General features: G+C 41.6%; 4 protein-coding genes across 14 annotated transcripts; 1 reads left to right on the top strand and 3 right to left on the bottom strand.

Annotated features, from left to right (window-relative positions):
* Nucleotides 1–225: 225 nt before the first annotated feature.
* On the bottom strand, nucleotides 226–13,889 carry ANHX (anomalous homeobox). Of its 4 annotated transcripts, none has more exons than XM_050907015.1 (10): nucleotides 13,854–13,889; nucleotides 11,854–12,127; nucleotides 11,086–11,210; nucleotides 10,745–10,868; nucleotides 9,280–9,466; nucleotides 8,665–8,797; nucleotides 8,089–8,390; nucleotides 7,214–7,364; nucleotides 3,681–3,768; nucleotides 226–1,768 (listed from the first exon to the last, which is right to left on the bottom strand). In XM_050907015.1, the coding sequence occupies exons 1-10, from the start codon at nucleotides 13,865–13,867 to the stop codon at nucleotides 1,676–1,678; spliced, it is 1,491 nt and encodes a 496-aa protein (XP_050762972.1). In that variant the 5' UTR covers nucleotides 13,868–13,889; the 3' UTR covers nucleotides 226–1,675. The 4 variants fall into 4 exon arrangements, with proteins under 4 accessions (XP_050762972.1, XP_050762973.1, XP_050762974.1 ...); XM_050907016.1 differs by lacking the exon at nucleotides 13,854–13,889 and adding an exon at nucleotides 13,202–13,266; XM_050907017.1 differs by lacking the exon at nucleotides 13,854–13,889 and adding an exon at nucleotides 13,019–13,057.
* Nucleotides 13,890–14,164: 275 nt separating this feature from the next.
* DEPDC5 (DEP domain containing 5, GATOR1 subcomplex subunit) lies at nucleotides 14,165–63,388 on the bottom strand. 7 transcript variants are annotated; one of them, XM_050907007.1, is made up of 43 exons: nucleotides 63,353–63,388; nucleotides 61,687–61,804; nucleotides 60,860–60,947; nucleotides 60,112–60,158; nucleotides 59,531–59,616; nucleotides 58,644–58,727; nucleotides 57,918–57,967; nucleotides 57,312–57,381; nucleotides 56,887–56,965; nucleotides 55,896–55,957; nucleotides 54,402–54,471; nucleotides 53,944–54,016; nucleotides 53,104–53,207; nucleotides 52,037–52,111; nucleotides 51,036–51,170; nucleotides 50,488–50,549; nucleotides 50,308–50,381; nucleotides 49,040–49,109; nucleotides 48,460–48,496; nucleotides 47,595–47,715; nucleotides 46,285–46,505; nucleotides 44,506–44,709; nucleotides 43,855–43,990; nucleotides 42,034–42,131; nucleotides 38,565–38,630; nucleotides 37,073–37,229; nucleotides 35,727–35,887; nucleotides 34,529–34,646; nucleotides 34,187–34,354; nucleotides 33,073–33,292; nucleotides 32,031–32,164; nucleotides 31,070–31,178; nucleotides 28,153–28,215; nucleotides 26,404–26,555; nucleotides 25,549–25,626; nucleotides 24,983–25,115; nucleotides 24,009–24,117; nucleotides 23,490–23,714; nucleotides 19,391–19,560; nucleotides 18,264–18,435; nucleotides 17,092–17,152; nucleotides 15,919–16,001; nucleotides 14,165–15,020 (listed from the first exon to the last, which is right to left on the bottom strand). In XM_050907007.1, the coding sequence occupies exons 2-43, from the start codon at nucleotides 61,742–61,744 to the stop codon at nucleotides 14,725–14,727; spliced, it is 4,779 nt and encodes a 1,592-aa protein (XP_050762964.1). In that variant the 5' UTR covers nucleotides 61,745–61,804; nucleotides 63,353–63,388; the 3' UTR covers nucleotides 14,165–14,724. The 7 variants fall into 7 exon arrangements, with proteins under 7 accessions (XP_050762964.1, XP_050762965.1, XP_050762968.1 ...); XM_050907008.1 differs by lacking the exon at nucleotides 28,153–28,215 and having other exon boundaries at nucleotides 14,166–15,020; nucleotides 37,073–37,256; nucleotides 46,285–46,508; XM_050907011.1 differs by lacking the exon at nucleotides 28,153–28,215 and having other exon boundaries at nucleotides 14,166–15,020; nucleotides 23,550–23,714; nucleotides 37,073–37,256; nucleotides 46,285–46,508.
* A 1,879-nt stretch (nucleotides 63,389–65,267) lies between these two features.
* PRR14L (proline rich 14 like) lies at nucleotides 65,268–83,415 on the top strand. The gene is made up of 9 exons (XM_050906508.1): nucleotides 65,268–65,732; nucleotides 67,294–67,375; nucleotides 68,580–68,645; nucleotides 70,905–74,376; nucleotides 77,809–77,877; nucleotides 78,655–78,823; nucleotides 79,115–79,221; nucleotides 80,235–80,306; nucleotides 80,989–83,415. The coding sequence occupies exons 1-9, from the start codon at nucleotides 65,268–65,270 to the stop codon at nucleotides 81,263–81,265; spliced, it is 4,779 nt and encodes a 1,592-aa protein (XP_050762465.1). The 3' UTR covers nucleotides 81,266–83,415.
* A 2,674-nt stretch (nucleotides 83,416–86,089) lies between these two features.
* Nucleotides 86,090–100,773, bottom strand: LOC127022878 (melanotransferrin-like). Of its 2 annotated transcripts, none has more exons than XM_050906699.1 (17): nucleotides 100,722–100,773; nucleotides 98,053–98,216; nucleotides 96,818–96,917; nucleotides 95,569–95,745; nucleotides 94,921–95,083; nucleotides 94,750–94,814; nucleotides 93,914–94,071; nucleotides 92,633–92,819; nucleotides 92,315–92,463; nucleotides 92,005–92,095; nucleotides 91,626–91,694; nucleotides 91,145–91,327; nucleotides 90,702–90,858; nucleotides 89,891–89,973; nucleotides 88,449–88,633; nucleotides 87,853–88,039; nucleotides 86,090–86,824 (listed from the first exon to the last, which is right to left on the bottom strand). In XM_050906699.1, the coding sequence occupies exons 1-17, from the start codon at nucleotides 100,771–100,773 to the stop codon at nucleotides 86,661–86,663; spliced, it is 2,334 nt and encodes a 777-aa protein (XP_050762656.1). In that variant the 3' UTR covers nucleotides 86,090–86,660. The 2 variants fall into 2 exon arrangements, with proteins under 2 accessions (XP_050762656.1, XP_050762657.1); XM_050906700.1 differs by lacking the exon at nucleotides 100,722–100,773 and adding an exon at nucleotides 98,679–98,744 and having other exon boundaries at nucleotides 86,744–87,086.
* Between the last annotated feature and the right edge of the window lie 5,101 nt (nucleotides 100,774–105,874).

The raw sequence follows: 105,874 nt of genomic DNA, 5'->3' as shown, positions 1-105,874 counted from the left end.
TCCCCCACGGGTTTCTGGGAGGGCAGCGGTCGCCTGGCCCCTTTCCTCGGATTCACCCAAGGCCCCATTGCTGAAGGAAACGAAAGTGTGAACATACGCATAACCCTTCCAAACACCGCTGTTTTGAACACAAAACCTCTGACAACAAGAAAATGGCCTTCCAAGTGAGATCCATCAAAACAAAGGAAGTATCAGGGTCTCAACACACACAAGTGTACCCATGGCAGCTGGTGGTAGAGTTTTAATACATAATTAAATACCATGTGTGAATAATCGCATCCTTACCTTGAAAAATGAACCCTGGAGAAAGAGTCATTCATAACCTTTATTTGCTAACTTTATTACAAAAGGTACTGGAGGCATCTACTTGATGTATCTCAGGGCTGGAGTTTTGGCAAGGATTACCCCTTTTGCAATACAGATCTAAAAAACAGCAGTAATACTTAGGGAAAATACCCAAAAGACTGCCCAATAACTTGCAGTATTAGTTTTAAACCTGCATCAAGGGTCTGCTTTGCTACTCGTGCCCTAATGCTCTCATACACAATTCTGGTTTTTAGTCTCCAAGAGAAAGGAAGCAGGGCTCCTGATCCGTGAGCAGCGTGAGAAGGAGGAGTATAACAGGCGGCCTTGAGGCTGGGTTAAGTAAGGAAAAGTACTGGGCAAAAGGAACAGTTGTGCACGCTCCCCAGGAGAGCTGCAGTGAAACAGCTTACCCCCGCAGAGTAAGCAGCCTTCAGCCAAATACAATATTAGCCCCACACTTACTACGGTGTGTAGGAAACAGAGTCTGCACAACTCACACTGCTTTGCAGGGCACTCGTCTGAATAGGATGTGCTCGCCTGCTGCTGTCTGGTGTCAGACTGCCGCAGACCACCTGAAGGGTGACACAATTGCCGTGGCAGTTTCAGTCCATCCAGATCTGGGGACTCAAAATGGATCAAGAGGGTTCAGTGGCTCCCACCTCCTCCACTCATCCTTCTTTCCTGGGCAGTCTGAGTTGCAGGTAGTATTAAATACCGACAACGCTGGTATGCCCTCCCCCAATCCTGCAAGAACATTGACTTTAGCACTGAAAATTCTGCCATGCTCCAACTTGGGTCATCTGTGGCACTATGGAGTATGGAAAACTCCAGAAGTTACACCTAGCAGTACAACAGAAATGCAGGAATGAGAAATAGCAGTATTTTACCAGCACTTAGCCGAGATCTTATTTTCCAGGCTGGAGAAAAAGTTAACCAATATCCAACTGCTAGGCAATGTAACTAAATTTTACTCTTTTTGAGTACAGGAGCTTCATTTACCTTCATGATGTAATGAAGGACTCGGATCTGACCAGTGCTATGGGTAGAAATATCTAACTGCCACAGAACTAGTGACTTGATATTTTTAGCATTTACAGTGCAGCTTCAGACTGCTCCAGTAAAAACCTACAATCCACAACGCACCTTTGGTTTCTTCTATCCTTTGCAAAATTCTTAATAAAACTCTAACTAAAACAAACTTTGTAACTACTAGAAAAAGCTGTCATCCTTCTACCTCACTCTCTCTATTCATCTCCATGTCAAACCCCTCAGTCATTAAAAAAAAAAAACAAACACCAAAAAAACCACAGGAAAGGATGGGGTGTTTCCTGGGGAAGTGCAGACCACATTGAGCATCTCTGCGGGCAGGTCACATTCGTCCGCCGGCTGAGAATTCAAAAAGCAGCCATGCTGCCCAGAACGTGTCGTTGGTTAATGGGTCACCAACTGGATCCTCGAGGACCTGAAAGACACGGGAAAGGATCAAAGCTTCAGCACATACGATCTTTAATGATGCCATTGCTCACGGTGGAAGAGCTCCTTTGGGCAGACATACAGTAGCACAAGACTGTGCAATGGGAGGGAATGTCAGTGGTGAGGGCTGTGTGCATGAAGTGACAAAGTCCTTGTTCCCCTCTAAGTTCAGGACGTGGGTGTAAAAATGACAAGCACAATCAGTGCACAATTCAACTCTTAGTAATTCAGAGACGAGCAATTTCCTTCCCTTTGCCCAAGGCATTGGCTCCTATAAAAGCAAGTAAAACAGAGGGTAAGACCAGGATGAAATAATTAAGAAGGGAGTGATCACCTGAACAAGGGAGCTCTATTCAGGGAGGGAAAGAAATGTCTCCAAAATGAATTAACTTTTTTTGTTTGCTTGCTTGTTTTGCTCTCATTTTGGCTGTGATGGCATGCATGACCTACGAAGAGCAAACAAAGTCATGTGTGGACAAAAGGAAGTGTACATCTGCACCCCTGTGGTTCAGACATAGGAACCAAACATCTGCATATTCCTGCAACAAGCCCAGGGCAAGTTGATTCAGCAAGAAACAGAGTGCCCAGGAAGTCTGTAGAATGCTGTAAAATCATTTACCCATTCCAGCTCTTCCTCTTCCTACAGCACACATTAAAATATGCAAAAATTGCTTTTCTGAATTCCTGAACTGAGTAATTATTACAAAGATTTGAAGATGTCCCCTTTTGACATCTGCAGGCATCACACGGTATCTTGCTCCCCAGTCCACATTGCACTGAGTGTCATGTTTCTATAGCATTGCAAAATCAGTGCAAGAATGCAAAATAGCAAGATGAAAACTCTAGCTACAGAGACTGCATGCTCTGGAAATCTTAGAAAAGGCTCATTCATTATTAATGCCCAAAGCTTTCCTACTCGTCTGGCTCACATTATGGCTGGTAAAAAGGCCACTTTCCAAGATACAGATCTTTATATTGACGCTTTCAAAGGCTCAAAAGAGGTTCTGTTACTGCCCTCAGAGCTGCAGCCGCTTCCTATAATGAGGCCAGCAGATATGGTCTCCCGCTTTTCAAAATCTCTTTTAAAAAGGTTTTCTCCAGCAGCTTACACTGCAAGAGAAACAGAAACGGATGCTAACTGATTGGTAGACAAACACATGTGAAGCCAAAAAATAGCTCAAGGTACAGTTTAGATAGGCCTTTCTTGGGTTCTATTTTTAAGTAACATTTAATTCACAGATGTGCTCCCATCCCCTTGAAAGCACCAGATTTCTAACTTCTATTCTCTATTGCCTTAAAATCACCGTAAGAAGGCATGCAGACTGCATCCAGATCATACAAGTAACTTCTTTTGTGGTTTCCTGTAGTAATGCTGCTCTGTACACTGCTATCAGCCATCTTGGAACAGTGCAAAATCCCTTTTCCTGAGCAGTAACACAGACTTGGAAATGAAAATTACATGGAAGATTTTAAGAGGTCTGAGAGAGCAGAGTCAAATGCTGCGGAACCCCTCAGAGGAGAGGACCCTCCAGCAGGCATCTTCCTGTCATCTTCTTTCCACAATGCTAGGTGAGCCCTCCATTGCTCAAAATTTAAATGACACTTTGGATCTGCACAGGTTGCTTTGGCCATCATTTCAATGACACATTTAGTAAAATCAGGGTCTGATAAACCATACAAGTGGAAAAAACAACAAAAACACCTCTCCTTCTAGCATCTGCTGGATGCTACCCAGGGAATGCCCAGCTTGCTCTGAACTGAATTCCAAAAGGTATGCATAAATCAGACACGGTTCATACTAAATACGATGTGAGATTTCACATCTCCTGTGTGAGAGCTACACCTGGATAGTCTGTATAGGGCTAAGCTCCTTTCTCTGAACATTAGTTGTGTTCTCTCACCTGGCTTTGTCCCAAGGCTTGGCTTTCTTCCATGCAGGGTGCAGAAACAGGTGGGCACTGAGGCTTGCCAAACACAGTCTGACAGGAACTGGAAGAAAATATGATATACAAATGCATTTGTATTTATGCTCTACTCACTACTTACTGTAATGTTTTGCAGTAGGACAAGACGGGCTGCTGGCAAGACTATTCATTCAACAGAGTTCTGTTAAGTTGTCTACAAACCTGTCCCATTTCTCCAAAGTGTTATGGCCTGAAAATACAGATTCTGCACTGGGAGGACTAGCCTGACCAGGAGCAGTATACAGGAATGACATCTCGATTTGCAACTTTCCTGATGCCCCCAAGAACACTCTCCATAAACAAGGAGATGTCTACCAAAATGTCTCTCTCCTGGAACATATTTTAAAAACACAGATCTTAAGAGTCAAAACAGATAAACGTGGCTATAGACATAACCACAACATTGGCTACGATTCCACTACAGCTTTTCAAGGCCACCAGTCAGGAGTCTGAGGACATGGCTTCCCCATCCACACCTCCCTTGGGGGCTCTGCCAACCTCTTGAAAGAGGTCACAGTCTGCAGGCACTGGGTCAAGTAGAAGACACTGGGTACTTCACAGTGGGATGTCCTCTCCCTTCATCACCAACTCAAAAGTATCTATACTCCAACAACACTGCCCATATCACTCCCAGGAATAGCCCAGGATCTGAATGGCCATACAGGTGCAGACGAAAAGTGCCAACTAATAGAGTGTAGGAAAAACGTAGAATAAACAGGGCAAGTGTCAAGTTGCCCTTCCTTGGAATGCCCCCCAGGTTCCAGCAATCAGTCTTGGGACTCCTTTGCTGAAGGCTGCATTCAGGCAATTACATGTACTAACGACAAATGGACTCAACCCCCTGCCCCCCCCCAAGAATTTGTCTCATCCTTTTTCATAGCCCACTTACGCTGACATGCACAATGCCCTTAGTAACAAATCCTGTGATTTAATTATGCAACATGCCAAAGAGTAGCCTCCTTTTGTGCGTTTTGAACTTGCTGCCTGCCAGTGTCGGGGTGCTGAGTTATCCAGAGGGGAGAACCTAACAGCAGGAAGATTCCTAGCACTCTGAGCTGGAATCCCAAAAATGCAGGCAGAAGCGGTAAGCTGCAACAAACATCTCAGCACTGATGTCTTCTAAATCAATATGCTGGCTCATAAATGCAGTCTGTCTTGCTCCATAGAGTTCAGTGTGCTTTTCTGTTTGAAATGGGAGGCACGAGAGAGTTATATTCTGCATGAACCATTAGCTGGGCAACATTCCACCTGTCCCAGCTCGAGGAGTGAAGAAGATACACCACCACTATCTGTAAAGGCGAGCATCTGTTTGGTGTCCCACAGGGACTTCCAGTTCGCTAGCTGGATCAAACTCTCCTGTCAGGCAGCAGGAGCAGATGGAGACAGTCAGCTTCCCCTTCACACTCCCACCTCACAGCCCTGTAGATCATAAGAGGTTTGGATACAGCCCAAGTGCGTAGGACCAACTGTAAAAAGCCCATGAAAGAAATCAACAGGAATTGTTCTAATAAGCTTTCAGGCCAAGTCCTTTCCAGGTGAGCACCTTTAACAATGAGAGAAGCAGATTAAGGGTCCTTTGGCTGACTTGTAGCTCTACCCCTGCACTTACAAAGCAGGGAGCCACAGGTGCTGGCAAGGCAGTGAGAACATAACACTAAGTCCACTCCAGGTGGGTGACCTTGGCTAAATAATTTCCTTCTCTGTGCTTTACTCTTATCTGTAAAGCAGGGATAACTTCAATGCCCTGCCTTTCCAGGATAGCAACACTCATTTTTCTTACAGTTCAAGCTGTTGACTCCTTCATGAGTCCCCAGATGAGTGATGCTCATTGCAACATTATTGCTGAAGATGACTCTGGTGACACAATACCTCTCTCTAATCCAGTAACTGTTAGAGGGCTCTGCCTGATAACAAAGGTGATCCTCATTCATTGCCATTCACTGAGCAGTGATCTTACCCAAGACTACCCACATGAGGTCTCCTGGCTCTCTAGAGAGAAACTGCAAAAGGGCCTAGATGAAATTGCAGCCTAAGCATCACTCATTTCTAAAGAGATTGATGTTCCATAGCATTCATAGTATTTTGGGGAGCTCAAGGTTTTGAGGGGAGCTGGACCAGGCCACTAAACAGGGTTTATGAATAGAGTTCAAATAACTATATCCTCACCAGAAGGTATCAACGAAGCAGCAAGTCCTGCCCCTGCCAGGAATACGATAAAGGGTATGTGGATTCCTGGCACAACTGACATACCCAACAAGGAGACATTCACCATAGATTTCTTCTACTGGCGGAACATATTTTAAAAATAAACATGAGCTCACTCTAGAGTTAGAACATGCGATTTTAAATCCGGCCAGAATATTGCCAGCAAGCCTCACTGATCTTTCATGATCTTTAGCCACTCTTTAAAACTGTGAATCCTAAAACACAGAGGTGGGTTTACAATGCCCAGACCTGGGTTCTCCCCAGCAATTGAGGGCAAGGAGTGCTGACGTGAATGTGAACAACTGTAGGCATCAAGCCAACTGGGAAACAGGGGTAAAAGGCAGAAATGTTTTTAGCAGGGAACTGGGAGGCGAAAAGCCACTGATCTTTATCTCCGGTGAATCACCGCCTTCCCTTGTTGCTTGACAAGCCACAAAGCCTCTCCGTGCCCCTGCTTCCTCATCTATAAAGTGGGAATAAAACTGCTTCTACCTACCTCTTTGACATGTTATTGTGTCATGCTAGCACAAATGCTGGACAGTATCAAGCAGAAGGGTTATGAAATGAGGCTACTGCTCCTGCTCCATCTTGCAGATTAGTAAATTAAAGGAACCTCATAAGTCTGTTTGGCAGTGTTTACGTAACATTATGGAAGTTGTATAACATATGGAAGACAGCATGGATTTTTGTTGTTTTGCATTCTGTGAATTTATCTCAAGTCCCAGAGAAAACCTGCAGTCTGAAACATTTGTTACAGGTGGAAAACAGAAAGACAGAACCGTGCCTTTCTGTCATCCAATTTGGAAAGCTTGCACTATGGAATAATCTTGTCATGAGGTTATGAAGCTACAAAAACTATTTTAGGATTAAGTACGGGCCCTACGAACCCAGCCCACAGAATCAGCTCTCACTGGATCGGTATAGGTTATGATTTTCTGCCAAGAAGAAAAACAGGCAAATAGCTTAGAAGCTAAACCTGCTTCAAAGAGAGGGGTTCATATCTTTTCTGATGAGGCGGGTCCCGAATCTCCTTTGTGCCACCACCATAAAACACATATACACTTATACAGCATCTCCCATTTCCAGTGCACAGATATAAGTATCTGCAAAATATAATGGACACAAGGAGAGTCAGGCCCCTGGAATGAGATGCATCACTACACTTTCGGCAACCCTCTTCAACATGGGGATCAGGACAAGGCTAGACCCACAGCATCATTGTTACTCCTGCCTTTAAGAAGCCCTGTGCTTTCCGCTCCCTTTACCTGTGGGGAAGAATAGATTCCAGGGTCCCTAGCTGTCCTTCTCTAAGGATGAAGCTTTCAACCTCTAAATCTGACTGCTGCATGATTCTTCCTGAACTGGCCTCAATACAGGCACCTTGAGGGACTCTGCTCAAGGGAGCTCTGATACCTGCTGAAATAAATGCTTGTATTAAAGACAATTACAGATAACATGACCCCAACCTCTGACCCAGCTATTCCTCCCCTCTTTGCTCCACATTCAGCAGGGGCTGGGTGAATGGCAGTCACAGCACTTTCTGTTCTGTAGACCTACAGCAAAAGCAGGTGGACATCACTTATATATCCTAACAAGGCTATTCTGAGGAACAGGGAGAAGAAGAGAGATGGTGGGAATACTGAACAAGACTGGACAGGAAGGAAACAGAGGGAGAGAGAAAGAATAGCAGGAAGGAGAAAGGAAAGTGAGAATATGTTACTGAAGATGAGCACCATGTCACAGTTAAGAAGTTCCTAGCCTCTGCTCAGGCAGTCTCTTAAGAATGACAGGCATTTAAAAACCCAGAAGCTTGCAAACTGACAAGGTGAGCAGACAACACCTGAAGGGACTCTTCCAATGGAAATGCTAAAAGGAATCCACCTTGCTGGAAAAGTACTATCTTATGGAAGCAGTTACAATTTAAGCAAAAGAGTAGGTAAGAATGTCTGTTTCAACACCTTAAATCAACAGGTTTTCTCATTGAGCTACTACGGCAGCAGAACTCCAGAGCTCAAGATAAGCCCTGCTCCCATTTGTCATGGCATTGGAAAACCACCTAACTGAGCAAGAGTGTTTACAACAAAGGGAAGAGAAGCTTGAAAACTCTTAAGGTCAACGATTTGGGTGCAGTTTTACTAACCTTCTATACTTGGGGTCCACATGGAGCCAGAGACTCCTCTGGTGCTGCAAGGGGCCTGCCACATGGCCAGCCGTTCATCTGGGAAGGTAAGGGACCCGCAAGAGCACAGAACAAAGTTATCCAGCTGGGGGCTGGCATCAGTACTGCTTGCTACTTCTCTCGGCTGCAGGACAGCAGAGTTAAAGCAGGTTCCTGGTTCCAGCATAGCCTCAGTGCGGAAAGCTACAGGTTGTTCAGTGTTGTGAGTGGTCAACAAAGCCTTGCTTGTCCTTGCTTCATACAGCTGACTGCCCTGCATAAAGCTGTAATGATGGAGAAAATAAATCAGCCAGACATATTGCTTTGGAAAGAGGGGGGATCCCCCCACCTAAACCTTTGAATCATGCCCTTGACAGCTGGGAGATTAACCGCTAGATGCTCTGACTGCCTGATGCTGGGCATGGACCATTCCCATCTATGGAGTCACGACTCCTAAGTGATGTCCCCTGGGAACCGACATGAAAGTCAGTTCCATGAACAAGTTTAAAGGTTGCTTCATCTCTGAACTGTCACTGTAAAGACTTTTTCATACATCACCTGGATTCCAGCATCTTTAAATATGTTCCTTCAGGAGGCTTATCCAGATCTGCAGCTGACTGCTCCCACCCTGGGTCACAGGGCACGAGGGTTATCTCCGTTTGCTCAGAGCCGATGCCTACACAAGATCCATCTGAAAGGTGCAGGCCAGGCAGGTGAAGGAACACTAACAGTTACTCCAAAAAGCAATGAAACAAGTCTAATTTGCCAAATGCAGCAAGACTCTCTTATTCCCCATGACTGAAGTCTGGTCAAGATTCTGTGAAGGGGCGTGGAAATACTTGGTTTTACTGGAGTACTGCCCTGATCCCAGAATCTGAGAGATAAAACCTGCTGCCTCCCATGTATTTGCTTTCATTTAGTGCCCCTTCTGAGATGGGCATCTCTTTTCACCTGTCCTTGCACAGGCCTTATCAATGTTTGCTCCTTCTACGAATGACAGCCTCTAACCAAACAATGAGGCACTCCACTGAAGCAGAGTCCTCCAATGTCCACTTGATCCATGAGCATACAGATGCTGTTCTGGAGAAGGAATATCCTTCCCTTCCTGAGGGAATTTAAAATTGTTTTTCAGCTTTCTGGACCATATCCTAAGCCCATTAGGAAGAGACGAACCTGCAGTTTGTGGGGTGTAGGATCCTTTATCCTGCTGCTCCTTTGTGTAGTAAGTCAAAGCCCTCTCAGGACATGAGTTGTTGAGCTTTTCTGTACGAGGGAGGCAGGATTTTTGACGTCGTCGATAATTTGCAAACCAATTATAGACCTGAGTTGGCTGCAGGTTCATGTCCCGAGCCAATCCCTCCTGCAAACCCAGGTGTAGGGAGAGATCAAGGGGAAAAAAGAATAAACCACATCCAAATAATCAGGCTTTTCCCTTCAGTTCCAAAAGCAGCCCAACAAAAGAGCTTTCAAACCCAGAGACATTTGTTCACTAGGTCTCCAATAAGTCTATGTGGATCCCATTGAGAAGACCGATTTATAAACTCAAAAGAGTTGCTGGAAAACACACATTCCGCCCTGCTCCCCTAGTCAATTTGTTTGCTAAAGGAAACCATATACTGCTATTTTATATTGCTATATTTAAATGTAAAACCTCACCAAAGCATGCTCTTCCCATAGAATGACAGCTTCACATCACTAACATGACACTAACAGGATAAACACTAATGCATTTACCACCTTAGTTTTCACAAACTGTGAGCTGTATCACGTTCACAGAAAAATTTCTGCTGTATTAAACTGTTAAATAATGAGATCACATAAGTGAAGAACGTATTAGGAAATTAATGCATAAGTGATGGTCATATCCTGACCTTTTAGGACGTAATTATGCACCTTCATTATGCTCCCAATTCAGATTGGTTTTTTTAAATGAAAATTTGGAAGTTGTTGCTGCTTTGTGAAAAGGGTAAGAAATAAACCTTGCAGAACTATTGCAGAACTATTCATTGCAGAACTATTCATCAGGCCATCCTGCCTCACACGAGAAGGGCGTTGGAAAAATTGAGCACCACAGAGGCAGACTTTAAAGTCTGAAGCCTTCACCTTGCAAGATAGTAATCAACAAGGATTACTGAATTAATTCACATGTCACTTTCATTACAAATTTGTCCCTGTCCAAATAAGGAAGATATATGCATACATCAGCACAGCCTATCATGTTTTCAGATTCTGTGAATTTAATGTGATAAGTCAGTACAAAATATATTCTGGTAAGCAAAATGCAATTTTATACAGGCTATAACTCAGTCAAGTCAGAACTATTTATCACTGTAATGTAGCTCTTCTGAGCGATGGTTGTTTCGCTGCCTATGCTCAATCACTACAAAATTAGAACTGTTAAAAGCCCAGTGAGGAACTTGCTTCGCCTGATCTTTTTGTCCAAAGCAAGTGAAATTACTTAGCATGAACTTGATAATTTTTTAAGGAAACCTTTAGGGAAAGATCAAATATGGGGAATCTCAGCCCCACTGGGGCTTCTGAAAACAAGGATTTAGAATGAAACCAGTTACAGACCCCTGATCAGAGAGTTCTGCTTTTCTGTGACAAGGAGACTTGATTGGAAGTAGCATATCCCTACCCGCTGTTTCTTGTTTGGATTTGTTGTCACCTCTGCTGCAAACCTGTGTAGTTGCTGGCGTACTTCATCTGAATAGTTTCGATTCTTCAAACCTTCAGGACAAAGGGAAATAGGTGGAGGATTCCTGTACATAGGAGAAAACAGGATTAAAAAGGAGCCAAAAAGAGGCATTCACATTCATGGGGATTTTCTCACATTGCCACAAGTGGTCAAAATGCCAAGAAAAACCTAGCTCCAAGAAGCAGCCATCTTGAGATGCAAAACCAGCCTCTGCATCTCTACCCCCTGCATCTGCTAACTACAGCAAAGAAAAAAATTTCGGTTCCCCCAGGCTGCGGTACCTCTTCCTGCAACGGAATTTCTGTAGTGGTGTCAGAAAATCCGTGTGGTGTTTCTCCATAACCCTCCGGTAGTGAATCTCATGCCAAAGTTGCACCAGCTCCTCCTTCTCTTCTGCCTTGCAATACTAAAACAAAACAGTATGTAAGCAAACCCTTTCCAGGTAGTCAGTCAGGCTTCCTATAAAGGAGAAAACCCCCAACAACTAGAAACTTACTCAGAGATTCCTACTGGTTTGACAAAGCTGGTAGCATTATGCAAGTATATGGCTCGCTGTACCTTCTCTAATGTACACAGGGAGTTGCCTGCCTAATTCCTTCTTTTCCCCTGGTGAAAAGGCCTACATTACCAGATCTAGAAGCCAAAATCCCTCACCCTGAGTGGTGCCATCCAGCCTTCCTCGTATCTTCCCATCCTGGCAAGCCCTCTAAACTTGGCCTCCCCAAGGCTTTTATGTACTGAGCCCTCAGTTTGTGACAAACGCCAAGAACCACCACACTAGAGAACAAAAATCCTGCTTTCACAAACTACAACCAACCCCATAATCACCCAATTACTTCCCCTTGGCTGTTTAATAGTAACTGCCTGTAGCAAAGGCTTTATCCTGTGTTTCAGGTCAACCAACGCACACGTATCACCTTCCACTGCCGTACGCCAGCTGGAAACGCTCCACACGCTGCAGCTGGGGTACCTCTGCACTAACAGCTCTAACTACTATTTTTCTAATATAGCTTTTTGTCTCCATGAAGAAACAAAGAACACATCCCTACCTCCAGGAGCCTGCAGGCTGTGTCATGCTGCCCGTTATGGATATGAACAAACACGCAAGCTCGGACAACGTGGATGTTAGTGAGAAAATACATCTTGTGTTTGCATCCCATCATGGCCCCAACCAGCTTCTCTAGACTAGGAGACGAGCTCTGGAGGTCCTGGCAAAGCTGTCCTGCTAGATCCAGCAGCTTGGCAGGTGGGGGATCCTTGTTTTTATTCCTGTTTAACATGGCCATGAACCGCTTCATCCTTATGTCCTGTTGGAAGCCTTTTCTATGCAATGCACAAAGTTGTGGTTAGATAAAAACTATTACCGCCTATTTTTAGCTTCTATGGTATGCCTTTTTTTTTTTTTTTAAAGCAAAGAAATTCACTGTGCTGTTAAAAGCAGCCTGAGGACCTCAAAACACTTAAAATGAAACTAGTCCTAAAGCAGCCCTGAAAGGCTAAAGCCACACCAGGTTTGTAGTTGAGAAAACTGAGCTCAGAAAGACACATTAAACTTGCCCCAAAACTCGGAGGCTGAAGGAGGAGGCCAAAGCAGGAGGGCTGCTGTGGGGAATCTCACACTGGGCTGGTCCCAGTCTTCCCCACTTCGGTCTGTGTGCACAGCTGGGGACACTGGGGTACTGCAGAGCTGCCAGCACTGCCCACCCCCCTACATGTGCCTCCAGACCCTCCACTCCCGTTCAGATCAGGTACCCTCATCTCCAAATCACGATATGAAGCTTTACATCCACTGCTTACAGGTTAAAACTACCAGAACATTAAGCCCAGAGACATTCAGGTGAAATTAATGAGTTTTTTTCTCCAAAATGGCATGGGACAGGCCAGGGGCAGACGGCAGTTACAGCAAAGTGTAACTCAAACGATCGTCGGGGCTGTTTTTCCCCCATTTTCCTGGGGAAAGGAGGCCGGCGCGATGCCCCGTGCCCGGTGGGTCCCCTCGGGGACACCCCACCCCTGGGCCAGCTCCAGCCCCGGCGGACAAAAGGGGGAAAAGCTGCTAAATACCTGCGAGGTTGAGGACCAGGGACAGCCCGGCAGCCCCGTCCCCTCCCGAGGCGGCGGGAGCGCAGCCCGGGGCGCCAGAGCCCGCCCCCGCCCCGGCTCCCCGGCCCCTTCCTCCCGCGGCGAAGCGCCGGCCCCGCCGGGCGCCGGTACCTGTCCGCCGGGCCCCAGAGGAGGGCAGGAGGGCGGCAGGGCGCGGCCGGGCCTCCCTCCCGCCGCAGCGCAGCGCAGGGAAAGGCCGCGCCGGGCTGCGCGCTCCGCGGGACCCTGCGCGCACGGAGCCGGCTCTGCCCCGCACGGCCGCAAGCCCAGTCCTGCGGTCAGCCGAAACCTCACCCTTGTCCACAGCCTCATGCGGGGGGGAAAGAGCTTTGCAGCGTTAAAAGCGGTCCCGGTTTGCAGGTGCGGAGCCGCTGTTAGCCTCCAGGTCCTTGCACACGCGGGGTGTTGCAGGGCTGCCCCTGCACTCCACCCCCGCCCCCCTTAAATTGCTTTGACAAAGCAACTGCTGCAGGCACAGCTACTTTCATAGTACAACTGTGTAGAATAGATGGCAGCAAGTCGCTTTCATAGTAAAGAGTATTTTTTAAGATGTTAATGGGGATCAGACATGCACTGATAATTTTGACACACTTAGAGGAACTGAATGAAGAGGCATGCAGCTCAAACCCACCTTTTCTAGGTGGGTACTGTCTAATAACAGATGAGTCATCCAGACTCAGTTTAGGGGATAAAACTGAAGCAGCTATGATTTTCCTTGAATCAGGTGTGAACATGACTGTGAATGTGTCAGCATTCTGCTGACTTCTATTTGGCAAGGACAGATAACAATAGCAACGATCTCACAGCAGGAGTCAACAGCCCCCCCATGCACAGCGCTACCAGGTGCGGGTCCTGAACCCACCCTGAATCCACACTTAAATAGCTAGCTCATGCCAAGTCCATGCACCATATGCAAGCTTTCTCTGCAAAGACAAAGGCTACATACTTGAGTGTAGGCATCTTCGTTTTGCTGCATGCAGGCATATCCTAAAAATCTGCTCATAATCCTTCTTGTTCCTCCAATCAGCAGCATCTTGTGTTCAGCTGCCCTTGATTTCTCTTTAGGCCTGGATGCTGGCCTTGCAGGGCAGTAACTGGCTTCTTGCTCCTGCTGCATGACACTGTTCTAGATCCAGAGCTGCAGACAGAAAGTCCTGAACGCTTAAAGGACAAAGCCCCACCACTGAACTTTGAGCATTTCATTATCATGCTGGACATAAGCAGCAGTATTTCCTTTTGGCAATTACTCTCCTTTACTCCCTGATTCTGTATTGCTGTCTGGAGTTACAACAAAACATCAGGTCACTTCATTTTCTGCATTTTTACTTATTTACATGTATGAAATTTAACAAGTGTGTGTCACATTTTATCTTACATATTCACACAATCAGGTACACCTCAAAAGGGAAAGAGGCAGGCTGCTGTCAGGCACATCACATGCAAACAGCACCAATCATTTCCAACGACGGTAAGCTGCTACCATCACACTCTCACTCTGCTGAATCTAACTGCCCTTGGAAACCATTTGCACTCTCCCTCCTTTACCTCTGCTCTAACTGAAGTTTTGGCAATCAAGAACTGCAGCTACTTGAAACCAAGCTGAGGTCAGGTGATAGATATTGGCAAGCCAAGAGCTCAGATTCTTTTTCCAAGGGCTTAATCAAACTCTGTTGAATATCAACAGCAATATTGATCAGGTCCTCTTGGAGCCTCAAGATGAATCCAACAGAGAGGCTCTTTTCCAGTCATCCTTCACCTCTACTTCCTTGCCACAAGGTAAAGCTTCTAGCTGTCTCCCTAAGAGATACAACCCTATTTCATGGAGCACTAGCATGCATCTTATCTAGACAATCAGTCCAGAACAAAACAAGCCGACTATCTTTGTTCCAGCAAAAGTCTGTAAAGTCTCTCAGCAACCGATCAGCAAACTTCTCATCCCCAGTGGCACTGGACCGCCACGTTTTCGTCAGCATGGTGTTGTAGGCCCAATTGTAGCCAATGCGCTCTTCACAAAACATATTCTGGTTGGTGGAGCTAGTGGAGTTGCGCCGGCGTCGCTGCTGCCCACATGAAAATTTCCGCTTGGAATATGGTAGCTGCAAAAACACTGTCCCTGGAGGAAACAGACAGGACTTTAGTCTTAGGCAGACCTAAGTCCCTACAACTGGTAGCTGACTCATTAAATTCTGAAAAGAAAACTGGACTGAGTTTCATTTAATTGCCTTTTAGCAAGATAAAATGGGATATGCTTTTCCTCCTTCGCTTTTACATGCTACTTCTTCCTGCAAATTGCAACACTGGGAGAGAGCACACTTAGTCTTGCCTTTCTCTCAGTAGAAGGGAATGAAGCAAAGCTGTAGGCTCTGATCCATCTCTCTAACTTTACATCAATTTCCATTCTCTTCTGCAATTTTCCAAAAGCTCTCTTCTTGTCATTGTCTTCATGTCTCAGCAACCCCTCTGAACATACTAAGTCATTTTACTATAATATGCCATGCATGTAGCTTCGTCAGAAGTGCTGATAGATCACCAACACTTATGAAGAATAATAACGAGAGCAAGTGGAACCCAAATGCTTTATCTATCTCCCACACAGTGCGTATGGGTAGAGATGCATCTATAACTGAGCTCAAGCATGAGAACAGAGCACTGACTTGTCCCAACACCTTTCCCTCCTTCTAGCTTCTAGATACATATTTATTTACACTGCACTTGGAATAAGCTCTGCCTTTTTTTTTTTATTTATTTATTTCTCCTTCATCTGGAAAGAAGAGTTTCAGAGACACTATAAAGCAAGATTTCAAACCAATGCCATTGATTAACAGCAACACTTTGTGCTTTTCATACTGCCTCTCCAGTTTTCTGGTTTGTGTTGGCTGATACACCTGTCATCTGACTAGGGATAGAATGAGGACCAACATCACTGACACAAAACACAAACTGCATGTAAAATGGTTCTTTTGTTTATAATAGCCTCCTCCTTGCCCCAGTGCCTGCCAAATATTGCTCACCTGTGACATGGATATACTGGGGCTTGTTCTCAGCTGGGAAGTTGAACGCAGAGGCTGAGTATTTATCTTGCACAAATCCAAATCTGGAGAAACAAACACCAGGGGAATTTAAAAAAAAAAAAAAAAAAAAGGATAAAGAGAGCCACTCCAGCTAGGATTCCTTCAGCCCAAGGCAGGGGCACCAGGGAAAGTCTTCCACTATCACAAAGGCTTCCTTTTCTTATGGCCTGAAGGCAAGGGGAAAAGGGATGAAGAGAGCTGAGCTTCTCCAAATATTCTCTGCCCCTGCTAGGCACAGTGTGAAAGTTTGTAACTCCACACTGATCTCTGACCTAACTTGTGCCGGAAACAAGAGCACCAGTAGCTCAGTTTGCAAGGGCACTGAGCAGTCTCTGACAAAATGGGGCAGCTGCACACAAATAAGGGAAGAGTGATAGTCAAGACAGACATTCCTTGGGTATGTTTCAAGCTGTAACATCATTTTGTTCATGCTGGGCAATATTCCATGCAGAACTTCAAGCAGCTCACCTGACAGTTCTTTGCTATTTGTAGAATACTTGTTCCTCTCCTGCTTTCTAAGCTAATGAAAGCTTATTTCCAAGCTAAAGTCCATTACAAAAGGCAGTCTCTCTGTCATGAAAAAGACCTTGGCAGCAACACCATGAAACAAACCAGCAGCTCAAGCACACAAAGGGGTAAGGCTAGATAGTATTCAAAGTTTCCAACAATTCCTTCTTAAACTGGGCCTAACCTCCTATGTACAGCTCATATCCCAACCTCCTGCCTATTGTCAATCATTGGTTGTCATCCAGTTCAAGACTGTTAAGTACACATGAAGGAAATAACTGTCCCTTCTCAGAAAGGAATCTATTTACAGCCTATCTGCTTCTAACTTAGAATAACAGGGCACCTTCCAAAGGCAATGCCCTCCCTAGGAGGAGAGTATGGTTTGCTAATGAGTGACAGGCTGAAACACTATCTACCTGCCCCTTCCACCCACAGAACCACCTCCAGGCATTCTAGTTATATTTCAGTCTAATAATCTGCAAGCAGACTTCAGAGAGGCAGATGGCACAGAACCCACACGACTCGGGAGTGACTGTTCAGCATAGGTCTTCATCCTACATTATCCAGGGACATATGAACCTTTCAGTCATTCTGCTCTGTGCATACCTGTGTGCTATTGCTTCCTGGAGGAGATGCATACGGTCCCAGTATGTTTCTGGTTCGAAGCCTGAAACAAACAAAAAGGTAACAATTACCTAGTAAAGCCACTTTATTTCCTTCTTTTTCAAGACTTCAGTTTTCCTCAGAAGACCTCTGTGCACTTTGTTTTTTCTAGCCATTTCTTTCAGTCATATTTTTTTCTGTCAGCTGTCCCTTGAATGCCATCTTATTAGAGACATGTCTTGTATGCTCCAGTAGCAGATTCATCCCTGAATTTAGCTTTTGTGTCTCTTGAGATGAAGGAGAGGAACATAGTAGGGTGTGTGGGAGGGGGCAAGGAAGGAATGTGGGCTGCTGTGCATCACCAGAGTGCTCTGAAAATACTTAGTTCAAAGTCAGTGGAGCTATGGTGACGTCACAGCATATGGATTTGTCACTGATCATTTTACATTTACACCTGGACACTGGGTCAAGGGTTAATGAAAATAAAGAAAACTATCATCTTCACTATTTTAAAACAGAGCCTTTTGCTAATTGTCCCTTCTCACAATGCAATTTTGCCTCTCTCTGCATGGGGACAGAGTTCTCTGATCTTTGAGCTTCCACCTGAGACTTCCACAACAGCATCACTCAAAAGGGTGAGGTCACATTGCAGAAAAGGAGATTGCAGTTTCTAGCTGTTAATCTCATGTGCAAACACTCTTACCGTGAACGTAACCATGGCAACAACAAAAAAGAGGATGGCAGTTGTGAAAGCCTAATCTCACTGAGGGGGAGAATAAACAAATGCAGGATACAAATGCAGAGCAGCTGTGGGCAGGGTCTACCAGCAAAACAGACTCTTACAGTATAACATCATGTCAAACAGAATAACTACTTGATATAGGCTCTATAAGGGTATGCAACATTATGGCAACAAAGATCACTGGAGAGACAACCTTTCCTGTGCCTTGGTACTTCTTGCTGCCAACTTCATACACTGTTGCATGCTGATTAGCCTGCCAGCACAGCTTCCTCCGAGCACCACCTTCCTGAGGGTGGCTGCTGAAATGTAAAAACAGGCCCTTCATCCAGCTAATGCATGTCTGGTAAATGAGGTTCTTCATGTCAGCTACATGCCAGAAGGGACCTGCTTGCAGAAAAGTATACCAAGGGGTAAAACAAAGAACACTTCTTACCATCAAACAAATGCTCACTACCCTCCTTCAACAAGCAGCTAACATTGAGTGGGATAAACAACTGAGCTCGAAGTGGGTCTCCGTATAAGTAACTGGGCAAAGCAAATGGGCCTTCCAAGACTGGAACTAGCAAGAAACCACAGGATGTGGCTTTCCGATGCCAACCCTGAACCTGAAAAAAGATTCAAACAATGAGTCATACGATGTATGTCAACCTGAAGAAGGGCACTTATGTGCATAGGAGTAACTCATTCCTCAAGAATAGATCAGACATGCTCAATTCTCCACAGGCTCAGCTTGCTTTGCATGGCAAGCACACAAGCGTCCTTGTAAGCAAAGCAGTACAAACACAAGACATCAGGCTTTCCTTTTTGAAGTGCCGCATCAATCAGAAAGCACTTTAAAATAGGACATTTTTCAGGAGCTGATTCAGCCTACTTATCATCAGTGGCTAAGCACTGCTGCTTTACTGGAACAGTGCAATAGATTTTAAATAAAAGCAAAAACAATCGCCTAGTGCTATCTGGCTGGGTGGGGTAGAACCTGGTGTTAAATAATTTGAGTTTTACAGAAGCTACAAAAGGGAAAACAAAAAAAAAATCTAAAAATTAAGAAGTGACACAAACCACTTGCATTTTCAATTCAAAATGTTTTCAGCAAGTTAAAAAAAAAAAGCTAAAAGGCATTGCTGAACAGGAAGAACACATTGCCTGGAAAAGCCCTGTCATGAAAGCAATTCCACAGAGATTTAAAGTTTTCAGGCTTGGGGATAGAAAGCATGCAATGCGAAATAGATTCTTTTCCAAAGACCCAGCTCAGGGCTTAAGATTTGCCTAAGGGGGACTTAAATTTATCACCTTGACCTGTACTGATCTCTGCATACTGTGCATGAAACCCACTAAAAGCAGAACATTATCCTGCAGACAGAATGACTATAGATAGCATGATAAATGATGACCAGATGCAGCAATGCCAACAACCACTAGTACAATTACTTATGGAAATAAGGGCAGATCCAGCTCACTGTCTCACTCCTAATACTTCCCATGACAATGTCCCAAGTAGTCTAAGGGATACAGAGGCCAGACGGGCATTGCTGCGGCTACCCAGAACACAAGGACTCTTACCATCTCAAAAAGAACAGCTGCAGTCACTGCCATCCAGTGTAACTTGATTTCAAAGGCAGCATTCAGGGAGAAATTGCCATGGTAATAACAACTGCACCACTCCAAACGGTCAGTGCGGTTATTCACATCCACATCAAGCGTCACTGTCCGCTGCTCAGGCACTGTGGCAGCTACGCAGCCAAGGAATAGGGGTATATTTAAAAGATGCATTAAAGAGAGAGTGGGAGACAGGATGACGAGAACAGAAGAAACAAGACAAGCTATTTGAAATTAATTTGTCCTCCCACTCCTCCCCAAATATTTTTGGGCTAGCAGAATAATCCCAGAATGCTACTCATCCAGATCACAGGACAAAAAACCTGAAGTATTACTCATATCAGGGGTCTCCTCAAGCAGTCAAAAGACATTTCAGCTGCAATAGAGACAGACCCAAGAGTCAAGCAGCTAATCAGTACATGACTAGTGCCATAATTAAATATGGCTAGACAACATCAGCTCCTTCATACCCAAGACATTCCAAATTGGTTTTAGTATTTCTATATGCCCCCACCAGAAATCACAACAGGGTGCTGTTACACAGGGCAGGAGCATTCCAGGACTTTCCACAGCTAAAGGAGATTAGAAGTTAAACTTCTTGTTTCTTTAACCTCATATCAATATCCCACATTACCGCATTGCTAAAACTAACTGCATATCCAACACTTTTTGTAAAAGCATGAAAAGTCAGCCAAGACTCATGCAGCAGCGTTATGATCACTGCAATACCTTCTACTGCTTTGCAGTAAGTGCTGGGATAGTGCCCAAGATCCAGCTCCCTTTGTGCCCTACATCCCAGCATCCCGGTGAAAGAAAGTCTCAGGTATCAGGCAAGAAAGGAAGAGAAGCACAGAAAGTGGAAGTGACCTGGCTGGTGTCATACAGCAGACCGCAAGGCCCAGGATAGAACCCAGATCTCCTGACTTTGAGACCAAAGTCCTGCTATGAACCACATTGTCACTTCCAACTTTTCTTTACGCAAACACATAATTTAACATTTCTATAATGTTAAAAACTGACACAAAACAAAGGGCTGCAATACTACTATTGAAAAACCTTTGCCCTTTTTTTTATTGCATGCATGAAGGATGGATGTTGTTATTTCTTGCTTAAGTAGAGGAAGATGTGCACCCTTTTATATGGTCAGCTTTTAAATGACCTTATAATTTAATGGCTTAATGGCATTTAAAAAATAGTTGAAGTTCTTCCTCAAGGTAGATGGAAAGTTCCCACCTTTACTTCTACTGCAAGTTAGCTGGAGACAGTTTTCAAGGTTATAAGAAAATCCTTTATATTGCTATTACTGCAGCTTAGGAACAGGGGAGAGAAAAAAAAAGAAAAACCCAATAAAAATGGAAGAACATCACCCAGTTTTGTTTTGTAAATAAGATCCATTTTTGTCTCTGGGAAATGTATCATCTGCAATTTCTGAGTTGGTCTGGTATTGTCAGACAGACCAACATCTTGTAATTTTCTTTTTCTTGCTCCTTTTCAGTGGAATATCACTGTGAATGCAATGCTTGTGGTTAGAAGGTTACAGTGCCAGTTTTGTAACGAAGTATGTTGGAAAACAACATCCCAAAAGCTGTAAAGCGAAAGCAGCTCAGTCAGGTAGATGTTGATCATTAGCTAAGAGGTCAATGATAACACCACAGTCCAGTGTGCCCAAACTAGCACACTGCGAAGAATGAGCTCCCTGCTCCCTTAGACTGTTCCTTTTCCCAGATAACGCAGACTCCCCATTAGGGCTGGAGCTTCTCTCTCCACCTTGCCTGCAGCTGTAATTCACAGGTAAAGCAACAGGAACACAGTCCAACCAGGTGAGCTAATCAAAAGGACCTTAAAAACTGATGAGAAATATTCGTGTCTCTGAATTCAGAAGCTTCAGATTAAAACCAACTTAATTTTAATAGAATAAACTCTGGCTTCCATAGATCTGATTTTAAGAGGACTCACCTGCTTCCCAATTGTCTTGTACCATTGAGTATTTAACTAATGATTTATTGAGTAAATCGGAGAGGAGCAGGCAGGTTATTCTCCAGTCACAGACTACACTACATACATGACTACAATTGCTAGTGCATGCATTGCTATAAATCAAAAGGGACAAGATTAGGTATATCACAGGTCAGACTTCCACTGGGAATGGAAAGGGGACAATCACTGGGCAAGTGATAGGGGAATTGGTAGGGATAAAGATTTTAGATACATGGAGCTTGTTCCAGAGCTCCCAACGATTGCATGCAATTTTATGTCACAGCCTGACATTTAGGGAAGGTGGGGAGGGGAAGAAATAAAAACCACAACCAAATCAAAGCCAAGAGAGGAACAAATGAAGTCACGTGGACCAGAGGTCATCTGGGTTTAGTAAAGCTCCTTGCCTCAGATGAACTGGTAAAGGTTTTTTTTGAATACTGTTTAGAAGAGGGACAGCACAGAAACATCAATTAAACCAGTTCCTTTGTAAGAAAAAAGTTCCACACTGTATTTTCCTCCAAGAAACTATTATTCCTGGAATAACCAGACTGCATGTGAGCAATCTGGAGGCATTTTTCATTCATCCAAGGACTGCAAATAAGTTAAATAGCAGAATGGACATAATTCCAACTGAAATGAAAAAGGAGGGCTACACAGGTGTGTAACTACCTCACATGCTGAGGGAATACACTCTTTCCTGGCTGGTGTTAAAGAAAAGGTGAGAGGGGCACTAAAGCACCCTTCTTTCTTTGCCCATTTCCCCAGGTGCAAGCTTACTGAGTCTCAGTCTTCTCATCTCACAAAAGAGGACAGACATAAAAAGTGAAGTGGTTTTCTTGGGCTAAATAGCGAGTAAGAGATCAAAGCAGGAACAGGATCTGGCCTAAGCGCCTCCAGCCTTCACAATACTTTCATGCCAGCCTACGTTCAGGCTTCAGCTCTGGCCAGTCATTGAGCTAATGAGGTTGGATACTAGCCAAGACAACAGATTTATCATGTGACAGGGAAAAATATCCTGCATATGTTGGCTTCAGGGAATTAACCATTAGTTCAGACTTCCTGTCCTTAACACTTTCCCATTTCTGATGCTGTTCCTCTTCTAACAAGGCTTTCAGAAATACACAAGGATTACTGTAACTTCAGGTTTAAGAGATACTCCACCAGCAGTAAGTCACTTCTCTTCAGAAGGTCAAATATACAAAACAAGAGAACAGCAGAATTTTCTTTTTATCCTTAATTGATAGGCCTTTAAAAGATGCATCTAAATAAATCTGAAGTCGCAGTTCCATAGCAATGATTTTTCTCGTAATTTTAAACAGGGAAAGAGGAACAAAAGCAAGTGACTCAGGCTGGCCTGGAAATGCAACAAAAAGCTGACAAAGCAACACAGTCAATCATGCAGCCAGTATGTTTCACAGGCTGTTAGTGGCAGTGTTATACTTCACACATTACAGAACTTTAGATATTATAATGGTATCTTGCCCAGCAGCAAGATCTTCCATATGCAAACCCTACTGCTTCCACACTGCAGGGATCATTTGTAGCTGAGCTTCCCAGACTTTTATATAAGGAGTCTGGCTATACACGGTTCAGATTAGCCGAGAAGCCTCCAGCACGTCACAGAAAACTTCTAACACATCTGGATTTCACTGTGGCTTTTGCCATTAAGAAGCAATTAGACATGTCATTTTAAGTACAGTTTGGTTGGTCTGCTGTTCGCACAACTTAGCCCTCCATGCTCGTCACAGGTTGTGAAGAGTCTCTCTGGATCTGCAAGGAGACAAAGTCAGTATTTTCCTCCTTGAATTCTAGAGGATGGCATGGGGGGCAGGTTCAGGAATAAGGAATATTTAAAAAATACTTTTTACTGTATTCCAGTACTCAGAAGCAAAAATTGCCTGCTCAGCCAGTGAAACACACCTCCAGCATATGAGAACAAGGCCACATGCAAGACACATGTAAGGCCAGCATGAAATTTGCAGCTTTATTGCTGGTCCACGTGAGATCATACCCTTGGCTGGCTGCTCTTCCCCTTTCAAACTATCCCCTTGAACTTCCCCAGCTGTCACCTGTGCTGTGCATCTACCTAATAGTGCAGCTGCCTGGCTCCGTCCTCCGAAACTGCGGCTAAAGGAACTGTGCCTACTTGCATAGGACGCTGGGCGGCTGGGCAGCCAGGGCAGGAAAAACGCTGGGATTTCCGAGTGCAGGAGCTCTTCTGCCACAAACGCCACCTCAAACCATTTCCTCTGGAAGGCGGAGAAGTCATCCATGGCAGCTGTGTGCCACATGGCAGGCTGCTGCATGCCCACTGAACAAAAAGCAAGGGGAAGGACAGACTGCAGTTAGAAACAAGTGTTCAAGATTAAGAAAGAGATGTAGTTCTTTCTGAAAAAGAGGAAGGAAAAAGAATTAGGTTATGTTGTCTGCAATTACTTTTTTTTTTTGTTAACCCAAAAAGGCTGAATTTCTTTGACTCTCTTTAGAGCAGTGTTTTTGGTTGCTCCCAAAATGCATTTCTGCTGCAGCACCCATAAGAATCAAGTACAGCTAGTGATTATGCAAAGGGATAATGAGGAAAGTCTTGTAATAACACAATGCTGACCTCGGTCTGGTTCTTTGTCCACAACAATCTTGTAAAAATAAAAGCCATAAATAAAGGTTCGTAAAGCTTCTCCAGATGCATGGACAATAAGCTGCTCTTCTAGCATTTTCTGAACAAAAAAAAGAGAACAGAGCAAACACGATAAAAAAGGGGAAGTCACTCTTCCAGTTACATAAAAAGGTTGCTAGAGAACATTAGGAAATAATTTTCTTTTTCTTGACATCTTTTTGTCCAGATATGTGCCCAACGAGAATATCAGCAATGTTAGCTCTTGATATTCAGTAAATGTAGCAAGTCCTTATCTCCCTGAGAAATTGTGTTTGACCTTTCCGCAGATGTCTGCCTTCCTCCCTTACCCTGCTCTGGTTTTATAGATGGATTTATAGGAAGGTAAGAGGTTGGAAACATTCTAGGTTCTCTGTTAATTGATACAGGATCTCAGCAGAGGAATGAACTCCAAAACATTTCCAACCTTCTGCCCCTGACACAGTTCAATAGGGAAGAAAAAAATTCATGAACACAAGCAGTGTATCTTGCATAAAGTGTGTATACTTCAGCATCCATAAAAGAGAGGTCATATGCTGGTTTTATTACTACTTCATTAACTAACTATCAGAAGAAAAATCAAAACTAAAGCCAAAACCAAATCACACTGTAGTGCCTCATAATTCTAACACAATGGAGAGTTCTTGGTAACTACCAGCTAATTGGAGGTTATACACAGAACTGTCATCATATGTAAGTGGAAAAAATAATATATATTACTACTGAAGAATACGTTGCTGTTTTGTGATAGGGAATCCAAAAAATGTCATCATTACCTCATATTCTGTTGAACACTGTTTTCAATACCTATCAATAAGAGGATTTTATTAACAAACAGAAATTATTGCTATGCTTTCCTCTACAATTCTACTTTCTTCACAGAGTGAGGTATTTCTGGCCCTCCATATACCCCTTGATAGTTTTCTTACCTGCATTATGTCAATCGCCATGGCTTGGGTTTGCACACCTTCCACGTTATTCACCAGCCAGTGTACAACTTCTGCACTGATGAAACAGTACGGAGAGAGGCCCTTCTGTTCAGAGAGCAGCTGGATCCCTGTGCTAAATCACAGCAAGTTACACATGTTAACATGGACTGATTGATAGTTCTGTTAAGTTAAAGACAAAAATCACTGCTGGGAAAAAAAAAAGGGGGATAAAGATCCAGGACAAGAAACGCACAATGCCCCCAGAGTGACATATCATTAGCTTCTGATAACAAGATGAAGAGCTGACATTGACAGCACTTTAGTGTCTTACTGAGAATTCTTGCTTTGACAAGATTCTGGGACTCTAATAATTGAAGTCTCTGCAGCAATACTCGCACCTCAATTTCAATAAAATTCCTTGTTGGAGAGATTGGAACTGAATAACAAAAGGAAGCTTAAGACTCTTCCACAGCTGACATGGGGCTCTCCTTTGAGTGACTCCATGCCTCATGTCCTCTTACAAAAGATCTAGACAGATGTTAAGCATATTTATATTAAAAACTTACGTGGGGTGTTTCATGGCTTCGAGAATCTCTATCAAGGTGGAGGAGGAAGTCAGAGTGCTTGCTGAACACTGCTGAGAGCTGGGAAGTAAACAGAAGCATGTTCAAAAATCAAGGAAGCTGCCAGATTTGTTCAAATATGTACATTTAAGAAAAATGCTCTCTCTTCTCTTCCCAGCAATGACTTTGCCACATTTATTTCCTTTTTCGTCTCAAGAAGGACAACTAAAAGCATCAGACCTGTATTTTCCCCCTGAGGTCATCACGTCATTGCTATATTGACCCAATGCACACTGTATTACATACAGACATACTCAGGAGCAATTGAGAGCAAATATTTTGAGGTTGGCTTTTTTTTTTTACTGTAATGTACAACCACAGGAAACATGTGCTAATATAGTTTATTTTTAATGTTGCTTCCTCGCCGGTGTCTCGCCTCCAGGTTAGAACCTCTTGGATTTCATCAACCTACTCGATCCAATTAGACCTGCAGGGCCCTCCTTTGCTAAAACAGACAGAAGACAGATGTCAATTCAAAGCCTGGTTTTCTGCTAACAGATTTCAGAAATGGAATTTCTTCGTTCTTCATTTCTTGAAGAATGAAGCTCTTTTTGTGGGTGGGGAAATCAGGCCTTGTATTCATTTGATTCTGGAAAACTGGGTTGCAAGGCTTATTTTACTACCACTCTTTCTGCATGTGGAAATGCTGCAGTAAGGTCTTGTGACAAGTGCCTTCTAGTGCTGACAGACACAGCACATCTTGTTCTCAGGTTCCTGTTTAAGTGCCCATTCCTTGACACCAGAAAGGGGAATGTAACTGAAGAGAACTGCAGGATAGCACTGCTGTGCTTTTCTTACCTGCCCTCTGCAGCACCAGCTGTAGTATATCCTTGGTCTGCAACATTCTGGGAATTTCCCAAGGTCTGCGCATTGCCCCTATCAGGTAACTGCCCCGTGTTTATCAGTATGTTGCCATCTGAGGTTGCAGGAACTGATTGATCTATAGAGACCTGCAAGGAGTAAACACAGCAACATCTTTATGAAATTTATGATGTCATCCATTTCCCATTTTCTCCCCTCCCCGCATCATCTGTACCTTACCTCAAGTTCGTTAACAACAAGCAATACTATAAGGCAAGCACAAGCATATGCAGAAAGGATAAATACAGTCTTACTTTTGTTGTCGCTACATAGCTACTGACAAACACAAAATTCAGACCCCAGTAAAGATGAGGATCACCATTCCAGCAACCTCAGTGTTGAGAACACTACTGGCAAACCAGCAACGCCAGTCCCAACCTGACATTTTCAACTTGAGTGAATAACTGTGATTACAAACATGCAATGGACAGAACAGGAAACGTAATCACTGGGGGAAAGTAGTAAGCAGTTCGAAAAAAAATAGTTTCAACTAACTCTCAGACAAAAATATGCAATGTATCACACTGAATTCAAGTTTCATAATGCACAAAATCAGTTCATCTTCCTTCCTTTCTTAGCGTAGTATCAGGAGGCTGGTTGGCACCCACCCACACCTATGTCACCAAGACAACAAGAACACTTTCCTCCTGCAGGAACACTTGCACTATTCCAACGGTAGACTGAATAGTTCACAAAATTAACATAAAATCATTTCAAAAAGAACATGAAAGCTGAAAGATTCAGCAAAGTACAGGCTGTAATTGCCATCTGTCATTAACACGTATGGTTTAGGAAAGGCATATTATATAAAAGCTAGAGAGGTGGGGGAGAGGAACACGAACAGCAGAGTAACTCAGTAACTCAAGCTGGTGTAAATATGAGGGCTGATCTGCCACGATGAATCCACAGCACATGCAAAGCTAAAAAATCACAAAGCTGGTAGTTTGACTTAGGTCTGATAGCCAGACCAGAGTCCTTTATTTATGCCATTTCTTACATCCCAAAGATCTCTCACTCTGCAATGGCAGATGTCCCTTTTTGGGCAGCCAAAAACGGCAGATGCTCCAACGTGGAATCTACAGTCCCCACAGCCAGCTAAATCCACTCTCCCTCCTCAGAGCTCACTTCAACCAGCAGTATTTTCTATGGACACACTGTGTTATTGCTAACTCCTAACTGGTGTTAAGTGTACAAACAACTTCTGTCACGATGACTCTTTTAAACCAAGATGACACCAATATTTTCAGCCCTCAGTTGTTTAAGAACCCAAGGACACAATTTGACTTGGATCTCCCCAGAGCCACCTGTCAGTCAAATACCACAGAAGAAATTTAGCCAAGAACGAGATGAGTAAGCTGTTGCCATTTTGTTTAGCAAGGGAAGATGGAAAATGAGTACTTACTGAAACACAAAAAGAGAAGCTTCAGTAGTTGACAAGACAGTACTGCAAAGGACAGTAAGGCAGGGCACATGAACATCCAAAGCACATCACAAACATTGAATGGTGGAAGGAAATACTCGCATCCACCATCAGCCACTTTGTCCTGCTAATGCTGCACATCTCCCTCTCAACCAGCAGATCTGCAAACTAACACAGGTTCCCCACGTGGCAAGCTCAGGACAAGAAATGCTCTCCATCACCTCAGTCCAAAAGCCAGAGATGACAAGACCCCATTCAAAACTAACCTGTGAGTAGAAGGTTGAAGCTGTACGTGGGCTGCGAACAAAATCCATAAAGAAGGCCCCATCCTGAAGGCATCAGAGGAAGCAGGCCCATTAATGGCAACAGCGACAGGAACAAGGAGTTGAAGAAAAGCAAATACAAGGTTGTGCAAGTATGAAATGACCACAGAGAGGAAGTATGAGGAGAATGCAAATCCCAAACAGACCCAGAACGTCTGATGCAGCAGAATACAGAGCATCAGGAGTTACTCACACACACACCCTTGCTTTCTCTCTCTGTAACAAGACATTGTTCTTCCTTAGCATAGATGCTTTTCCAAAGTTTTGAAAACCAGACTGATCAGAAGCCAATCGAGACTACAGCCTTCCCTTCACACTTCACAGGAGAAAGACTTGAGCTCTAAAGTACGTAGGTTTCCATCCCAAATGCAAAGCTGAATAGTGATACAGAAACCTGTAGAACTGCATGTGTAATGACAAATATCCAAAGAAGGACAGCTTTTTTCCTAGTCTGTCAGTCATTCAAATGATAAAGAGGGAGAGGCAAAGCAGCTCCTTTCAGGAAGCACATTCTTCCTCTCAAATGGAGGTCTGGTATGGTGCAAAGAAAATGCAAGAAAAATTCATCACAAAGATCTTTCCAACATTGTGTTTAATACTTCATGCAAAATTAAACAGATACTGCCTGTGCTACATTCCCCACCTACTTGCAAACCCTGGATGAATTTATCCCCGGCTGCTATTCAAAGATGTGTCAGGATTCTCTTATCACATAAGACAATGCAGTGGAACTCAACCAGATTTTCATTCTCTGTTTGAAATTCTTTATTCTGTTCCCTAGGCAAAATAGTTTGTCTAGCCTGCAGTTAAGATGATGGTTACCCTGGTATGTACATATAAAACATTTTCTGGAAGGAATCAATGCCAGGGTTATCTGGCTGGCAATTTACGCAGTGCAGAAGCAGAGCCAAGCACCCTGTATCCATAAGGGCAAAAACTTCCCAAACAGATTACGCATCAAGCTAACTCACTGTGTTAAAGTCATACTTTACTGCCCAGTAACTGGCTGAAGTGACTTGTCAATTCTACTCTGAAACAGAGTGAAGGTGGAGCCAGTGGCTCAGTTTTGGTTTGGAATAACTCCAGCACTGAATAGCATCCTAGAAAAGCACTTGCTCCCTTGGCTGCTGACAGAGCACACAGCTGTGACAATTTGTCAGTACTTTGGCTGCAAGTCTCCAACAGCCAATAGACATACCCATGCTGGTGAGCCCTAAAAGGGTTGTGTTGTCCTGGAAACACGAGGCACACACTTGCTGATGTTTCCAAGCAAGCACAAAGTTGCCTGATAAGGCTACCTGTCCACCGGCGCCTTTCCAACAACTGTGTGAGCCATCAGTTTGGAGATTCCAATTGCTTCTCTCCCAGTCCCTATGTGTAAATATTTATAGGAGTGTTTACTACTGTAGTGTGAAAGGCTTTTGACTGATAATGCACTCTTCAGATTCTGCAGTTAGCCCTCCAGAGAGGCTTGTGAATATAGCTACTTTTAAAATTACACAAGATTGCATTTGCTTATTAGCATTTGCTGGTAGCACAAAGTCTGCTACTTTGTTTCCAACACACTAGTGTGCCATTGCTAAGGAAGCCAATTTTGCCTTTTTCCCTCTGCTGCGCAGAACAACCGGACACAACATTCTTCTGTCCTGTGTCCTATGTGGAATTTTCACCAGTTTTACTCTTAGAAAGAGATATTTACAACTTCTGTATTAAGAGGGAAGTTTGATGAAGTTCATTTTCCAAAATGAGAGGAGAATGCAAAGCCTGAATTATGATCTGGAAGTTTGCAAACACGCCTCAAGCCAATTTCTGTACCTACTTTTTCCAGGCCTAGCATGACCTGCTACAGAATCTCATCCGTGTTTTGGAAACACTCTCATTCTACAAATAGGTGTCTATTACTAAGATGATTGCAATTAGTGTATCACTTCAACTTGCAACATCCAGGTCTCCAGAATAACACAACACTTGTCCCTGGTGGTGGCAGAAAAGGGTGGATGTCGAAACAGCAGACGCTAAGCGAAAAATACTGAAAGAGATGGTTAAGTTGATAGTGGGGAATCTGAGAACTTTTTCTTTGCAATACTTCAACTGTTGAACCCAAAGATAGGTCACACTTCAGTGTTGTATCTTCGTTCAGTTTCTTGTTACTTCTGCTGAAAGACCTTCATGCCAGAATACAGAAAAATAATCAAATATTTCTGGTTGGACTTGCAGGTGGAGTTTCTGCTCTCTTGGCACTCACAGGACAGTTGACAAGGCGGCTGAGGGATAGCACAGTCTTTTCTTTAAGTGTCTGAAGAGAGTTCCAGGAAGACAGTTTTCTCCAGCCTGGAGTCCAGCCAGTAAAGGAATGACATCTAAATCACTACTCCAGAACACATCCTCTCCTCTAAGCTGATGCAAGTGACTAGAGTTCCTGTTGTTAAAATTCCACTGAAGCTTCACACAGTCACGGTCTAGAGCTTGATTTGGTCTTAAAGACAGCCTTCATATAGATGCAGACAGCACTATACTACTAAATCTAAAAATCAAACCCTGAAGTGAAATGTGCTACCGGAAAAGGAAATGAACTAATTAACAAATACCACTTAAATTAGCAAAACACACTGAGACAGCATCCCAAGGATTCCATCTCATTGTCACAGTGTTAAAGAATTGAAGGACGGTTGTGCCCCAACCTCCTCTTATGCCCTTGCACACAAAGGCTTAAGGGCATCCCCAGTACACAACCAGTCCTTGCTGGATTAGAGAGTAAGATGTCGTATGATGTAGCCATGTGCTTAGAGAAATCATCTTCTATTATTTGAAAAATTCTTATGTAAAAACAGTAGCTAAAGAAAGACCAGAAAGCCTTTACCTTACGAGGGCTGTCCATATAGGTGGGTGTGATAGCAATGCTCCCACTCTCCGAAGGCTGCCCAGAGCTCTTCCCAGAAAGCATTGCTGCTTGCTGTTCCCCCAGTGTCCTAAAACAAAAGGAAGGAATCCAGAGTTTGCTCAAACATACTCTGTGTCAGCTTCCACCTGAAGGCAACTGTTGCAGAGGGGTACTACTGTATTTTCAGACATTTGCTTTCCCACACTCTGAAGCACTGAATCAATCCAACGTTCTATAAGTACTTTTTACCCCACATAAACAACATGGACCCTTGAACTTACTCAGTTCTATTATGCATATGTAATACTACCTTATCATTAAAAAAATATTAAAATCTCTTATGTATTTAACAGCAACAATGTTTTAAATTGTTTTTACAGCTTATCTGGTATTAGTACTCTGAGTTTCTTTGAACCATTCTAGATCAATACTGAAAAAGAACCTCAGAAGCTTCACAGGTATTTTAATAGATGTTATGAGTGCAAACAAGCTATTTTCTTCCGGCTATATTTGTTACCCAATGTTTATACTGAGACCACTCAACTGGTGTGGTGTACTTGTGTACACTTATGTCCCAGTTAAGCTCTTCTCGTGGATACAACTGCACTGGCAAATCACAAATAGATGACAAATCTGATGTGTAATGAACTGAGATGCTACTTAAAAAGAGGCTCCTTCTAAATTCCTGGACATTCACTTCTCTAGTCTCCATGTTCCTTTCTAGTTTTTGGTATTCATTCTATTAATGGAAACATAATACAAGGAAGCCACTGGAAAAGCCCAGTATTTCCCCAGCCCTGACACAAGGATACTGAAGAAGCAGAATCCCACATCCTTTTTTTTGAGGCAAAGTTCCCCAAATCTGCTTTAGCCAGCCCAGGTGGAACACGTAGTAGGGATGTTCTAGTGCTCTTCACACAGTCTAGTTGTAGAGACTCACTTCTGACTTGCTTCCATCTGCAGCAGAGCTGAGAGTGCTGAGGTTCCTTTCTTCCCAATGGGAGGCCCAGATTGCTCCAGAGAGTGGGTGGGAATTGGACCAGCAATCTGCAAGCCTTTCATGGCAGACCCTTTCTAACAAAAAAAAAAAAGAAAAGAAAAAAAAAAAGAAAAAAGAAAGCACAGACTTAATCAAGCTAGGCTTAACTAGCAAGCAAGAACACACCACCTCACATCAGCAGGGCTTTATTAGGTACACTTTAGAAAGGGAGTTAAACCATAGGTACACAAGAAATGGAACAGCCTAGTGTCTTGTGTGGATGCTACTCTCAAAATAAAATGGATGTTATTTTGGAAAAGGTGGATTTGCTCTGGAATAAGTTACCCCACTCAGTGTGTGAATTGGAAGAGAATTTGATACACACTAACCCGTTTCTCATCACCCTCTTGAAACTACTGCTCACCAGGAATTCACCCATATGGTTCTCTTTTCACAATCCTTTTCCTAAGTCTGCAGCACATAGCCAACCCAGCTAGAAGTTACCAGCTTAACTACACAGATTCCTTTTTATCAATTATCTGCATCACAAGGCGCAATAATGTGTCCAGGCTAACCATATCTACAGCACAAAGCAATGGACATTTGCAAAGAGGTGGCATCAGGCTTGTGTTAAGAGAAGACCAGCTGAGGAAAAAATAGAGCACCAACAGGCTAAGGCATGGCTACGCTGTGCAGAAGAGCTTGGCTTCTCATTGAGTGAGCTAACTGTTCTGACTCTGGTTCCAGCCACAGCAGCACAGGATACCCATTCCAGGTAAATTTAACTAGTTCAAGAATAGCAAGGTGTTAACAAGGCCATACTATCTGAAATCTGAAATAGTGTCAGTCAGCATTGTGCTTTATGTATGGATTACCCACACATACACACAGATATACTCCTCAACTTGCTTGGGATTGTCTCAGGGTCTCTCTGTTAATGCTTCATTAGATGGTTCAGATAAAACTCAAACTCAGCTTCTCACCCAACTAAAAGCTAACTCACTCGAATCATTCGATCAGATCGATGGCGTCGACGAATGCGGTTCAAACCCTCCACAAAGCGAATGAATCCGTCTAGGAGCTGCCACTCCTCCTCATCAGAACGGGGCTTGTCACCATACACATCACAGTGCACTTCTCCTTCCATAATGCGCTTTGTGGCACTGATGCAGGCAGGCAGAAGCAGGAAGCGAGTCCTCCAAAATTTCAGTGACTCAATAAGGCTGAAGGAACATGGAAGACAGGACAGAGTTCAGCACAGTTTCCTATGAAGGATTTTACACTAAGTAAAATACATATCTATCTGCTGTAAATTTCAGCGAGTATAGTGACAATCTCATTCTGCTATCCCTGAGTGAGAAAGAGTAGATATGCAAAGGAATGGTTAGCAATATGAATATCACTAGGAAGTGTTAAAACACTGATATACAGAAGAGAAAACAAGGCTGTCTTCAGAGTAATTGTATTATAGAGATATATTTTCTTTTCTGTAAAAGATAGGCTGCAAAGGCTTTTTCTCTAAAAATAAGCAAAGAAAAAGGAATTTTAAAAGTACACATTAGAGTAGGAGGCATTTTGATTGAGACCTGAAAAGAAACAAAGATAAAGAAAGACTGGTTTTGTTGAGAGAAGATATCAAAAAGGCTATTGATACTAGTGGAGATATTCCACATTGCTAATAAGAAGCCCTGCTCCATATAGCTTAGGAGTAGGACTACAGTCAAGCTAAGCCTAGGACTCAAGCAAGCCTCCAACAGATTCAAACTAAATGGAAGTTTTGAGTCAGATCCAGAAATGAGTAAGAAGCCAAGAAAAGCATCTGTGTGGTACAAAACGCCATCATACTTCTTTGCATTTGTAGCAGAGGAAAAAAAAAAATAGTTCATGCTGAATTTTGCGATCAAGACTTTGTATCAAAGATCAGAAAATGCAACACCAACACAGAGTAAGATTCTTCCAAGGCAACAGCTGCTAGCACCATACAAGTGAAAGCAGGCCAAGTACTCTCCCTGGAGTACTGCGCATTTGTGGGTTGAACTTGTTGAAGAAATTTTAGGTCAAAAAGGAAAAGAGGCAATTAGGACACAGAACAGTCTGGATGGAAAAGGAGACCTCACCTGAAATCCTCAGAGCCAGCAGAGCAGATATACTGGTCCAAGTAATTCCACTTGTACTCTTCTAGTCTCTCATGGGAAAATTCTACCCAGCAAGAGACAAATTCAGAGTCAGAGTGTGAGGGGCACAAGCTGTAAGTGTAGTTTATCTGAGCAGATTCGTATGGATACCTAAAAGAGAAAACGCAAACATTAACCTCAGCATCATCAGTAGCAATGCTTCTCTTTCTTCTCTTAAAGAGAATGAAGGTTCTACAGTATGTTCTTTTAAGCAAGTACAGGCAGCTGGAAAGGCAAGTTCATCTGAACATTGATAGCAAACTGCTCAACCAGAGAGATACTCACTTTGGCAGGTATCGAGTCACAGTAATTATTTTGTCTTTTAATGTTACTTTGTGGAAAGTACGGCCCATACTCAGCCAGTACTGATCTTCTTCCTCAGGTCGGTTTCTTGATACAAGACCTAATTGTAAAAAGCAAAAACACACCCCTTTCAGCTTACTGCAATAGTCAGAACTCTGTCAACAAACCGTACCTATGGAGAGAGGCTCCAGAATCGGGCTTCTGAACTCAAGACAAACTAAAAGCCATCTTTCAGGCCACCTTTTTAAGGAACATATGCACAATGAGCCTTTTGTTCTTACAGTTAAGATTTGCTAGTATCACAACCAAAGAAGGGCATTCACAATTCATACACCACCAATATAGACTTCCTCTAGTCAGGACAACTAGAGAACAGACAATATGAAGTGCTGAGAAACTGGTGGGTATGATGGTAAAGCTGGGCTCCACTTTCACTTCCTCTCTGTGCTTCATTTCTGGAACTAACCACTTAAGCTTGGCACTTTACCAAAGGAGCCTTGCTGCTCATTCCCAAACCAGTGAATAACAACCATATCCTACTCGTGTATTCCCTGCTCTATGAACACTGTATCATGCTGACTTGTCTAGAGAATATCCAGAAAAAAAAAAGTCAGAAGTCAAACAGTAAGTCAGATTCTCTCAAAGGAATATGATACCCTCTTAACCCACTCCAGTCCTCTGGGGTTTAACTAGGTTTAGCTGACTCATGGTTTCAGGACAATGAAGCTTTACCTGTCTACCTGGGACCTTCATAGCTATTTTAGAGTTAGGATACTGCTTCTAGATACATACCTTTGGGAGCTTTGGCTCTGTCTTCTTCTAGAGATGTGCCTGCCCTGCAGTCACCATGCGAATTGCGTTTAAGATGTATTCACCCAAATGGCACTCAAACCATATTTCATTTGGGTTCACCATCACGAATATGAGGCCGGTTTCTTATCACAGTTCAAAAATCCTGCACCTGTCCCTTCATGGTGCAGCTGTATTTTCTGTGCTGCACCAGACCAGGCTCTCTCCCAGCAAAGGTTTTCATATAACAACAAAAAAAACCCCCAAACAAACAAACAAAAAAACCCCCCGAGGGCTTCAACAAGCATCTATGCCCCATCCATAGAGGTTACTGGGATTGGCAGAAGGAGGGAAAGACAAAAGACTGAATTGTCAATACAAAGTTACCCACCTCGACTGTAAAGGGGACTGCTGCTGAGCGGGGGTGGCACAGTTGTGGCCGGTTTCTGTGGTTTGGATTGCACAATAATTTGATAGCCTTGCATGAGACGCTGACAAATAAACTCCTCAAACACCTGCTGGGCTGTCATCTGCACTCCTTCCTCATCTCTCCTGAACACAAAGGTTAAGGAGACTAGAATAAGGAAGCTGACTACACACCTATTCTTAGCTCTGCGTTTCCTAATCGCGGATTTATGCCTGCACTGGGCTCTGTGCAAGTGGAGCCCTCTGCCTGTGAAAACCAACCTGCAGGAGCAGGAGAGAAAAACGGGTACCCTTCTAATTTAAACAGGTGATGATTAGCTGTCTGGCAATATTTATTATGCCTTTGAAAGCAGTTTTGCAACTAGTAACAAATTTGCTTACAACAGTTGTTAAACTTCCAATAAATTCACCAATGATCACTTTAACAGCATTTTGCAGAGAATCTCAGTGCAGTCTGTAAATGTTCAGCAAAGCTCAGAACTGCAAGTGTGCAGGCAATGCTCCACCCTCTCCCACAGCAGGAAGTCTAGAGCAGAGAGAGATTAAAAGACACATCACTATGGCATCTTATTACAACTACTTCTGCTCTGAACTTCACCTTCCTGCTATAAAGGGACATTTGACATTTCTTTTAGGTGTTTCTTCATTAGTTCTGCTATTTCCTACGTATTTCAATCACCCTGACTAGTATTTTTGTTTTGTTCCCATAAAGCAGCAACACGAACAGGTCTTTCTGATGTAAGTCTTACAAGTTGTGGAAAGTTTGAAAAATGTTTAAGAAGATGAGACAGCTTCAGAAAAAAACCAAACTAACCCTATGAAAGAATAGTTACCAGAGACCTCCAAGACAAGCCGAGAAGTTCTGTTTATCCCACTAACACTATTTTCCACCAAGATTCTTTAAACTGAATATCCCTGAAAGTGAGGATAAGCATCTTAAACACTGTGCATACACATGCATTTGCTTATTTAGTGTTTCCAAAATACTTGCTAGAAAGGAGATTAACAAAGCTGATGGCTTGAGGTTGATTTCTTTGATTGAAACACAACAGAACAAGAAAAGAGATGTAAAATTTTGTACGCAAACAATTTCTAACATAAAATCTACAGAACACAATACTGTCAGATTGTAACACCAGAAAAGGTGCAAAGTTACCACTGAAAACAGAAAAATCTAAGCATTCTGCTGCTAACTACGTTAGCAATTCATCTTTCTCTTGTACAGTCTCCAAAGTGTTCCTCTTCCCTCAACTGCGCCTTAAGCACTTTGATTCCATGCAAGTTACTTTACAGAGAAGGTGCTCGCCAAACCTGTCAATGTCAGCTTCTGGGAGGAGATCATAGCAACCCTCAGTGTAATCGTTCTGCAGACTCTGACGGTCGGGGAAGTAGTCCGTGGTAAGAGGGAGACATGCCGGAGTAGTGAGAGATTTCCAGTCCACTCCAACTGTACAACAGAAGCCTGGCACTACGGGGGGAGCAGACAGCGTCAGAACTGCCTCGTTGTATCATTGGGGGGGGGCAGACAATGGGGGCATATATGGTCACCCATGAAAACATAGGGTGCAGAGAAAGATGAAAGACATGTGTGAAGAGGAAAGTTAGAAGGAATGAGGGACAAAACCAGAGTTGGCATAAAGTCAACAGGGACAAAAAGGGGGTGGAATGGGAAGGGAAAAGGAAAGTAGGACGGGAAGAAGGGAGGGAGAGAAAGAGACAGAGTTTGTTAAACAATGCAGTGCACATGCTAATTCAATCCCATCATGCAAATGGCATTCAAAGTTAATACATTTAATTTTCTGTTGATTGAAAGCTAGAGCTGACATAGCCACCGCTCTTCCAAAATTACAGCAAGTCAGATGCAGTTACTCATTATTAATAAAACAGACCAACATTCCAAGTCTGAACAAGACCAGCTTTGCATCCTAGACAACTGCAGAAGGAGCTGGGGATGAGGAGAGAAAGAATGACAGACCAGCCTCTTTCTGGAATAGTACAACAGTAGAAAAGGGAGTATTTCTACAGTTATAAAAACAGAAGACAGATCCAGAGGGGTGGGAAGACCAGAAAAACAGTAACTTGGAAAGTAATCCTTCCCCACACCCTTTCCTAGAGTTATGTTGCAGTTTTGAGATTACAGAGATCTAAAACTAGACATTAAAAAGCAAAAGCTAACTAAATTATATCAAATCATCAGTTCACTACTGCACTACATTCTAACCTGCCTCAAACGACCTATATCAAGGCATTTGGCCTACTACTAATTCTTAACTTCTTGTCATAGAGATCTTACAGACAGAAAGTTATTTTACTATAAAAATGTTAACATTAATGGCAGGAACACTGCAGAAGTAATAAATACAGGACACACCGCTATAAAGAAAATGTTTTCTTAAGCAGTCACACACTTGTTTCTGTATTAGATGAAGACAGATATTTCTCTGTAAACGGTACCAAATTCAGAAACTGACTGTACTACTTCTGCTTCAATTAGCTGGTGCCAAGCAAACTTTTCATATTGAGAGGCAGGTAAGAGTTCAGCAGCTTTAGCTTTTTGCATAATAGTGTCTGGTAAGGAAAGAATTTCAGATGTAATACGACAACCCGTTTCACATGATACAGAACTGCAGTCACAGTGAGAACCTGCAAATTACTGCAGGGCAAAATAAACTACTGCCAAAAGCCACGTAGGCTCCTCAGTTTCTTGCCTACCACCTCCTGATGCCTCGATATACGTACATGCCCTTTCTCTCCCTATCTTCCCATCTATACAAACTCTTTTCCGAACCTTTCTCCTGCTTACTTGGATCCGGAGAGTTAGAGACAGCATCTTCCAAGGAATCCTTGTTCTGAGTTTTGAATTTCATCCCTACAAGAAAGAAATATGTATTTTTTTTTTTTAAGCAACTATGCACTTCACTTTCATTTCAAATAAAAATAAATCAAAAGCATGCAAATGTTTTAAGAATATGACATTTCTCTCCTTGGAAAGAATGCAGGGTTCTGCACAGCAGAAAAATATACAAAAGCCAACTAAGGAGGAAAAAAGACATCTTCGATGAAATTCAAATATCTCATTAGAAGTGTTCAGTAGCTAAAAAACAAGCAAAACCAACCTCCCCAAAATGGTGAAACACATCTTGAAAAGTAGATGCCATAAAAAAGCAAATAACAAAAAAAGAAGAGTCACCTATAATCATTTAGCTTGCTAATCTCAAGGTCTCAGCAGCTAAGTACTTTTAAATACATTCAGTAGCCAAAACCAGAATCCTTTTTTATTGGTTTTCTCTTTTTATGAACAAGGGATAAGTTAAGAGGAAGAATTTCATAAAACACAGGAGCAGCAAGAAAGGAAGTTAACGGACTTTCACCTGGTGGGAGAAGAGAACCCATATATAAAATTCTAATTATCTAAGACTCTAAAGAGTCTAAGTAATTTATGAAAATCACAATACAGATTTACTCCAATTCCAACATTTTTAGGCATAAACTACAAGTACACATTTCACCTCTCTGCCAGGGGGCAGGGAGGAAACAACACAAACAGTTCATCTTTTGATTCAGCAAATACAAACTACCTTTTTATCCTTTGCCACGCTAAAAATTTGAAAAGTATTAATTAAGCCTTCAGTGTCCCTAAATAGGTCCAATATATTAATTACAGACTGTTTAAAACTACCATGTTCCGAAAAGGCAGTAACTTCCATTACTTTTCAACCTGTAAGATATACCTTGGTCCATACTTCACTAAGAAAGAATAGTAAGGAAGTTTTTATTCATTGTGAAAGGAGATAAAATGATAGCTATTTAAGAGATGCTCAGTTTTTGAGCAAAATTCAGTTTATACTAACCTAAATAAAGACTAATAAGGGACTTAAGACTAATGAAAATTTATATTTAAGTTTTGATTAGGACTTAAGACACTATGATTTTTCTCACTGTCAAATGGATTCGTTCTAAGCAGCCTATTAACCTGGAAAACAGATACTAAAACTACAGCTCAGTGAACACTAAGCCAACGTGATGCTATGGTACCCCTTGACCAGTTCTTCCTAGTCTCCATGTCACATCTGTCTGCTGTATTTGCATCAATATTTGTGTAGTTACAGTGAAACAATCCATATAGCAAAGAAAAACCCCAGTTACTCTTCATTTGGATCAGTTCCCTCAGCTGGTTCACCATGTAGCTGTATAAACAGCTGTTGTGGCACATGAGAGGAAACAAGCAGCTAAGGAGACAAGAAAAATTGCTGGCTTAAAAGGCATTTATCAAAATACAAATTTCAGGAAGCCTCCAAACATTTAAAAGGAGCCATTTTTATAAAACTAGCTTATGTAGATTTATCCAGGAAATTGCTGTCGACATCATAGCTGTTACTCTAAATAGCATTTACTAACGGAAAGGATGGTTATCTGCTTCCATGATGGTGCCAGTAGAACAGTAAAGGAGCTGGCTCAAATTGGCATTCATCTTTCACCAACTCCACTGATGCCATCTGCCATCTAGTTAGGGAATTGCAACAAGATTTATTTGCTCTGAACTATCATCTACCATCTGCTGGACAATAGAGACAACATACCGAATGTCAATGTAAATAGATGGGGTAATTTTTCACTGTGAAGCCCATGTTGCAGCAAAACATGCTTTGGGCAGCAGAGGAGAACCAGACTCACTGAGAAATCGTATTTTTGGAAATTAAAAAAGAAAAAAAAAAAGAACTGTTTCATTTCATAGGTGACTCAAACCATAAGGGAGAAACCTAAGTCAAATCACTGAGTCACAGTGTGGCAGCTACAGATGGCTGAGGGTGTTTAGTCAGGGAAGGTGCTCATAACGACTTTCACAGACACAGATTAACTTCCACCACATACATGATTTATATCCAATCTACAGACACAAAAGACTTCCATAAAATGCAAGCATGTTTATTGCCAGGATATGCTCTGCATCTAATTTGTGCAAATTGTATCCAGCAGCTGAAATGCAGTTTAGCAATTGCAAGAACAAACAAAGCCTATCTGGAAGGCGGGGGGGTGGGGGGGTGGGGGGTGTGTTGTGTGGAGTAAAGCAAGAAAATGAAATGTATTCAGATGAAATTCACAGAAGGAAACAACAGAACAAAATCACTTTTAATGCAACTACGTGAACACAAGACAAGAGAGACACAAGAAAATTAAGTCTGCTAACTTCTTTGTGGCTCTTTAAGGTATGAACATAGGGGAAAACATAATTATTTTCATCCAAATGTAATTCAGAAGGGTGATTTTTTTTTTTAAATAATCTTTAAATTGGTTTTGAAAAAAAGAACTGAAGTCTTGAATGCTATAGTTCAAAAGATCAGATTTTTTTTTTCCATGTGCCTATCTCAAAAGTATGTCCATAAAATCAGAAGGTAGGTTGCAAAAAACCAGACAACACAACAGAATGCTTAGTTTGGCATGTTGTTCCACTTACAGGATTCAAAAGAAATGTTGAGAATTTCCACTAATTCAGGTGTCTGGGTAAGGTAAAAAAAGACAGTGCTAATCCTCAACTGAAAGTACAAACAGGTGTCTTCTCTCAAAAATGTGATTAAATATTTTGGGCTGTGTGAATAACATTTAGTATAAGTAGTGCCACGTTCAGAGTGCTTAAAATCTGGAGAAAGTGCATTTGTAGATAATGACAAGAAAGCTAGAAAACACTGAATCCCAGAAATCACCACGCAAAATAAACCTGCTTTTTCACAGCTTCTCTCAAAACCTAGATACAACCAAACTTCATTCTTTCCATCAGCTTGTATGTGTAAAATACATATATATATTTTCAAAGAAGTTTCTTAATCCAAAGGGTGACACCTTAAGGCAACCCCACCCAGAAAAAAAGAGTTCTGAACAATACCAGTGCATATTTAGTTATTTTTTGTGTCTGGACATCAGTGCTTTGTTATTATGGAACTCAGCAACTGCCTGAGAGCTTATCATATGTAAACAATGAGCATCTTTCTATAGTAAAGTTTGTAAGACATACCTAGAGAAGTAGAGACACATTAAATAAAAAAAAAAAAACAAAACCCAACAAACCAACCCAAAAAACTACCACACACCAAAAAGTTCAAGTAAGAGCATTAACAGATCACTCAAAGTTGAAAACTGGTTTTTCATTATTGACTCTTTCTACTTTGTAACGTCTGGTCCACCCACTTCCCATGACTTCTGGCTCTATTACTTTGTCACTGCTAATAAGGAAGGGCCTTCTCTCCCAACTCCATGCTCTATCATTGCTTTGTTACCTGCACTGTTGCTGCCAGCCAGACCGTTAGAGTACTCTTCTGTTCCGCTGAAGCTCAGGAAAGAGGCACTGTCACCTGGATGCCGAGAGCTGATATGTCTGGAGAAAAACAAAATAGCCTGTATTATACAAACTCTCCTCACTCATGCCATTCCTTGCTTTCAACAAGAGCTGATATAACAAGTAACAAGTAATCAGCCTGCCGTCTCAGCTGAGCCAGTGGTGAAATGATGCTCTTAATGATGTTTGCAAAGATGGTAACAGGCACAAAAGCAGCACAGAGAAGACTGTAACAATATTCCGTATCTGTCCATACTGTTTGTTCTTTGCCTCTAGCAATAACCAATGCACTATCTTTGCAGGACAGTGGAGAACCAGCTACTCATATACCTCCCAGGAGAGAAATAAAACTTAGCTAGTTATTTACAGATCTGATTTCATGGTCTATAAAACCAATATTCCAGACTGAGCAAATTGCTTTGGATGAGTATGTCATCCACAGAGACGACAAAGAGATACAGAAAAAGAATTATCAAGAATATGACACAAGAGATTGGCGTTAATGACAAGACACTTTAGCACGGTAGGATGTACTTATGAAGTAATAAAAAGGCAATCTTATTTTTTTAAAGTAGAACTAGGGAACAAAGTTGGTGAGGATGATGTAATATTAAAATTATGCAACACAAAGATTAGAGTATTCTAAAGAACAATACAAAGTGTAAGATAGGACAACAATTTCCCTATAAAAGATTAAAAAAAAAAAAAGCATGAAAGAATAATTAGGCAGTGTAATTTCCTGAAGGACTACTTGAAGATAGTAGGAAAAAGCCCCCGAAAATTAAAAAGGTAGAGGATACCAGCAGTGTCCTCACTCGCTCTGGACATCCAGAAACAATATGTAACATGAATTTCTATAAGCATGCAAGAGGAAAGAAACACATAGCAGGAAAGATACCGAAGTTAATGATGAAAGAAACAAACTTATTGGCAATTCTAAAGTTGCCTAAACTACCAAAATGTTTTTGGTAAACAACATTTAATAATGAGTGAAAAACACAGACAAAATGTTGTCAATAAAAGAATAATCAGCTAAAAAACAGGTAAGAATATCTGGAGATTGGAGAACAACTGTGCAGCTTGAAAAATGGCCTAGGTGAAATGAATGATCTAAGTTCTCTTACTGTAAAAAGAGCCTCCCCACAACCACGCCACATCCAGTAACACTGGGATCTTTTTCACTTCTCAGAGCCAACAATCAATATAAGCTCCCAGCACTGACCAAAGCTTGTTTTTCAAAAGAAAACTAGTTTATGAACACAGGTACTTTCATTTGCAATCCATCCCCGATGTTTATGATGGCTGTATTTCTCACCACCATGGGGAAGACAGGACTGAATGGATAGCACTGTAATTGCTCAACAGCTACTGTGAGGCAAAGCTATGCCCTGTGCTAAAAAATGTTCTATTCTGGGATGAAGGTCACAGCTATTGGGATAATAAGTCAGGAATTAAAGACACAGGTTTTTATAAGGCAATTTTGAACAATTCCATGAATGATGCATTGTATTGCTTGTGCACTGCAAACTCTCTGTGATAAACTACCACCTTCCCCAAATTAGGGGAGGTAAACCATCTCCAGCCTTGCCAAAAGAGCTTTATATCTCAAAATAAAAGTGTATACTGCATATGTGGCACTGACACAACATATTACTAAACTTAAAGATGACAACCTATAACTGCCTTACTGTAACACATATAAAATTTTAAGGAAAACGGATGTTCGTGCAAAGTCTACACAGGTTCATCCTAAGGACCTCACCTGCCAGTTGCCTCATGGTAAGCCAGCTCCAGCAGCTCAGCAGAGGAATGCGTCAAATCCTGTTGCCCATTGCCCTGCATTTCTGCCATATTCTGACGGGTTTGATGATGGATCTGGATAGCTTCTCCTGATGGACCTACACAGTTACAGTTTGATCATTAATCACCACATCTGCATTGATTCCTCAGTTGCTTGTACCCTCCTTTTGTCAACAACACAGGCAATGCTAACTAATGGAAATGAAGAAAGCATGTTTATGAAATCTTCAAAGACTTGAACCTCTGGCATCTTCTCTGAAGCCAGCGAAGCAGAATATTCTTTTAAACATTTTGGAGGGCCTACTTACAAGGCGCTAAACAAATATGAGAACAACTCAGCATCTGAAAGTCAACCCAAAGTATAGTTATGATTCACTTCAACAGCCTCCATCTACTATAAGATTGTTCCACAGTACCTGATGCTGCAAGTTTGCCAACAGATGGTAATATTTTCAAAAAGAGGATCTCTGCTTTATCAAGCCTATACACTTAGTTCAGCCTCTGTTACAGTGCAGAGTACCTCAAGACACCAGAGTTCACATTGGCTCTCTTGTGTTAATGCTTGGACAAGGAAAAAGTAACAGCAATCTAATACGCTACGAAACAGACTTACCCACAGGAAAGGTGTGCATCCAGCGCCTCCTGTTAGATGTAAGTTTCATGGGCATGCGGGATGGGGCAAATGGGTTTATCAGTGCTCGCTGGGGTGTATAGCCCCCAGGCCGAATGTGCAGCATGGATTCCGCACTGCCAACATGGAACCTCCCAGGGGCACTGGAGTCACGTTGCTGAGACTCCAGCATGTTCTCAAGGACATCTAGAAAACACAGCTTAAGGTCAGTGTGAGATCATGTAGAAACCAAGAAAAAGAGAATGAATTGCTCAGGGATATAAAGATTCCCCAGGGTAAGTGGGAATAAGGAGAGCTGAGGAGTAGGCAGGGAGAGAAGCTGAAAGCACTTTCAATCCAGTCTGCAAGTTACAACATAAACAAGAATCCAGACAAGAAAGAGTATTATTTCATCTGCCATTACAGCATTGCTGTATACTGTGTCACTTTATACTAAATGAAGCCATAAAGAAACCACTTGCTAAGTCAACCATGAAGAATCACTCAGAGCTTGGAGAATTCCTGAGAAATCAAAAGACTGACACACCAGAAACTTCAGGATGAGTACCAAAGACATAGCAGAAGCTACAACTGAGCAATATATGCTGTTTTGTAAGATTCAGATTTGACCACTGAAATAAGGGATTACTTCCAGAAGACATGGGACAATCTCAGCAAGCTAGCAGTTAGTCATTACTATTCAATGTAGAACAGAAGTGCGGTTATTTAGAAATATGAGAGAGAAATAAACCAGGTGACTAAGTAGCAATTACTCTGTTCAACAAATGGAAATCCCAAAGAGAAGGAAGGGTCTCATTTACCACTCTATACTGCCAACTAGAACATGTGAAAAACCTCAGTTACTCTGACTCTTCCCTCCCCACCAGTCCTGTTCCACACACATCCCTATCCAGTTGCACACCTTCTGCTGGGTCACAAGACTATCGTTCAAACTAAAGGGGTAACAGAAATACCAAGAATAATGTGTATATTAACTGACAGCAGGGGAAAACATGAAAGGTAAATGTAATGTGAAGTACACTGTGTGACAGCAGTTCCACACCAGTAAATTCAATTCCTGTAACAGGATAAATATGGTATCAGGTGTCATACAGCATGACATGAAAAAAATCATAAAGAGCGTTCAGGGATAGAATTTTACAGAAGATCAAGCAATTGCAGGAGGAATACAACTTACCTAGAAATGAGCTGGGTTTGTGGAAGATACCACATACTGTCTGAGAACAAAATTAAATTGGAAGGAAAAAAGGAGACTGCCAGCACTGCTAACACACCAAGATAGCTCAGTAGCACATTGTCAAAAGGAAGGATCCAGAAGGTGACTCTTAATGACAACAAATCCCCATAGAGAGAAGTTATAAGCAGGGTCCCCCCCAGGGCTTACTACTAAGGCCAATTCTCATTTGACAGATTATAGGTGACCTGGATAATAAAAAGTTACTTGTATATGTCCACATTTGCAGGCAGGCACAGGAGAATAGTCAAATATTAAAGGAGGCAATAGACAGGGGACAAGAGCAAATCAGTGTCAGGACAATTCTATTGAGGACAAGCCAATTAAAAAAAAGCAATAGACTTGGACAAGGATAACAAAGGGAGAAGGCACACCCAGCCGTAGCTGGAGCTGCAGAAAAGGTGTACCATCAATGCTAATATCAGCACCATCTCCCCTGTGCTGGCCTGGCAGTGGCCAATACAAACTTCCATCTTCTCTCTCCCCTCTCACCACCTAAGGTACTTTCCCATCTGCCTTAGGCTGACCTCTGGTGCTGGTATAGCCCAAAGAGCTGCTGACTTCACACTGGTGCAGATGAGGCCGTGGGATCATCAGGATGTTGGAGATCTTGCCCAGTGAGCTGTCGTCAGAAGCCTGGCTCCTCACCTCCTCTGGGGGCAGCGTGCGGCTCTGCAGAGAAGGGCTGCATGAGACGTCATAGGAACTAGAGCTCTTTCTGGTACGACTTTCTCTCTCCCTCACAGACCTGCTGAAAATAAACAGATATGTCCAGTGATATGAAAAAGAGATTAATTCCTGGGTTATCAAGGGGCTCGAACAGGCCCAAGTCATGTAAGAGACTCAATACTCAATAGGTGAACTCAAGAAGAGGACTACAAGGAAGCTATCACTATTTTTTTTACTATGTGGGTACTATACACTTTCGTGCATCATACAATAGAAGAACAGAACACTAAAATGCTTCCAGCGCAATGGCTGTAAAAAGAGCATGCTCGACTCTATGCAATTCTACAGACACCACACCAAGCTGGTAATATAGATGTGGTCTAGAAGATACTAGACCTGAGCGTACAGTGCTAGGAACACATAGCTATAGGGAAACTACTTGGAATTATTAAACTACATTAAATTGTACTGGCATCTTCCAGCATGGATTCCTACAAGCTGCTAATATTAACAAGTGAGTCCACATGCACAGCTTCCTCAGATTTAGGCAATACTACTGAAAGAAGGAAAGCAAAAAAATACTTCAAAAAAAAGTTCATCAATCCCATATTCCTGAAAAAGCACTAAAATTTATAGCTTGTTCAATGAATTTGGCCAGGACCTGAGAATAATTAGCCTTTCTTCTCTGATGAAAGGCCATGGAATATTTGAGAACCTGCACTCAGCTTCTCTGTTTCTTCTCTCATTCAGAAAGGCATCATTTTCAGGGAAGATTCCCCACCACTCTATGTTCAGCACCAGTTACTAAGCAGTGCATCAAACTAATGCTATTTCTACAACTGTGTGCAAGTCTATTGTGCAAGTACTTTCTTACCCAGCTTGCAAAATCTGCTAGGAACTTAGCAAGGGAGACTAGCTTCATTCTACTTCAGACAAAATTAAAGATGTAAGGAAAAAGCATACTTATGCCTTTTCCTAGATCCCACACACTATCTTAGAAGTAAAATACCAGACAACCAGCCATAAATTCTAGCTACAGATAAAGCTTTTTATTCAATTCTAAGCATGTGGAGCTCAATTCTCCTTATATTTCTCAAAGCATTTTATGCATCAAGAAATACACCATAACATGGCTACTCTAGAACTAGTACACTCACAAGCCCCTTACCTGAAAGTGGTACAGCGCTGGGCTCTGGATGGGCCTGGCAGTCTGAACACCTGGGCATCATAGCCGTCATAATCCACCTGGATAGGCAGGGCATTCTCAGCATCTTTTGGAGCCCCTAATGCTGAAATAAAAATCATATAGCACTGGAACCTCTTTCAAGAATGTTCGAGATCTGCAAGTTAGAAGTATCCAACTCTCACCACTAAGGAAAGTATCTATTCCAAAAGAAATCACATACAAAAGTCTCATGAGCAGAACAGCTGGAGCAGCTCAATTATCAAAGCTGGTGCCTCTGAATCAGGGCTGCTGAGGCCCTAATATCTTTCCCCATATATCCAAGACATTAAATTAATAATCAACAAATCAATCCTTGTATGAACAGATGCCTCGAGTTCCCTCATGAGGGAATTGCACATTTTAAAGCATCTTTGAAAGAATGGACAGCCTCACTTACAGAATGTACACCTTCCTGAAATGAGGTGATATTAGAAGAATGTAGGCTTCTCCCACTGTAATTCTGTGGTCATAGCACTGACAACATCCCAAGCCAGCGAATGCCCTCCTGTCCTACTCCCACAAACAGTACTGCTAGCACACCAGCCTGATACCATCTATTCCTCTAGCCAGGTGACAAGCAGCCAGGACAGAAACTCACCCTCCACATTAGTTATTTGTCAAGAAGGCAACTGACACATGCACATTAACATCCTGGATAACGACTATGCGGTTTTGATGGTTTTCTGCAACAATTGTCCCTTCCCACTTCTCATCAGTAGTGTTTTTGCTGAAGTGTCATTGTCTTACTACAGCTGTTTATTAGTTTGGGAGTCAGTGGGATATATCGTTCCAGAACAGAATTACTCACAGGCATCTCGGTTATTTTTTGCTTTCTCAGTCAGTGGCTGGAGGGTCCAACAAAGGAAGTGTGAAGTGACCAAAAACAAAAAAAAAAAAAAAAAAAAAAAAAAAAAGAAAAAGAGAGAGGAGACAAAAGACAGAGAGAAGGGAGACAGTCAGCATGTTCTAAGGAAATATCCCCCAGTGTGATCAAGCATCAGACTTAAAAGTTTATACTGCTGACTCAGCGAGGCAGCCATACCACTTCAGAAGCATTAAATACTGATACTCAGTCACAAATCTGTGTAAAAAACACATCTTTGTCAACTTCTTTCTTCCTCTCCACAGAGTTCTTCGTTACAGAATGAAACTCTAATTTTTATGGTGGCTAAAACGTTTCTCACCTAGTTTCATCCTAGAAAGGAAAGACCTACAAACTAGTCCCTCATTCACAATCCCTACAACAATCATTACTGCTTTGCTTTCACTGTCTTTTAACACAGAAACGTAGTTACAGCTGTTGGAATATTTGCTAGAAAGATTCTGATGCTTGGCTGAGAAAAGGTATCTGACAAGCTAGTAAGAAAAGACAAATCAGAGGTACCTACTTTCCTTCCTGCCAGCTTGATCCGTGGAGTGAAGCTGTTACACAGGAGCTGGCTTTTGGATGTGTAGAAACTGAAAGAAAAAACAGGGTAGCTCAGCTGTCTTCTAAGAATTGAAGATAGTTGGTCAGCTACACAGAAAACAGCCTGTGAATTTGAGCTAGCTATTAAACAGAGAAAAGGGGATACCTTTCTCTGCATAAGACAACATACAGAAAACACTGACGGATGGTTAACTTGAGAGAAGCTACTCTTTCCTTCAAAGACCAGCCTTTAATTCCCATACAGCCTCAGCCTAGACCTCATCTTAATATTCTCACATCTGCATTCCCCAGTTCACTTCCTCCTTCTACAGAAAGGTATCCACTTTCACTGTCTATACAGTACTGTGCAGTTTATGTGACTCTCTCCCTAATTTACATGACAATAATGACTCACATCAGCTGCTTGAAAACTACAGACCTCCTCCCATTTGAAATAATTTATTCATTAAGATCTGTTTCTTGTCATCTGAATCTTTTAAATCCTGCCTTATTATAAGCCTTCAAACACCTTTTTCATTTATGGCAAAGATCAGATGCCTTCCAGCCACTCAAAAATATTGGGTGTAAGCAACCCATGAATGGTAATTGGTCAGGACAATCAATTAATGCATGCAGATAGAATAAGGTATTAAAAGAGAGAGAAAAAAAAAAATCCTACAGCAGAACAAGGACCAACGAGGCAGTTTTCATTCTGAGCCCTGATCAATGTGTGTAGGGAAAGAAGAGAGAGTATTATGGCACAGAACGTTTAACAGAAAACAGAAAGGAAACCTACCATGTCTTGGAGTGAAGCAGTGTAACACTGAGCCTCAGTGTTTCCTGCAACTGTTCCAACATTTATCCATGTTATCCACATTGTCTCTACTTGTAACTGTTCATCTGGGATGTATTTGTTTTCACTAATACCCAATCTAGTTGAAGTGATTGTAATTTTTGTTTAGCTTCCTGACTTCCTTCAAGCATAGCTAAAGGCTAGAACTAAGTTAGCTGGAAAGAGAGCTTAAGGTCAAGACCTTCTCCTCTGCAAATTGCCTATCATCTCTCATATGTTGCATTAATGCCCAGAGTTCTGCAAGAACATTCCTAGTTCTGCAAGACTATTGTAATATATGTCTTTGCTTCACAAGGAGAGCAGAGGAAATAAACAATGAAAGAAGAGAATTCAACAGATTATAAAGAGGAAAGCAAAGCAGAAGTGTTTAGCAAAGGCTGACAGAGTTCACCTACCTATGGTTTATCCAGTGTGGAATATTGTAGTCATCACCCAATCTGGAGTCGCCAGGTCCACAGCGATTATGGAGCTGTAAGAGTCATTCAGAAGCATAGCAACTAGTTGTGTCTAGCTAGTCACAAAATGAGTAACATTTCTAGTCAGAGCAGGGAGAAGGGAAAAGAAGCGTGCATTACCTTAAAGAGTGGTACAGCATGCAATGGTTGTTCTCCCATGCACACCAAGTCCACACCTATCCCTGTAAACAAAGAACAGTAGAGTTCAGCTATCTACCAAGCAGGACTGATATGCTGCTAAGCCAAAACAGACCATCAATTTGAGCTGAAGGCCCAATTTGTATTCATATCAGATTTTAAGATGTAATTATACTGAAAATGGTAGTTAACAGTCCTGTGGTATGGTTACAAACCAACAGTGCCAGCGGGGATATAACAAATGTTTCTTCTAAACTAATGCAAGTCATGCAAGATTACCCTTTAAGGGAAAGGTCTGCATGGACAGATGAAGTTCTCTATCACAAACAACAGAAATTAAATGCCTGTAAGTTCTCTGAAAATCTGCCCATTTCAATATGAAGTGCGGACACAAGTCTTCCAGCTGTAACCCCTCTTCCCAGAGCACACAAGTTACAACAGATACTTTTTCATAGCAAGAAAAGGCTTGAGCTTTTCCAAATATATCTGCCTGCCTTCATAAAGATTGCACAGTATCACTAGTTATTTACCATTGTCTATCATCCGCTGTTTGGTTAGAATCATAAGGAGTCGATCAACTTCAAATACACCCACACCAGGTGTGATAACCACAGACATCTGGCCAGTCCGATCAAAGTTCCGGTTTATGTAATGCTTGTCAAACACTAAGAGAAAGAATTAGGGAATACTTTAAAAGAAAAAAGATGCTGGATGGTTTTTTTGCAGAGCAAGGGAGGTGACTCTCTATTAACAGTGGTATCAAACAAGTTTCCACAAAGCACATGCAAGCATGAGAGGGCTTGTATATAGCCTTGTCCAACCAATAAATGTTAAAGCTACAGGAGAGAGAGCAGTTAGGGCAGAAGAGAAGAAAAGATGGGAACCAGATACATAAAAAGGCATATTTTTCTCATATGCTTAGTGTTTCCTTTATAACATCTCAAAAAAAAAAAACCCAAACCAACAAACCAACCCAAAAAACCCCCAACAAGGTGAAGTCCATTACTAATCATTTTAAACAACATCCTGTGCCCCCTCCCATGGAAGTAACAAAACAGCCATTAAGATGACAGAATGACATCGATGTACAGAATCACAAAAAGCAGATCTTTGGAGAGCCCTTCCAGCCCATGAAATCCATCTCCCTACTAAAAAAAGATGGATCTGCTTCACCTAAATCACGTTTGATCTAACATGATTTTGAAATGCTTCCATAATTTCAAACTTCAACTTCTACTCCAAGAGGTTCTCATACAGATACACAGCTAGAAGAAAAAGTTTCATCCTAACAAGGCCCTGTAAATGGTTCCTGAAGCCTGAAATACTCAACATTCAGTTATTTGAGAGCCACTGGTTTTCCAGAGACACACAAGACAACTTCTTCTGAGGCTGAAAATGGTAACTTAACCACCTAATATTCCCCTCCTCTTCACAGTGTTAAGGAACAGGCAAGAGAAGTCCACACCCATTTATGGGCAGTTGCTTTAATGGTTCTTCCCCTGTATGTTTTTATCCATTGTTCATAACTTACCATTGAATGAAAGATTTATGGCCTCCAGGTAGTTCCCTTGTGCCGAGGTAGAATTGTAACCTGGAGGAAAGCCCTCTGGACAAGTGTTCAAAAGAAAAAAAAAGAAAAAAATTATCATCTCTGAATAGACTAGCTTTTTAAAAAACAAACAAAAAATCAAAACAAAACTGCATTTGTAGTAAATCATAGAATGGTTTGCGTTGGAAAGGACCTTAAAGAACACCTAGTTCCAACCCCCCCGCCATGGGCAGGGACACCTTCCACTAGACCGGGTTGCTCAAAGCCCCATCCAGCCTGGCCTTGAACACTTCCAGGGAGGGGGCATCCACAGCCTCTCTGAGCAACCTGTTCCGGTACCTCACCACCCTCACAGTAAAGAGCTTCTTCATTGCATCTCATCTAAATCTACCCTCTTTCAGTTCAAAGCCATTAGCCCTTGTCCTATCACTACATGCCCTTGGAAAAAGTCCCTCTCCAGCTTTCCTGTAGGCCCCCTTTAGGTACTGGAAGGCTGCTAGAAGGTCTCCCCGGAGCCTCCTCTTCTCCAGCCTGAACAACCCCAACTCTCTCAGCCTGTCTTCAGAGGAGAGGTGCTCCAGCCCCCTGATCATCTTCGTGGCCCTCCTCTGGACTCGCTCCAACAGGTCCATGTCCTTCTGATGTTGGGGGCCCCAGAGCTGAACGCAGTACTCCAGGTGGGGTCTCACGAGAGCGGAGTAGAGGGGGAGAATCCCCTCCCTCGACCTGCTGGTCACGCGTCTTTTGATGCAGCCCAGAATGCAACTGGCTTTCTGGGCTGCAAACACACATTGCCAGGTCATGTTGACCTTCTCGTCAACCAACACCCCCAAGTCCTTCGCCATAGGGCTGCTCTCAATCTTATCACTCCAAAAAAATTACAGGCAAAATTGGTATTGGTATATCTCACGGAAAGACCCAAGCAAAATAGCCTAGCCATGAGAGCAGTAAGTAGTACAATAGCAGACTCCAACTGAAACTAGAGAGTTTACAGACAACTTTAAAAAAAGAGAAAAGGGTAAAAGCATGGGAAAGGAGGATTCTTGTACCTGCTTGCTCTAGTCGTACCAACACAGGATACTGGATGAAAAGCTTTTTAATGGTCACAAGCAATGAGGTCCACTCTTCTCGTCTCTCATTCTGAACTACAACTCTAGAAAGAGCAGAACTTAATGAGGATCATGAAAGGAAGCTATGAAGAGGAAGTGAGAAGGGACGAACAAACTATAGAAAAAGGAATGCACATAAAGGCGAGTGTTTCTTCCTTCTGCTAGGCACCACATTAGAACTACTGCATACTTGTAGCAGTCACTAAGGTGTAGATGCACACACAAAGCTGGGCACATCCCCAGCCAGAATAATCTCTCACTTCTAAATGGGTGATCAACATTACATGTCAAATAGCATCGCTGTTCTGCAAAGAAGTAAGATCATTAACAAGTCCACATTCAGAATCAAATGACAGCTTCGACAGCTTCATCTGTTGTGACCATCAGCCAGAGAGCTCCAGTACCTAACTGGAAACACTCGTGGTTTCAACAATGGCACCATCTGTTCTTCAACTACTCAAGAACGTAAAGATCTGAAAAATAGCCAAGCCTTATGCAAAAACTACTCCCAACACTACAGAACTTTTAAGTTTGTTGGCAATTCCAATAGAGCACAGAACACAACATTCACATGCACGTGGAAGACTCATTTAGCAAATATGGGTGTGTACTCACAGATGGAATGGGGACTATTCATCAATTTGCTGCCAGTTTCAGACATAGATGTTTTTCACTATCTTAATTCCTTGCAAGGTCCTACAGTTAATAACATGATACTCTCCACACAGGTTGAACATACACTGTGGGACAAGAGATGAAAGAACTGGGAGGAAGACATACTTGTAAAAATCTTCATAAAATCTTCCCTCATGATCCTGCCGAATTGATGCACGATGCGTTTCAGGAAACTCATCTGAAACAGAAGTAAAAGCACATATTATCCTATGCTCTTGTATTGAAATTACTCATCTTTTCTAGTAAGGAGCTGTCATTTCCATTAAAAAAAAAACAAACCACTTTGAGAAATATGAGATCTCCTACACAATATTAAAATTGCTTTTAAACCAATATGACAGCTTGACTATGATGAGGAAAATTTGCCATATATTCTTCTATGTAAGGTTTTCACTGCAGTACTTTCATAAGAATGGCTGTGTAACCACTGTGCTTGGTAGGGAATACTTTGGACATGGGCATTAAGAAAAAGGGAAAAAAGTCACTGGCAGCCTGTGACCAACTTTCAAGAGAGAAGGAGATAGGTTTAAAAATAGAAACATGAAAATACAGAATTTACATACCTATAGATTTTGCTTCATAAAATGTTCTAGAAAATAGAACCACTGTCACTTCATGGCTGCAGTTCTTCTCCTGTCCAGGAAGAAGAGATGAAAAAAGAAAACCTTAAGGGTCACATTCAGTAGAAAACTGTGTATATACACATAAACACCCTCCTTCCCCTCACACCTAGGACCAAAGGTAACTAGAAAAAGGTAGACTGCTGTATTAATATATCTGCATGAGTGCTGCATATGCCTCTATGAAATAACATAATGGTCTGTCCTGTAGATTCTGTGCTTCTAGGCTATATCACATTTAACAGGAGCACTCTCCACTAGTCTCTAAAGAAACTCCTCTCTGTAGTTGCCAAGATACAAGATTTTTGTTTAAAAAAATAAAGACAGTTGACTCAATTTATTTATACATACTCACGGCAATTTGATATTCTTATTTGTTACTGTTTAGAGAGATGCCCCTAACAATTCCAGCGAAATAAAAAATTAAAACTTCACTAAACAGTTATAGTGCTAATGCATGCAATGGAATTAAGCTGTAAAGAGCACACTGGCCATCCCCTCGAAGGAAAAAGCTTGAAAAACCCCGTGAGCCCCGGCGTTGCTCAGGCCTATATCCAACATGGTATAGCAGTACTAAAAGCAAAACAGGCATTTTACAGACATGTCACGCAGGGCTCCTAATAACTCTCCAATGGACAAAAAGCACAACGAAAATGAGACGAATCTGTTGGGCACGCTCCTGCTCTCCTTAACATTTGGGACCATGGTGAGTTGTACTATGCATAGATGTTATACATTTAGGATTTCAGACTCTTTTGCCTTGTCTAGCTATTCTTTCAATTTAGGTTGCAGATTTTACATGTGCCTTTTTTTGAGTACTGATACGGTTCTCTCAAGTCAGTGGAAGTCTGCTGCAGGACTGCTAACAGCAGTTGTACCTGGCTGAGTCAGATCATGCACTGGGACAGGAGACAGCTCTGGGTTGTTCAGCCATACGAGGTAGTGAGGCTTTGTTTGTTTTTGAAGCAATTCACTTTCAAGAACCTTGCACATCATCAGCGGCCCATATACTACAACCTGGAACCCCTTCATGCTAAAAGATAGCAGCACTAAACAGATTACACACTGTACTAGGGAATTATTCAGAACTGAGTCCTGGAATAAATAAAAATGTGTAAAACAGACTTGTGCATTACTGCACAAGCCACCATATCACACATTTAGTGCCTTTAGTCCAGTCAGAGCCTCCACACGAACTGTTTGATACAAACAGAGCAGATACAACAGATCAGTATTGGGGTCACTTGGCACATGTATGATTTAATACAGACCTACAGTAATCACTCTTTTGATGCCCAGGACCCACCTCTCATAGTCCTGTAAATCTTAGCACTGCCTGACACAACCTGGGTCTTCCTCAAACTGGCACATGAATGGGCTCATTAAGATGGCATTGACTTGTTCTTTCAGAACAGGATGAATTCAATTGCTATTTACCTTCCATTTTGTGAAGAGGTCAGCAAGGAAACCGTTCACAGCTTTCTCAAAGTATAGGTCCCCTGCAAAGTAAACATCTCCAAAGCATGAAATAACAGCAGTTACTTCAACTATGGGGTATATTTAACCCTGAGATTCTAGGACAACTATTTTTATTAGAATCAGAGCAGCTGTGTGCGTAATGAATGCCAATATCACTAAAGCAAAGATGATAAAAAGATTAAAAAGCATGACTATGTTTCAGAGGATGTAAACAAGACACTGTCAAAAGGATCTGACCTTTAAATTCATTTTTCCAACACATTCGCAGCATGCTGGGAAAGCATCTGTACTATCTTTCAGGCATAGTATGCACAACTGATCCCCTGCTCAGTTTTGAATAGTTGCCCGGTTACATATGCCTAAACACATGGTCAAAGGAAGTGGTAAGAGGTTTGCTAAAGAATTAAGCCAGAAAAAAAATAGGACAATGACACAGATAAGTGACTCATTCTCAATGCCTAAAGTTTTAATACTTCTAGCTGACTCTGCCTGGGCTAAGGTGGGGTTTTTGCTTCCTCGCTAAGCCAAAGTCAAGAGAAATCTAAAACATCAAGGTCCTCTTTGCATACTTCCATACATTTCTGGTTTCAGGATTCATACAGGCTTGCACCTGCCCTCATCACCAAACATGTTGATATCCACAGAAAACCTTTCCAAGGTTCATAGTCAGTTGGCCTCCTTGATTTCGTCACTGAGGTAATGGTACTCAGGCCCTACAATAGGGACAGGAAAATTATGGAATACCCAGGAGACAGAGAAGCGTGGCACTGCTAGAAGGATCTAAGAAGGCACCATAGCACACCTTGGAGCACTGCCTAGGCCAAAGGTAGGATATTTTAGTTTTCTAGTAGTGGCAGAAATAAATAGTAGTGGCAGTTTTCTAGTAGGGGCAGAAAGGATAGCTGCTGCCATCCGCATTCACAACTAGGCAGGTCAGTTACCTACATACCATAAATATCAAAATCCCACATTTCACAGCTCATCTGGATAAAAATATAAACCATGGCAGAAGTGGAGCGGAAGACTACCTGCAAAGGAACGAAAGATCTTAATTAAAACAAAGTACATTCACTAAAAGGGACAAATGCAGAAGTTAACTACAGAGCAACTTATATGACTGTGCCCACTGCATCATAGGGAATTTCCCCTCTAACAAGTTGGCATTTCAACAGCCTGAGTAATTCCTAGTGCTGCCAGTGCAGAAGAGTTAAAGTTTACTAATGATTCATTCTCCTGAATTTATTGCCGTTCTTCACCTTACAACACAGCCAATTCAAATGATCCATACAAATCTGCAAGCAAGACAGAATTACAAGAAACCTGGCAAGGAAAGGAAGGGAAAAACTTCCTTTCCCCTGCTCCCTAAAATCTTACCCGGGTGTCCTCACTGATGTATCCACAAGTGACTTTCTCACTCTTTACCCACAGTTCACCTGCCTGTGCCCTGGAAGAAAAGGAGTGCAGAATATTTGCTAACCAGAGTGAAAATGAAGATTAGAGAATCAATAATTGAGCAAATAAGAGATGTACCAAAATCTGCATTCAAGGATGACTTGAAGACAGAGTAGAAGTTTATTTGGTTAAAACCTGATCTTTAATCCAAAAGATGTCAAACAGCCGTTTCCCTCTGCATCTGCACATTTCCTTGTCCCTTTGTCATCTCACCAGCAAATGAAGTAACCCTCATCTGAACTATTAATATGCCTTGGGAAGGGGGCGGAAATATTATAAGAGGTAAAAGGAAAATTATTTGGCATTCATCAGAGGCAACAAGTGTGGCTGGCTGTCCTACTACTACTTTCTTCCACCCCAAATCAGATAGAAGCCTTCCCCCACCTCGTGGTGCAGACAGAAATCTGTAGAAGAGTAAAAGAACAATAAAACGTGAAGGATTTTTCAGAGAAGATTCTCCAGTTGGATACTCTGGACTCATTACTCTAAAGTCATAAGTAACAGTAAGCCCTCAGAGGAGGCACTGACCTGATACCCGCAAATTCAACTTTTTGGGTGACATATGCACATGTGCTGACCTAAGAAAGAATAGTTACAGGTGTTGAAAGAACAGTAGGCTCAGAGTGAGCAGACCAATCTACAAAAAAAACCATTCACGCTCAAACACCTGACTTCTGCCATAAAATCATTAAAACCACGGAGCGTATTTACTACTACTATCTCAGCCTACAGAACCCCTGCAACAGACAACAGAAAATAGTTTTTAACACATATGAACTTTTATTGAGTTCATTTGTCTAATTCACTGCACTTAGAAGAGCCAAAGACTGCGCTTCAGAGATGCAGAAACAAAATATTCTAATAGTTACTTATTAAGTAGTACCATTCGAGGGGGGATACTTTAGCATACTTCTACTTGAAAAACATTTTGATTCAATTCCTTCCAAATGTAGTAAATAATTAAAATTCAGAACATAAGAAAAAAACCTCTCAACAGCATTTTCAGTGCCCAAGGCAGTAATTAACATTACAGCAATGGAGTAGGAAATGATGGGATTAATTTTTTCTGCAACACATTTACATCCATTTCTCCAGCTCTGATGTACCACTCACAGCGTAAGTTCCTCAGGAGCTGCTGATACTGGTCTTGTCCTCAGTTTTGTGTATTTTGTAAAATGCTTATTTTCTTTTACAGCAAGCAAAGAAAAGGTACATAATCTCTTCCACCCTACACGAGGACAGTAGAGGCCTTACCAAACTTTTCTTCAGTCGCCACATATCCCCGCGCCCAATATATTGATCTTTAAAGGTCAGCTCCACCAAGTCCAAGGTCACCTCCTGGGAAACAGAAATAAAACAGTGCTTAGATTTTACCTGTTGTTTCTAAGTAGCACCCTTCAATCTGTTCTGTTAAGAACCAAACGTTACAGTGCGGGCCGTTCTAAAGCAAGTCAATACTCCTAACAGATGCAAGATAAAAGGGAAGTCCCATCAGAATAACTGTCAAAGTTGTGCGTATACCTGGAACTACCGTGAGCTGCAAGACACCGCACAATGTGACCAGAAAAAGCCCAAGGACTCAATCTGTGCTACAAGTCTCAGTGCAAACTGGAAGCACAAGTAAAACAAATTACTTCCATTCTTCCTATTAAGGAAGCCTCATTTCCTGCAGATTTTTGTCTTGTGCTGAATGTAAGCTCTGTCTGAAGCTCTTTTGATAGTTGGGACATTTACAAGAGATGTCTCTCTTACAAGGCTCTCTGGTGTCAAATAACGCAAATCCATGCCACAGCTCTTCTTTTGACTAGGCCACTTACTGTTTCTCCTTACTCTGCCTGGTTACCCTCAATTTCTGGAATTTAAAGATATTTGAAATTTCTAAATTTCTATCAAGCTGTGTTGAAGCTGGTCCACAGACTTCAAAGACAGGGCAGGGATGGTAGGGAGAGAAGAAACAGACACATAACAAACTAACAAATAGTTCAATTGCCCAAGCCTCATTTTCTTAGGAAAGAAGGCTAAATACCTTTCAATAAAAAATAAATGCCTTTTTTTCCAATACTACTGTAGATGGAAATTCACAGGGCTCCGATTTGAGGTAAGTGAAGGGATAGATGGAAAAAAGTTGCAAAGCCACACACCTTTGGGTCAACAACATTCACATGGACGTCCTGGTATGGCCGCAGTCGGAACACTTGTGCAACTGTCTGATCCACACTTATAGTTTCTGCCACAAAAATGAGAAAGGACAGCAGAGAAGTGAACATCCCCAAAAGGTTTCAAGTGGTTTACAAGTACAAAAGCAATACAGTGAGAATGTCATGAAACACTTAGGGCCTCAGCAAAAGACAACAGCTTCTGGCAGCTATGGCCCAATTTACGAGTCATTAAAATCAAAGCAGGCGAGATAAACTCAAAGTTTAGGCTGAATTAATTCCTGCAAGAAGAAAAGATATAAAGCTAGTCAGAGAACGCAGAAACAAAAATTTAAGGCTAAAAAGCCAATTTTGTTTAAACCATACCCCATATTACTCAACGAAAAGCAGATTTAAAATTGGTTATTCATTTTCTGATAAAATTATAATCCTTCCATTCCTAAATAGACAAAGCATTGATTTTCTTACAAAGTTAAAATATATGCATTAGTCTATCACAGCTACAGCCCCATCACATAATCTTTGTCCATGATTTTACCATGCATACTATGAGTCTAGAGTTTTACCTTTCTGCAAATCTTCCTTAAGTGACTTCACTTGTAGAAGCAGGGGACTAACATGCAAAAAAGAAAAAAGGTAGACAAGTTGAGATACCAACAGTCTGCTCTGGTAAATCACTCTCTCAAAACTATTTAGTAACATGGAGCATGGGATAAGCTAAAGAGAAACATTAATATTTTCTAGAAAGCTTCATACATCATCCTCTCTGCCTGTCACCCTGTCTTGTTCTTTACACCTATTATAATTATAAGGCACTCTTTAGGTAAAGATGATACTCTAAATGGGAAAGTAAGCCACACAGGAACTTCTCAGAACCTCATACAAGTATACTGTTGCTTTTCAGATATGGGCTGCAGGATGAACAGCTTCATATAAGAAGGTTTATGTTTTTGTAGCTGACCAGGAAGTTTTAATCTTGCCTAGGATATACTATAGGATGGAAGAATAATCATTAGGTAACAGCAGCTCTATGAAGAGGACAAAGACATTGTACATTCTATATTCAGGTGCTACTTGCCCTATGAAAGGTCAGCAAACTAACACCAAACACAAAGAATTCCATAAACTTTAAGGAAGAGCTCCTGCTATAGTTATCCCCTTTACTTTTCTTCAGGCAGAAAAAAAACATGGCAGCATCCTGAAGCAAAGTTATATCAGCTCTAAGAGCCTCTCACTCTAGAGGCTGCTGCACATGAACATGCCCCTTCAGTGCTCTAACCACACCTGACTGATATCAGCAAAGAGAGAATTCACCTGTATTCATCATTGGGATGTGCAATTTCCACAACATCTCCCAGCTTGATTTGAAGAAATACTTTAGGATTCACCACCAGTTCATCATCTACAAGACATAAATGAACAAGGAAAACTGCAGTGAACAGACATATACCAAACGCAGATGCTTGCATGTTCACATGCAATAGCTTACTCCACATGAATACACTAGCCCAGGATTAACAGGTCAGCAAGGCATTCCATTCACTACATGACAGTGCCCCTAACCAGCCACTTCAGTCTGGCCATTCTTGTGGGCAAAAACTTTTCTTTCAAATCACAGAACTTTCACAAAAGATTTGTTCAGCAAAAGAGTGTGCCTTAATTAGGCAAGTAGAATCACCTTTTGTATTTTTCATATAACAAACACCAGCAGGAAAGTAGATAGCTATAGAATCTTAACAAGATTTATTAACATGCTGTAAGTCTACAAGTAGGGAGCAATCAAATAAATGACATTGTTCTTAGTACAGAGAAACACAGCTACACGCAGTCATAAGTCACTGACATGCCCGTCACTTGTTAGGGCGACTGAAATACAATGTTAAAAGGGATGCAACAAAAGGGGAACAGTTAGAATAAAGCAATTTTATTTTATAGGTGCAATCTCGTTCTGTTCCAACAAATGCAATTTTATTCTGCTGTATCTTGCTATTGAAAAAGAGCTTTCCAAACTCTGGCTGGTAAGACTGCTTGTTACATCAAAGTTCCATCTTCACTGTTTTGTTAAAAAGATCAACAAATCAGTTAATTGCTTTCAATTAAGTGAGTACTGGTCTCACTGTTACGGACCAGGAGATACTGACCACTGCCTCCAAAACCCTTCTTATGTATGACGAGCTTGTACACCTTGTTGGTTCTCATCTTGAATTCCAGTTCTTCTCAGCTGCTTTGAGTAAAAACAGTTGAAGACATCTTGCGTATCTAATATGGAAATGAAAGCAAACACAGATCTCTTGTCATTACAAAACCATTCTTTATACTCTGTGTGTGAACAAAGGATGTTGTACAACCACACAGCCAAGAATGCCACACCTGAAAGGCAGGTACCTTACAAAGTTTAATAAATGTCAGGCTAAAAGTTTAGTAACGACCTCTTCTACTAGCACTCCTGTCAGAGAGCTAGTACCGCTCTCTAAAATCGTATCTTTTATATTTCAAGGATAAATTCTGAACCTTGCATTAAATGCATTAAAACGAATTTGTTTTATATAGAGTTATGCCCGCTGCCAATTATATCTTCTGGTTTTGTCATTCCCTCTCTTTCACACGTCTTTTTCTAGGTCTCTCAAAGATGCTGGAATCCACAACCGGATGATTGCACACCAACACAGCAGAGCTGTACTCAGCAGAGCTGTACTCAGCAGAGCTGTACTCAGCAGAGCTGTACTCAGCAGAGCTGTACTCAGCAGAGCTGTACTCAGCAGAGCTGTACTCAGCAGAGGGCAGCGCTACAGAGGTACAGGGCCAAGCAAACATTTGAGGCACTGGTTTGCATTACTTTAAGTGCATCAACCACCGCTTTTTTTCTTCCTGCCGCTTTCATTTAAAATAAAGGGTATTTCGAAGGAGGACCTTTACTTTTACAATTTACTCTTTTTAGAAGCGCATTTAAACTGGAAATTATCAGTATGAATAAGGTTTTCTTCATAAAACTATAGCCACATTATTAAATTAAAATATAAGCTCTTCTAGTTATAACTGTACTCCTACACCAAATCAAAACACAGAGGAACTTAAAAGTATGCCTTTCAAATAGACCACAGTATTGAGCTTGCAGATGTGCTTTTCAGAAAGTCGATTCAATCACCGAGCTACAAAGGCACGATGGGAAAAAACCGCACATCCAAAGTTTGTTAAAATAAACTCTATAAAGCCTTCAGAGTTGGAATTGATGTGAGTCTGGAAGAAACAGACACTCGGCTGCAGCGTGTGACGGCAAGACTCGCACCGAGGACACCACAGGTAAGCAATGCCGGCAGCGTACTGCCCCGCATGGGTGAAACGGAGAGAGTGAATAAACCCGATGCATTTACAGCCAGCTCCCATGCTTACGGTCATTAACCCAGCTATGGAAACGCCTGCGTTTCTTCAGTTGCACATTTCTGAAATGAGTTAGAGGAGTAAAGCAAGACGCCCGAGTTTCTCGCCCGGGGCAGCTGCTAGGGGCGGTCTGGCAGCAGCGGGGCCCGGCGGGGGCCGCTACCCTCAACGGGGGCGGGACCGCAGAGCGAGCAGCGCGGCGGCCCCCGCCAGAGCCCCGGCAGCCCCAGGGGAAGGAGAGCGGGGGGCACCGCGCAGCCCGGGCGCGGAGGGAGCTCGGACGCCTCAACGCGCAGGGCCGGCCGCCGCGGGACGAGCCAGCCCCATAGCAGCGCCGCCAGGGCCAGCCTTCCTGCGGCAGGCCTGAGCGCAGGCCCTCCCCTTCCAGCGGCCGCGGAGCGGGGCGAGGGACGAGCGCGGGGCCCTGACCTCCCGGTCCCGTGTCCCCCGCCGGCGGCCGGCCGCAGCGGCACTGTCCCGACGAGGCCCCTCGAGCAGCGCTCGCCACTTCCGCATCCGGGGCCGCCGGGCCGGCACGCGCGCGTCACATGACACCCACCACCGAGACGGGTGGGAAGGAACAGGCCGCGCCGGGACACTCCCACCGCGGCACGGCGGGCGGGGCCCCTGCGGAGGGGCGGGCCTGGCGCGGGCACCGGGGGCGGGGCGGAGCGGCCGTTGGCGGGGGCGGGGCCACAGTCAACGGCCGCCTGGGCCGGGCGCGCGGCCCGAGCGAGCGAGCGGGCGGCGGGCCCGGATGAGGAAGTGATGTGACCGGGGAGGGGGCGGGCGGCACGGCACGGCACGGCACGGCGGTGCGGGCAGGAGCGGGGCCGGCGGCCGCTGCCGCGGAGGTAACGGGAGCGGAGCGCGGGGCTCTGCGGGATCGCGGACCGCTGCCGCCGTCGGGCTGCGGAGCGAGGGGTCTCCCCGCCGCGGCTGGGAGTGGGCAGCGGCGCCCCCGGCGAGGCGGGGCGGGGGGCGAGTGGCTGCCGGGGGGCCTGCCCTGCCCTGCCCTGCCCTAGCCGGGCGCGGCGGGGGCTCTGCGGGGCCGAGCCCGCTCCGTGCCGGCACCGGGGGAGGCACCGGCCGTTGCATAATTACCGAGAGCGGCGGCCTCCTCCGGTGCGCTGCCTCGGGGCGGGTGCAGACCACCGGGGACGGGCGTAGCAGATCTCGCCTTGGGTCGGGCCGCCGCTGTCCAGGGTCGAAGCCGGGGCTTCTGCCTCGAAAGAAGGAGAAGGGTTCGGGGCTCAGTCTGTCCGCGCTGCTGCGGCGCTTCGAACAAAGGAGCGCTCCCGGCCCTGCCCGCAGCCGGCGCTCCCGCAGTGCGGGGCGGCCCGCACCATAGCTGGAACTGGTCGGTATCGCTAGAAAGGTGATCGTTTCCTGAAGACAATTGGCCTCGTGTATTCCCGTAAGGCTGGTGCAAGTGAAGCCTGTTTCTTTATAGACTGGTTTTGCTTAAGAAGCAGGGAGATCAACGCTTGACTAATAAGCCCGTGTTTTTGTAAACTGAGTAACTGATGCTTCTGTAAAAACCTGGCTTAGCCCATTCCCGTTTATGCATGTGTCTTCAGGAGCGATTGGATTGTAGCGTTTTCACATCGGGGTTTTCGTTATGCCGACAGCGCTTGTGTCAGATCAGTCGGAACTCCTCTCCACTGTGATGTGCGCGCTGCTGTGTGCTCTCGCTGGCAAAGCAGGCTGCCGGGGAGCAGCGTGTTTAATTCTGGGCTGAGGAGGATCCCAACACCGGTAGCAGGGCTGTGTGGAAAAGCAGTGCTGGCACAATGCATCCTACGTACAGCGTGTCAGGTGCTTATATGAGAGAAGCTACGAGGCACAGTGTATGATGGATGATGTCTTAGAAAGTCATCCTTCGAGGCAGAAAACATACAAAGAAAAGTTGAGGTTTTTTCCAAACATTAGAAACTTAAGAAAATCACAGGAAAACAAATGATGCTTTAGTTTTAGCTAAGGGGTAGGATGTCTAATACAAGCCCTAGCGATTTGCTTTATAGTCTCTTTTCAGGTTTTCCAGAAGATGACGTTATATCTGCAGGGAGACGTTTGAATGTAAAAATGAGGCTTGGGAATATCTATTTGTCCATACTCTCTTCTTTTGTTAATGAAGCATTTGCTTAGATACTCAAACGTTTCTCAGCTCCTTTCTTAAAAAATTATTTGGAAGTATCTTTCTTAAACATATATGCTTGAATCTTGAAGAATGAAGCTTTTCCTTTTAATCTAGAGATTGCTCCTGCATACATTGGTTTAACATTGCTTTTATTTTTAGGGTAAACTGTGAAAAGCTCAGGACAACCGATCTTCAACTGCCCTGATGCTATCATCTGGGGTGGAATCTCTCCTTGATTCTTCTGTGTCTGCTGTAATAGAGGAATTGTACACTGGACTGCCAGAGAGCATCTCCACTGAACTTATGGCTGTATCGGAGCCTCATGTTGGATTAGATGCAAAATCTGACGTATCAACGCCTGTGCTAGCACACAGTGACAGTCTGTCAGCTGAGCATCATCGGACTTCTGGAGTAGAAAACTTTTGCCAGAAGACAGAGGATTTGGGTGATATGCTCAAGGTGATTTCTCATGGGCCAGCAGAATCCCCCACTGAAGAATTACTAGAGGCTGGAGACCTTGAAGAGGATGAAAAAAACAAAAAAAGAAACTTTAGGAAACTAGACTGTTCTAGTGATGGATACCAGAAAGAAGACGAAGAGGCACAGGGTGCTGAGGAATATCATGCTGAATGCTGTGCTTTAACTCCTGGGGAAAGTTGGTCAAAACAAGTAAGCGAATTGTAAAAATTCATCCCTGCGTGATACTTTGAATTTAGGGTTAGAGTGACTAGGCAGAGGACTTTCCCCATGTGGTTTCCTGTTTCTTATTTGTGTCTTCTGGCCTGTGTGTCATTATTTGGATTATCATGGGTCCAGTGAAAAATTAGACTATACTTCAGTAGACCAGCCGTATTTTAAAATATCAAGCTTTTCACTTTCTTAAATACTGTTGGAATGGTGTGAGGCAGGTATGTAACAGAACGAAGAACAAAACTGACTGGTGACTAAAAAGGAGAAGAGAAACAATTTTAAAAGCTCCTTGCCCAGTATCCATGTTTTGTGGGTACAGCATATTCTACCGGTACCATCATCCCCAGTCAAGGTACTAACCACTAAATAATAGTTATTTCGGTCGGGTAATAGTATTATAATGCTACAGGGGGCTTCAGTTTAGTGTTTCAGTTTTTAATCTAAAAAAAAAAGGTTATTCTTCATTTTTAGAATTACTGTTTGTAATTAGAGAGGAAATCACTGTTAGTTTCCTCTTTTAAAACAAGACACTCACATGGTCATAGCTTTTTTTTTTCCTCCCCTCTAGCAAACCCTGATGATAAAAATGTTATTTCTAGGCAAAGGCTGCTGAAAAATGTGCCAAAGAATATTCTATTAAAAACTGAAGAGTCACAAAACTCTCTATTTAAAAATTCAGATTTTTAGTGACTTCCTTGATCAGTTTTCTTTGGTTTGTAAATAGTTTTCACGCACACCAAAAGAACATAGGGGAGAAAAAAAAGTATTGTGACTGAACACATACCAGCCAGGAAATACCTGGATAAGGTGCATAGGTGCTTGTTTTACACTAATTACTGGATGTTGCATAATACTAAAATACTTTGTGGTTTTAACTCTGGATTATGATGTCTGTTTGACTTTTTTGAAAGTTTGTGAAAATAAAGTTCATTAAATTTTCCGTAGTCATTCAGTTTTCCAAGATGAATTTTCACATATTTCAAAATGCAGGTGGATTGGTTGTGGGGTCTTGGTTTGGTTTGGTTTGGCTTGGGGATTTTTGCAAGTAGACCTAGGTCGTCGGTTCCTGGGTTTGTGTTTCTGAGCCAAGGGAAGGAGTGGTAGAAGGCAAGTTCTGATAAAGATCAGAAAGTCCATGCACCTTACCAGAGGTACACAGTAATGGTTTGAGGATGTGAGATAGTCTTGGAGACTGGATTATTCTTCTGATTCAAATTTGCGACAATTTGCGTTTTCAGCCATTTGCGTTTTAGCTGCTTGCGTCGCAAGACTTCATTGCTGCTAAATACAAATCTTGTCTGGATGCATCATTGTTTAATGGTGAGATGACAGTGATTGATAGGATCAGAAGGGAATGACAAGTGCTTGTGTGAACCACTTGCAATGTAAGGCTGCCTCTGTGCAGGGGCTGATATGTTCTGACATTTCTTGGTGGTTTTCTTATTCAGAAGTAACCTAGCTGAGCAGGTACAGTCCCTGAAACATGCTAAATGTTTCAGAAAATCAATCGATCTCCACTGATATTTCTGTCTTGTTTCAGGAGGACCCTCACTTAAACCAGCATGAGGTGAAGTCTTCGAGAACCTCTTGCACTGAAATAGCAGGATCTCTGAAGAACACAGGTGCGTATTTTAGTTGTACATCCCTATCTATCCCCTGCTTCTCTCCCAGGTTACTTTTTGTTGATTTAAAATTGATGAGTGATTGTGGGATAGCTTGTTTATTTTGCTTTACAGTAGAAACTATTACCCTGCATAGCTGGAACAATATGAAAACTTCATCCTCTGCTTTCTCCTGACAGCATGTGTACTTTCCTGAAGACCTTTTATGTACAAGACGTGTTTTAGTTATTTAATTCAAATACTTATTTACCCCAAAGCAGAAGGTGTTGTTAATAGCAGATGTTTTGCATTTCCTTTTGTTTCAAAGCTGGATTATATGAGAGCAGTAATAGCAAAGATATGAAAAAGTATGACTCATTCATTTTCTAATGTTTTAAAAAATAAAAGTGCAGAATCCAAAGGAAGAGGACAACAAAACTAATTCTTCATTTCATTATGATCCGTAATCTTCTAGCTCCAAATACTTTGGTCACTTTGCCTGTATCTAGTAGTTATTTTCTTTCTCCCTCTGTGCTCTCATAGCCAAAACTTATACTTAGTTGAAGAATGCCATCTAGTTTTGGTCCTTAGTAGAAAATATGAAAAAGATCTGCAGAAGTCTGAGCAAATATGTTCCCTGTAAAGTTTTGAATACAAAGATATTCTACAGTAACTGTAATTTTCTTAATTAGCACCTTCTTTGTCATTTTACAAAAAAGTTTATTAATAATCATAATTGCTTGGACAGAATGAGAGATGCATTGTCTTCCTATGGATGACTTACTGACAAAAACGTCTTCAAGGAAGAAGAAATGGAAATGGCCGCTAAATGCACAGCCATATTTCTAGGATAGAGCAGATAAAAGTACCCAGCTGTGTTGAGCCTTGATGTTACAAATAAGCATTACGATGTTGGCCATGACTTCATATCTATTGAGTTCTAGGACCTGCATTGCACCTGGCTTGATATTAGAGGAATCTGAAAAACACAGGTCTTTGGATGCCTGCTGCTCATGGGGAATGTCTGTATTGAAAAGGATTGCATTTGTTACCTTAGGTTTGTGGTGGGGTAGTTTGTTTTTTCTTTTAAAGGCTTGTAGTAGAATTGCTAGCATCAATTCTCACTTTTAAAAACATTTTGGTAACTGACAAAAGGAACTTAGTAAGCTGAATGCCTTCTAAATTTAGTATATGGTTCTGATTTGCTGTATTTTTTCTTATGCAGAAGAAAACGAAGCAAATGTTCAAGTGACAGCTGAAACTCTGCCAAAGCTCACTGAAGAAGTACAAGGTATGAAGGCTGATGGGACTAGGATATTTAGTAAAGCAGGATACAGGAATGACAGAGTGAGTAAAGGTCTTCCACCTGAGAACAGTGAATGCCCAGACGTAGACACAGTCATGGCCAGAGCTGGGGTTTCAGAAACCAGCACGTTAGATTTTTTAGAGCCTTTAAAAGTTACGGACGTTGAATCAGCCACAGAGCATCCACAAGAAACAAATGAAAATAATGGGTTGAAAGCCCCTACTGCCATGCCATTGAGAACAGGGGGTAATGTTGTATCTATTTTGGAGACTAGAGAGGAAAAGTTACCCAGACAAAATCCTGTTAATGAATTCAGTACATCACTTGCTAATTGCCAGACTTATCAGCAGGATGAAGAAAACAATGCTCATGACTTCTGTACTGGTCCTGTACCTAGCCATAATGAACCTCATAGGTTGTCATCAGTAGAAAGCTGTAGAACACTCTCCACAAAAAGTTCTGAAGTTTTATGTTCGGTTCTGAAAAGCACCTGTTATCTGGACTTTAGAAATATGCCACTAGAAAGCAATAGTACTGCAGTCCATGGAATTATCAATGAAACCCCCAGAAATTATCTTCCCCAAAACATCGAAAGTCAGACTCATTATGATTGTGGAACTGGGTTTGTAGAAAATCGAACCTCCACATCAGTACCAGGAGAGCAAATCTCAGTGGTAAGGAGCAAAGGATTATCTAGTGCTAAAATTGATCATAGGGAAGTAAGTGCTAGTACAGGTAAATCGTACAGCTCTGAATTTGAAGAGGCTACTGACGCCCAGAGAAAAATTGCTGTGGGAAATAACGTTGAAGTTCGTAGCTGGCCTGAAGCTCAAGAAGGTGCTAATTCTGAGCATTGTCATTCTTCAGTTTTTAGTTCTGTTGCTTCACCTCCTGAGGAGTTCTCAAAAGAAAAATTTAAAATGGTCCCATCAGAAGGTGATAAGTTGAAAAAGCACCAGTGGCAGCTCTCTGTCAGTGATCTGTGCAAGGATGATATAAAAGAAAATAGTCTATTGATGGAGACAAGCAACACTGCTTCCCATGGAGTTGGACAGACAGACATAAGCTTTTATAATACCTCCAGTAAAATTTCTCCTCTCAGTAGCCACAGCTGTCTGGATCTTAGTACCAAGCTAGAAAAAGGTCCACCTAAGGCACAACTGCTTGAAAAGGAATCTGAGAGTAATACAACATCAGAAGAGTTGGCTGAGAGTTTATTTGAAGCTACAGAAGCTAATAGTAATGACTGTTTGTCCACTGGCAAAGAAACTAATTTGATTTATACACTAAATGTAACTCTACCTCCTGTTGCACAAAAATCAAGAGAACCTCATCATAATGAGTGTCCTCCTTGTGCTGCTAATGAAGTTGCAAGCAGGGACAAGGCTCAGGATAGTCTGTCTGGAAAAGAATCAGTTGGTGTTTCTGGAACAACAGGGGAACAAGTCACTGAAATTGTGCTTCATAAAGACAAATTCAAGTCTTCAGTAAGTTCCAGGACTTTTGATAACCCTAATATGACAAGCAAAATTTCCCAAAAGAACATGAAGTCTTCAGCGGTAAATAGAGAGAGTGTGGTCACTGATTTAGAAAATGAACATAGTGACACATGGAATTGTAATAACCGAAATATAAAAGACCAATGTACAGCTGCCAGTACTTCCTGTATTTTATCAGGGAGTACGTGTGTAGATGATGTTCTTCCAAACAGTCATTCTTTCAATGGTGAGGTTGATAAGAAGATTGAAGAAAATGATAGTTTGGAAGGAGAAGCTTCAGCTGGATATAATAGTAAAAAGGCAGTCATCTTTCCAGAAGCACACTTCCCTTTGGCATGTGGATCTCTTCCTTGTGAAGATGACTGGGGCAACAGAGGTATAGATCTGCATGGGATAAATGACATTTCCACAGCAAAAAACATGTTTTGCTCAGCTTATACTGCAGAGAAGTCTATTGCTACCTTGGTAAGAGATGAGATTTCAAATAAGAATATGGAGGTTGTGAAACAATTTGATCTTTGTAAAGTAACAGATGGCAGTGGAATTGTTTGTGACAGAGATGAGGCAAAAGAACAAATCGGCATGTGTGCTCTTCACACAGACGAATTTGATAAAATAAGAACTGTGAATTCTCCAAAGGCTCCTGAAGGCAATCAGAGAAGTAAGACTAGTGAACAGCTATTAGTCAGATATTTGAACAGAAAAACCTGTGTTCCTAATTTTGGATTTTGCAACTCTCCATTAGGCCCAAAGAAGAGAGAACTAGGCATGTATGAGAAGAAAGAAGTGTCATCGCTCCCAGCTAATCCCTCTGATTGTAGCACTTTAATCTGTGATACATGTCCGTTACTGAACAACGTGAATATTCAAACACGACATGCTAGCCAAGCAGAAAAGACCCTTCGGCCAGTGGAAAATCAGTGTCTTGCATGTCAGAGTGAGTTTGATGGCCCAGTTCCAGGCAGCAAGCAACATTTAGAAAGTTTAAACAAACAACCAAACACGGGCTTACAAACTATGGCTACTTCTGTGGAAGAAACCAAAATATCAATTGGCTCTAGTCAAAGTGAAGAGACACTGTTAAAAACAGGTGATGACCTGCCTCCATTAGCTCAGAAATATGCACGAGAAGACAGTTTTCAAGGAACTCTAAAAGAGAATGTAGTGGATTTGGACTCTTCAAATGGTGTGAGAAATGAAGACTGTTCAGGATACATGGGCTTCATCAGTGATCTAATTGGAGAGGAGACAATCAAACTAAAAGAACATGAGAACAGATGTGAAAGAGAAGATAAAGGAACTCTTGAAGAAAGTTCTGCTGATAGCAAATCACATTGCTCACAGCATGCTTGCTTTATCAAATGTGCAAAAGAGAAAGCAGAGCTAGTGTTTGCAGGAAACAAAATGCAGCAATCTTTGCCAAAGATGAAGCGGTTGGTGGAGGACCAGGAGAATACAGTTAGTGCCCAATTTTTGCCCTTCTCATCAATTCATGGGAGTCTGTCATATAAGCCAGAAAATACGAATGTGCTTTCAGAGACAGAAAACAAAAGTCTGAGAATAAAATCTATCTTAAATAACTCTTGCCCGCAGTTAACATTTGAGCCTGGTAAAGAAACTGATGCTCAAAAGGGTATTGGTCCATCCCATTTCGGAAAGTTTGACATCCAAGAATCTTTTAATGAGACTCAGGTGGATTCAGAAACACCGTCAGCTCTGAACTTGGGAATCTCTCTGCCTGAGGAAGAAAAGCTGTGTGTGCCATCTGAGAATACACACATAGATAATCGTGATGCATCTTCAGCCGAAGTTTTTAGCAAAGATTCTTCAGTGACAAAACCTCTTTCCGTAACCATGTCCGTTAAGAGAAAAGCCAGCAATACTGAGATTCCATCTTCAGAGAATGAAACGGCAGCTAGCTTTCTGAATGGTGCAAAAAGCTCAAGCATTTGTGCACACAGCAAAGAAAGTCTGAGAGATGAGGGGCATAGCATGCTAACTGTAAAAGACATGGATGTGACCTCACCAAAAAGTACTCACTGTGGAGAGGAGTTTAAGAATACATGTGTAGAAGAGAAAACGGGAAGAGAAGTAGCCCCTAGGAAAAAGTTGCCCATAGATTCTTTTCTTGATGGAGAAGATTGTCTATGGGTCTTGTTAGAAGATTCAAAAGAGTCTGGTAGCAAAATAGTCCCTCTCAGTACTGAGAATTATGGGAAAGTTTTGGCAGAAGTCCCAAGATCTAACCTAAAGAATGTTTCAAAAGAAAGAAAAAATGATACAGAGCTCACAAACTTAGCAGGTGCCAGTCTACTTTCAGAAACTGTGCATGATTGTCAAGCTGAAGATGCGTCTGAGGCAGAAACTTCACCAGAATTGCAGTATAATACAATACCCACATTTTATCCACGTATGAGTATACTATCAAACAGTTGCAAAGAATCATCCCCAAACTATGTTGTTTGCAGTGAAGTATGTGTGCCTTACAAATTAAATGCACGGAGCAAAGATAATGTAAAGGAGATTACAGAAGGCCAGGACACTATACCAACTCATTCAGTTTGCAAGGAAAATGAGGCTTTAGGTTCAGAGAGACTTGGTCAAATAGAGAAATGTCAGGTACTTAAACGAAAAAAGAAGTATGAGAAGATGGAAGTACATCTGTCAGACAAGGCACAACAAGAACAGAAGTCAGAATATCAAGAGAAAGCAAAAATCACACTGCAACCAAGTATGTTGCACAGTTCTGAACTCTTATGCAGCTCTTCAAATGAGTTGGTGACATCAAGAAATATGAAGTTTGAAGGTCCTTCAGAGGAGATTTTTGCTGTCAGAAGCAGTGAAAGTAAACTATGTAGCACTTTACAAGAAGTCAAAAGGCCAAAGACTACCACAGATATTATTAGTTCACAGCTTTTGAAGACTCAGGATTCAGAAATGGAAAACCTGAACCTTAATTTAGGGTATGATGGAATCCCTGGTGCCTTTGGAACTACAAATAAACTAAGAGGACCTATTCCATTAAAAAGACAGCCTGGAAGGACATGCAAAAAAGTTCCCACATCATATCAGCTAAAAACTGTAAGAAGAAGCAAAAAAATTAAAAGTTCACCTTTTTTTGAGATTCCCCCGGAAATATTCCCTAAGCAGGACAACACACTTCTCAAATCTTTGTACCTTCCATGTAAACCAGCGACAATGGAAATGGAAACAGCCATGAGATTTGTGCATATGCCAAGGCAGAGGGCCAAGAGGTGCAGTTTGTTGAACAGCTTGAAATTTAGAAAATGTACCAAAGAACCAGCATTGTTGAGCAAGCTGTCTGCAATGGCTAGCAAACTCCTGGCACCTGCCAAAAGCATCCATGACTTAGAACCTCTGCCACATTCTTCTGAAATTCTTCCCATGGGTGAGAGGTACAGCCAACGTAGATCTAAAAATCTATTGGAAGCCTTTTCTTGCATTAACAGAAACTTACACTCACGCTGGGCTGACAGTTGGTGCACCAAGATGTTCAGCTTTCAGCCTTTGGCACTTTATCCTGTAGAATCTACCAAAATATTTTTTTCAGACTTCAGCCACAAGCCTCCAACCTCTTTCTTCGATACCCCAGTTTTCCCAATTTCTTTTCACATAAAATTGGACTCTAGTCCTGTGACAGACCTCACAGGGATTACATCCCAGCACTCGGTACATCACAGACCAGTTTTGGGAGAAAGGCCAGCACCGCCTTCAAAGTGGACTTTCTCTTTTCTCCTGTCTCAGAGCTGTTTAGATACAACAGCTTTCAAGGAAGATTCCAGTCTAAATGAGTTGCATTCCTCTCTCTCTGTAACAACCCCAAGGGCTGTTGCCCTTCATCCTGACCGTGGAAGAAATGCCGTAGCTGAAAGAAGAGGAGGTTGCTCCATGCTTGGCCTTCACACAGTGTTAGCACTTTCTTCCCCTGGATGTTACAGGATTTGGACGAGAAGAAGAAACTTAACCAGTCATATTCCTACCATCCAGAGACTATTTATATCACAATTCGCACAGGGTTTGAAAGGGACAAGGTATCCAACTTCTGTATCAGATGACCTCGTCTCTTCATTGCCATACTCGTTGGGCAGGGTACTATCCATATGGAGTCAGCATGGTCCTTCTGCCTGTCCCTCCGAAATCACTCCTCTCCATTCCAATCACTGCAAGTGGCAGCCAAGTGTGGGCATCAAGAACAGGTAAAACCCATCAACTTATTTCTGAGATTAAATATGTATAGGGTATGTACTTGCTCCTTTTTGGGAGGGAGAGGGTAATTGCAGCTTGCATTGGAGGGTCAGTTTCCCCTGTTCCAAATCTACACGTTCTGCTCCAAAAATGGCTCAACATGGAAGATTCTTCCCAACGGAACAGTCTGTTAGCTGAATTTAAATATATTTGCCTTCACTTCTTTAATACTGTCCTGTTTTGGCAGAATGGCTAACTCTATTTTCTTCTCCCTTGCAAAATATACACACCATGCATCAGAATATATAATGCAGAAAGGTGAGCTACTTCATTAGGTCTATTCAGAGTGACTGCAGAACAACTGGATTTCTGAGGTAGGAAAGTTTTTTTCAGAGGTCTGAGCCACAAGTGCCACTTGGAACCACTGTAAAATGCTCAATATCGGATTAGGAAGAATCCTAAGGGGCGGGGGGTGGCGTTCAGTTAAATTTTTAATTGTATTCCATGACTGTTCTATGCTAATTGAAACCTCTTTATGTATGCTATGCCTTTTGATAGTATGTGCCCGATGTATCGTTGGCACAAGCAAGTGTAGCTCCAGTTCAGGTTGGTAATGAATTTTTGTGTGTGTGTCATTCTCGTTATGAATAGGAAGAGGACTGACATGTACTCTGCATATTTAATTTAACTTTGCTATAGGCATTTGAGATCTTTTTACTAAGAAACAGAATGAGAGAAGAGGTTCCTAGCTCTGTTACAGGATTTTTGCATGCACTTGAGCAAAGATTTTGCCCTTCATGCCTCAGTGACATGAGGCAGTTTAGTCTCTGATTTTATAGTCTTGAGATTCCTGGACAGAGTATAGGCTCATGAGCACTGTAGAAAAGTCCATTTGATTAATTCTTTTGTTTAATATGGCAGTCTCTAGAGAACTGTTGAATTTGGCTTATCTTATGTCATAGCTTGACATAGGTATAACCAAAAATCTTGCCAGATAACTAATGCTGCATTTTGCTTTGTATAAATGGATAACATGCCTAAAAGTTTATCACTTGTTAGCATAAATTCTGTCTACCAAAGGTGTGAGTGAGCTTACAAAAGTACTACTCCATTATGGGAGTTGTCTGCACTAAAAGAATGAAGTTGAATAATAGCATAGAGACAACATCGCAGCACATTCTATTGGACCTGCATTCCTTTTCATTCCATATGAGTCAATATATCAGGCTGAATTTTCTAGTGTACAGATTAGTACTCTGGAAGTAATCATACCAGTAAACTACAGCTTGAGCACTAAACTTAAAAATAAGACGTTGTTGCCATTCTTCAAAAACAAAACAAACACCTTTTTAAAATTTACTTCTGTGTATGAGGTGAATTTATTATTTTGTATTGTTGAGGCATGTTATCCTTGGACTGGGAGATCAGAGCTGACTTACACTCTTGTGTTTTCTCCCATACTTAAGTCTACAGACTCCTAGGCAGCTTGTTACAGCATATCCAGTTAGCTAAAGTATAAGAGGATTTAATTCCTGACGTAAAGGGTAATTTGAAAACCAAATGTTTTGCTATGAATGATCTTTATCCCAAAGGGAGAGAAGCCAAATCAAACGTTATCACTTCAAGTGAAAAATAACTCAAAGTTAAAATAGTCTGAAAATCAGTTTGTTTTTTCTCTAAAATACCTTACAAATATGTGTATGAGGTAGCCTTAATTCTTCTGCCCCACTCAGATTTTCTTTAAAGTGAAGTTGTAGCATGCAGTGAATTGAAAAGAATGTTTGCAGAAGTTTAAAGAAGTGCAGCAAATAAATTCTATTCCTAGAACAGTTAAGCAAAAATTAATATTAAAGGTTTGGCTATAAAACAACATAAAGAACAAAACCTAACATTTTAAATATTTAACACCATTTTAGATTCCATTTTGCTGAAGATTGACAGCCTGTTCTTATCAACTAATAATTCTTCTTTTTTAAAGGTATTAACAGGAACAGTGACAAAAGGATAATCCAGTAAATCTCTCTTAAATTTGTGTGTACTCAAAAAAAATCTCCTATGAAATAAATGTTTAGTATATGAATACAAGAAGTATGTTTGGTGCAGTATAAAAGCATTTTCAGCTCCCAGTATGACAAAAATCTTTGCCTGTTTTGATTAAGATAGTTAAAAATCAGAAAAATTAAAAAGTGGCTCCAAGTTCTCTGCAGGCCATTTTCTTCTGGAAGAGATTTGTCCTCTTTAAATTATTTCATTCATAGTTAGTGTTTTTAATAACCAGGAAAACAAGGAACTAGAGTAGTTCTCCGGCCTAAAAATCTTCTTCTGTCACTTCCACTGCCAGTAATAAAGCATTCTTTAAGTGAAATCTTTTTTCTAATTAATGCTCATTTGGCTTCAAAATTTCTAAGGTGGTTTTTTTCTCTCCCTGTAGTTTTTTATTATTATTATTGCATAAAACAGTAAGCTCTGCCTGTAGCACAGAGGACTCTGATGCACTATTGATACAGGTTCCAGTAGTGTTGGGATAGTGAGTGGAACATTGAGAGAAACAAAATGTTATAGTTCTGATATTAAACGACAAACACGAGAAATGGGTCTTTCTGACCTCCTTATATTTGGACTTATCTGTGCTGCCAGCATGGTTAGCTTTCATTTATTTTGTAGCATTCCAGTCTGGCTGTAACTTCTTTGCTTTAGAACAGTGAAGTACATTTAGCTGTTAGTTTGGGAGAACAGCAAGTATAAGATTTGCTGTTTAATGTAATAAAAGCTGTCCGAACTGATTTTTCTTCCTGCTATTAATAGTGTGGGCACAAAAATAAAGCTTAATATTAAAGGATTTAGAGCTGCTGTGCTGACTTTTATGCCACAGAATTATGGTAATTAGCAACCCTTATGAAAAGGCCTTTGGTTATTCCAATCGATTAAGAATATTCAAGTAAGATTGTGGGAGTTAGAGACAACAGGGAGTTAATCTTATGGAAATCCTTCATTTCATTTTTTACTGTTGCCACTATGCACTTTTTATTTAGTAGCCAAATCCTTCAAGGTTTTTGGTTACTTTAATTTTAAAAACTGGGGTTTTTGAATGAGGAATGTAGACTTCCATAGAAATAATTACAACGTTCAGACTAATACTGTCTCCCTCTGTTTCTGTACTTTTATTTCTTTTTCTCATCACTACCATTTTTAAGTGAAAGTAGGACTATTTCCCTAACAAGCAGTTAAGTGAAGTCAGTGAAATTTAGTGGACTAAATGGCAGATGTGGCTTGCTCTTTTATCATTTTAGTCTCTCATTCTCATTCCTGATATTAACATTTTTTTTCTTACAGTCCAGTTTATACTAATAATTTTTCCCTCATCTTTTTTATAGTGTAGACCTAATTTCTGTCTGTCTTTTTTTGTTTTGGTTTTTTTTTTTTTCATTCTTCTTTTGAACCAGTTACGCCATGTTACCGCACTTACCTGTACAGAGTATGGAAGCACTACAGACTGCAGGTCATGAGATATGGTGAGTCTCTTGGACTTTGATATTTATTCTGAGTAGTGGAATCATAAGCTTTCTCAGAAAGACATTGCTTATGTCATTTTGGCTTTCAGCTTTTGGCAGTTCACTCCAAGAATAGCTTTCTGATTAAAATGTTAGTGAAGTAAACTGACTGGATCATGTAATGGAGAAGTGTGGAGGGGCATTAATGCAAACAGCCCATAGATCATTGCACAGAACAATTCTGTTACTTTCAACCATGTTGTGCCACTTGTTATGAAATGAATATGTGAAACTATAGAAGCTTGTTTCCTTACTTGGATATACGTTCTTTTTGTCTGAGCAACTGGACATTAGGTGCTGAAACTTCCTTCTATTCTTTTTCAGTGTTGGGATGGCAGATATAAAAGCTGTCTTTTAAATTTATCTGTAAACAAGAAGTATTAAATTAATAGTTGTGTTAAATTTGCTGGCAGAAAAGGAGGATTAATCACTTTCTATCACTAGTTACTAAATACAGCTGTAAACTGTTTAACTATACAAAAAGGAGAAGAAGGGTTTAAAATTACATGGTCAAATACACTGGCAGTTTAGTTTGTTTCAGTATCAATGTGAGCTGCAGCAGTTTTTGACTGTATGCACGTACCAGAGGAAGTGTTCACTTACTTGGGCAATTTCTGTGAACTGCATTGCATTTTGTGCCCATATTGCGATTTAGGAACATCACCTGAGAGCATGGAATGCTGTTGCAGCATAAATTGGGTATTAATCTACATATGTTCCCATCTTCCTCTGTTACAGTCTGGAAACTTCATTCCCTCTTCCGTTACCAAAGTCTTGCTCACTTCCAGAATCACCACCATCTCCCCCCAGGCTTTCAGCATCTGAGCTCCAGATCCATGCCCTTGATGAAGCTGATGCTTCTGTTCCAGCCTGTCTTAGATCCCAAGATGACACAGAACTGAAAGAAGTGAGTTAATTTTAGATTTTAGATATCTCAGACTCTTGGTTCCCCAGAACTTGAAGTTGCTGCTGCTGAATATTATCTAGTAACTGTTAAAGACGAGAGAAAACAGGCTGCTAGTCCTAGTCTGTGCTGCTTCTTTCTTGTATTCAAGTGGAAAGAAGGTGGCAAAACAGAGAGGACTGTTTATTCTATAGATAACGTATAGTCAACATAAAAGGGAATTCTGTTGACTAGCATGGTCATTATTTCCTTGATTTTAACTTTTTTTTTTCTTTTTCTTTGTTCTTTCTTAAGACTGAGCCAGAAAAGAGGCCAAAGAAAGTCTCACAGATCCGAATCAGGAAAACTGTTCCTAAGCCGGACCCTAACCTTACTCCAATGGGACTACCCAAACCAAAAAGGTGAGCATTATCTTTTAAATGGACTCATACTAGCTTCTGTTCCTTACATTTCCTGCATAATAATATAATCTCATTTCAATAAATGCTTTTCTTACCACCACTATTTTGTACACTCCCAGTTGAGTGATGTCTGATGTTTGCTTCCTTTATAAGAAAAGATTGACACAGCTGTATCAACTGTATAAAAGACTGAAGAAAGAAGTTGGTCTTTGAACATAACTTTTTTCAAGTGAGAAAGGATAAATAAAGGACTATGGGATATGAACTACGGACTGGGTTTTAGGCAAAATGTGAAAAACTAAGCTGCAATGGAATGATTTTTCTAAAGAAGAAAGAAGTTCATATTGATAAACATACATTGAAAATACGTCATTCTACAATGCACAGTGAGATGAAGTGATCTGTTAGGAAGTTCCATTGATGTAAATTATGTGGGGGTTCTTCACAGTCCCTTCTTTGTTTGTGGTATATGATCTTGGGGAAACATTAGTTCAGTGTAAATGTGGGTAATCACAGTGCCAGATACTGATAAAGCTTTTCCAATCAGTCGTCTAGTATTTTGTTCACTTCTGTCTTAAACAGAAGTGCCAGCTTTGACAAAGGAATGTATTTCTTCAGGGATCAGCTTGCTAATTAAGTGTCAATAACTAACTTTTAAAATCAGTCTCAAGAGATGAAATGCTAATCTGCTAAACTGTAAGTCTTTTCTTAGCTTCCACAACCTGTGAAGGGATTTCCCTTTCTTCTTCTGAGCATCATTATTTCAAAACATCATAGAATGCTAGAAGGAACATGGCAAGTCTTGACCCAGACCTTATAAAAACACTGTATGAAATTAGGTACTCAATGACCTCATTTTTCATTCCTCCCTATCCCAAATTAGTTAAAGCATAATTAGTTAGCGTTTAGGCATAGAACACAAACCATACTTGTTTCTCCTAAATCTGCTTGTTGTGAAGAGAGGTGGTTTTGAAATTCTTCTTTCTTGATTGATTTGTTCATTACTTTTTCAGGCTTAAGAAGAAAGAATTTAGTTTAGAAGAAATTTACACAAACAAGAACTATAAGTCCCCTCCTCCAGCCAGGTTGGTTCTGCTTCCTAATGAGAAAACTAAGATAAATGTAAATTACTTAGGCAGAGAGAGAGAGAAGATTAAAGGTGTCCAAAAGCTAAGAGGGAGATAAATTTTTAAAATTGCTCTAGTTTAAAGTGGTAGAGAAAGTTAATTCGAAAATAGGATCTTTTACTATTTGGATGGAAAGCAGTGAAATAGAATATGAACTAAGAATTTGCAGCTTTTTAAGTATGGATTTGTATATTTTTTTCCATCTACTCATTCTAGCCTCCATCCAAGTACAGTACTTACTTTTTCAAAATTCAAAGGCAACTAAATATTCTTTAAAATACTAAGAATAACTGCCTGTCATCAAGTATAGCATGATTATCAAGACTGCTACCTTTTTTAACGTTCAAATCTATTCTATAAAATCAAAATTCTATAATTGTGCTTTTGAACTGAAATATGGATAGAAAGAAATTCAAGTGTCTATGCACCAATAACAAATTATTTAGCTAGTAGTAATGTGCAGTTGTAGGAGGTGTAAGCTGTAGATATGTACACATTACAAGAGGTGTGGAGGGACTGTAAAAATGTAAAAGTTAGAAGTGTGTTTACTTGGATTATGAAATCCAGCAATCTCCCTGTCCTTGTAAGGTGGTTAACTGCTTCTTGAGTATTCATGAGTTCTATCCTTTGCTTTTACCAGGAGCTTGGAAACAATCTTTGAAGAACCCAAGGAGAAAAACGGGCGCTTGATCTCTGTCAGCCAGCAGAAGAGAAAGCGGATTCTAGAGTTTCAGGACTTTACTCTTCCCCGGAAAAGGAAGACACGAAGCAAAATCAAAGCAGTGGGTAGTTTCACCCGAGCAAAAAAAGCTGCACTACAGAGTGCAGAGTTAGATGCTCTTCTGAGTCAGAAGCTAATGGATCTTGAAGCCTTTTTTGCAAAGGAGGCTGAGCAGGAGCAGGCCTCTAGCATCTGAGGGAGCCATTTAGCTGAAAATGGTCCAATCAGCTCCTTTAGTATTTTAGTCCTGGTGGGAGAAATCTACTGACTTCTTCATACATTACTCTACCACTCTGTTCTAATATCTGACGATTAGTTTTTGGCTGTGGCCCTCTTCAAGGTGCTATTTTTTTTTTTTTTAAATGCTATTGGAGGGATTCTTTTAGGTCCCTGTTTGAGTGTAACACAGTCACACACAATTTACCATTCCTTCCCCAACCTCTGGAAATTACTGCTAATGTTTAATTATGTTTAAACACCTTTTGGCGGTAGAGTAGGAGTGTAAAGGAGGAAGTAGTGCACCTTCAGTGATGCTAGAACTCTGTACTCCAGATCATTTGCACATTTGAGTCTGCTGTTGTTACTGTAATGGCTATTTTGAACAACCTGACAGAAGAGATGTCGTGTTTGATAAAGATGAATTCTAGCAAACACATTCTTGATATACCACTAACTTTTTAATAATTAAAAGTAGCTGTCTGGGTTTACTTTCAGTTGTTTCTTCCTTCTGTTTACTTAGAAGGTTCCTTCTGAGTTTCTGTGCCCTTCCTGGCTTCAGGCAGCAGAAGCCCCACTTCTAGCCCCATAACTAGACTTTAAATAACTTGCACTTTGTATACGTTTCTTTATTTGCTGCATGAGGACACCTTTTAACATGATTGAGCTCAAAAAAAGGTAATATTTTAAGAAAAAATTGTGCACAGTACTGATTTTTTCCAAATAGTAGAGTTTTTACCTACTTGGCTGATGCCAACCTCTTCTCCAGAGGAAAAGATAATTAGCCCATGAAGATGTTAAGCTGCAGGATACATAAGGAGAGGTTTTTATTTAACTGAGCTGAGCTGCTGCGTGCTGGGAACACCAGCAAAATCTTTGAGACTCATTTTTAAGTGATTTTAATTCCATTAAAAATACCAACTTGATTTTAATGCCAACAAGAAAATAATTTTTTTTTCCATCTTGAGGGTTTTTTTACCATTTTAGATTTACAATTCATGTAGCTCATAATTAGATATTCTCCATACAGCACTCTTGTACATAATAGCTAGTGTTGTACAAAGAGCCTCCTAGCATGTGGAAATTTTTTTTTTTTCCCCATTATGTAAGGCCACTTGTAATTATCTGATGCAGCACTGGGCAATTTCTCAGCTATACCTTTTGAGAGAAGGGAGCTCCCTTCTGGGATACCTTCTGTTAAACTTACTTGAAGCATAATTCAAAATGAATGCTAGCTGCAGTTCAGGTAATTTCTGTCCTTTAGTGCCTATAGAAGTTATTCAGGCAAAGCTGTCGTTGCTGGGATGTTCAAATTTAATTAGTCTGTTCTTTCTTTCACTTGTCACTTGAAACTTGCACTTTCTTATTTACCTACCCATATAATAGAGTTTCTATTTACCTTCAAAATGAGCAAATATCTAGTGGGTGGGTATTCTTAATAAAGTCCCAATAAATGCAGGACTGAAAATACCATCATTATCTTCTTTTGCTCTGCCACTTCTGTTACTGACCAAACAACAAACTAAAAATTAACAAGCAACCTGTTGAATTCCAGAGCTTTGAAAGTAGAGAAATGGAAGAGGATTATTACACTGTGTGTGCCTGAGTCTTGAAAGAAGTGTAATCTGGGCTTGTTTTGCTCCCAGCTTATGTGCCGGGATTCCTAGAAGTTTACGTTCTTGTTTTGGAGGCGAATTATCTTTAATCAGGAAGGCTGAAGAAGAGAGAGGAGTGTACACTTAAAGTAGTGTTGTTTGGGTTTTGAGGGTAAAATAACAAGGCAGGCAAACTTTGAATATATTGACATATTATTTCAGCAGCAAGGTCTGGTTAACCTATCTGGGCTGCTGTAGAACATTATAATTGATCCTCTTTATTTTTATAAAAAGAAATCTCTAAAAAATAAAGGTCGACTGCCTTTTAAAAAATGTTTTAAACTTTCCCTATACTGGTTTATTAGCCCAATTATTGACTGGTTGGAAACTGTAGCAAGAGTGAGATATATATTTTTATGGTTTTATGCTATAGAATGGGATTGTTACACAGCATTCATTCACCTTCTATTAATATGGGAGGATTCTAGTGCCGTGACACAATTGAGCTGTAACCTTACCGGGGGTTTTTAAGGAAACGAGGATATGGGTGGGGAGGGAGGAAACTTGGCTCCAGGCAAAGTTCAGACCTCTGTGTGCTTTAAAACATGGAATGTGTTGGGTTTTTCCTTTGGGTTGTGGGTTTGGGGGGGGGGGGGGTTGGTGGTTTTTTTTTTTTGTCTGCTTCCCTGCTCTGTCTTGTTTCTGATTGCTTTGAAATAACATTTCTTAGCTTTCTTTTTAATAGCTACAGTAGAGAGAGCAGAGCAAAGAAAACACTCAATTCTCTTTTGTTTACAATAATTGGAGGAGTTACAAAATGATGTTACAGTTGCCTAGCTTGTCCCAGACCTTAGTTTGTGGAAACCCAAATATACAGCATTATTCTGTTTTGATTTAGTATTTGTACGATGATAGAGATGTAAACTAATTGAGACAAAGCAACTCTTCCCCCCCTCCAGCATACAGATGTCAGTCATGTTTGTGCACTTTGGTTTTTTTTCCTTTCCCACCTCTGTTCCTGTTTACAGCACTCATGGAACAGCCTTGTTCCTTGTGGCTGCTGCTTGTACACTGGGAGTGATGGGTGTGCAAAAGCTAGGTATTTGCCACTCTGAGCTGCTTCTGTCCCAGATAATTGAAAGAAAAAAGCATAGAGGATGTATCTTTTGGCGTCTTGCATATGTCCCGAGCTGAAGGATATGTACGCTTGCCTTTTCATAAAAAGTGAACCCACTCCAGTGAGGATTTTTTTTGTATCGTCATGGAAAGACATTGTACATATTGCTCACAGAATGATGAGTAGAGCAGCTTGAGAAGAATTGCAAAGCTTTTGCCATGTACTGTCTCTTAGTAGTGTTTTGCAGAGCCAGGCAGCTCTTTGCTAAATTTGCTGATTATGGGAGGTAGAAAGATCACTTTCAAAAAAAAAAAAAAAAAACCCAAACAAAAATTCTTATTTTCATCATGCTACGACTGGAGCAGCTAAGGCTACTTAATGTATGTTACAGTATTTGCCTGGCTGGCCTTGTGGCTGCATACATTTGAGTTCTGATGCTTGCTGGATATGATTTTCTGCAAGCAGTTCTCATCTATTGTATTTGATTTGAGGTGGGCCTTTGGTATATTATGTTCCAGGTGCTCTTCTAGAATATGGATGGTAACTGTGGATTAAAAGTCTATATGATGCTATCAAGTTAATAAATAGCTTGACAAGAATTTGTACACTTGTGCCATTAGCCTCCATCATGCTCTTGGCATTTTTTTTCTGTTCAATATTGTGTGAATCTAAAATTTTACTGTTTCTTTTGTGTGTGTTTTTAATTTATGGAAATAAATTTTCTGAGAACCTTTCAGTTCTTTAAGGCCTTCTTTAGGCTTGTATCAGTAAATATGCATGATATATCTGTCTTGCATACACGGGAGGAAGAGGTCAAATCTCCAAAGAGACTAACACCATTAAGTAACTGGGTGGGCTCCTAGTGAGGCATGGGACAGCAATTCTAGTGTTCATTCATCTGTAGCCATACTTTAACAGGAACAGAAACAGACCTGGGGGATTTTAAGCATGATCCCTAGCTACTATTCATAGCACTGAGACAGCATCCGTCTCTTAAGGCAGTAGAGTAGTGTTAGTCAGACAGCACAGATAGTTCCTGCTAGGTTCAGAACTGAGAGATTCAAAGCTGAAGCAGGCCAGTGGTTCATGTACCAGCCTGTGCAAGGCATCAGACTGATGCTTTTAAACCAAAGCTGAAGCATAGGAACATCAAAAAGCCCTAGTAAGCATCTGTAATGTCTATGCCAGAAAACAACTCCCCTGCCCCTCCAACCCATAAAATCTTGTGTGTAACCCAGATTTTCAATTTATTGCTATTCAGCTGCATACTGCTCATGGCAAAACTAAGCTGGCAGATGCATTTCTTCACTCTGTTCTCATAACTCCCTGCTCTGATTGAAGTGCAGTGTTACGTGGCTCCCGCAGATGGCATGTAAGCTCCAGTAAAGAAAGCAAGGAAGCACCTCAGAGACCTAAACAAGCATCCTGCTGTTGCCCTGCTTCTTCAGGGCTACAGGTTGCTGGCTGCAACACAGTATATGAGGAATTTGCTCTGTTACCATACTGGGACTTGCTTCATTCACTGTTTAGCTCTCCCCTTTTTCTCTGAAAGGTAGATGAGTTTGGACTTGCATCCTCTCTCTGTTTTTTGATTAGTCAATGTCAAACAATGGGACAAATGAGATAGACAGAGAACAGTCTCAGCTAAGATGCACTGAATCTAAAACCCTTACTCTGGTCAGAGTGCAAATTTTTTCTTTCTTAGGAAGTGAAAAGGGGGAGGAGAGGGGCGACTGTAAGTCAAACAACAGGAAAGACAAGCTAGGCATGGAACGAACTGTTTAAAACCAGGTATTCTTAGCAGTGTATTTTACAACCAAGTACTGCTGCCTCGCTTTGTCGGTTTTGGTGGAGGGGTTTTCTTTATGGTTTTTCCTTTATATGGCAGATACATTTATTGCAGCTGGCCTGTCTTCACTATTTGCATCTCATTTGTTGCTAGCTGAGGTTAATACAACTGCAATATATGTAGCAAGGACTGGAAAGTTTTGGGTGAAGGATTTTTAAATTTTTTTTTTTTGTTAAAAATCTTAACCATGCCTGGTTCAGGGTGCATGGGAGCAGAAGGTGATAACACTCTTGCAAACTGAAATGAGCCCTGCCCATGAAGAGCCATCCACTCTAAATCTGTATCCACTAACAGGCAAAACAAATACACGATACATTCTTTTCAAAAGACTTCATATCATGTTCAGGCAGTTTCTGCTTGTAAAACCAATGCTGTTTAATTGATAAATCATATTTTGACACTTCATAGAATCATAGATTCAAAGTGTCAAAGTACTATAAAGTAACGGTTGGAGTTTTTGACAAGGATGAATATCCATTGCTTTCCTTCACCTGAAGGCTGCAAGCATCCAGTTCTGCAGGCTATTAGATGCCTTAATACATTAATTTGTGAGAGAAAAATGTTTTGATTTACTAGTATAAATCCTTGGTTAAAAAAGCAAATACATTCTTCCCAGTTAAAAGCAGAAAAGACTACTGATTCTGATAGCAATTACATATACAACCTATAGTATATATGTGTATTCAGCAAGGACTATCTAGCTGCAACAAAAATCACAGATATAGGAGGACAATGCTGCAACTACCAAAACGTCAGTTCATTTTTTTTTTGCATGGAAACAGTTTATAAGACAAGCAAGGCAAACCGCTACCAACTAACCTGTGCCACTCATGACAGTCTGCATTTTAGTCCATGGTATTGGCACTGCTATTCCCACAAAAATGCTGATTTCTCCATAGTAGTTGTACAGAATTGCTGATCCTAGATCTGTGCTGTGGGTTATGCAGACTGGCCTGTGCTGCTCCACATGATGCCATGCTCCAAACAAGAAAGGGGTGACATATGAGTAGTATTATATTAGCATAAACATAAAATCTGCTTTAAAAAAAAAAAAGATGAGAGTATTCAGCATACATTTCTAGAGATGACTGTTTCCTTGCTGATTGCTTTGGATAGGTTGGACTTGCATATTTCCTTGTTTTCAACATTGATGGTGATGTATGTGCCTTGCGAAGCCTCTGTATTAGCTGTCAGTTCAATGAGGATGCACAGATATCCTGTCTGCAGAAGCCTAAGATGCCTACAAACCAGTAAGAAAGTATACACTTAAAGATGCTATCACCTTTAAAAATAACAAATTCTTCAGATACTATTCACTAAAACAGCAGAATAGAGGTAAAATTCCCCTTCTGAATTCCAGTTCTTTCACAACTTAGACTCATAGAAGTCTAAAAATGTGTAATCTTCATTTACTTCAATACAGATTTTCAGATCCCAAAACAGCTTGACGCTGGCTCATAGACAGTTTCAGTTTTAGTGATGGCTAAATGCATACTTCATACAGCTTTCAGTGGAAAATAATGAAAAATCCATCCCTTAAGTTCATAAAGGTTTTGATCTTGAGTCCTCTAGTGCGCTCTTTTTAAAAAGGAAATTATTTAACTTATTTTGAGGTTAATTCAAGAATTAAATATAAAGTTTATCTTTTTCCCAAGTTTGGCATATCCAAATGAACATTATATTCCCTTTTCCCAGAACTGATCTTTGGAATTGAAGGGAAAAATTTCAGAGTGGGAGTAAACCAGTCCTATTTCAGTAACCTCATATTTGCTCTAAAATGTATTGGTTATTCTGTTCCTGCAGAGCTCCAGTTCCAGTGCTTTTGGATAGGAGTTGTAAGAGGCTCTAAAGGAGCTCCAAACACAGTACTCCTTGGAAAATTGTTACTAAGAGGATTATGTAGGACATCCTTCTCCATTCTGTCTAAACAAAAGGGCAATAGCTATGCACAGAAGGCTTCCTGCTTTGCATTTTTCTCTAACTCAAAATTAAGAACTTGACTTTACCTGCAGGTGTACAATTAAACACTGATTCTGCCAGTTGAAAGAAAGACACTCCAAGAATTTCCTGATAGCTCATGTGACTTGCATGAACAAGGTACTGAGTAGTATCTTTGAAAAGCAGATCACTTTCACCATACTTCCACGACTGAAAGAGATGGAATTCAGAATCCAGTTTGCTTCCCAGAGATTCCTAAATAGAAAAGAAATAAGTTCCACAGCTTGGATCATAAATAGCAAGGTTAAGCTGGTGACCCTTATTTTTATAGCAAGATCTAGCAGAAAAAAGGTTCCACTTTCACCTAACACTGTCCTTATTCATACAAAAAGATGCAGTTTTGCAGTGGCTTATTTCTCAGCAAAAGTATGACCACTGCAGAATAGCAACTGGTGCCAAAAGGCCCCTTTAAAGAATTCAGATAATTATTTTCTCAATTTCCTATGCACATTCTTAATTCTTTCATATTGGACCTGAAGGGACTTTATGTATTTAGTATATAAAGCTTTTGATGTTGAAAGGGTTTTCAGCAGTCGTACATAACAAGTGATTAACATGCAACAAGTGATTAACATGCTAACTTTTTCTCTGTTATCTGTCTTACCTGGGATTTCATTAGAAAGTCATAGATTTTAGTGACAGTGACTGGTCGAGTCATGACTGTGCTGGGGGGAATGGGGCCAAGGTTACAGCCTGCCCATTCTGTGACTGCAGCACGTGTTCCATCCGGACACAAGAGTTGAAAGTCAATAGGGGTATAACCTTTTGCCCAACCAGAGCTGTCCAGATCTGAAAAGAAGATGAAGTGAAAGCAGATCCTTTTAAAAAATGAAAGCAGAAGACCGAGTGAATCTCATGTAAAATGTTAAAAATTGAGAGGAAGAAGTTTAGTTAATATGTTCAAAAGAAATGCAGCATGCTACGTGGTCATTTATTAGGAACGCATAAGGAGCAGGGTAGTGTTTTCACTGAGGAAACAGGTCAGTGAACTTAAGCTGCACCTATCAACTAAAAACTAGAGTAATATCAAGGCATACGAACAGCTTATCATGCCTCATCTTCATCTGTAATCAGATCACTTTTCTAAAAACAAAGCAATTCAGCCTGCACGTCCTTTGCTCCCCCAAACAAACTGCTCATTGCTGCATGAATTCCTGTGGGTTTCCAGGCCTTATATCTCCACTTGATTTTAGAGAGATTCCTCTCTTAGGAAAGTCTCTTCTGTTACTGAAATTGCCTAGAATAGAATTTCAGCGTGCTTTATCAGGCTGAACAAAATGGGGGTTCCCTTTCTCTTCAACTCTATGAAAAGGCAGCATATTTTGGCTGTTAGATCAGTAGGCATAATTTAAGAGATTGAGGGGATTTAAGCTACTGTAACCAAAATCATTTTCATCAACAAAATCCAATTGCTAGACTGTTGCAAGGATCAGTATATCCCAGAGGAAATTAAACATTTCACAGTGTAGTAACGATGTTGTTTTAGAAACCGTGAAAGGCAAAATAATTTGCAGTGTTTTTACCTATTAAGCTATTCGGACTGTTTATTCCATAAGTGCCTGTGAAACAACATGAGGAAGTTGCCGTGTCATGATGTAGCCATAGAACATCTCCCAGCACAAACAGCCCCCAGTATCGCCCTTACCTGCCATTTTCATTCTTGAAACTCTGATTAAAAACAGTGGGTACATGCACTATGGCTGCCTAGGGGAGAAGGTCTGGTGGGAAAAGTCACTTGCTTTTTAAAGCTTTGAGCTTTCGAAAAATTAGCGCAGTCCCCAAGGATGATTACCCCCCCCAACACACACATTGATATTTGCACTCAGTGATCCTCTTTCCTCTCCAAAACTGAACAGTATCTGAATTTTGAGCTTTACTGGGACACCTACATGCAGGAAGGTTCTTGCAATTTTCCGGTCACAAACACAACTTCAGGGACCTAGATTAAACCTGTAAGAGCTGATCCTCACAAGTGATGGTCACTGTGTGGGAAGTAACTGACGCTAATGAACATTTTCAAAGGAAAAGAGAATATCTGCATCTCACTCTTTATGTTCTGGAGTAGGTTAGAGTGTTCCAGGAAAGCTACATCTCCGAAGCTTCTTCCACTGGGATTGCCAACTAGGCACCTAGTGCGGGAAAAAAACCAAGAAGTTACCAGAGACAGCCACTACACGATGACTGACATTTGGACAATCATCTGAAGCTAAAACAGGAGTAGCTGGAAGTATCCCTCTCATCTGTAATTACTTGGTTATATGGAACAAGTTAGTGGTGTCAGTATAGATCTCAGTGGACAGTATTCACATATTTGATAAGACAATCTCTTTCATCCCTTAAAGCAGCTCCCAAGTCAAAGTTGTGGCACAATATCCATGCAGCCTCACCTGTGCCTAGCCAGGAAAGAGAAAGTAATTCAACTAAATGCATTATATATATTTTAAAAGAGTGCTTTCACCTTTAATATTCTTCTCTGCCTCTGTCTTCAACTATTTTTTTTTTAATATCTCCAGTCTATTTAATTACCTCCTGTACCCTACACTGCTTCTTACCACATCACCTCTGCTCTCTGACCTTCTAACTGTCTTTCATCCCTTCTCTTTACTGAGTCAGTACCAATGCTCTAAGCCTTACATGTTTGGAAGCATTGTCTTGCTCTGGAAATGGTTTCATGACTGTTTTAAATCACCAATCAGCTGAACATCCCATAGCAACTCCAACCAAAACAAAACACATGCTAGCAAAAGTTTATACAGCCAGTTGCTTAACAAAAAAAAAAATTCCAAAGAAAACCATCAGCAAAATAATAAGCCAATTCTGGCCATTGTTCTGCATTTCTGACTGACAAAAAGCTTACCTGAGCGCTCCCATATTGCCATAGTAACGTTCGTTGTGACTTGCAGCACATCTGCTAGATACTCGAGCCCCTTCCACCTCACTGTCTCCAATGCACACCTTGCACATGTTTCCATCTGCTCCTGGCATGCAGCCCTTCCAAAAGTAATTCTGATAAACTGAGTAAAGAAAACTGAGGTGAGATTAAGGAAGGTATTCCAAAGCCTCTTCATGCATGGGAAAAGACAGGAATGGAATTCCATCCTAATAGCTAGCAAGAGGAGGGCGACATAGTGTGAAGAATCACACATAGTCAGATAGGAGGAAAAGCTTCTTCAACACCCTCTGAGACTGCAATCATCATTTGCTGGTCAAATCTTCATGGCCCCATCTCCATTTTACTTCCAAATTTGGGGCTTCAGATTTCCATAGTCTAGTCAACAGATAACCCAGAGCAGCCCTTACCAGAGCCAATGTCACAGTTCTCAGTATCATTCTTCGGAGCTCCCGCTGTGTATCTGGAAAGAAATAACCATCCTCCAGGACTATACAGGTGACTGTGGCAGGATCGCCTTCCCCTAAGGTTATGGATGTTAATCTGTTTGGCGTTTTTCTTAGCTAGGGCAACAGCATAAACAGGCAGCAGTGCTATAAAACAATGACAACAACCAGTTATACCAAGGCAATTAAGTATTCCAGACAGGTACAGCCCCCCCTCTTCCCTCCCTCATCCTGTCAGAATATCTTCAGTTACAGCAGAGGATCTGCATTCTTTGCTTAGCCACAAAGCTCTTGTCCTAGCTGCCTGGTATTATCTGTAAAACTCCTACTGAACATGCACAGCAAATTCTTTCCCAAACCAACATGCAAATACATTCCTACATAAATCCTAGAGGCAGTCTCAGGAAAATCTAAACCTTTTGCCTTTTCAAAGTTGTCCTGTTACCTTTGCGCTTAAGATGAATTAGTTTCCCTTTTCCCTCCGTGCTCTCAGCAGCCGGGGCACAATCTCGCCCTGGAGAGAACAGACAACCATTAAGGATCTTGTGACTGCTGTTATTCCTATTACATGGCAGCACCCCATCAAAAACCTTGCAATCTTCTTGAGCCATATCAGCATCTGTGTCCCTTTTACAGAAGAGATATAGTAAACAGCCAGACCAAATGCTAGAGCCAATTAGTGGAAATGCTGGGAAGAGTATTTGGACATACATATTCATTCCTGCTTCCATCACAAAACATCACAAACTGTGGAAATTAAACTATATTTTCAATGGTACTGTTTTGATTCCCTCCCTTCTTGCTAAGGTCACATGAGAACTTACCATAACATTCTGCAGCTACAGGCACCAATCCACACTTCCCTGCAATGTAGATATGTGTTGCGTCCAGGGTGACTGCATCAGCCTCACTACTCTGCCAACAGCATTATAGAAAATAACAAAACCAGGATTTGCATGAGTTGTGTAACCAAGCAGCCGTACTTCCCCACCAGCTGGAAATTCCCCTGCATAAATTCCCTCTCATTCCCACTGGTTCCTCCAGTGTACAAGCTGTTTTGCCTCTTTTTCAGCTCAAAGACATACACACCCTGTGTGGTCTTATCATATACTCTGACCAGAGGGAGTCTCCTACCTTGATCATTTCTATGCATTTGGTCATGGAAGTTGCTTGGACACAGACTAGTGGGTCGGATTTGATGCTCAGTGCCCACTCCTCACATTTGCGAAGCTCAGCATCACTGATGCAGCACCAGCGCACAACACTGTTGTCCAAAGAGCTCCCTGAATTAGAAGGAAGGAGCACAGTAAGATCATGTCACCTATGCACCAATCTGTTCCTTGTTAAGGGAACGTTTAGGTCTATGCACTTGTGCCTGGCAGGGAGGAATAACATGGAAAGAGAACTTTTTCTTCCCTTTCCTTAGCTACAGTCCTCTAGCAGGCTTCTCACCTTCATGGCCTAGCCCCTTAAGGAGAGCTACATAATCCAGACCAAGGACATAGGCAATCTCTAGCTGCTCCTCAAGAAGCTGCAGGTGCTGAGTGGCATCCCGGAACAGCAGATTCTTTCCCCCAAAGGGTGCTGAAGTGAAGAGTTCAAACCTGGCTCTTTCCTTTCCTTTTCGCCCAAAGAGGCGCTAGGACAAGAACAACACTTTTAATTGCAATAAATCTGCTCATCCTTCCCGTAACAGGCAGCCTCATCCTCCCCTTCCTTCATATCAATTGTTTGTAACATAGCACTCAGAGTTCCATCACACTGGGGCAAAGCCCACAGGTACTGCAGTGAGTGGATGGTTCCAGTCCTAAAAGCATTATACGATTCACTTTTTTGAAGAATTTTTTCCCGTCTTAGTTATTCCAATTTACTGGGCTGTGCTCAATGTCTCCCACCCTGGAAAGGCAACTGAGGGAGTATAGCTGAGTGAGAAACATTTGTGATAAAGATCAGTGCAGTAAAGGGGTGCAAGATACCTTGTGCTTTATGATGGCAAAGTACCATGTGCAAAGTAGCTCTGTTCAGCCTGATGGTACTGGAAGAGAAGAAAGCACCGAGAAGTGTACTAGGAACACTGCTGCATAGCCATTGCTATGTATGGGGGAACACAGCTAAGATATGTGTTAATAAGTGCACTGACAAAGGCATGTGAAGATCTCTTAATAAAGAAGAGATTTTGTACAACTGCTATCTACCAGAGTCTGCATGACAGCACAACCCAGCCCACTGGGTTGAATTATTCACTGTCTACTGGACTATTTTAAAGGCTGGATGGCTTCATAAATTCTTTAAATTTGCATTTAAAAATGCATTTCAGGTTCAGCTTCAAATAGATTCCTGGATGTCAAGGTAACAGATACTATTTATAGGTTGAGAAAAAGAGAGGAACAAAGGTGAACCCTGCCTGAACCTATGCGTCTCCCTCAGGTACATAAGAATTCACGTAAGTTCCAGGGCAGGATGAACATCATTAGCCCCTTTCCAGTTTGGGCGTTATGGCATCTCCCCCTTCTTTACTTATTTATTCCCAGCCTTCTACAGAAGAACACTAGAGAAAAGTAAAACCTTCCAGAAGCAAATGCAGGATTGTTCCCCAGAACAACCAATTTTCAGTGCTTTGTTCACACTAACTATAAATTTCTCAAGAAAGAAGGCAAAGTGGGTGGTAATCTCCACACAAAGACGGAAGAAAAACCTGTGTCTGGAGATATACAGCTTATAATATCCACTCACTTGGATCATGCTAAGAAATTTGTTGGTGATCTTCTGGAAGTTGTGGCGGGTGATGATGCCACGGCCAGGCCCCTTGCCCAAGTTACAGGTGCTGTATTCAGTCAGCTCAGCTGTAGTCCCATCAGGACATAAGAGTTCATATTCCTGTTGTTCTGACTCTGAAACAACAGGACACTCATGAATCTATGAAGTGAGACATGACTTGGCAGCAGGCACAGAGATGGAATGGAAAACGTTTTTCAGAGGAGGTTGCTCAAAGATTATGCAGGCAGCCCAGTGTACCAAGCATACTTGGGAAAGTTGTCTTTGATATGCTCTTTTAACAAAGAGAGGGACCTCAGCCAGATGTACTCCAAAATACTCTTTAAGCTGTACCCTTGTAAATATGTTTGTTTAAAAATACTTACCTGCAAATACTACTGCTAACCACCTTCAAAAAAGTTGGTACACAGCTTGACTGAATTTAAAAATACAGAACAGGTATACAGGAACTGCACATTCTAGCAGCTCAGTACACTGAATTTTAAAAGGAATCTTATAACTCAGGCAATGCAAATACTGACAGCTGTGTCAGAGACTTTAGGCTAAAGAAATCACCTGTATAAAAACATCTGTCTGCTCCCATTCTAAGAATCTCCTGTGAGCAATTATTGCTCACTTACTCTTTCCTCTTCTGTTTCCTTCTGACTTGTGTGGAGAGTCAAGAAATACCACTGAACTGCTTGCAGGGATTGAATTTTCCCTGGAAACAACAAAAATATAGGCATATCCCCCAAACTCCCATGCAGGAAGGAGCACAGCCAGAGGTTAAAAGGAATCTGAGTTTTTAGGATTACCTGTGGCACTCATAATTGTTAGGTGATCTAAGAAGGCAACATCTGCCACTCCATTCTTCAAGCACCTACAGGAAGACAAATGCCATCCTATTAACATGTCACTTGGCTTTTCCTCCCTCACAAGTTCTTTTTCCTCAAAGGTAAATTCAGTACCAGTGTCACAGAGCTCACCTGAAGGCTCCCTCAGAGTCATAGAAGGGTTCGTTACTGCTTGTCTCACAGAAGTGGTTCTTGTCTCTGACGTAGGATTTTTGTCCTTGGCAAAGAGCACACAGTTGAGGAGCAGCAACACCAACCCCAGGGATGCAACTTGCATTGAAATACTCACTGACTACTGCAGATGTAGGGGGAAAAAAACAAAAAGAAAGAAAGAAAGTCAAATGGGAAAAAATAGATGAAGGAAAAGGGGCCAAACATATCATGGACATAACTAGGACTACGGTGCTTTAAAAAATAAATAAATAAATCAGCAAATGCGGCTTCATTGTCTAAACTTCAAATTTGAAACATTTGCTGGAAACAGAGAGATCAAATTTTGCTTGTTTAAAACCATCTTTGTGCTGGTTAAATATTGCAAAGATTTGTTCCCTGTTGCATACAGAACACAAAGATTTCCTGTTTTGGTAACAATTCTGCTGCTTTGAGATCACTAGAAAAGTTCTGAAGAGAGCTAAGAGCCAGTACCAAAAAGACTCCAAGAGGATATCTCATCCACAAAGCCCTTCAATTTCCACATAGCTCAGTTCATTCTACATCTGCTTGCATTTCAGTCACTTCTGCTGAGGGCAGAGACATAGCCCTATGGCTCCTATCACCTACCTTGGCTCAGAGGTTGTGCCTCATCCCAGGAAAGATCATTTCTTGCAAGGAGAAAGCCAAGTGGAATATTCCAGCCTGATGTCCATCTGGCTCCATTGTGGCAGCTGCGCGCACCTCGTAGCCTCTGGATATCCAGAGTTCCTCGTTTGGCAACAGCCACAGCAAGCACACAATTTCCTGCAACAGGACAAAATATGTAACAGAAATAACTAAACCCCAATTCTGCAGCTTCCATCTGTGTACAGGAGTTCAACTACTTCTGTGAACATGGCTAAGGAAAAAAAATCTTAGGCATATGAAACACGTACTCATGCCAGGAACTTTACCATATACTGGCTACATGGCACCTTGTCAAACCGAGCGATGCAAGTGATGTGCAAAGCAAGAACGTAAAAATCTGGTGGAAAAGGCCTACAAGATCATCCAGCTCCATCATCCAATGCAATTGCTTCTCAAGAATTTTGAATATTTGTATCACACTGTTTAGGTATTGTAATGGAAAGAACTCCTATGTCTTATCCTCAGAACGTACTTACCACCTGAAACATATCAATGCCACTGTGATTTCATGGTTCTTCAGCCAAAACAAAATTCAATTCTGTTCTCATACTGTCCCCTTATTAGTCTCTTCCTAAATCCATCTGCTAATTTGGCTTCCTTCTCAGATTCATGTCCCACAAGTATTTTCTACTGTATGCTCGATTTTGGCTCAGACTTATTTATTCTTGCCTTATAAATAACGCATTGCACAGACTGTTCAGGTCTGCCAGGAATGAAGAGGAATCTTACCCTAACAAGATTCTCTACCTTATATTCTTGTTTCTTTAGGGGGAGAAGGGGAGAATTAATTCATGAGAGAAGCTAATCTCTTAAAGAACTGCTAGTAAATGTTCAGTTACACTAGTAAAGAGCATGGTATAAGAATTGACACAGACGGAATAAAATCCTTCTTATTCCCTACAAGATGTAGAAGTCCAGTACACTAGTGCTGCGGGCAGGGGTAGATACAGACAATTTGTCATAGTGACAGTACCGCAGGCAGAAAGGCTACTAGATACAAAGCACCACTGGTATTTTATTCATCATCACTAAGTATTTTAGAAACAGTTGTTAGTCACCTCCATACTCCTATAAAGTTAATGAAAACGTATAGACTTTTTTCAATAATTCTTGAGCTTTGCCTTTCACTGCACAGCAATTTATTAGCCAAATCAGAAGTACAGCTTATTCTTTTGCTTTATGAACCTACCTTGATCATAGATCTCCTTTGCCACCACTGTCAACCCATATAGCTTTACAGCAGAGTAAACATCTCCAGCATCCAAGGAGGCAGCATCTGCTTTATTCACCTTAAAAAAAACAGCAAAACCCTCAAAACAAGTGTGTTTACAGGGGAACAAACAGAGCAGCTTCAAGAGCAGAGTTTCTGCCTGAGAAGTAGTAACCAGTGATTTTTACAAGCATTTGCTTTGTTTTTAACTGAATCCCTGCTACTAAGCATGGTGAAATGTTAGCAATGGAGGCTGAGTTACCTTTAAAAAATGCCAGTTCTTTTCCAGTAACATCCTTTCTCACCTCTTCTTTGGGTCTTCCATTCCAAAAACACAATTCTGATGCCAACTGAAGAAAAAGGCAACCCCTACTTCCTCCTACTGCTCCCCCAAGACCCCAAATCCTTCTCAGAGTTCTCCTGGCTATAATCTTTCCATAACCCGGAAAGTGGAACTGAAGTCTGTCAATAAGGGTCGCAGGACTGAATGAAAACACGAAATAAATTATTCCCTGAACCAACAAGAAAGGTTTTCTTTGTTTTGTTTTCCAGGTCAGATTTGGACTCCATTGAAGGCAACTGGGGCTGAATGAAAATGGAAACTGAAATTCTCTATCCCAATCAAGTTTTACATATGTTAATGAAATTATTCTACAGCAAATGCTTATCTTCCTTTTTCATTAGCGATTTTTTTCAAAGCATATAGCATTATGAAAATTTAATTTCAGAACTGGTCAATTACAAGAGCTTACACTTACAAAAGGTCTGATGTCTAATGTTATTCAAATTAAAGATTTTTATATGAAAAAAGGCTTTGCTCTTTACTTCAGAAAAGACTGACTAGGGGCTAAAAATAGCAGGGAAGAAAGGGAAGAGAAAATATTCATTATAGTGAGAGTAGGAGCAAAACCCACAAGCAAGGGGAATGCTCTGAGCAAGTTTTAATTTAGTAGTTTGGTTTTGTCCTTTTATTTCAAAGCAGCTTTTTACTTATTTCCTGGAGACTGCAAGGACATTAGCTGGGGTAAAATAGTACATCTAGTAGAATGCTCATGGGTTTTAATTCTTGCCTCTCAAGCCACCATGTACTTTGTCATATATGCCATACCATCATTTCAGTATCATTTTATTCTCCCATGGATTCTGTTTACCAGTTACTTCTTCAAAAGAGGATCTGGACTCAAAATCAGTTTTAAAAATCTCTATGAACTCACCCTGATTTTGTCAATGCAGTCATGTGTATTGTGGGCTCTGATGCAAGAAATCCTAGCAAACGAACTGACAGTAGCAAAGGGCAGCACAGCCATAAGTGCTTTGGACAGTTCAGCACACTTTCTCTGTTCTAGGTCAGAAAGGGTGCACCATCGAAACTTCTTCCCTGTAGGATCAAAAAAGAAGTCAAGATTTGTAGGATTTAGCGAAAAAACCCTCAGTTTAAGACCTTATGGAAGAGGGAGGTCATTTTATTTTATTTTACTTCACAAGTAAGTTGATTCTGCTCACTCACACTCACATATCCACATATTTACCGGCACCCAAGAGATGTGCCCAAGCAGTCTGACCAAGATCACTTTTGCCCAACATGGAGGCCCATGAATGTTTGCTGTTACTACGTCTCTCTGCTTCCTCTTGACTGGCAGCAACAATCTAGTTTTTTGGTAGGTTTTTCAAGAATCAACAGTTATTATGGCATGATCTTTTGCCTCAGAATCTTCCTTGCTTCATCATCCATGAATTTTAGGCAAGGTTGCCACCCAAAATGAGGAAACAAAGGCAAGGACGTCTGTATGGTTATGGTCTGTTTTCCTGTTGGGATAGCAAGAAGAGGAATGGCACTTACAATGTAGGGTAACCTTGTTACCATCTTCCTGTTATCAGACTGCAGTTTTTCTCTTAACAAGTCAACCGTGATATGACCTTATCAGAGCACAGACCTTCTAATCTTGATGTAAACAATGCATTCCCCAGGGTTTATCAGTTTTATTGCTGTCAATTGTGTCCTTGGTTATCAATACAGGCCATTCTTTTAACCTTTGCTCTGCTGTTTCCTCTGGTGCTTTCACACACACGTATTCCCATGCATAGTTTATCCATACCAATCTTATTATTTCTGTTACAAAGTTCTAGAGATTCAGAACTAAGCCTGCAAAAGAACAAGAAATATGGAGGGAGGATGTTGATAGAGGATCAAGTTGCTTTAGCTTTGTTGAATTTAGTCTTTAGAGAGGGGATTGTTGTTTTTTAAATGGACAATAACTGGTATTCCAAGTCCCAGGTGTCTCACAGCACTGAGCTACATGCTTTGTTATAACAGCATTTCCCACTGAATGCCAGGCTTTGTTAGAATAGTATTTCCTTCCCATTTTCTTTCCAGACAAAGACTACCTGATTTTAAATAATAAGACCCACATCACAGCTCGAGGGTCAGAAAACCTTAGATCAGAGGAGAAGTATGAAAATTTTAAGTTGGAAGAAATTCACAATTAAATGCTACTTTATAATAGAGTAAACCAAACCCCTCAATCCAGGAGGTGAGGATCTGGGACTATTTGAAATTACGATGGCAATTCTGTGACTTGGACCTTCTTCTGTTTTTAAACAATGTACTATCTAAGTATTTCTTCAGCAATGACAAGTAACTTGCTGGATTTCCCTCAAGATAGAGAGGTTTATCTTCCGTGACAACACCCACTATGAAAGACAGAAACTAGGGACAATTTGGTTATTGACAATGAAGAATCATGTACTACGTTGAACAGTGTATTGAATAAACATTAACAACAAAATCCTCAAAATCTTACCTCTTCCAAGCAGGAAGTTAGGAAGAATTATCTTCATTTCTGGATGCCAAACAAGGAGATTAAATAACCTGCACAGGAACACTGTGCAGAACTGTAGCAGAACTGAACTATTCAGTTGTCAGGCTTTTTTCCAGCTGAAAACTAAGTAACCAATAAAAAAACCCCAAAACAGTGCCAGCAGAAAGAAGGGGTTAGGAAGCTGTAATTAGAAGTGGAGGAGAAGGTAAAACCTTGTTTTCCAGGAGGAGTCAGGGGTTTGGTTTGTTTAAATTGGCTACTAAGTTACATCTGAAGGGAGTCCAGACATGTCAACAATATTTTCTCTTTTGCTTTAGACTCCGACTATTCCATCTTGGATGTATTATGACTTAATTTATATTCATCCTATTAAATGCCTTCTACTCTGAAATATATCACCATATACATCTCAAGAAGAAACTATACATTTAAGGAGAAAAAAAGTGATTATTATATATAAAAATAGCATGCAGTTATGTAACTTGACAGAATCTTTACACCATGTAATGAAAACCAGGACTGAATGCATAAAAACCACTACAACATGTCTTAACACTGTCATTTCCAGATGTTTAAGCATTTGGCTCTCTGGCGATCTATTAATATTAAACAAAAATATTGCCTGGAATAAATAAAGTTTACAATTAAAACATTGAAGTTTTTATTTCTTTGAGCATAGCATCAGACATTAGTATTCCACTTCCTTTGACGTTAATTCAGCATAATTCTACAAAGAACACATTGTGGTTTGAGAGGGGAGCAGCCTGAAATACACTGATTCATTTTGACAGCGTTAATGAGTACGCAGATCTCAACTATGCAAAGGAAACAAACCTTCACTGAATTACTAAGAAACTAGTGTAGCAAGCTGCTTCAAAACTAACAGGGTCACCATCTGCCAATGATCAAACAGGAAAAATACAGGCAAATGGAAATCACAAGCACAGTTCTAGCTGCAACTTCTTTTCACAGAAGAAAACAAAACCAAAGCATATGTTAGAGTTCGTATCCTGGTAACCCATCCAGAGGTCACCTTTCTCTTTCCCTCTCTGCATCAGCCTTACCTGAAGACAGCAAAGTGAAGATGATTAGGACAATTAAAATCACTGTCTTCATGATTACAGCAGTTCAGCAAGGATCCTCTCTCTACCCTGACGCTCTGCTTTCTCATACCAGGAATTCCACAGTGATGACCAAAGCTTCTGGAAGATAACAAAGGGGGTTTAGGCATCAACAAGGATAAACCAAGATTTAAGAAAAAAACCAAACTGTCAGAGGATGGATGACATACCCTTGTATGCAAAGGAGAAAGGGACAGTGTCCTATTCCTATCTACAGATGGAAATTATCTGTGCATTTTCTGCTTTGTTATGAACAGACATAGGAAGCAATGTAAGCCTCTGCTTTTGAAATAAATTGTGCTGCTTCTGTTTCAAAAGGCACCAAAATGCCTTTGGGAGATAGGTAAGACTGACATCTATCTTACAAAAAAGATATCTAAAGCGAAGTGAATTGTCCAAACTACTGAACATATCTCTCTACAGAATATCGAAGTGTCCTTCTTACCTTTTTTTTTTTCACCTGATAATGCTTTATCTACTGAGTAATTTAAACAGAAAGTAATCCTATGCCTCCCTAAGAATTCAGAATACAACTGTGACACTGTTGACTTTCTTGACTCTCTTCATTCCATTCTAGCACAGCAGTCTCATCCAAGCCGGCTTATTTCCCTGTTTTCTAACACTTAGCCATTACTTCTTAATTACTCTACAGCAGCCATGATTAACATCATTAATTCTACAGCAGGAGAAAAAAAATACATATATATATATATATAAAAGCAGAAGCGTGCATACTGAACTGATCTCATGATGCATAAAATATTGCTAATATGGTTTCATCTTTCCTGTTCAGGAAAGAATTGACTATTCCAAGAGTCCTGGAGAAAGAAAGTCTTTTTCCTAGTTTTGTTTTCCTTCTTCATCTTACGGATTTTCTTAGTACTTTCTCTGCTTCATGTATTTTTGCCAATACCTTTCCTAGATTTCTTTTGTTGCCTTATGTACTCTTCCCTAATGATTCACAGTCCTTATTCCCCACTTGCTTCTTTCACATTCCATTGCTTACCTCTGCGTTTCAGAAGTTCCCTCACTAGATCTGCACCATTTGTTGAGGTGTTATGTTTCCTACTAATCCAATCACAGAAGGAGTTACATTTCTCACTCCTTCCTGCACTCCCTGAACAAATGTTCTCAAGCTGTAAGATGTCCGTTCTCTCATTTGCTAAGAGAACAACTGTACCATTAATCCACCCTTCAACTTGGCTCACCTGCACAGGTCTAGCACAGCTCAGTAGCCTTTGGGAAATATGTTTTATTCCTCAGTGAGTACAGTCTATACAGTCTTTTGGTACAATATATTATCAGATGTTAAAAAAAGCCCAACATAAATATAAGAACAAAACACATGATAAAAGTAATTTTAAAATAGTTAGAAGTCCACATATTTACTTTTAATTCCAGGGAGAAAGATTAGATCAGGACAGATCATTAATCAGTTCAGTCAAAGTCAATTAATATACACTATTAACAAGTGTGTTTCATTTAACTACACCTTAACCTCTGAATCACTCCTGAATCACTTCTGGGGAAACTTGTTGGTCAGGTCCATCAGGAGGGTGCAGTTAGACATCAAAGCTAATGGCTCTTGCAACGCTTGTAGCAAAACACCTAACAGGATCAAATCCCACCTTCTCTGAGGTTTTACTTCCTGCCAATCCTACCATTATGTACAGGATATATGTACATCCCAACAACTCAGTCAGCTAATAGTATTACTATTACATGAGGGCTGCATCTGGATCTCTGCTCAAATTTTACATATTTAAAAATAAAAGGCCTTCCTGTACATGTCTAAGACGATACTTATACAGACACTATGCTGCTGTCTGTGGTGATGTGAAAAAAGCAGGATGACGTTAAGGTGTAGACTTCATTTAGGCCTGGTCAGGAAAGCAAACAAATACTAATGACAAATGTAAAGTAATCAGGTCCACCAAGAGGACCATGTCCTAAAGCACTGAGGATGCGGAAACACAGTGGCAGGACTCTGGAATTCTTTTCCTGCTGATTCACCTTATGAAACTACTCCCCTACCACCGTCAGAAAATGGAAATTAGCTACTGTAATGTAGCATCTATGCATCTATCTAGGGATGCATCTAAGAGGGTGGAAACCAAATAATCTCTATAAAATCCCCTCCGTGCTGCTAGGATCCAGGCAAGGGACACCAGAGTAGGAACAGATGTTACTACACTACCCTGCCCGACATCTCACTTGCAGGAACAGCATTGTGTCTGTTCTGTGTCATGTGTCCCCCCCCCGAGTAAAATCCCTGCCCTGACATCCCTGGTGCTCCCATATCTGTGGTCAAGGACCTACCTGCCCCTCAACAGCAACACTGAGAAGTAGCTGAACCCCAACTGCCTCATCCTCAACGCCCCAAGAAGCAGTCCTCTCCTCAAACCATACCTCCCTTTGGGCAACAGCTTTGTCCTGATACCATACCCCCTTTGTGGAGCAGCCTTGTCCCCGTATCACAAACCCTCAGGGACCACCCTGTCCCCACATTATATTCCCCGGGAAACGGCCCTGTCCCCACATCATGTCCCCTCAGGGACGGCCCTGTCCCCACACCACGTCCCCTCAGGGACGGCCCTCACCACATACCACATGCCCCTTTGGGGAACAGCCTCGTACCCGTTTCCCCATTCCGTATCTCCTCTGAGGAATGGTCCCGTCCCTACACACCATATTCCCTTCAGGTAACGGCGCCCTCCACACACCATCCCGCGGGAACACCCCCGGCCCCTCACACCACCTTCCCCCGGCAGCCCCGCTCTCCCCTCAGCCGCGCCGGCCCCGCCCCTCCGCCGCCACCGCCTTCTGGCCCCGCCCCCCTCCCGCTCCCGCCCTCACGCGCGGGACGCAGCAGAGGACGCGGCGGCGCGGGAACATGGCGGCGGCTGCAGCGCGGGGCGGCGTGGCGGTGCTGCGGAGGAGCAGGTACGGGCACGGCAGGTACGGGCACGGCAAGCGGGACGGCACCGCGCTGCCCGGCGGTGAGGGCCTGGGGCTGTCCGGTAGAGCTGGGGGCGAAGCGGCAGCCGCTGTCTGACAGTCGGCACCTCGGGGGCGGGGGGCGTGAGGAGGAGCTGGGCGGTGGCCCGTCCTCCCCCGGGCCGGGGGCCGCGGCCGCCCACTCCTCTCCGGCTGCCTCGTTCGCTGACGTTTCCCTGCCGGGGTAAAAATGCGGTTGTTTCTGGTGCCTCGGCCCTGTCTCCTGGGCATGTGCAAGGAGTCTTGTCCTCGTTCTCCAAGCTGGAAAGGAAGATGAAGGTTTTACATTTTTTAAGAGAGAAAAGCGTGTGGCCTTGTATAATTTTAACTCCGTTTCATAGTCTATAGTTGTCAGTGTGTAAGTGTTTAGTAGAAATTGGTAGATGGGGGCAGCTACTGCCCCTATGGTTATGTAATCCCCAGGGGAGGACCGGCTGTGAGGAGAAGCACCTCGCAGGGAACCCGACAGTCCTTTACAGGAGATACTTTCTTAAGGCTTATGCTTTTCATAGCAACGAAACAGTTTTAAGAATACTGTTTCTAGGATACAATTCTGTGTTCTTAGGCAGAACACACAGTCCCCTTACTCCACCTTCTCTCTTAAAACCTGGAGAAAACACCTTGTGCACAGCGCGCACTGTTACCATCCGGCCTCGGTGCCCAGCAGCAGGGGCTTGTCCCTCGTCCTGCGACGCTGAAGTCACCGAGGGGCTGAAGTTAACATGGGATCCCGGCAGCTCCCGCGCCAACAACCTCCAGTCGGGTGGCAGAGGCACGAGGCCAGCGCTCTCCTACACACTTGTACTCATCAAGGTCAGGCTGTCAGGAGCAGGGAAGGTGAGGCTGACAGTAAACTATTTAGTCTTGGCATCTCTACCTATTTTTAGACAGATTTTGGAGTAAGGAGGAGACTGGTTTTCCCATGTTGGACACCAAAAACAATTTTGGTAAGAGCTTAGGGTCTGCAATTAATTATTGCATCCTTCCTCTGTGATGATCTATCTGCCGAAGTACCAAGTCCCGGTATGCCCTGCTCTACCTTGGCAACATGAACAGCTCCTGGGTGCTCCTGTGAAGCCAACACAGCTAGTTTTGTTCTGGCTGTGCATTTTTATTTTTTTTTTAGGTTATTATGTATCAAGACTAATATATGTCTTGAGAATAGTAGTGCTTTAGGCTGTAGTTAAGTTCTAATATTTTTTTTTTTCCGCCCGACTTTTCAGGGTTCTAAAACTTTTCTGGTAGATTTAAATCTAATGCTAACTGGATTAGTTCTTAGGTTTTTGAATCCCTTAGAATTAGCCCACAGGCTCCCAGCTTGCTGATGGGCAAGTACTCCTTTTATCCCAGGTGTTTTAATATGTTGTAAAGCAGGCCTCGTAATACTGCAAATTAGTGTAGCTCTGGTGTATGACCCATGCGGATCAGCTGACCTCATTGTTCATGATAAAATTACATCATGTTGCTATGTAAAACATACAGGTTCTGCAGCAGCGTGGGATGCTTTTTCTGTCTTGCTAAGGAAATAATATCCTGGGAGACGATGCAGCAGTGTGGCATGTTTAACACCTGGTTACAGCAGTCTCTGTTTTGGGGAGGGACTGTACTGTCACATTTGGGTTTATACAGTGGTTTTAATAGAGACCATGAAGCTGAAGGGCAGAGTGAAATATTACTGACACCGTGTTATGGGGATAAGTGAAAATAACAGCTATTTGTCCTTGGGTAACACTAAAACATTGTTAGCAAGTGTCTACTAGTATCATTATGTGATTTCTAGACAAGAAATCTGCTATTTGTAGACTCCTTTTCTAAATAAAGAGATAATGTGTGTATGTAACTCAGTAGACACCTGAAATTAATTCTTAAAATTCTTAATAATCACTTCCTGGAATTGAATCACCCTGAATGATGCAGTAGCTTGTAAGCTAATGAAGTAATTCTGTACTCAGCATGTGTCTGATGAAGAGCAGATGAAAGGTCAGAGGGCCAAATGAAGACATCCCGGCTATGGCATTTGCATCCTGGGAATGAGTGGGTTGCACAAAGACCTGCCAGACCTGGTTCTTCCCAAGGGACTGAGCCTGTTGGTGTGAGAA

This window comes from Gymnogyps californianus, chromosome 16, assembly GCF_018139145.2.
Source record: "Gymnogyps californianus isolate 813 chromosome 16, ASM1813914v2, whole genome shotgun sequence".
In the NCBI taxonomy this organism is placed as follows: Eukaryota; Metazoa; Chordata; class Aves; order Accipitriformes; family Cathartidae; genus Gymnogyps; species Gymnogyps californianus.
The sequence above is the reverse complement of the archived record's forward strand: the minus strand, read 5'-3'. Positions and strand labels throughout refer to the sequence as shown.

Excerpts from the sequence above, each read along its gene's own strand:
- DEPDC5 (XM_050907007.1), bottom strand. The coding sequence starts at position 61,744 with ATGAGAACCAACAAGGTGTACAAGCTCGTCATACATAAGAAGGGTTTT. Across the intron at positions 58,728-59,530 it reads TGAATGTTGTTGACCCAAAG|GAGGTGACCTTGGACTTGGT; the intron begins GTGTGTGGCTTT and ends TCTGTTTCCCAG. Across the intron at positions 19,561-23,489 it reads CCAGGCAGCTGCACTATTAG|CTGCCACAGTGCCTGAGCAG; the intron begins GTAGATGCACAG and ends TTGGCTGCGTAG.
- ANHX (XM_050907015.1), bottom strand. Across the intron at positions 8,798-9,279 it reads CTACACCCCACAAACTGCAG|ATGGATCTTGTGTAGGCATC; the intron begins GTTCGTCTCTTC and ends TGCACCTTTCAG. Across the intron at positions 3,769-7,213 it reads GAATCTATTCTTCCCCACAG|TTCCTGTCAGACTGTGTTTG; the intron begins GTAAAGGGAGCG and ends ATTTTCTTCCAG.
- PRR14L (XM_050906508.1), top strand. The coding sequence starts at position 65,268 with ATGCTATCATCTGGGGTGGAATCTCTCCTTGATTCTTCTGTGTCTGCT. Across the intron at positions 68,646-70,904 it reads GCTCACTGAAGAAGTACAAG|GCCCAAAGAAGAGAGAACTA; the intron begins GTATGAAGGCTG and ends ACTCTCCATTAG. Across the intron at positions 79,222-80,234 it reads GGACTACCCAAACCAAAAAG|GCTTAAGAAGAAAGAATTTA; the intron begins GTGAGCATTATC and ends TTACTTTTTCAG.
- LOC127022878 (XM_050906699.1), bottom strand. The coding sequence starts at position 100,773 with ATGAAGACAGTGATTTTAATTGTCCTAATCATCTTCACTTTGCTGTCT. Across the intron at positions 92,464-92,632 it reads TAAGGGGCTAGGCCATGAAG|GGAGCTCTTTGGACAACAGT; the intron begins GTGAGAAGCCTG and ends CTTCTAATTCAG. Across the intron at positions 88,040-88,448 it reads ACTTTCTAATGAAATCCCAG|GAATCTCTGGGAAGCAAACT; the intron begins GTAAGACAGATA and ends TTTTCTATTTAG.